Raw genomic sequence first — 139882 nt, 5'->3', positions numbered from 1 at the left:
CTCCACACCCCCCACCCCCAGACCGCCAGGGACCCCTGGTGTGAGCGGACACTAGGAAGGAGGGCGTGATGTGTCTCACACCCCGGGGAGGGAGGATGTGACCGTCCCCATTTTACCGCTAAGGAGGTAGAGGCTCAGAGACTTGAGATGATTTCCCAAATTCACTCAGTTAGTACAGGGTTCAGATTTTTAAAATTCCTGTCTCTCTCTCTCTCTGTGATTTCCCTTTGTCCCTTACTTCCCAGTTTTCCTGGTGCCGCTGATGCCGGCCAGCATCGGCCCCAAACTGCACTGTCATAGCTCCTGGCCTGGTGGCCGAAGAGCGTGTGACCCGGGCACACACCCTCACCCGCCGCGGCCAGGGCTCTGTTCGGGGGTGGGGGCAGCCGGCCCGCAGCTGCAAGGCACTGCCAGCCGCCAGGCTCCTGGGAGGGGAGCTGACTCTTCTGTCCATGCAGGGCCTGTTCTGTGGCCCCTCAGTCCTCGCCCTTCCCTCAGGGCCCCTGGGCCTATATTTACCAGCAGCGCCAGGCGGACGGGAGCAGGTGTCTGCTGTGCGGTGTGACCGGGGAGAGAACCCTCTCCCGCGCCCACGGCCCCGGCCGTCCGGGCCACTTGTAATTTCACACAGGCTGGGAAATTCAGTGAAGGGCATATTCTGGGGCCGATCAGCACTGAGGGCAGCAGAAGCTGAAGCCTGCAGGGGACTCTGGGAGCCAGTGTGGGACCAGAGCCTCAGAGTCGTCCTGTAACAGGAGGCTGAAGAAACCCCGGTTTCCTTTTCTAGACTGAGCTGGCTCCCTCCTTCGCTGTCAGGTCCTGCCCTGCTCCGTGCCCGGCAGGCTGACAGAGCTTTGCCCAAGTGTCCTCGCCCTCTGGCTTTTGACTGAGGCCAGCCAATGGGAGGCCAGGTGGGCAGGACCAGAGAAAGGGGGCAGGGTATTTATTTCTCCAGTCCCTCCTCTGCTTGGCACCATGGTTCCGACGGGGACTCCACCTGCCTTGGCTGCGGCACCTATCGGGCCCAACTCTGGATGCCTCTCTCTGTCCTGGCGCCCTTGACCTCGCCCCCACCTCTACCAGTTCATTACTTCTCTTTATTTACCTTACACACGTGCCTGTGGTGTTTTGCGGCTGGGGTCATCAGATAAAATATAGGATGCCCGGTTTCCTTTGAATTTCAGATAAATACTTTTAGTATAAGTATATCCTAAATATGGCATGGGACATACTTAACATTAAACAATTCCTTGCTGTTTATCTGAAATTCATATCCAACTGTGCAGCCTGTCTTTTTCTTTCCAAATCTGACAATCCTACCTGCAGGGCCCTTGACTGATACACTAACGTGTCCCTCGGGTCATGGAACATTTCCAGCCACACAACTAGAGGAGTAGGTGGGTTTGAACCCCTAACACCCTGCCATGCAGAGACAGGATTAGGGGCTGCTTCTTTCTCAAGTTGGGACAGTGGGAGGCTGCCCTGGGGACCAGAAGGTCACCTAAAGATGAGACTGACCCAGATATCTCCCCACTTGCTGGCATCACCACCTAAAATGTCCCCAGGAGGACAGGCAGAAGCATCCAGGTCCTTGCTCCTATGAGCAGGTCCTGGGCATTGGCAGTGACATGGCCTGATTCTCAGCAGCTTTGAGGCCACAGCAGAGTTCCTCCCCGGTTGGCAACCACGACAAGGACATCTGGAGAGAGAGAGGACATTAGAAAGATCTGGAGTCCTCCTGTGAACTTTAAACTGGGTGTGGAGTCAGACTGAACGCCCTTTCTCTCACTCCTTAGCCATGTGATTCTGGGCCTCAGCTTCCTCATCCGTAACATGGGACAGTGATTCCTAGAGGCAATCTGCAGTGAGATTAAATTAAGGACTGCTCAGGGCACTCACACAGTGAGAAACAGGGTCAGGACTAAATCAAGGTCTGCCCCCCTCCTGACGCCCAGCCTCTCATCCTCTGAATTAGGAAATAGTTTTTGCTGTAACAAATCCCAAAACATACCATGGCTCAAACACAATAGTGTGTTTCTCGCTCTTGAAAATCTACACGCCGCTGCTATTCTTCATCAGCACAAGGCTCTCCGCCCGGAGGTGACTCAGGGACCCAGGCTACATCTGTGGGTGGCCCCACCATCATGCGTGGGCACGGAGGTGCAAGCAGAGAGAGAGCGAGAAAGATGACACACAGAACATTCTGTCAGCCTGGCCTGGAAGTGCTAGACACTCCTCACGTTATATTGGCTAGCTCGTGGTCCCCTGGCCACTTGTAATTTCACACAGGCTGGGAAATTCAGTGAAGGGCATATTCTGGGGCCGATCAGCACTGAGGGCAGCAGAAGCTGAAGCCTGCAGGGGACTCTGGGAGCCAGTGTGGGACCAGAGCCTCAGAGTCGTCCCGTAACAGGAGGCTGAATGGGGTGTGTATACTCCTCCCATCGGTTGGCGGTTGAGGGCTGGTGATTCCCTGGCACTTCTGGCCTCTAACGTGGCAAAGGATGCTTGAGTGAGACATGCAGGTGCTAGCAGGTGCAATGCTGAAGGTAGGCACTGAATAGTCAGGGTGGGGAACCTAAGCAGGGCACCCACAGTGTCTGCTATATGCAGCAAGGTTGCAAGGGATGCTCGATTTCCTCTCAAATGGCCCCTTGAAGGGACAGGCAGGGGTCAGCTCCCAACCTGTAGCATTGTCCCTCCCCTGCACCCTGGTCCCATGGCTCCCAGAAGTGGGGCCAGAGAGCCTGGAGGCAGCTGTGTGGCCAAGGGGTGAGCACTTGCCTCGGAGTCCACTGACCCACTTTGGAACCCAGTTCTGCTGCTTACTGGCTCGAGACCTTGGGCAAGTATGTCCTCTCTTCTAATTCTAGTCCATTCTCTGGTCACTTAATGACACTGGGAGCCCACCGAGTATGTGACCTTGAGTGTGCTGGGCCCTGAGGATACAGCTGAGGGCACAGGCAGCCCGGCCCTCTGGGGCTCACAGGCACTTACAACTCTGTGCTGCAGCTGCTTTTCAGGAAAACAGATGGGGTGGGAGTCAGAAAAGCAGAGAGTACTCCCAGTCCCTCCTTGGAGAGCAAGTTCTGTTCCTTGGCAGCAGAGCTTCTCCCCAGCCCCTTGCCTGCTCCTGGAAGGGTGTGCATTCCAGCGAGGTCCCCATGCCGGAGGCGCCCACAGGATCCCCCTGTAAAATGGGTGGGCTCACTGCTCCTCAGCTGAGACTCTGGCGAGGGGAGAGAGCGGGAGGCCTCTGTATTTTGCAGGGCCTGCTGCAAGCTGAAAATGCAAGCCCCTTGTTCAGAGATCATCAAGACTTCCAAGGCGGCAACGGCAGAGCACGAGACTCAGCGTCTGAGTATGGGATGGGACCCCGTGGGCCTGCACCTCCGTGAGATCTTGCTGTGAGAAAGATTTTGTAAACTGTGAAGGACAGAGCCCGTGGGAGAGGCAGTGATCAACTGAGGACAGAGGGAGTCTGAACGGGGCAAGTAGTACCCACCCTAAGTCCAAGCCCCATCCTTTGGCCAGAGGCACTGAGTCAGACTGTCCATCCTCAAAAAGGGCCAGCCGGCCCTCTGACCTTGGCCAAGGCCCAGCCACCCTGTTCCCAGGTCAGAGGGGTTGGCAGCCTCAGGACCGGGAGGCACAGACTGTCCAAGAATTGCAGGCTGCGTTCGGTGATGCCCAAGGACGCCCAGTACTGGGAAGGCCTCTCAGGGCCCGAGGACCAGCTGCCCAGCCCCACACCACTCCCCGTCCAGGGAAAATGCTGCTCACAGTGTGGTGCTCCTGTACCTCCAGAAGCCACCAATCCCTCCCCTCCCCTCCCCCCCCCCCCCCCCCCCCCCCCCCCCCCGCCGCATGCTCAGGGAGGTTCATAGATGGCCCTCCTAGGAAGCCCTTGGGATGTCATCTGGAAACACTTTTCTGGCTTGGGGATGCTTAGAATCAGAAGGTCGAGTGATGGCCTTGAAATCCACATTGACCTTGCTCCTCACGCCTGGGAGGTCCCAAAAGCCTCCACAATCCAGCCTCAAATTCTTAGCCTGTCTCTTATGGTGTTTCCTGTCCCCGTCCAGACGTCGGGGTTCTCGGGGTCTCCTAAGGCTGAACTCAAGGCCCAGGCTCTTCTCTGCAGCTGCTGGGGAAGAATCTGCTTCCAGCCTTGTTCAGATTGCTGGTGGAGTCAGTTTCTGGCAGACGCAGGACTGAGGTCCCCATCTGCTTGTCGCCAGTCGGCCGGGGACTGTTTTGGGCTCCCCCATCTTTGCTCCATGACCCCCTCCATCTCAGCCAGCGAGAACCTCCCTCACCTTGAATCTCTCTCCCACGGGAAATCTCTCAGGATCGCTCTTCCCCTACCGGCCAGAGAAGATTTCCAGGGATCCTGCCATTAGATCAGACCCCCCGAGGGGCCTCCCCTGTCTCAGGTCCACCGATCAAAGCCTTAGTTACATCTGCAAAATCACGGGTGGGCCTGCCCATCATAGTCACAGACCGGGCACCGGGCTGGGGGGTCAGAGCAGGATCTGGAGTCCCCTCCCACTCCCCACCCCCCGTCCCCCTTCTTCCTTGCTTTCAGGACACAGCACTGTTCTGGTCCTCCCCCACCTCGCTGCTGCCCCTGCTTGGTCTCTTTCACCATGTTCACTCAGCACCATCAAGACTCCCTTAAAAAAGGATAATAAAAAAAAGGCTGGGTCCAGGCCACCCAGGGAGCTAGCAGAAGACACCCCAGCCAGGGACACTCAGTGCCCCCCACTCCAAGGCTGCTCGTGTCCCAGAGGCTTGGGGCCCCGACCTCCTCTGAGCTCAGCATATGATCAGGTCACCCCCGAGAGGACTGTGGGAAGTGCTGAGCCTTGTCCACGGGGAGGGTCAGCTCTGACAGCTTGGGGCGAAGACGGGGGGGGTGACCCGAACAGACTGGACCTTTCGCCAGCTTGGCTGGGGAGCACTCAAGAGAAGGCCTGGCCTTCACTAGAAATGGCTTCGGCCCGGAGGCTATGGGCCACGCGCTGCCCAGAGCAATAGGAACAGGATTGGTTGATTTTTGAGCACCGTCCATGTGCCAGGTGTTAAGTCTGCGTGTTTACCAGCTAACTTAGTTCCCACGGGTACTTATGAGGGAAGTACTATCATTAACCCCATTTTACAGAGGAAGAAACTGAGGCTCAACGACGTTAAGGGACTCGCCCAAGGCCAGACAACTCATGTGTAGAGCAGAGATGCCAAGGGACGTCACGTCTGCCTTCAGTGTCCCTGCCGCACCAAAACAGGCTCAATCAATCTGTGCTCTTGTGTTAATCACGGGGTGGTGAGAGCCAGAGACTATGTGGGGGCGGTTGAACCAGGACGAAAGGAAGGACACTGTGGGAGATACATCCGCACTCTGCGTAAGGAAGGGCAGATGTTCTAGCGGTCAGAGTGGCCCAGAGGTGGACCAGACTACTTTAGGAGGGGATGAGCTGCCTATCATTGGATATATGCAAGCGAAGAGGCCACTCGTTTTCTGAGACTCCGCTAATAACAGACCCTCTACTGAGCGCCTTACGCTCAGCCATCTTTAGACCCTCATAGCTGCGTCACAGAGGCATTGCTCTCCCTGTTTGCAGATGAGGAAAGCAAGGCTCGAGGACATTACGTGATTCCTTGAGGGCTCTGCAGACGGTTAGTGGGGAGGGGTGACTCACACGCAGAGCTGTGTATCTCCAGAGTTCTGCCTGCACCCACACATCTCCTGAGCGCCCGCTGGGTGTCCAGTACTATTCTCCTAGACACTGAGACTCCAATGGGGGACACTTTCATACCAGGCCGGGCCATCATGGAGATCACACTCCAGGAAGACGATCCAGAGTAATGAGAACTAAAATCGAACTCAACGAGAGGGAGGGGAGACCAGGGTTTTTCGACACGGTCAGGGAAGTTCACTCTCAGATGGTGGCATCTGAGCTAGACCTGAAAGGCAGGGAGGAGAAAGCACCATGAAGGGCTAGGAGAACAGTGCTCTGGGCAGAGGGAATCACAGGTGCAAAGGCCCTGGGGTGGGTCAGGGGAAGACTAAAACTAATGTGGGAGTAATGGCCACTGTGGACCATTTAGGATCTGGTCAGCCAGGGTTTGAACTTCATTTGTAGTTACTGGGGGATTTTTTTAAAAGATGTATTTATTTATTTTAGAGAGAGAGTGGAGGGAGGGGGCAGAGGGAGAGGGAAACCTTAAGTAGACTCCATGCTGAGCGTGGGGTCCAACTCGGGGCTTAATCCCACAACCCTGAGACCATGACCCGAGTTGAACCCAAGCAAGAGCCAGATGCTTAACCACCTGCGCCACCCAGGCACCCCTGGCGGATTTTATAAACAGTGGGGTGCTGCAGCTGACTCACGGCAGCTCGTGAGAGTCACCTGTTAAATCTTCAGGACTCTTGCAAGCAGGACCGTAAACTATTAGTAGCTTGAAATCAGCCATGGTGGGAGTGGTTATGCCATGGAAATCAGCAAGCACCGGGAGTCCTGGCTTTGCCCCCTGGGCAGCTGATGGTCAAACTTTTACCTGCATAGCACTGGTTTGGGGCAGAGAAATGGGGAGGTTAGGTTTGCTTTTGAAGGAGAGCCCTCTGCTGGGTGGAGAATGGCCTGCTGGGGACAGAGCAGCAGAATGGCCAGCAAGGAAAGCTGTTGTGTTGGCCCACGTTGGAGAGAGGAGGATTTGGACCAGGGTGGGCCAGTCAAAGGATTTGTGGGAGAGGTGTGATATGAGTCTAGGTCTGTGGGCCCCTAAGCCCATTCTGTCCCCTGCACCCCAGTGTTTCCCCACGTTGCCATGAAAATTCTTGCTGGGGACTGAGAGGAAAGGCTAATGCCGTCCCTGGCTGCCCCTCACTCAGCCCTAGGTGGCCCAGGTCAGGGCAGCCCCTTCCCACGCCTCTTCTCAGGAGGGCGGTTCCTCCAAGATGCAGCAGGTGGGAGTGAGGGGAGCCAAGATGTCACCGTCATAGACATCGGGAGGTCCAGCCCCTACTGAATCCTCTGGGGCCACGGCCAATGTCTCTGTCCTCCCTCCCAGGAGGACCCAGTCTTCGGAGAGCTGCCCCAGAGATGGTCTCAGAGCATCTCAGGACCTGCTGGGGTAATTCCCCTGCTCTGGGACTTGAACCCTGCCTGGGTGCAGGGCAGGGAGAAGGGCGGAAGCCGGGCTGGGGGTCTCAGAGGAAGAGCCATCATCGAACTGCTTCCTGGGCCCTGGGCGACTCTGGTTCTCTGCCTTCTCAGTCCCTCGGGTGGGAGGCAGGGGCTACGAACAGAGCTCTGAGATCCTAGTTCAGTAAGGGGGTGCGACGCTAAGCAGTGCCGGGTCTTGGCAAAATTCGGGCAGAATTACTAGACCATGCTTGTCTTCCTTGCGCCCACCCCCACCCAGAGCCAGCCCCCCACGCCCCACCCCTGCTTACAGCCACGCCCCACCCCTGCTTACAGCCACACCCAGGTTTCACACACACTGTGCCCCTTCCCTGAAGTCACTTTGCCAGCCAACCCCAGCAGCGAGGCTCTTAACAAGGGTCCTGTGCTAGGGGGTCACCACCACTGTAACCCGGAGGGAGTGAGGGGGGCGGGCCAGGAATCAAGACTAAGGCTGATTGAACACCTATGTGCCAGGCGCTTGCTGTTCTCAGAGTTACGGGGGTAGAAAAGTTTGCCCTCATCTCCTGCCCCTAAAATAAGGCCTACAAATTTCATTCACAGCCTTCTAGACTTTCTTCTATGCACGCACGCACACAGACACACACGTACCGCATTTTTTTTTACAAGAATGAGATGAAGCTAAGCGTTCTATGTAGATTATGTCATTTCATTCTAGGTACTGTAATTATCTCCACTTTACATTTATTTACTTTTTTAAAAAGATTTTATTTATTTATTTTGAGAGAGAGAGAGTAAGTGCATGACACGGGGGTGCGGGAGGGACAGAGGGAGACGGAGAGAGAGAATCTCAAGCAGGTTCCGTGCTGAGTGCAGAGCCTGACATGAGGCTCGATCTCAGGACCCTGAGATCACGACCTGAGCTGAAATCAAGAGTCAGATGCGCAACCGACTGAGCCGCCCAGGAGCCTGTTAGTTTCTGAGGCTCAGAGAGGTTATGTACGTTTCCTAAGGTCACACAGGTGGTAGCCTTGCTTGGCTGCACAGCCTCACTCTGCATCCTGAGCATCACCTATGGCTGGCTAAGGGCTGGTCTTGTCCCTCTTGGGGACATTTGGGGCTGCAGGGCAGGCAGGGTTGGAACTCTGGGCCGAAGGCCTGATCTGGCCATCCCTTTGCTGCACTGGGAGAAGCAAGCCCTGGGGTCAAATTCCAGCCCCGGGAGTCCTTGTTAAGGCTTAAAAAAATGGGGTTCTATTGCCATTTAATTGTGTCTCTGCCCTTGAAGCATACCCCCAGGCCCCAAGTTTCCCAGCTTTCTGGAACAGACAGCCTTGTCTTGGATTTACCTCCCCCACGGTCCAGGGGAGAGAGGAGATCTGGGGGGTCTGAGACCTGGCCCCTCACCAGGTGCATCCCTCTGCCTTTCTCCACCTGGCTCTTCTTTTGTGGTCTAAAGTTCCTGGCAGCCTCCCAGTCTTCCCCTAATCAGGAAAGGGTGGGGTCTACAGCCTGCTGGGTGAGGGTAGGGTTGGGGGGAGAAGAGGAAGATCCAGAGCCCAGCAGAGGCTCTGAGGCGGACTAGGGGGTGGAGTTTGGAAAGGAGCAGGGGTAGAGTTAACTAATAGGTTCTGGAATCTCTAGACATGAGGTCAAATCCCTGCGGAGCAGCTATGCACTCGGCCCCCGCTCAGAAGAGCCCATAACTGGTTTTGTGTCCCACCACTGCTGTCTTGAAATTCTTAATTTTTTAAATCAGGAGCCCATCACTTTGAGGTCACACTAGGCTCCACGAATTATGGAGCCCATCCTGCTACCAGTTATTAGCCAGGTGCCTTGGCAAGTTCCTTTGCCCCATAGACCCTCATTGTTCTCCTCTGCAAAATGGAGCCATGCTTCCACGACCTTGGAGGAGCTTTTTTGAGAAGTAAATGAGAGACTCCAGGCAAAGTGCCAGGCAGCAGTAGATCCAAAATAGCTGTCAATCCCCGGTAAGCATGGCAGAATAGCTCTTTAGGGGCCGGTAGGGAGAAATATTCCCAGAGCCGCCGCAGTCTGTCTCCCAGCCTTGTGTGGGTGCACGACACTTGAGGCCAAAAATAAAATCCTTACTGGGAAGTAAATTGTCCCACCTTCCCCACACCCCCCTGCTGCCTGTGGCCCTACTGGGTCCAGTGGCCTAGGGCCCTAAACGAGAGGGAGATGCGGTCCTAGGGTTTTTGAGCCCCGGGGAGAGAGGAGGTCTGGCCAGGCTGTTCCTGCATCTGCTTAGGGCCGGGGGGAGGGACAGGCGTCTGCCCTTGACGGGTGAAGGTGCAACGCCCAGAGGCACTAATGGGGTCTTTCCGGGAGCAGCCCCCCTCACCGTACGTCCTGGCTTGTGGGATCCCCACTGGATCAGTATCCAAGTTCCAGCAACCCAACCTCCTGGACTTTCTAGATTAACAGCTCAGCTCAGCAATTTCCCAACAGCGAGGACTTGGGCAAGTTTCTCTCTGGGCCTCAGTTTCCCCACTCTGAAAGAACAGCTCTGACCTCGTGGCATGCCACATGACATTAGAAGTGTCCTGACAAATGTTCGGCTCACCTCCACTCTGAGCCCGAGGGCACACTCCAAAATGCCAGTCTGACCAGGCCATTCCTTCAGCTGGGACCCTCCAGCGGCTTGTTGTCTTCAGGATAAAGCCCAAGCTCCCTGGGCTTCCCTGAGCCTCCGTGTGCGGAGCACCTGCTCAGCCTCCATTGCCCAGCCTCCAGCCAAAGGGCCTGGGATTTGCTCTGGGAAACTTCCAGCCCCCAAAGCAGCGCCTATGATGTGACTGTCAGTCTAAGCAAAGGGGCAGGCACATGACCAGTCTCAGCCAAATGGGTGACTTCTCTAAGGACCTGGATTCTTGGGGATGGAGGGGCTGATGGCAAGGTGTAGGGGAGGGTTCATTTGGAGAAGTATCCCTCTGAGTTCCTGCTGCCTGGATCTCCAGGGCTGCCCTGAGCCCTTGGGTTCCCCAGGCCTGGGTCTTTAGCTCTTCTGATTCTGTGGCCTCCCTCCTACCTTCCACGGATGCTGTTGTTGCCCAGAGCAGCCTGTTAGTTTCTGTTGCAGGCAACTGGAGAGCCCGGCCCATACACCCTGGTCCCTGCTGATGGCTTCTCCAGGGCAGCCATACCACCCCCTCCCTGACCTTCACCTCCAAGTATCTGCCTATAGCTCCCACAGGCCACGGATGCTATTTTGTGCCTCTGAACCTTGGTCCCAGCTGTTTCTTCCGCCGGGAATACGCTTCCCACCTTACTTCCTGGCTCCTTCTGATCCTCAGGAACCACCTCAGACTTTGCCAGCTCTGCCGGGGACTTCTTCCAGCCCTCCTCCCACCCTCCCGGCATGCCCCCAGGCCAGCTCTGACTCTCTGCGCAACCCTGAACCGCAGACATCTGTGTGTACCAGCATTCCCAATGCATGAACCCAAGGCCAGAACCTTCCTGTCTCAGTTGGTGCTCATCAGATGTTTGAGAGGCTCTAGAACCATGGAGGGCAGACAGAGACAGCTCCCTTGAGACCTACTCAGGGACTCCTGGGCAGGCAGGGACTGACTCCATGGCCTGCTGATGTGTGTGTCCTGGCATAGGCCCCAATCCCTGCCCCTGCCCAGGGGCTCTGACTGAACGGGGGCCTTTGTTGGGGAAGGCCTGGACAGCTAGTTGGGGTAACAGGGGTGGGCACCGGGCCCAGCTCCCCCAAATGCCACAGGCCCAGCAGCTCCAACAGCAGGCACCAGGGCCGAGCCAGAAGGCAGGGGCAGGTCCCAGGTTGCGGACCTGAAGCCTCCTTCACCTTGCCCCCTCCCCTGCCCTGGGCCAGGTGTGGTTCTGAGCCACAAGCAGAGCTGAGCCTTACTGGGTTGTTGAGCGCCCTCGCTGGGGAAGGGCTCGAGCTACAACCACCCACAATCAGGTAGAAGGAGGTAAAACGGAGAGTCCTGGGACAGGCCAGCGGGGTCTCGGGAGCCCACAAAGTGGGGGCCTTAAGAATGACCTCTACCTTGCCTATAGTTGACCAGCCTGAGAGAAAGGACAAAAAATTGAGACACCCCCCCCCCGGGGTCACCGATGCCTCTCCCCCTTGTCCTTGGGAACTGAACCAGGGAGGCAGGGGTAGGCCACGGAGAAGGTGGCCCTCCACTCACAGGTGGGTCCTGTAATGGACACATCATAGGACAGAGGCCAGCATTATGACGTCACAGCCCAGCGGCGGTGGCTTTGAGCTCCGGGAGCCGTGAATGAGTCAGCTGGGCCCCCTCCTCCTTCCCTATGCTCATGTCCAGTGTCTGAATGCTCAGGGCTGGGGACGCTGACCATGCAACCTCTCCCCTTCTCTCCCTGCTCCGCCCCTGTGCTGTGGCTGGCCCAGCAGATGGCCAATGAATGGCAGGTTTAGGGAGACTTTCTTCTCCTTTGGGCCATAACCGGGAACCAGACTTAGGCAAATGGTCCAGGAGCTCTTTGCCAGGCCGTGTGGAAACTACCTGTTAACTAGGCCACCTTCCCAGCCTGACCATGAGCTCATTCAAAGTGTCTGCCTCGGGCTCCATGCTCCTTTGATGAGCTCTCTACACGCTCAGAGTATGTGATGTCACTGAATGCATAAATGGGTGGTGGAGGGCTGGTGGGTAGGATAGGCCACCAAGGTGTCCCCGCCCCATGCACACTGCTTTCTGAGCCAGCCCCCAGCCCTGACCCTGGGGCTCTCTCCTGAATGCTGTGAGAAACCAGCACCTGTTGGAAGACCCCAGGCATTGGCTTCAGTGAACCTCAAGTCCAGATGCAGTCCTGCTGTGTGTCCCTGAGCTGGTCACAGGCCCCCCTCTGAGCCTCTGTTTCCTTTTCCACGAAGTGGGAACGTGACCTGGTTTCCGGAGGCTGTTGGGAAAGTCGGGAAAGTGCTGACCAGTTTTCCCGCCTGGCCCAAGTGGCCCTCGTCCTCCCGCGCAGCTGGGGTGGCGAGGGGTGATGCTGGTGGCCGTGGACGCCAGCCAGGGGGCTGGCTGGAGCATTAGCAGCGACAAGGACAGAGACCTGCAGGTGCTGTTACAGGAACTCTGCGAGCTCCAGGCAAAGTACGAGAGGTCCCAGGCTCAACTGTGCCCCTGCCCCAGGCCCAGTGGCGTCCTCACTGGACTAGGTGGCTGGGACTGAGCAAACGTCCCTGAGGGCCAAGCAGGGAAGGGACAAGGAGGGGGGCAACCCCTGGAAGTAAACAGGAGGGACAACCTGTGGGGAGGGGGTGGGGGGCTTGGCTCCAGCTCCCCGAGTTCAGACCTTGGGTCCTCCCAGGCCCTCCGTGGGCTTAGTCTCCCATCCTGGAGGCAGGGCTGGGGTGGCCATCCCCTGAACCTGTCAGCTCAGCCCCTCTAAAGTCAACCTGCGAGGCTGTCCCCCCTCCCCCCGCCTCGGAGTGGAGACCTGGGTCCTCACCCTCCGGGCAGCCCGTCAGTTTCAGGCTGCCCATAAAAGCCTGAATCAGATGCAAAAGGATGTGTCTGTGAGCAACTTTGTGGAGAAAAGGTCCAACCCTTCCATCAGATTCTATTCGGGCTTCCTGACCCCACTAAGGTTTGGTGCCATGGTGCGCAGGGTCCACACGGTATTTGTGGGGAAAGATGGTTTTTCCCTGCATTTTTCAGGACCTTATGGATGAGAAGCGGGGCCTGAGAGGCAGAGAGGCCTGCCCTGGGTCCCTGAGCAGTCACTCACAGAGCCCACCACAGTCCTGCTGACCGGGGCGGGTCTCACTCTGCCTCTGCCCTTGACTGCTGACCTTGACTGGGCACAGAGCAGGCGACCGACTGGAGACTCTGCTTGCTCAGGGCTCACCTAAGAGTCAAGCATGGCTGGGCAGCAGCACGTGGTTGTCTCCCCTCCCGGGGGTGCTGGGGTCCCCAACCCCAGACTGAGTGCTCGCTATGTGCTGGGCGCCCCACGCGTGATCCCGGCCAGCCTGTGAGGGAGGGGGTCTGGTTACTGTCGCTACAGATGGGCTGGCCAAGCACAGAGGTGAAGCACCTAGCCAGGTCACCAGCTGGTTGGCGGGCGGGGGCGGGGGTGCTCAGGCCAGCCTCTAAGGGAGGCTCCATAGACCCCCCCCCCACCCCACACCAGAAGGACTGGACTCCCCTCTCCCTGGGGCTCCTTCCTCACGCCTGACCATGGCAGCTCTTTGAACTGTTTGTGGCTCAGTTTGCTCAGCAGGAAATGGGGTGGAGAGGCTTAAGTCAGCAGCCCGCTGATGGGGGTGGGGGTGGCGCGCACGCCCAGTGCAGGTCTGAGCCGGAGATCCATGGAGAGTGGCCTTGCAAGAGGTCATGGCCTGGGGTCCTCCAAACCACGTCTTGCTGTCACTGAAATGTCTCTGCAGGCAGAGGAAGCTGAAGAGAGAGGTCGAGAAGCACAAGCTTTTTGAAGACTATCTGATTAAGGTCCTTGAGATAATCCCTAAGGGTATGTATGCCGCTTCGTCTCCACCGCCACCTCCCAGCCTTGGGACTAGGGCGCGGTGTGAGCCCTGACCTCATCGGCAGAATGAGGACCCACAAAGGCCGATGCCACAGTGGAGAGAAAGGGCACAGGGGCCGCGCGAGCCTGCCCCGTGAGTCTGCTAGTGTGGCCGGAGGCAAGTTCTCGAGGGGCTGGTGTCTGATCTGTACAAGGGGAACAGCACCGGTTATGTAGATCGGTTGAACTGATCCTTCATGAGCCTGTAGCGCAGTGCCCGGCTTTCAGCGAACACCCAGTACATGTTAGCTATGATTGCCATTATTTTGTGTGTCTTTGGTTTTGGTTTTTTGTTTTGCGATGATCAGCCAAAATTACACAGACACCAGAAATGGGCTTTGTGTTTTGTTTTATCCTGATGAGAACTGGAGCCCGCTCTTGTCAGTGCCAGAAGCTTGTTAGGAAAGGGAAGGGGGGGTCAAACGTGAATTTTTATCATCATTATCTCAACGTCATCAATAATAAGAATAACTATTACCATTTATTAAGTTACCATTTATTAACGACTATTAACTAACTTTGTGCTAACCTCTTTAGAAAATCTTTTGTACCCCTTTCTATGAGCTTCTGAGAATTGTGTTACCCAGGCTCAGAGAGGTTAAGGAACTTGCCCAAAATGCCCAGCCAGGAAGTGGTAGGCCTGGGTCTCAGACTCTGGTCTGACTTCAGAGCCGCTGCACTAAATGCTGTGGAGCGATGAGAACCCCCCAAACTGTCCTGGATGTCAGGGAAGGCTTCACAGAAGAGGTGGCCTCTCATGGGGCTCAAATGAGGCCAGCAAAGGGGAACGGCATTGCAGGCAGAGCGAACAGCACCAACGTAGGCTGGAGCCAGAGCCCTGCATGGTGAATTTGGGGATGTTGAGTTCCAGTGGGCTGGAGCACCAGGACATGGCAGGGGTTGCTGGGAGATGGTGACTGGAAGGTTGAGCAGCACCAAAAAGCTTTGAGCACCAAGCCAAGGAGGGGTGAAGGCTCCGGGTCCTTGGGGACTCTCTGCTGCTGTCTCACTGGGCCTCCTGGCTCCAGAATCTGGGTTCTCAGCTGCTAGGGGACATTTCAAATGTTAATTGAAGAGGCTGGTGGTGGGTGAGGGGGCTGGGCACCTGCTGTCCTGGGCTAAGCCCCGCATGGGTTGGCTGGCGCCTCTCAGCTGTGGGCCTGCAGCTGGAATTGCAGAGCTGCGGCAGAAGTCCCATCCACATCGTTGGCATCACCCCGGCAGGGGCAAGTGAGGGCTGGGCTCTCTGTGCCCACCCACTCCGCCATGGCACTGTCTCCCTAGGCCACAATGAAGGGGAGAAAACAGAGGAGCCAGAGGTGGTCCTGGTGGAGACCATGGTGGAGCACTATGGGCAGCTCTTCACAATCAGCCAGGACATCCAGAAGCATCTGGAGGCCTTCTCCGAGATGAACCAGGTCTTCCACCAGAGGCTGGAGTCTCTAGAGGAGAGCCACAGGGCTCTTATCCCGGTAACAGCTATCTGCAGCCTCGTCCATTGCCCTTAGCCCATAGGACTGGGGACAGAGAGGCCCCCCCTTCCCTCTGCACCTCAATGGGGGGAAAGCTCGAAGCAGCGGTGGGCTGCAGAGAGGGTCTGGGTGGGCCTGTCACTCCAGAGCCTTGTTCTGTATCCCCTTCTCTCCCTGTCTGCTGATTGACTTGGGGTTTCTCCTGAAACTTATGCTTATGCTCAAAAGGTGTTCTTGGTGGTAGAAAAGCCACGAGTTCTAGATTCAAACAGACCGGGTTCCAATTGCACTTCACTCTCTGACTAGCTGCGTGACCCTGGGCAAGGGTGACCCCTCTCTGAGCCTCAGTTTCTCTGTCAAATGGCAATGCAACCTAGCTCATAGGTTGTCACGAGACACGGAACGGTGCCAAAGTGGCGTGCCCCAAGAAGTCACCACTCTTTCCTTTTTGGTTAATCTTATAATAAATAGAACTTTTGCCAGGAGGGCCGGACATTCCAGCCAGGAGAAAGTGCCCAGGCAAAGGCATGGCAGGATGAACTTGCATGCTGCAGCTGGGGCCTGGGACCAAGAAGGGGAAGGGGACAAGGAGAGGAAGTCTGAGGATGGGTTGATTCTTGCGAAGGATCAGGGCGTGATATTTGCAGCGAGTCTCTGCCCCCTGGTGGCCGCACTGAAAACCTACATGACTTTGCACCTTTTTCCCTCTGGAGAGCCAGACTCTCTACGATTGGGCAGGACAGGGAAAGACACAGTTTACCTGCTTTATCTTATTTAAATCTCACCCCAGCACCTGGCTAAGTGCTTTAATTCCTAGGCCTGAGACAAGGGATGTGAGTGAGGTGAGCATTCAAGTGCTGGTTGGATCCCATCTTTATTTAAAATTTTAATATTTTGTCCATCATGGATGCTTTGTATTAACTTTGATTTTTTTAAAAACATTGGATTAAGATATTATTTATCTTAATTTATCTTCATTTTAAGCCTACGCTGAGTTTTGCCACCCCATCTTAAATTTCTCACCTTAGATCCAGCTGCGCTTTTCTTCCCACTTTCCAGGGGAGGAGACTAAGACGCAGAAAAGTGAGGACACCTGTGTATGTCCCGTGTCCAAACTCACACCCATGGGGCCTCGCGGTGGGGTGCGGTCTGCACAGCCCTGTGCGGAGCAGGCTAGGCCACGGGAGGCCGTCCACAAGGGCACAGACTCTTGGCTCTGGTTACAGGAGGAAAAGGGGCTCTGGGGGCAATGAGCCAACATTCAACCGCAGTCAGCCTGGACATGCCCTTTCAGGCCTTTCCTGGTGCCTTGAACAGCTAGAAGACCCAGACCTTTCCCCTCCGCTCACCCCCATCATGGCACAGGCCCCCCCCTCCCCATCCCCGGGGCAGTGAGTTCCTTGGGACCAGGCCCAGAGCAGATGCCCCAGCAGACTTCGCTGCACCCAGGTGATGCAGCCTCTCCCATCGCAGAGCCTCAAGATTCGGCTGTGTCAGCTGCAAAAGCGATGTCATCATGAGCAGAAGCGGTGGGGGCAGTTGGGACACCGTGTCACCTCCCAGAAGGACATGGACAGCTCTCATGTGAGTCCGATCTGTGGGATGGGGGTGGGGTGGGGGCAGGGCTGGGGGGCTGCCATCTCCTCAATAAGCATCACCTCCACACACACTCACACACACGCCCCACTTACCTCGCCCTGGTTGGTGACTGTCTGCTTCCAAAGGGCTTCCCAAAGATGGGGCAGAAACTACTTTACAGATGGGAAAACTGAGGCCACAGAGGGGCAAGAGACAAGCTCTGCCAAGAACCACAGCTGGGATCCCCAGTCCCGTCCCAGGGCTTGGCATAGCTGGGTGCTTACCCAGTCCTTCTGTAATGCTTGTGGTTAATAACAGAACAATGGCACTTAAGTGAGTTATTATGCACTATCTGCAGTAATTCATACATCTCTGTGACCATCACAGGCAGTGCTTAGCCCCTAACCCAGGACAGGTACTTCTAAATGTTGGTGGATTCCTACCCGTATCTATTTCACAGATGAGAAAAATAGTATTCAGAAAGAATAAGTCATGGCCAAAGTCCATGACCAGGGGCCAGGATTTCTGGGCTTAAGCTCTCGAGCTGTTCCTTCCTGGCCTTTGGAATGGGGACTGGTTACCCTCTGGCCCCTGGGTCCTCACTAAAACCAGAGCCCGTGCCCTCCCAGCCGTAGGGGCTGCTGGGAAGACACCAGGACCAAGGCCTGGGGCACACTCCACCTGGACAGAGTGTGGTCAGCAAAGGCAGGGACTTCTCAGTCCCCATGCAATCCTAATTTGGAAGACATGAGGCTAGGGATCTACATGTTGCTGACCTCCAGCCAAGGGGTTTAGAGAGGGAGTGGATTGGCCACTGTTTATAGAGCCCCTTCTGGATCTTTCTCTTCAAGATGGGAAGCAAGGCTGCCACTGCTGGCCACAGCCCTGAAGACCTGAAGTCTGGGATTCCAGCGCTGCCCAGAGTGAGGAGCTCCAGGTTCCTCCGTGACCCTTCCCAGGCCCTGCCCCAGGTGTGGGCCACAGGTGTCTCCAGCTAGGAGGACCCTCTGGGAAGTTAGTTCAGTGTCCCTCATGGCAGGGGAGGATGCTCAGGCCCTGGAGTGGGAGGGACTCAAGCAAGGCCCTCTGGGATTGGAGCACAGAGCAGGATGAGAAGGTGGCTTCGCTGGCCTGAGTGAGCTGGGGACAGGGGGCAGGGTGATGCTGGGAGAGGACCAGAACCTCTTCCTCCTCCTCTCGCTCCTCTTCCTCTTGCAGAACGAGCTGCTCGACTACCTGCAAAAGGCCATCAACCACATGGTCCAGCAGTGCTCCCCCTCTGCGCACAGCACGCCCAAGAGGATGGGCCTCTTCTCTAAACTCGACCTGATTCAGGTGAGGCGTCCCTGCCACCCCAGGCTGGTCTCCAGCCTCAGCCTCTCCTGAGCCTCAGCTCATGGTGCATTCACATTTTAGCCCCCATGAGCCTGCCCCTCCATGGCTACACGGACTCCTGGGGCAGTAGGTCTTGGGTCTCTATTAGTCACTCAACAAACTTGTAATGAGCTCCCATTTGGGGCAGGATCAGAGGCTGGTATAAAGAAACTCCTGCCCTACCTGGTCTTTGTGGCCCCACCCTGGTACATCACACGCGCACACACACACACACACGTGCGCGCGTGCACACGCACGGTGTACACACTCACATGGACATTCATGTGCTTAATATACACCTAACAATACACGTGAAACATACACAGAAGCACCTGCAAACACACGGAGATGCACACGAGTGTGGTCACGCATTTACACTCACATGTGCACTCTGAGAGGACACATTTCAGTGACTAAGGGAGCCTCGTCGGTTGAAACTTCAGACTCTCGGTTAAGTCCCCTGAGCTTCCCCTTCTCACTGCCCCCCAGGACCAGCCCCCCACCTGCCATATGCTGATGCCACAGTACAGAGAACGTGTTGTCAGACTGGCTTCTACTGACCACAGAGCACATCTTTTTTTCTTTTCAATAATACCTTTACTAGGCTATAATTCACATGCCATAACATTTCCCTTCTTAAAGCATACACTTCGTGTTTTCAGTTCAGTCAGAACTGGGCAACCATCACTACTATCCAGAACATTTCTTCACCCCAAAAAGATACATTTTGCATCTGGTTTCTCTCACTTAGCATAATGTTTTCAAGGTCGATCCGCGTCATAGTATGAATCACTACTTCATTCCTTTTTAGGGCTGAATAATGTTCCACTGTGTGAACCAGTGGACCAGTTGATGAACATCTGGGTTGTTTCGGGTTTTTTGGCTGTTGTGAATAATGCTGCCACGAACATGCACGTACGGGTTCTAGCACGGACATAAATGTTCCTTTATCTTGGCTAGATACCACGGAGAGGAATTGCTGAATCATATGGTAACTGTATATTTAACATTCTGAGGAACTGCCAAACTGTTTTCCAGAGTGGCTGCATGATTTCACAATCCCATGATCAAGGTGTGAGGGTTCCAATTTCTTCACATCCTGTCCACACTTGGTATTGTCTTTCATAATTCAGCCATCCCAGGGGGTGTGAAGTCATATCTCACTGTGGTTTCGCTCTGCGTTTCCCTGGTGACTATTGACGTTGAGCATCTTTCATGTGCTTATTGGCTATTTGTATCTCTTCTTTGAAGAAATGTCTATTCAGATCCTTTGTCCACTTTTAAATTGGATTATTTGGGGTTTTTTTAATTGTTGCATTCTAAGATATATTCTAGATAGAAGTCCCTTATCAGATATATGTGTTTGCAAATATTTTCTCCCCTTCTGTGGGTTGTTTTTTCATTTGATTGTGTCCTTTGAAGAACAAGAGCTTTTAATTTTGATGAAATCCAGTTGAGCTATTTTTTTCCTTTGGTTACTTGTCTTTAGGCATCACATCACATTGCAAAAACTATAATCCCAAGTCATGAAGATTTACACCTAAGTTTTCTAATAAGAAACTTATAGTTTTGCTCTAATATTTAGGTTTACGATCCATTTTTAGTTAACTTGTGTATATAGTATGGGATAGGGGTCCGATTTCTTCCTTTTGCATAAAGATATTCAGTTGTCCTCATACCATCTTTTGGAAAAAACCCATCCTTTCCCCCTTGAATTGTCTCCTCTCCCTTGTCAAAAACCCATTGCCTACAAATGTGAAGGTGAATTTCTGGACCCCAATTCTATTGCATTGGTCTAGATGTCGATCCTATGCCAATACCACACTGTCTCGGTTACTGGAGCTTTGTAGTAAATTTTGAAATGGGGAGTTGGGAGTCCTCCAACCCCGTTCTTTTTTGAGGTGGTTTGACTCTTCTCAAGGGGCATGTCTGCGTCATGAGCTGAATGAAGCTCAGTGGCCTTGTGGGTTTCAGGCATGGTATGACCCGAGGCTCCCTGGATTGGCCAGGACTAATCCTTTCCACGCTCTGCTGTCAGCCATCCTCAGTACTGGCTTCCTTCTAGGTCACAACTTGCTCTCACTTGAGGCAGGCTCAGTGGCGACGTTCAAACACAGGATGCTCAGTTCCTCGGGAACACCAAAAGGGCGAGTCCCTGCCCCAGGGTTGCCGTGGCAACAGCCCATAGTCAGCAAGCCTGCCTCTCTATTGAGAAGGACTTCTCACAAGCTCTCAGACAGCATCAGGGCTGCTGCGGCAAGGCTCCAGGGACACCATTCATGTTGTTGGCATCCCCTGGGGCACAACTCATGTTATTCATATTCACATTGTGATATGAATGATGTTGTTTTCAATAAGGGCACATTTGTCTAAATAGTCACAGTGCATTAATTTCATCTTCCTCCCAAGAAAAAGGAAGAAATTACACGGTGATGTCAAGGGGTGCCAGGGGTCTCCTGCAACAATCACTCAACCAAGACTTATTGAGTCACCCACATGTGCTAAGCATTGTGCTAGGTAAAGAGCTGAGGTAGAAGGTCCTTGAGAAGTGAATGCCTCTTAGAGAGGGAGGCTGGGGGCAGTCAGGGTGGGCTTCCAGGAGGAAGCAGCAAAAAGAGGCAAGCAACCACATTCAGCAAGCCACACCAGGACTTGGACTCTGTCATCCAGCTTTGCCACCCCTGGGCTGTGCAGCTCCAGGCAAGTCACTTAACCTCTCTGAGCTGCAGTTTGCACATTGGCCAAGTGTCATTGATACCACCTCCTTTGCAGGGCACTTGTGAGAGTTAATGGAAGTGTAGGTAACCTCTGCTGGTGCTTTGGTCCTTGGGAAGGGATGTCAAAGCACCAGGCAGGTGAGAGAGATTTCTTTTTCCTCCCAGGAATTTATGTTGGACAAAATGGAGACAGTGAGATATATCTCACTGCTCATGGAACCTAGAGTATGCTGGTCAGGGGATAGTCTCACGCACCCCAGAAGATACGCCAGATCCTTCAGGAAACGCCCAAGGGATCAAGATTCGGTCCCCAGAACTCCCCTTCCAGGCACCCAGACTTCAGAGTGCCCCAGCTCGAACTGAGCCAGCCAGCGGCCATGTAGACTCTGCCAGCATCATGACCATCTTCCTTCCTGTCCAGCCTCCTTTTCTCACCACAGTGCCCCCGAAGTGAGCAGGAGCTAGCCTGGGGGTGGGGGGCGCTGTTCTCTGTCCTGGGGGATCAGCAGGAGTGGCGGCTGGGACTGGGGAAGGCGGGGGGTTCCCGGGTTGCAAGCAGCGGTCAGGTGGGAGGTCCCAGCTTGGAGGCTGCAGGCTCACAGCCAGGGGTGGGTTTGTCTAAGAAGAGCTCTGGTTAGATTGCCTAGGTTTTAGGAACATCCGAACCACAAGAACTCTCATACAGAGCCACCCAGAGCTATAGGATGCATGGGAGCTCGCCTCACCCACAGCCGACTGGGGAGCATGGCAGACTGGGGAGCACGGCAGACTGGGGCTACTGAACTTGTCTATCGGGGGCATCTCATCACTGGTTCTCGGAAGCTGAATACCGAGTCAGTGCCTGCTGCCTTCCCGAGGGTCCCAGAGCTGCCTGGAATGAATGCTGCTCTCAGAGAGACCTCGGCCAGGCAAAGCCCCTCTCTAGGCTGGTTTTCTATCTGCAAGACTGGGCAAGAGGGTGTCTAAGGGAGTCCCCTCCGAGTCTGACCTTCTTAGGCCAGGGTCGGGAGAGCTTGGTCTACCTGGAAGACACTGGTTTGGTTTTATTGTGTTGCGGTGTAAAATCCTCCTAGCAACCCTTCAGCCCTGGAAAGAATTCACCTCTGGAGGTCTGCATCGGTTTATCAGTTTGGGTAAGAGTTGCCAGCTAAGAACAATTGACAAGCTGCGAACAGCGGTCAGCAGTTAACTCTCAAAAGAGAGTTTCAGAAAAGATGCTGCTATGCAGTCAACGAACACCAAGGGTCGCTGTTTTCCAGGTGCTGTTGGGAGAGGGGACAGGAGGCTCGGAGGGAGGGAGGGTGGTAGCATGAGAAGGATTTGGTGGCTGAATCAATGAAGGAAGCTACATATAATCAGGCTGAGCGTGGCCGGATCTCTACGAGCAGCTTAAACAAAGGGGAACCGAGGAGGGAACAGACCATGGTTTCAAGATCTGATCTCAGAGGCCTTCGGAGCAAAGAGGACATCTCAGGTGGGGCTTGAGTCAGATTTGAGAAGACCAGGCTCGTGGGAGGGCTCAGAAAGGGAACGGCAACAGGAGCGGAGGGGCTTCCAGTTTGGCTGGAGCGCAAAGAACCTGATGGGCAGTTGAGAAGGTGGACGGCAGGACCGTCGTGGGGTCCACGGACCAGGCTAAGGGGTTTATCCTTGGACCCAGAGGCCACACATAGGGGTGTCTTAGTCCACTTGCTATCACAGTTGCTATCACAGAAGCTCAGACCGGGGGCTTAAACAACAGACATTTATTTCTCACACTTATGGAAACTGGAAGCGTCTGGTGAAGGTCCATTTCCTGTTCATAGACAACCATCTTCTTGTGCCTTTGAGTGGTGAGCGAGGCAGCTCTGTGGGGTCTTTCCCCACTCATGGGGGGCTCCACCCTCATGACCTAATCCCCTCCCAGAGGCCTCACCTCCTAACACACTGGGGTTTAGGATTTTACCATGTGAATTTGGGGTGGGAGGACTCATTCAGTGCCTTGCAGGGAGACTCCCACTTTCTTAACCTTTCCCGGATCGCCCTCTCCCCACGATATCTGCTTTCCAGAGAGACCTAAAGTACCCCATCACTCTCCCTGTAATGTGGGCATGTGCCAGGCCAATGATTCTTAGATTCGAACCGTCATCGGGAAGACTTGTGAAAATACAGAGTGTGGCCCCACTCCCGGAGCTTCTGAGGGCACAATCTGGGGTCTTACAGGCCTTAAAATTTGGATCTCTAACATGTTCCCAAGAGATACAGATGCTGCAGGTTCCAGGACCACACTTTGGGAACCGCTGCTTTAGAGTAATGGCAAATCCTAAATGCCTAAGCTGGCTCTGTTCCTCCTTGAGCACCAGCTCCCCCTGGCTGGACTTCAGTGTCCCATCCGCATGACGGGGCTGCAAGATGGTCCCCACCCTGTCTAACCTCCCAGGAGGGACCGGACATACACCCCTTTATATGCCCAGAGCCTGGTTCTCTGGTTTCCTGGCTTTGCCTGTAAGGGCCCAAGGCGGGGGGGTGGGGGGGGGGACTATTGTCCTCCTGTCCCCTGCCATCTGCATGCTGTGCACCGGTCATGCATTTGTAGGTCTGCTCCAGATGTTTTGTCACACTCCTCAGGGAGAAGGACCCATAGGAACAGATGCCTGGGGTGGCAGTGGCCTGGCCATCAATCTGCATTTGCAATGGGCAGCCCGGTCTTTTAGGAGTTCCCAGCCTCCCCCACGAGGGGCTTGGGCCACCAAATAGACAGACGGGGTGCTGGGCTTGGCCATGCTGCTGCAGGCATGTCCCAGAATGCCGGGGTTTATCCTTTGGCTTTTTTGTCAAATAGAAAGCTGTCTCAGCCCCGACGCTGTACGTTTAAAGTGCTTTTTCTTGGGTTTCGTGTTAGCTGCAAAGAGGCGTTCAAGTGCATTTGGAGAAAAAAGCAGGGGTTCAAGTACTTTACGGAATGTCACTTCATCTGACTGCCTGTTCAGACCCTGAGACCCCAAGATCTCAGGTGGTCCAGGGCTTGGACACTTGTGAGACTGTGGGCTCATTATCGGCCAACAGATTCCAGCTTTAAAGTAACTCCAAGTGTGAGAAAATTCTTCCTACAGACTGTTCTGGGAAAGTTGGGTTATTGGCAAGTGGCTGGTGCTGAAGAAACTGTCTATTCAGCAGGAAAATAAAATTATGTCCTCTTTTTAGACCATACACAGTAGAACATTCTAGTTCCTTTGAGTGGTTGCCTTCCAACTTCCATGTTCATTAAAACCACCGTGACACTTGCTAACCAGGGCGATACCGAGAGCCTGTTCTCAGAGATGCTGGTTCTGAGGTGGGGCCCAGAAATCTGCATTCTTAGCAAGCTCCGGGGCAGTTCCAATGGGATGGCTCTCCCAGTACAGGGTGAGTAATACTGGGTGTGTAAATGCCAAAAAAGAAGAAAATCTGGTCCATGTTGACCCACTCTTCAGTCAGAAAGCATTTGGGAGGCATGACAGCCGCAGAAGTGATACCTGAAAATAATCTGACTACATAAAAATTAAAACTGCATCTACCTCAGAACACATCAACGTATCTGAAGACAATAAACTGGGGGGAAATGGTGCTAAGTTTGGAAAAGGATCAATGGTTTTGGTATGTAAAGAGCTCTCACAAAGTAAAAAAAATAAAAAGGCAATTGTTCATATTCAGAAAATCGCAAAATAAAAATGGCCTATAAAGATGAAATGTATTTCACTCACTAAAAATAAGATTAAACCACATAATTTCTGCCCGTAAGAAAATTTAAGCTAATATGCTAATGCTTGTAAGATAGGCTGTCTAAACCGTGATACTGTTTGCATAAACTCTCTGGAAAGCAACTTGTCTGGAGGTCTCAAGGGGCTTAAAAAAATGTTTGTGTCCTTTGGGTCAATAATTCCAAGCCAAGAAATTTAAGCTAAAAAAGCCAGAGCTATTTGGTTCAAAAACGACAGAGAGCCCAACTCAACTTTGCTTAAGCCAAAAAAGGGAAGGCACTGGCTTATAAAACTGAAAGGCCAGGGACTCTAGCTTCAGGCACAGCTTGATCAGGAGCTCAGTGTCAACAGAATCCTGTCTCTGTCTCTGGGCTCTGCTCTTCTACATTTTGGCTTCATTCTCTGGTTCCAGGTAAACAACCTCGGCTCTGCCTCCAAAGAGAGAAAGTCCCTTCGTAGTAAGTACCAGGGCAAGTCCCAGGGTTCACTCTGATTGGCCCGCCTTGGGTCAGGAGCCTCTCTTTAAACAAATCCCTGATTGGCCAGGCTTAGGCGATGCATCCAATCCTCAACTAATCTCTAACTAGGGGGAAATCCATCCTCTGATTGGCCAGGACTGGGTCAAATTTTTGAGTTTAAGTGAGGTGGAATATCTTTTATGGCTAGAGTCCTTCCTCTGGCGCCGGTGCTGAATTCGGCATAAAGTACATGGGCTGACAGAAGGGGACATGTGGTTCCCCCGAAGGGACACCAGGCTACTGTGATTACGGGGGGGGGGGGGGGGGGGGGCGGGGATGGCACCTGATGCTGGGCGTGCAAAACCCAGAAATGCCCGTTACAGATGCCAGCAGAGCGTTTAGACAAAGATGTCCACCACATTGTTATTTATAGTAACCAAACTGGAAACAACCTAAGTATCTTAGAGGAAGAGCTCAATAAATAATGCCCAAACTTAATGATTTTATAATTCTGCAGCCACTGTTACAAATTTTCAAAAATAGTATGAGGAAAAATATAGCATGTAAAGTTACGTGAAAAAAAAGCGGGGATTTAAGAAATAGAATCTAAGCCCATTTGGTAAAAAAAAAAAAAAAAATTCTATAGGGATTTAAAAAATAGAATCTAAGCCAAATTTGGTTAAAATTCTATATATAAAACAGTGGAGGGCGCCTGGGTGGCTCAGTTGGTTGAGCGACTGCCTTCGGCTCAGGTCATGATCCTGGAGTCCCGGGATCAAGTCCCGCATCGGGCTCCCTGCTCAGCAGGGAGTCTGCTTCTCCCTCTGACCCTCCCCCCCATGTGCTCTCTCTCTCTCTCATTCTCTCTCTCAAATAAATAAATAAAATCTTAAAAAAAAAAAAAAAACAGGGGAAGGATATGTACTAAACTAGTGCTTCTAAGTGGGAGGATCATGATCCTCGGGAGGATGGGGGTGTTAATATCCACCTAGTGCAACAGATCGAATCAGGGATCCCAAGTGTCCACTCCCCCGTGGTGGTGTCTACTTCCACGGCTTGCCACAGGCTCATCCTGGGCAGAGTACTCATCTCCATCTCTTGATTCGGGGTTGGCCATGTGACTTGGCCAATAGGATATTAGTGGATTATGACATAATCAGAGGCTTAAAACATGATTCGCCACACCCCATGGGACTTATCACCGGTGAGCTCTGCCATGGAGAGAATGTGCCTCTGGGAGCCCCTTGTTTCCAGAGGGATGAGAGCCACATGGAGCAGATAGGGATCCAACACACAGTTTGGCTCCACACAAATCATTCAATCCTCAACCAACACTGAGCGAGAAATAAGTGCTTATCATTGCAAGCCGGGGAAGCTGATGTCATTCATTATCCAGTATTATAGCAGTAGCTGCTGGGTACACCTGCATACTCTTTCAAATTCCACGCTCTCTCCAACCCAAGGATCACCAGCGTGTGGGGAGCCAGGCCACCTGATGGGCATGAATTGTGTGCCTAAGGAGTGCTGGGATGCTCAGAAGTGGCTGAGCTCTGTTCTGCCATGTTAACCATGGTTAGCTTGGGATCGCAGGACTCTAATCTCTCCATTTTCTTCTTTATGCTTTTGTATATTTTCTGGAGTTTCTGCAGTGAGCATGGTTCACTTTTTTTTAAATATTTTATTTATTTATTTGACAGAGAGAGATCATGAGCAGAGAGAGGGAGAAGCAGGCTCCCTGCGGAGCAGGGAGCCCGATGTGGGGCTCCATCCCAGGACCCTGGGATCATGACCTGAGCTGAAGGCAGACGTGTAACTGACTGAGCCACCCAGGCGCCCCCATGGTTCACTTTTATAACCAGAAAAAGAAAGCTTTACTGAAAAATTGGAAAGATTAATTGGAAACTAACTCTTCCTGGCATCTCACTGATCCTCCCTTTGGTGTCCCTGAGAAAAAGCGTAGCTGTCCATTCATTCACCTGCAGGACCATCTTCAAGACTGAAGACATGGTTCTTGGCTCCCTGAATATTGTCTTTCTTCCAAGTCCGGGGTCTCTGGCTGGCCTCTGAATTAGTCCCCATTGGTCTCTAGCCTTAAAACGTGGTGTCTTACGCTGAGTTCCATTCCCCAGGTAAGGAAGTTGGCCAGACAGGGATGACAAGAAACATCTGGAAGAAGCTATCTTGCCATGGGCCACACTGCAAAGGCAAAGGGGCTTCCAGCCTTCACTCCCAGCCCCCCACCCCAGGAGCAAAGCCCTGCCCAGCCCTGCTCTTGGCCTAGGAACAGCTGGGCTACTTCGAAGCTCGTGCTTCTGGCCCCAGCATGTGCCCCATTGCTGTTAGGAGGCGTCTCCATGTCACTTGGCACTGAAGCCACCTTGTCCCTGGCCACCAGCTGCTTGGGTTCTCTGCACAGTGCAGTGCTGTGTGAGGCACCGTATTCAGAGTCCAGACAGTGGGAGCCCTGGGTCCCTGGCTGTTCTCCAGCACTGTGGAAGGGGACATATGAGGACCGGAGCGGCAGCTAGTAGCTGGGCCTAGCTGGGCTTGGTGCAGAGCAGGTGTTCCATGTTGGATAGGAGGGTGTGCGGGAGTGAATCAGGAGAGTCAGGCTCTTGTGGTCTCCCTGCAGTCAGCGGCTGCCGATGTGGAACTGGAACGCTGCTTACAGGCCACTGTACCTCCCCGGGTCATCCCTACAAGCCAGGGGCTGGAAAGCATCAGTTTCCTAGCTCCATATTACAGATGATGTGGCTGGCTCAAGGTCAAGTGGCCACTTAGTGCTTGAGCGGGGCATGAGCCCCAGTCCATTGGCCCCAAACGGAACAACTGTCCTTGTAACTGGAAACGGTTTGGTAACAAAAATAACATGAAGAACAGGAGCTAACATGCACTGGATGCTTGCATTGGGCAGTCATCTCGCTAAGCTCTACTCAGCTCACGCGGTCTGCCTACCAACCTGAGAGTGACAGTCCCCATTTTCCAGATGAGGAGACAGGCTCAGAGAGGTGAAAGACTCGCCTAAGGTTGCACAGCCCAGGGGACAAAGCCCACGGCTGTCTCCTTTCAGAGCTGGCGCTCCAAGCTGAAGGGTTCATAAGCGGGAATCAGGAACTACAGCAGGAGTTGATGGCTCGAGCTCAAGTCTCTAACAGTTCCAGGTGGAATGGAGAGAGTGTGTGCAGACCCCTGCCACCTCAAGTGTGGTCCAAGGACCTGCATCAGGGGCATCCCCTGGGACTTGTGAGAAAGGCAGAATCTGCATTTTAGCAAGATTCCAGGGGATCCCCATGCACAGTGAAGTGCTGGTCTCATTTGCTCTGAGGGGAGCCTGGCATCGCCCTCAGGTGGGGATGTGACTCCGAGGTGGCTCTAGCTCTCAGCATCCAGGGGTTGTGACCTGGGAGGAGCCGAGCCTCTGGCCCGAGCAGCCCCATGCTCAAGCTGCGGGGCCCCAGGGGGGATGAGCTGCAGTCTGATGTGTGCTCTGAGGGAGGTCCCCCTTCTGCCCTGACTGTCCTTACCCCGCCCCTGCCACTTCCAGCCTCACCTCCTCCAGGAAGCCTCCCCAGCTGTTCCTGCCCCAGGCAGAGAGCAGAGCCCACCTCTGGGCTCCCAGCAGCTCGTACACGGTTCTTGGGCACCAGCCTCCTTGTAGGTTGTCACTTAGTCACTTACACTTACAGCTCCCCCACTGGAAGAAGTTCTCAAGAGAAAAGACTCATCTTTGTTTGTTTCTATGATTTTTTTTTTATTAAGGTAGATGTGACATATAACATGATAGTAGTTTCAGGTCTACCAGGCAGGGCTTCATCTTAACCACCTACCCCAGCACCAGTATGGAGCCTGGCACAGCGCAAGCCTTCAGTAAACGTGCTGGACAAATGCCTCCTTCTAGACTCAGGGTAACGATGAATGAATTCATGTCTTAGGCAAAGGAGTAAATCTCTAAGTGAAACTTTTAAGGAACAGGTAGGAGACAAAAGTGAGGGGTCCACCGGGGGCAGAGGAATCTTGGCTACCACTTGGCCCTCAGGGTCATCCGTGCCTTCTGCTCAGGGCCCACCACCTCCCAGCGGGAGCCCTAGTAACCAGGCAAGAGCTTAGGAGTTCTCCAGGGGAACTCTTCGGGGAAGAGCTCCCTCTCCCCACTCTCCACAGCATCACAAGTCACAGGGATGCTGCGGCCACTCACCCTGCGATGCTACCAAGGAATGAGGGGGAAAGGGACCTTGGGGCAGCCAGCACCCCTCCCATGCCAGGGATGGCGCCCATCTCTAGCGAGCCAGCAGAGCCTTGCTCTTGTTTGAGCTTCTCGGGCCTTCTGGCTCTTAACACATGGAATTGGGATGGATGGATGGAAGGGAATAGAAAAATGGGATGGGCCCCGTGTGTGTGTGTATTTAAATTTAATATTTACATTTCTGTCCATTAATGTATTCACAAATGGCTGGAGAGATTATCTAGAGGATGGGTTTGGGAAGATCTGACTAAAAATAAGATCTCACACTCTCTAGAAAATTGGCTGATGGAGGTCAGGGGCTCTCAAATCCTCTTTTTTCGCCTTCACATAGAATAGCACATCATTTAAAAAGGTTTCACGGGGCGCCTGGGTGGCTCAGTCGTTAAGCATCTGCCTTCGGCTCAGGTCATGATCCCAGGGTCCTGGGATCGAGCCCCGCATCGGGCTCCCTGCTCCGCGGGAAGCCAGCTTCTCCCTCTCCCACTCCCCCTGCTTGTGTTCCCTCTCTCGCTGTGTCTCTCTCTCTCTGTCTCTGTCAAATAAATAAATAAAATCTTAAAGAAAAGAAAAAGCTTTCACAAAGTTGATCTAAGACCTTTCTACGATTTGAATCTTACTATCAAGTCCTGCACGGGATACGGCAGGGGGAGGGGGGAGTGCCCATATTCCTGTCATGGTTGGGTTTCGCCTTTTTCCTGTGATCTCATATAAGCAATTATTCTAGGCAAAATGCTGCCACCTAGAAGATGAACAAATTTTAATTCTCCTTCAGCAAGTGGTGAGAAGGCGAGAATCATGAGTCGGAAAGCCAATCTGAGAGGAACATGTGCTCAAAGTCCTTCTGGGTGGGACAGGGTTTTTCTAAGACAACGGAAATGGATACTTCAACTCAGAGAGGCGCAGTGACTCGCTCCAGGTCACACAGGTGACAGATCCCAAGTCTGGCTGACCTCAGAGCTAAGGCACTTTTCCTGATTAAAGTTTCTAGAACTTTCCCCCCAAAATGCCTCTGACAGCAAAGGAGAGTGAACCCAGACTTTTTGGGAGCCTGGTGCTCAGGTCTGAGGGGAACTGAATATCTTTGCATGTTTCTGTTTCATCGGAAAATTTTATACAAGCTAATTTGCATTATGTTTCATAATATGTTATTCTTATACCAAAAAAACAAAAATCATGTTTTCTCCCTGCAAAATATCTTGGAGGACAACAGATGATCCAGGAAAGCTGCTCTGTGTTTCTGCCGCACTTCGAGTTCTGCCTGGCGGAGCTTGCGGGACTGGGCGTGGGTGAGGAGCCAGCCCTTAACCCACACAACCTCCCTTATCTGTAAACACACGCTCTCCAGGGGCTTCGACAGTTTCCAGGGATCACAGAGCCCTGAACTTTTCCATTTTTCATGTCCTGGGAGATGCGATTCACGGGATTCCCTCAGGTGCTGAGCTCTGCTCGGTCTAACTGAGGCTGTGCTGTCTCGAGCTGGCTCTCCCACCCCTCCCCTGGGCGGGCAGACCTCGGCATCTCCCCAGACCCTCTCTCCTGCCACTCTACATCCGGTCCCCCGCTGCCAGGTCCTGTCCACATGGCCTGGTCCTGACGCTGCACACTTCCCTGCCCTGCGTGCTCCATTCCCGTCCCTGCACGCCCGTCCCTGGCCCGGATGACCACAGCAGCACCTACTATGTGCCCCCTACTCAGTGTCCTGTGCCCTCTGGGACCTTACCCCAGGCAGTAGTCATGCCCTGTGATCACCAAGTGCTGAGAAAGAGACTAATGCTAGGGGCAGGGAAGAGAAGGACAAAGGCCACCTCCTCCAACCCATCCTTTAGACTTCAGCTCAAAACTCACTTCCTCCGAGAAGCCTTCCCTCTTCCTCCAGACAAGGCCGGGGCCCGCGGTTACCTGCTCCCATCACACCCTGTCCTCTTTCTTTCCAGCACTCGCCAGAATTTACAATTAGATATTATCTTGTTTAGACATTATCTCGTGTGACTAAAGCACTACTGAGGAGGGTGGGGTGGAACCCCCACTGTGCCTCCAGGGGGAGCCTGAGGAAGTGATGGGGGAGGGGTCACCCACACAGTTACCCAGAGATACAAGTATCATTAATTGCATTTCACAGAGGAGCAGACTGTGGCTGAGAGCCAGAGCGGCTATCTTAGTCATCTGAGGCTGCGTAACAAATCACCCCAAAACTTTGCTGGAAATCATGATCCTCTATTACCTCCTTATTATTCCTGGGGTCAGGCATCTGGACAAGGCTGGGCAGGCATCTGGCTCTGGGTCTGTCCACGAGGCTTCAGTCCAGCTGTCGGCCAGGCCTGTGGTTTCATCTGAAGGCTCCCCCAGAGGACAGTCAGCTTCCAAGCTCACGTACTTGGCCGTTGGCCTGGGGCTGTGGGTCCCGTTTAACCTGAGAAGTGAGCAGAGAAATGGGGTAACCTAGCCTTATAAAATTATTTCTCTTCCAGATTGCCTTGTCTCACACTTGGAAAGCCTGAGCAGCCTGTGGGCCAGGCATCCTGGAGCCCTCTCTGAGGGTTCAAGAAAGACCACAGTCCTTTCGATTTTTCCCCCACAGTAAAGTTAACTTGCACTGTGTGTCCCCTCGCCCTGGGCTGGTGGAAAATTAAATCTCAAACGTTTCGGGGGGCTCCCTCCCCATCCTCCGCCAACCCTTTTGGGGTTGTGCGGTCCTGGGCAACAGGTTTAGCAGAGATATCCCCATGAGAATGGAGGCTGAGTGAGGGCAGCGGGTTTTGTCCGTTTTGTGCGCTGATGTGCGTAGTCCAAGCCGCTCACGCATCTGCCCGTCAGACGAGCAGTCAGTCTTTGCTGAGTGTTGAATGGATGGCCTTTGGTCCTGTTGCTGTGCCCCCTGACCTAATAGACACAGTGCCTTGAAGGGAGGGACAGAAGCGATCTTCGCCAGCCAGGTCCAGATCCCGTGTCTCCTTGGGCGGTACCAGCAGGGGATGCGAGAGTGAGGCACGCCCCTGTTCTGGGACACCTGCTTCTGCCCTTTCCCCCATTCCAGCTTGTTCTCCCTGTTCAGCCAGACCTGCTTCCCCATTCTCAAATTTCCCAACTTCCATTGGTTTTCCTGGAAATATCTTTTTGAAAAATAAAAGGCTCTTCCTCCACCCTGACCCCCGGGGGTTGGGGGGTGAGGTGGGGGTGGGAGCCAGGGCAGCCCACTGCCTCCAGGGCTGGCCCGCAGCTCCCAGGGGGCCAGTGTGGGAGGGGGGGGGCACCTCCAGCCCTGATTCTTCCTGATCTTCCCCAACAGGGAAACAACACACAGGTTTGTATCTCAACCAGCTTTCCAGCTCAGAGTTGCAGGCTCTGCATGAGGGGGGCGGGTGGTGCAGCCAGGAGGACGGCATCTACGTCTGCGGAGAGGTGAAGCACTTTATGGCTCAGGGTCCTGGTCCTCCTGCAGAGTGTTCTCACCTTGCCCCCTTCGGGCTTAGTCACACAAGAATAAACCAGACTCAGGCAAAGCCCACATATATTGGGCACTTACTGGATACCAAGCACAGGGTCAAGAGCTTTTCAGGGCCATCTCATTTAGTCTTCGCAACTGACCTTTGAGATAGGTACAAACAGCCCCCTTTACAGACAGGGAAACTAAGGGGCAGGGAGGTGTGGCTCGCCCAAGAGCTATTGCACGGAAATCACAACACGGATATTCTTGATGCCACTGCCCACACCTGTAATTATCATGTCCTACTGCCCCGCCACGTCACAGCCACGAGGGATCCGCACCATCGAAGGACAGGGACAGTGTGGAGGAAATTCAGAGGAATTCATGCCCAGCCCAGCAGTCTGGGAGAGCTTCACACGGAGCCTGGGAAACAGGCATCTGGGAGGAGCAATGGCTGAGAGGTGGGGACACCGCCGGGGAAGGTTCTGGGCACTTGAAGCCATCCTCTCAAGTTCATGTGTTGAGGAAGCGGAGAAGTAAGGGAGGAAGGGGTTGAGAAAGGTGTGCTGGAGCCACACTCTATGTAACTACATGGGGCCAGGCTGGGAGCACTCTCGGGGCCTGGCCAGCCTGTGAAAAGTCAAACTGTGAGTCGTGTGGGCCACAGGGCCTAACCCCAAACGTTGGGGGCGTCCAGCACCCATGTGCCCAGCTCGTTTGCTGGAGGCCGAGACCCTCTTCTCCAAACCTGTGGCCTGGTAGCAGCCATCTCCTGAGCCCTCCGCCAGGACAGCCCAGCCGGCCACCAGGTCAAAGCAGTGCAGGAAGAGGAGAGCCCGTTCTGGACACACTATGTTTATTTACACCCAGCCATGGGGCAGGCCCTGACAGGACTGTTCACATCTTCAACTCAGACCCAGCCTGAAGACCAGCTGGACTCTTTTTCTCTTCCAAGCAGCCCTGAGAGAGCTCAGGAAGAAGCCTGATTCGTTAGGACCAAAGAGTTGACAGTTTTCCCTGCTCATTCCAGCTGCAGTTAAGGAAAGGGTCCATTACACATATACTGAGATTCTGGGTAAGATTTTTTTGTTTCAAAGGCTCACTTACTAAAAATATTTTTTAAGTATCTTTTTTTTTTTTTTTAATTGCTCTGCTTGTCCAACTCTCTCCATAAGTGAGAAATCAGAGGCCCAGAGAGGGCCTGGAAGTCACCTGAGGCCACACAGCAGTGAGTGGCCGAGTCTAGAGCCCGTCCGGGGCCCAGCGTTCCTTGTGAACTCCAGCCCAGTCCTCCTTTCAAACGCGGATGCCAGCTTGGTTTGGAGCTGCATGGCCTGGGGAGAGGGGAGGAAAGTGGGCCAAGAGTTCAGGGCTTACTATGGCTCAGCGCAAGTGCTCCTAGAAGCCTCAGCTCACGCACGGTCCTCCTCCTTGAGGCCCTCAATGCCTCAGACGTGAGCTTGATCAGGGCTAAGCCTGAGACAGGAACCTAGACCCTACCCCACAGGCCCTTCCCTCCCTTCCTCAGCAAAGACTCCTCACCTGCTCTCCATGGCTGCACACCTGGCTCAAGCATTCCTCCACTGAGTGAAGCCTAGCACAGCTTGGAGTGAGCACTGGACAAGGAGTCAAAAGACTGGGGATCGAGCCTGGCTGGGCCACTTTGTAGCTGAGCAGCACTGGGCTGCATCTCTTACCCCTCTCACTCCCTTGGTTATCAAAAACAAAGAGCAGAACTCTCCAAAAGCAAACAGGGGTGTGGTAGTACACGTCCCCATGATCACATGCACGGTTCCTCAGCAGAGTGAATGCAAAACCAGCTCCAGAGTCAGGCTGCCTGGGATTGAATCCCACTGCGTGCTGGGCGAATTTGGGCAAGTACCTTAATGTCCCCGTGCCTCAGTTTCACCATCCGTAAAACAGGGATGATAGGGATGATAATAATAGGACCTATCCCCATAAATTAGTTGCAAGAACATTAAGTAGGATAATATAGGTTGAGAGTTGAGGACAGTGCTCAGTACACAGTGAATGCTCAATAAAAATTAGTCTTTGTTGTTCTTGCTCCTTGAGCCACGATTAAACCCCAAATTCCCCCACCTAGTAAATGATATGCACTTGGAAGACACAGATGTTTGTCTGTCCAAGAGTCAAGCCTGGTACCTGGGGCAGGACAGTGAGTGTGGGAATGGGCAATTGCTCAATACACGTACCTGGAAGTATTATCACCTGTAAAATGGGCACATGCAATGCCCTGGAGCCCCCTTCCCCAGAAACCCCTCCCTCCCCCACCCAAAGCATCTCCTCCAGGGGTGGAGGGCTGGTGAATGAATCTTTGAATGATACATATTCCTGTGTTTGATGTTCAGTAATAATGAGCTTGTATGCAGGCTGAGTCACCAAACCTGATTCACGTCTGTGCCAAACATATATAGCCATACAATTCCAGAGGCACGGCATCAACGATCCTGGAAATTCATTCATTCAACAACCATTAATTGGGTGCCTGGTAACCTACTGATTCATGAGTTGGAAGTGGGTAAAACATTATTTAGAAGCTACACAAGGGCAGGCAGGTAACTTAATGTTATTGGGCACGTGTTCCCTAAGCACCCGTCCTCTGATCTTGAACAAACTATACTTACGTGGCCTTGTTTAGGAATTAATGAGAGCCAACTAATCTTTCAGAAGACCTCAATTTGCAGTTTTGGTCAAAAGCCCATCAGCCTTTACAAATGAAGACCTGTCTTTCTGGGTTGGGCTAACTCCTTTGCTAGTTAAAAGCTTTCTGTGTCTTTAAAAGGGGGCGGCACCCTGTCAAATGAACCCTAAAGCATAGGCTGAAGGCGCGTGAAGTCCCACCCACTTTCTGTGACGTCCTGTGCCCCGGCTCCTGATTGCCCGCTTCAGACGTCAATCGCGGGGCGTGTGTCTTGCTGGGACACAGTGGAGGTCTAGCTTGTGGTTTGCGGAGCGGTCGGGTGTATTCTCCGCTCGCCCCCACGCCCTCGAGGCTCCCGCCGCCCGACCCAAAGGCGGACCCAGCCAGTGGCTTCCGCGGCGCCCTCCCGCACCGGATCGCTCCTCCCTGGAGCGAGACCTGGCCCGACGGCTCCGGTCACTATGGTCAGTGGTCGTGGGGGGAAGCGGGGGAGGAGGAGCTGGAAGGGGGGCGCGGTAGGCGGGCTCGCCGCCGGGGCGCATGTGCGCTCGCGGGACGGGGGACGAGCGTCCGGCTCAGTCCCCAGCGCGGGTCCCGCGGCGTTCGGACCCCGGGGAATAGTGAGTCGGGACGGATGCTGGGGGCCCCGTCCTTCCTGGGAAGGCCCTGCAAGGCCCCGCCGTCCCCCGTGGACGCCCAGCGAAGGGGACCCAGCCCGGCCTCTAGGACCCCGGCCCCTGGCGCTCTCGTCCCCGGTGTCCCCGAGGGTGTCGCCGCGACGGCGCAAGGTAGGCGCCCTCGACGGGAACGGGAACTGGGAGACTCCAGGGCTAAGGGTCGCCCTCTTTGTTAAGTAGCCCCCCCGACCCCTCAGTGGGCAGCTCAGGGCGCCACCCACACAGGGCTCGGGCACTGGAGACCTTCCCCGCCAAGCCCCACAAGTGACCTAGGAGGTGCAGGAGTGGCCGGTCGCGGGACGTCCTCTCCATCCCGCAGATGAACAGACGGTGTGTGCATTAGGACACACATGGAGAGCCTGCCTCAAGTTATGAGGCAGGTGAATTAGGGGTCCAGGCAAAGCGAAGACTAGAGGAACCCCTGATTCAGAGCGGAAATGGCCCCAGAGACACTCTGAGGCAGGCCAAACCTGGAACTTGGGTAGGTGGGGAAACTGAGGCCCAGGTAAGGAAGGGGCTGGGAGTGATTGTGGTGGACCTGGGACTTGAACACAAGCCTCTGGATTCCCAGTCCGGTGCTCCTTGGGTTACATCAGTCCATTTTCCAGGTTGTGGGGGGAGGGGTCAGGCACTCTGCAAGGCACTGGGTGTAACGACTGTGTAAAACCCTTTAATCCTCAGCCTCCTGCTCCAGGGAGCTTGTAGAGTGTAAGGGCTGGTGGCCCCTATGGTGGCTTGGGGTCACACAGCTCCGAGTTCAGATGCCACCTCCACCCCTTGGAAACCAAGAGGCTTTGGTTGGTCTTCCCCCCACCCCCCCCCACCCCCAGCACTATTTTGTGCATCTGCTCAACAGGCGCTGCAAGGACCGGGTGAGGTGATGCCCGTGGGGCGCTTGGCCCAGGTAACTAGCTGTGGTTGTTCCTGTGATAACAGAGTCCTGGAAGTGGGTGGACACAGGTGTCTGGTTCTTCTTGGCCTCCTCCCTCCCATGTCTGCTCGGGGAGATGGTCACCCCTTCAGGATGCTGCTGGGCTGGGGCATGGGTCAAAGCATGGTCATGGCCTGTTACATTCTGAGTGTGGTGTGGGCAGCAGGTCATCCAAGTCGGGGGACCATCCTGGACAAAGCAGCCTGCTGCCGAGGCATCTAGAAACATCAGCTTCCTGCTTCTACCCAGTGCCCAAGCGTTTCCCTGGCTCGGCTGCTCCTGGAAGGGGGCCCAGGCGTTTCTGCATCTGTCACCCACCAGGGAGTGGCAGGGCCTGGGGTAATAATGGCTTTAGCCACCCCAGAGCTGGAGCCTGGCATGCCTTCTGGCCACCACTGGGAAGCTGAGAGGAGGGCAGGGACGGTGGGGGGGTGAGGACCTGAACTTTTTGTCTTTGTGCTACACAGCGAGGCCTCTGACTCCACCTTCCCCACTGCCCTGGACTCTCAAGACCGGAAGTTAGAGGGCAGATGGGGTGAGAAGCACCAAGCCCTCACCCCGTCAGGGAAGGCTTGGGGGCCTTGGAGAGGGGTGAAGTGGTTAATCCACCCAATAGGATGTCTGCCTGGGAATCACAGGGTGGGAGAGGGCTGTGCAATGTCTGTGTTCCTGTTTGTTTACCCAGCATTTATTGAGCACCTACTGTTAGCTAGGCACCATGCTATGCGGGCTCTGGGGTGATTGTTGTTTCTTCGTGGTGTGAATGGTGCTATCTGTGCGGGGGCTGTAGGGGAGAGGAATGTCCTTGGGAAATACAGCATCTTCTTTCCTCTCCCACTTCAAAGTCACTGGGCTAGGCTGGAGGGAGGGTCCCATGTAGGAGACACAAGGCCCCTTAGGAAGGCAGGGGCCGGGATGAGGTCCAGGCCTGGGGCAACCACTGGCTAGGGCTATTAAGTCATAAGTGCTCACTCAAAATGCATCAATGAGCATGCGAGGTGAACAGTAAAACCACAGGGCCTTTCAGGGCTTTACTCTTTTATTTATCAAACAAGCCCCCAGGAGGCAGGCACCCTAGTCATGCCCCATGATGGGCAGTGATGAGAAAGACGAGGGGCGTGACCTCTCTTAGGAGCTCACTGCCTGTTGGTCAAGACAGAGCTAGACACAAGCAATTCCTGAGCTCCTGATCATGGCCCCAGAGGCCTGACTGAGGGCTTTAGGAACACAGCAGAAAGCTGGTACGCTCTGAGGGTGCAGGGAGTATCAGGGAAGGCTTCACAAGGGAGTCTTTTGAATGGGGTTTTGAAGCATACATAGGAGTATTCAGGAAGGATTTGAGGAATAGTACATTCCAGGCAGGGTAGGACAGTGTGCTTAAAGGCCTGGAAACATGGTTAAGATTGGGATATTCTGGGAAAGGTCTGTGTGGATGCATGGGGCTCAGAGGAGGGAGGGGAGATGAGTCAGGAAAGTAGGAAGGGTCAGGATGTGCTAAGAAGGGCTTCACATGCTGTGCTGTGCACTTTGAGTTTTATTCTGCCGATGGGGAGGTAGCGAGAAATGTAACATACTTCGGGCAAGTACGAGGTGGTTGACTTGGATGAGCTCTCTGGCAGTGGGGTGGACACAGGGTTGGAGGTGGCCAGGCCGGGTGAGACCCGCTCATGCATTTGTTCACTCGGCCACTCAGTGCGCATTTTTGGAGCATGACTGCGTGCCAAGCACTGGGGGATCTGGTCTTGACAGGTGTGCAAAATCCCTGCCCTCGTGTTGTTGACATTCTAGTGGAGGGACAGACAGATTGCAAGGAAATGAGTGAACCTACGTGGCAGCCAATGCGCTGAAGAAATAAAGCAAGTCAAGGCGGTGGGGGGTGGGGGAGGGGCGACTTTACACAGGGCGCTCAGGGAGGACCTGTCTGAGGAGGTGATACCACCTGAGTCTGAAGAAGAGGCGCATCCACAGCAGGAATAGCATGTGCAAAGGCCCTGAGGTAGAAATGGGCATGTCTTGTTGGAAGAACTCAAAAGAGATTCACTGAGGCTGGAGCTCTGGGAGAAGAAGGTAGGCAAGGCCGGATGTTGTAGGACCTGGCAGGGTTGTCATCAAGTCTTTTCCTACGGTGAGGGGAGCCCCGGGAGGGAACTGAGGAAAGTTGTGCCCTCCTCTGGCTCACATGGGCAGCAGCCTTTGGTGGCTGCTGTGGAGGATTGTGGGAAAGAGGGGCAGGAGCGGAAGCTAGAGGTCGGTTGGGTCGATGCTGTTGCAGCCTCCTTGAGGTGGCAACTCTGGCTTGACCCAGGAGCAGAGCCGATGGAGAAGAGAGGTGTGCAAGTGGGGTCCTAGGTTTGGCCTGAGCTCTGGCTGGATGGAGGGGCCTTTCAGGGGGCCGAGACCCCTGGAGAGGAGGCAGGGGTGGAGCGAGAGAGCAGTTGGGGCACGGTAGCTGGGGGATGCTGGTCAGACATCTTTGTGGCTGCTGGCTGTTTGAGGCCAGAGCTTCAGGGAGAGGTCAGGGCCAGAAATGAAAATCGGAGGGTCCTTCAGGAGATGTGTGAGTCCAGGCATCAAATGAGAGAGTGGCTGGGGTCTGAGTTCACGGTCTCTGCAAGGCTAGCCAATAATTGTGACCCAAGAGGGATGGGAGCCCAGATGCAGGGTCTTCCCTGTTTCCTTAGCTGAACAGCACAGAAGGGGCCTATGGGGCCCCCCGAGGATGTCCACACCTAATCCCCAGAACCTGTGAATAAGGTCCCTCACATGGCAACAAGGGCCTCACAGGTGTGGTGAAGTTAGGGGTATTGAGATGGGAGAAGGCCCTGGATCACCCAGGCGGGCCCAATGATGTAATCACAAAGGTCCTTATCACAGGGGCCGGGCAGAGGTGGGGGCGGTTCAAGTGAGGAGTTGGGACAGTGGAAGGAGGGGGATCATGAACCAAGGAACGCAGGTAGCTTCTAGAAAGTGAAAAAGGTAAGGAAATGGGTTTTCCTCTGGAGCCCCCAGAAATGCAAAGTAACAAACGAGTGTTGTTTTTAAGTCACCGAGTTTGTGCTAACATGTGTTAGCCGCAACAGGAAAGTGGTTCAGGGCACTAGGTCTTCCCTTGATCTTTTGCCTCCAAACATCGTGATCACTCATCAATTAAAAAATTGATCATTCTATGCATTCATGTATTATACATCCCGTCCTAAAGTAGACAGTTCAAAGGGTGTTTCCTTCCAGCTCCAGTGGCAGCCCACTGTGGAGACCCCAGCCCCAGGCAGCAAGACCAGGGCTGGGGCCCCAGGGACCCGAGACCCCTGGAGAGGAGGCAGGGGTGGGAAGTGACAGGGACCTTCTGAGAGGAGAGGGAAGGCTGGCCAGGTTCGGAGCCCTGTCCGGGTGACCCCTGGAAGCTCTAGCCTCTACTGTGAAGGAGCCGGTAGCTTGAGGTCAGGCCACGCGGTGAGTCGTGGCTTCTGGGGCACGGGGCCTGGTTAACGAGGCTGACTCAGCCTGTGGTCAGCCGTGCCTGTGGAGCAGCCTCAGAGGGAGGTCGGGCTGGCCGCGGGCTGGCCTTGCCTGCTGGGGCCCAGGGTGGGCCTGTGAGAGGCCCACCAGCACCTCAGAGCCTGGGTTCAGGGATGTGCACAGACGCAGTAAAGGGTACGTTGAGGGGGCTCTGTAGGCAGAGGTGTGAGCCCGAGGCCTGACTGTTGAGGAGCCGCAGGAAGTGACAAGAGGACACACGTGAGGGCCAGATGGGTTCTGTTCCTGGAGGATGAGAAGGTGCAGGAAGGCACCCAGGTCTGTTGAATACATTTTTTTTTTTTTAAGTACGCGCCAAGCCCAGCATGGAGCCCAGTGTGGGGCTTGAACTCACGGCCCTGAGATCAAGACCTGAGCTGAGATCGAGTCAGATGCTTAATCAGCTAAGCCCCCCAGGTGCTTCCTGTTGAATACTTTTGATGTGCTGGGTGAGCAGGGTCCAAGTCCCTACCAGAGATTGCCTCACTGTGTGACCTCAGGCAGATGGTTGACCTCTCCATGCCTCCATGTCCATTTGTAAAACACATACTTCAAGCCTTAAATGAGATAATCTACAGCACCTGCCATAGTGAATGCCCAGCAATGGTGGTTTCATTCATTCATCAAGTGATCACTGAGCACCTGCTGGGTACCAGCTGCTGGAATGCCCCAAGGACCTGGGGTACACCGTGAACAGAAGGGACCAAGGACCCTGATCTTTTGGAGCTTTATTGTCCTACTGTCTTGCTTCTCATGAAAGCCCAGGGAGACTGAATTCAGGCCTTGAGCTGTACCTATTCCAAGAGGGGCCTACTGAGAACTCATGGGAGGGCAGGGATCTTGCTTGGGGTCACATGTCATCTCATGAGACAGGCCTTTAGGATCGGTTGGACTGAGCTGCCAGAGCCCACTCCTTTTGGCTCTGCACCTCCCTGTCCTGCAGCCTGTGTCAGCCCAGCCCATCATCTCCCAGGGGTACCTGGAAATCCTCGAACGCCAGGTACATGGGGTTCCCTTGGGCAGGGATGCAGAGCTGTGGGATCGAACTCCCCCATCACCCTGGTGGGGGGCCACTCCCTGTCCCTTCTTGGAGGCATCTTCAGAAGCTTTCAGGGCTTTGAACCAAAGTGGTTGGATGCACGGACTGGGCTGTGGGTGGAGAGCTGGGTGAGCCCGGCTTTTTGTTGGTTTGAGGCTGGTGGAGCAATGCTCGGGGCTACGGGGCCAGGTTTTTGGTCTGTAGAGAGAGGCTTTGGAGGAAAGACCAGAGAAAAATGGGGAACCTGAGTCTCCCCGCATTTGGAGGGGGTATGGCCTCGGGCTGGGATCAGCTTTGCCACAGTAGGTGCTTGGATTTCTGCCCAGGCCCTGGAGGCTGTGGGAGGAAAAGGCCAGGGAGACCGAGGCCACGCTCCCAGAGAGGACTCACACCTGCTCTGAATGCCGAGCCCACCTGCGAGTGCATGGGGCTGGGTCCCAGGATTGCTGGGGAAGAGCCAGTGATGGAAGAAGTGTCCTTTGCTCACTCTGAAATATATAGGCCTCGACTTAACCTGCTAAATGCTGTTTCCAAGCAGAGTTGCGAGCTACCTAATTAGCATATGTATCTGCAAAACAGCAATTAAAGGCTGAGATCCTTTCAGGTGTCCTGATTAGGTCTGACGGAACATTGTCAGGCCTGTGCTTTGAACATAACATCCTGGAAAATTTCAGCCACGATTAGAATATAATAAAATAACACCAATTAGAGTCAGCCAACGTCAAACCCAGAAAGCATTGTACCAGATAATGGGCCAGTATTTGAGGCTATGCCCAGGTTCTCCCTGGCATTTGAGACTCTAGTTTTTCCCCAGAGCTGTGACCAGGGCCATGCTGCTGGGGAGGGGAAAAGGGAGGGGGACGGGGACCTCCTGGACCTGACTTGGGCCATGCTGGAAAGCCCCGGGGCCCGGAGCCCCGATAAATCCACCTGTGACCACGAGGGGGCGCCGGAGCTAACCCGAGGCTCCATCACCTGTGGTGGAGGCGGACCACCGGGGAACGATTTGTCAGGAGGGGTAAATCTGAAAATAGTATCGAATGAAGCAAAATAAAAAGGTCACAATATCTGTATGCACATTTAAAACACACGCATACATAAAACAACTCTGTAGTTTTAAGAAGACCAATAGATTCCACTTAAATGAGGTCCCTGGGATAGGCAGATTCACAGAAGGTCGGATGGTGGCTGCAGGGGCTGGGGCGGGGGGAGGCGGGAATGGGGAACTAATGTTTAATGGATAGAGGGTCAGGTGGGGATGATGAAAAAGTTCTGGGGATGGAAGGTGGTGATAGTTGCACAATCATGTGTGTATTAAATGCCACGGAACTGTAAACTTAAAAGTGGTTATGGGGGTATATTTTATATATACTTTCCCTCAATAAAAAAGGTACTTATCGAAACACGTGCCACAGGCACTACCTACTGGGGGGGGGGGTGCATGGGAACAGGGATGAAGGAGAAGCCAGTGTTGACAGTGGGACTCGAACCCCGAGTATGATGAGCTCCACCCTCAGTGGCCAAGAGGTGCCCTGAACTATTCAATATTTTTCCTTTAAATTCAATAGCCTAAGGAAATTTGCCCCTCAGGCCAAGTTTATATTATGGCAAGTGGAAAATCTAGATCGGCTTTCCTGGTCCAAGGTGCGTGTCCCTTTCCCTGATCTACTGCTAATATTCTCATTTTGACCGTTGATGGCCCTTTGCTACCATCTTCAGTACTTATCCTTACATAGTTCAGAGTAATTCCTTAAACTCCTTTCCATGCCTCCATCACTATCCTCTCAGAAACGACTGAATACAACTACAGGCTCCCCCAGCCCGTTGTCTGCCTGGGTTTTGTTTGGGGCAGGCCAGGCAGAAGCAGCGTTAGATACCATTGGTAGTGCTTTTTAATCCATGTTTAGAAAGACCTGAGGGGCGCCTGGGTGGCTCAGTCGGTTAAGCATCTGCCTTCGGCTCAGGTCATGATCTCAGGGTCCTGGGATCGAGCCCCGTATCGGGCTCCCAGTTCCGCGGGAAGCCTGCTTCTCCCTCTCCCACTCCCCCTGCTTGTGTTCCCTCTCTCGCTGTCTCTGTCAAATAAAATAAAATCTTAAAAAAAAAAAAAAGACCCGAGCCAACATTTTAAGTCCTCGGCCTGTAAAAACAAGCCTTTTGTTAGTGAGGTGGGTAATGGGACTTTGGAATGAAGTGAGAGTGAGTGAGAGGGTGCCATAGGGTGGGCATGCTGGCTGTGTTGAAACATACCTGAGGGTCACCTTGCTTTTCCCTCAAAACCGCAAAAGTGGATTTTTTATTCTGAAACTTACGGGGTCCTTTATTAGCACATAGTAATAGGAGCGCAAGATGAACCGTACAGCAACAGTTGCTATGCCAGTAATGGAACTCTTCCATGATTTAGAATAGATCCAAACACGTTCACTTCTCCTAAAAATGCCAACCAAGTTAATAAAACAGGCTTTTTTTTTGGGGGGGTTGTTTTTTTTAATATATTTTTTTAAATTTTATTTATTTTTTTGAGACAGAGAATGACAAGAGAATGAGAGGGGTGAGGGTCAGAGGGAGAAGCAGACTCCCCACTAAGCAGGGAGCCCGATGCGGGACTCGATCCCGGGACTCCAGGATCATGACCTGAGCCGAAGGCAGTCGCTTAACCAACTGAGCCACCCAGGCGCCCTTTTTGGTTTTAAGTAAGCTCTGTACCCAATGGAGGCTTCGCAGCACCCGTGACCCAGAGATCAAGGTCGCGGGTGCCCCTCAAAGCTGGCTTGTTTTACATTTAAAAAGAATTGCAAATGAAAATGGAACCCTTTGGGGCTCCTGGCTGGCTCAGTCGGTAGAGCTGTGACTTGATCTCTGGGTCATGAGTTCAAGTCCCACGTTAGGTGTAAAGCTTACTTAAAGAAAATGGAACACTTTTAGGCTCCCTGCTCACTGGCCAAAAGACACTAGCAGAGTGGGAAGGAGTTAAAAGTATGTTGGAAACCAACTTTCTCGTTGGCATGATTAGAAATTTTGAAGGAAACTGACAAGAGAATAACTTTCCCTCCTGATGTCCCGATGTGTTTTAACATCATGTCCGGACATCACCTGTAAATCATCTCTTATTCCCTCTGTGATGAGTGTCCTCAGACTGGGGGACACTGCTGGAGGCACTGAGCTGGGTAAAGAGCTAGGCTGTCTGCCTGGCTGGGGCCACAGGGGCAGGAGGCTGGGACCTGGCCTGATGGTGCAGAGGCCCTAGCGTGCCCTGTACACAGTGTTCCTTTAGGGTCTAGCAGCCTTGCTCCTTGCTCCCTCAAGAGCTAGACTCTGAGCTCTGTTTGCCTAGCAGTTTGGCTTGGTAGAATTTCCAAGGGTTTCAGAGTCAGACAGATCTGCATTAAATCACCTCCTTGTCAGTGGAGTGGGTATAATTAACTGTTAGTGGGGAATTAATGAGATAATGGGGATATGTAAGCCTCTGTCCCAGAGCTTGGCACATAGTAGGTGCACAATCATGGCATCTGTTATTCTCTACATCTTGGACTTAGGATAGCAGATCATCCGACCATTTTCCACATATTGGCTTTCAGCCTCATGGTCACAGGATGGCTGTTGTAGTGCAGACATTGCATCTGCACTGAAGGCACGAAGAAGCAGGAAGGAATAGGACGTGCCATTTCTGTTCCTTTTATCCAAAACCAAAAGCCTTCCCCGAGCCCCCCAGAATACTTGTCATGGACCCAGCTGACCAGCCCTGATCACCTGGCTGCCCACACATATAAGGAAGGCTAGAAAAATCATTGAAGAGGTTAGGGTTGTCATGACTTGGCCCAGACATTTTCTACCACATTGCCTGGAGTAAGACAGGGGCCCCGTTAGTAGGGAAGAAATGGGTAGTGGCTGACGGAAAAGCAGCCCACAGTGTCTGCCCCAGCATGGTTATTTCACAACTCCTGATGGTTCCTCTGCCCCTGTCTGAGCTGAAGGGAGGAAGGAGCCTGAGGCTAACTTAATTTTGCAAAGAATGTGGGTATGGAATGGAAGCTTCCAGAAATAAAACCCAGAGTCTCTTCCCCCACCCACCAAGCATTTGCATGCCCTGTTCCCTTTTAGAAAGCCTTTTCCTCCTGTTCTTCTTGGGACAACACATTCATCCTTCTCCACTCAGGTTTTCCTCTGGGAAGTTGGTCTGACCACCACCACCCCAATCCAGGAGAGGGCATGTTTGAGGCCACCAGAAAGGGAGAAAAGGAATGAAGTGTGAATTCAAGGGAGATCCCAAGCCTGACTTGGATGAGGTGGGGCAAGCCAGAAGGCTTCATGGAGGCAGTGGCTTTTATTCGTTTAACAAACCTCTCATCCCCAGCTCTGTTCCAGGCCCTGTGATGGGCCCTGGGGCATCAGGTAAATGGAAGGTCCCGGGTAGTGTGACAAGCTGTCCTGTGCCAAGGGAAGCCTGTGTAGCTCTGGAGACCTTGATGGCAGGGAGCATCCAGGCCGCCAGAAATGTCCCTTCCCAGTCAAAGCAGCTCATTGTCAGAAGTTTTGAGTCTGTCCAGTGTGGAGATGGGTAGCCCCAGAAGTCACTCACAGCTCGTTGTATGATCCTGTGGCGCAGCTCTCTGCTTCCAGTGCTGAGCTCTGGCAAAATCTAATCATCAAAAATCCAGACATTTTTTCCAGGTGGAAAGGGGCTTGTAAGCCTTCAGCCCTATGGGGTTGAGGTCATTGTCAAGTCCGTGAGGAGGCAGAGAGGTTGCCCAGGAAAGGCCCGTGTGGTAGGAGGCATAAAGTAAAAGTGGTGAGCTCTGACAACACCTCTGTCCAAAATGATGGTAATAAATGGATGGAAAACTGGATTTCCAGTCACGAAAATCCCAAATAACATCAAGCGTACAGCTGTGCGGGTCCCCTTGGGTTATATGCAAGCACCAGGGCCACTTCTCTTAAACTAAATGACATGTGACTTTAATACCAATTCCTCGTACATTATTTTCACGCTGGAATCAGAGCTGCTCTAGGGATGGGTTGGAGGCAGGGGTGCATCTGCCACTTCTCCAGGCAGAGTCTGGGCGGGAACAGCTTGAGGCAGAGAGGAGGCTGGCAGGGAGTTGGCTACTAGAACAGAGACATCTCCTGCACTTTCCCTGGCCCGAAGCCGCCTCTTGCCATTACCGGCTCCCTGTGGATTTCTCCTCTGCCCTCCAGAGCCCTGCCTCTGGGACAGGAAGCTGATCTCTGGGTTGGAATTGACCTGGACTCCAGCTGGGCTGCAGTATGGACTTCCGCCGGTAGGTGGTGCGTCTGCCGGATGTTCCAACCTCTATTTCCCCTTGTTACACAATGCTTGGTGCAGGCTGGATGTTCAGGAATTGGTGGCGAATAAAAGAATGAATGAGTGAGACAGGAAGGACAGGAGACAAGGAGACACCTCATACTCCAGCATGAAGGCTCACTAGGTTCAAGGGGTTATACTCTAAAATGAATCCATTCAGAAGGTACAGGATGACACCCCTACATGATGGGGCCGACCCTGGCTCCCTGTCCAGGGAACTGACGTCCAAGATAACTGGGAATGTGCCTTTTGTGGGAAGGTACCATTCCCTATGTCATGGATCTACTTGGTCGAAACCTGTCAGTTGCTTTGAAATTGTCACAGCTCTGCTTTTTCTTGCAGAGTGAAACATCTTTCAACCTAATATCAGAAAAATGTGACATTCTATCAATTCTTCGGGATCATCCTGAAAACAGGATTTACCAGAGGAAAATCCAGGTGAGACAGGTTTGCAGGGGGAGAGGATCTTAGAGCTAATGCGCTGGAGCTGGGATTGGAGTCAAAGGTGCCATTCTGAAAGAACAGCTTCGCATTGGGGCCAGGCTCCAGGGCAAATTAAAGGGCTCCCAGAATATTTTGATGTTGGGCATTTGCCTCTGAGAAATTTTTTAGTTGCTATATATATATATCAATTTAAAAACATTTTTTTAAAGCTAGGTGCTATCCTAAGTGCTTTATTTACTCACCGAGACCTCATTACAGTGTTGCAAAGTCAGTACTTTTATTATCCACATTTTACGGCTGAGGAAACCGAGGCATAGATACTAAATGGCAGGCCCACAGTCCTACAGCTAGTGAGTGGACAAGCTGGGATTTGGACCAGGAAGCCTGATCTCATAAGCTGCATCCATAACCACAGTACTAGGGCATCTCTCAGCGGGGAATGGCCACTCCAGCTGGGCTTTGCAAAAAGGGGAGTTTACCAGAAGGATGCAGGGACAGCTCACAGAACCAGGGCAGGAGGAGGAGCCTGGGCTCTCTATCTCTCGGGCAGCATGCCTCTGCTTCTCTCTGCTCATTGGCAGGACTGTCTCCTGCAGCCCCAGGGAACACTTCCTGGGGCAGGAGCACAGGCTAGGCCGCAGGGATTCATGTACCCTGCAACACTCTCAGGAGATGAGATGGGGTTCCCAAGGAGCATGACCTTCACTGCTGCCATGGCTGAGATGGGCCCCATTAGTTCCAAGCTGTCTGTCTCAATGCTGTGATAGGAGCAGGGACCCCCCCCCCCCCACCGACGCCTTGAAGGCCATGCTTTGCTTTCAAAACTCTGACTGTAGCCCCATGAGGCAGCCAGGGAGACTCGAGCGCATTTCAGAGGGAAACTGGCAGCTAAGAGCAGAGCTGGAGGTGAGTGGCCTGGGGAGGGCCACACCTTTTGAGAAATGTTTGAAGGACTGGCCAGACCACTTAGTTATGTCTGAGGAGGTCTTTCCTACCAACTCTGCAAACTCCTGGCCCGCTGCTCAGCCACACCCCACCTCACCCCTCAAGGCCTCTGCTCACCCATGCCTCCCCTGTACCATGCACACCACTTCTGCTCCTCTCAGTGCTATTCCTCCAGAAGCCTTCTTAGACTTCTGATGCCAGTGCTCCAAGCCCCCCCCGCCCCGTGCTTCTCCTGTCCTGTTATTAGTTATGTAACGATCCGTTTCCCCAGACTGTGGGCTGCCTGAGGGTGGACCATGACCCGTTCATCACTCGGTGCCTGCCACAGGACAGGCTCAGCACGGTTTTACGTTTGTATGATGAAGGGTAGCTGGGAGACTGTGAAGGCTCTGAGAGGAGGCAGCAGATGTTACCTGGGGGAGGTGGGGCCCTGGCTCCCACAGGACATGACACGAGGGGTGATGGTAGTGCAGATGTCCACATTTCCTTTTCTGCCCCACAGGAACTCAGCAAAAGGTTCACCGCGATCCGCAAGACCAAGGGGGATGGGAACTGCTTCTACCGGGCCTTGGGCTATTCCTACCTGGAGTCCCTGCTGGGGAAGAGCAGGGAGGTCCTCAAGTGAGTGGGTGCCAGGGACCACTGGGTGGGCCCGGGGGCCTGGGGTTTCCCTAACAGGGTTTCCTAGGCATGAGCTTGCCAAACCTGAAGAGTGAGCTGCCGTGGTGGGGGTGGGGGCAGCCAGGCAGTCTGGGATGGAACCAGTGACCCCATGGGTGCTGGCACTCTGGCTTGAGCTGCCTAGCTGGGTTGCATTGGTTGCCTTTTTGAAGACTCACTCCAAGAAAATGAAGCTTTGCCCATTCTGAATAATTTCGGCCACCCCTGTTCTTGCCTGTGTGTAACCAGGCATCTCCCTAGTCAGGCCTGGGTCTTGACCTGATGCTGAGGAGGGTCTCTGTCCAGCAGATGCTCCCTAGAGCGACCCTTTAGGCCTTTGTGTCTAGGCTTTGGTCAGGGCTTCTCTTGCGTCACCATTTGCTCAAACTGCCTGGATCTTGTTGAGTGTGGTCCCGATTCAGAATGGTCTAGGTCAGGCTTCTGTTTCTCCCCAACTCCTGGGAGACACTCCCGCTGCTGGGTCTCAAAACACACTCGGAGCAGCAAGGAGCTAAGAGACCTGCTTCTTGATCTTGGAGCTCTCACTGCCCTGAGGGGATGTGATGAGGCCCCCCCCCAACATTACAGGGTGGTTAGTAGCATGCCTCACATCTACCCGCTAGATGCCTGGAGCACCTTCCTCCCCAAGTCATGGCATCAAAAATGTCTCCAGACTCCATCAGGTACCTCTTCGGTTGGGGAACAAGTCAACCCTGGCTGAGAATGGCTAGGTTAAGACCATCATCTCCTGTTCAAAATATAGATTCCCTCAAAAGGGATCAAAATTAGGCTAGGTGTTCCTTATTTGGAACGAGTCATTCCTGAACAACAAACTGACAGAGTCCCTTTTGATGGAGAGTCCCCTATCTCCTTCCCCATCTCCCCATAGCTCTGTAGGGTAGAGACCGTGCAGTCCAGTGCAGGGCTTTTCCCCGCTGCTACTCGTGTCCCTCAGAGTTGTGCCATGCCAAGGTCCAGGGCTCTGAAGCCAGACCTCACTCTTGCTTAGTTGCTGACTTTGGGCAACTAACTCCACCTCTCTGAGCCTCGGTTTCCACATCAGTTGAAGGTGGGTAATTCTGCATACTCAGGGTGCTGTTGTGAGGACTCAGCAAGGTGATGCTCACAAAGCCCACCCCATGTATGTCTGTACCAGCCCTGCATGCTGTTTAGCTTCACCCCTGCACTCCTTCCAGGGCACCCTCCCTCCCTGCAGTCATCACCAACACACAGGACACCAACATACAGACCCTGTTGTAGGCCATGGGGATGCAGCAGAGAACAAGAGCACAACTCCCTGCCTGTGGAGCAGGCAGGCTAGAGGGCAAAGGCTGTATGTGATGTGTCCAATGGCAAGAAGTGTAGGAAAAAACTAGACGGGGAAGGTAGCCAAGTTGTCCAGGACAGGGGCAGGAGGCGGGGGACAGGGGGGTGGGGGGTGGTGCTGAAGTTTTAAGTAGGGGTTGGAGCTAAGGGGGGGGTGCCTCATGGGCCTCTATAAAGACCCTGAATTTCCGCCTGAATGAGATGGAGCCCCTGAGGGTCTGAGCAGAGCACTGCCTGGCCTGCTGGCCGCTATCCACAGGACAGAGTGGGAGGGCACAGCAGGGGCATGCTGGGGCGAGCGGGGGGAGGAGAGGATAACGGCAGCATGAGCAGGTGGAGGGGATGGGTTAGATTCCAGATTCCTGTAGAGGTGGCATCAACAGGACTCGCTCATGGCTGGGTATGGTGCGCAAGCCGAGGGGAGTCCAGGATGACTGCCCAGTGTGTTGCCAGAGCGTTCTCCGGATGGAAAAGCCACTTGTTGCAGGCGGGGGGCTGGGGAAGATTAGGAGCTCCATTTTGGTGATACTGAGTCCAAAATATCTGTGAGCCTTTCAGCAGGGGTGCCCACCAGGCAGTGGGATGTACAAGGGTGGTGGTACTCCATCTTATAGTCAAGTGCCCCGAGCCTCAGGAAGGTTACGAGCCTTGCCCAAAGTCACACTAAAGCTGGCGTGAAGCAGCAAGAGTGTCGCCCAAGTCCCAATGCCGCCCCCGGTCCCCCCACTCACCTTGTCGGGTGGGAGTCCCAGCCTGGTGTTGGCTGGGCCTGCGAGGCGCTCATCAGTGCTGGGTACAGGGCGTCAGCAGTCATTGGTGAGCAGTCAGTGTGGAGATGCAGCTGATGTTCAGGAGGGCCAGGGAGGAAAAGGGGGGCCCAAAGCCCGAGAGCAGCTGAACAGCACAGCGTGTTCCCCACAGCTGTGGCCAGCACAGACCTCCCCTTCCTGGTTTAAATGTTACACACACGCACACACCCCCCTCACCGCCCCCTCCCCCACAACGAGGCACCTGAGCCTCCCCCTCGAGCCTCTAGACCCTGTGAAAAGCCCCTTGCTGTCCCACTGGGAATTTAGCCTCCCTTCCCAGGGGACGGAATACAGCTCAGCCAGTGCCAGCTGCCCCCCACCCAACTTGGTCCTCCTTGCACAGGCTGCTACCCTCCCCCCACGGGCCAGTCGCTGTTTCTGTAGCTCATCTCTGCTGCTGGGGCTCCTCGCCATGCCCCCCGAGCTCCAGGTCTCAGGAGGGGGCCATACTGTGAGGGGCCTGCAGTGGGAGCAGAGACGGAGGGGCCGGCACTGGCAGAGCAAGCGCCACTGCACCGGTTTAAAGGGTGGCCGGTGCTGACGAAGTCTTCACGGCTGTGGGGCAGGGGGGTCTGACTGGTGGTGGTATAACACTTTCGGGGTATAAATACTTTCAGGACTAGTTTCCAAGCCACCGTCATGGGGTCACTGAGCAGGGAGCAGGGAAGAGATAAACATCCCACAGCCCAGTCACATCTCCACCACCACACACGACAGACAGACATAGCCTCAAGGGCAGAGACAATTAGGAAACTGAGTTCTGGATATTTATCTTTGTGTTGGAGTATAGTTCAGGTGGTGGCTATGTTTAATACCCAGCTGGTCAAATCTTGAAAACTGAACAATTAGCTCCTGTGAGTAGGTACAGGCCGCTGGTTGATGGGACAGGGTGCTAAGGAGTGACATGCAAATGGGGAGTGGCCCTGGGGTGGGAGGGAGGCTGCGAAGGGAGAGGAGGTTGGGGAGCTAGGCTGGGGTCCTCCCTTAGATGTTCGTGCTGAGGAGCTGTGTCCTGAGGGAGAAGGCTGTGCTGGGTCACTCCGGAGGTCCCCGTGAAGGGACTGGGAGCACGGGAAGGTTGGGCATGGCCCTGGCCAGAGATGGTGGTCATATGGCAAGAACCATGGGGACAGGAAGGAGGGACAGAGTTCAGAAACCTTTGAAAGGTAGAATCAACATGTCTGGGAGTAGGTGGTGACTACCTCAGTCTCCTAATCTGTGAAATGGGTGTTACACCCCCTTCCTGGGATTGTATACACTGGGGAGGACAGAAGTCAGTCACCTGTTAGTGACACAACCCTCCTCAGTTGTTGGGGGCAGTGGGTGAGAGCATGAGGACACTGACTGTACAGCAGTGCTCCATCAGCATTTCCCCATGAGCCATCAGTCTACCTCCTTTAGGTTCAAAGAACGTGTCCTGCAGACCCCAAATGACCTTCTGGCTGCTGGTTTTGAGGAGCACAAGTTCCGAAACTTCTTTAATGCTGTAAGTTAACCTGGGCAGGACAGCTGAGGGTCCAGGTCCTTCCATGCTGGCAGAGCAGGCAGGAATGGGCACTGGCCGGAGCCCCCTCACAGCCCATGGCTCTGTGGTTATGTCCTTGCTCCTCCCATCTGGGGAAGGACAGTTGCTTCCTGTGTGTGGGGACAAGGAGCCCAGGGCCCTGCCCTCCCACAGGGAAGAGGCACCTCCTTTGGGGCAGTAGCTCTCAGGCTGGAAACATTCCCCCAGCCTCCTTCAGATGTCCCCTCTCCACCCTACAACCCTGATCCCCTTAGTGAAGGGGGCGTGGGGTTGGAGGATTCAGTTCTGAATCTATAGATAAGAATCCCAATAACCACAGTGATGGGAGGAAACCCAACTGCCGTTCCCTAGACAGGACTCTGGGCTAAGGTATGCATTGCAGAGCATTTCTAACCCTCTACTTAGCTTGGTCCCAGATTGACTTATTTTGGTAACTCAATTTGAGGATTTCAAAATGGAAATACACATGGTGGGGGAGGGTCCTGTGGAAAGAGTCCCATGGGGGAGGGTAGGTCTTGCCTGTGCCCCCCGACTGACAGCCCAGCGGGGTGCAGTTTTACAGTGTGGTAGAGCTGGTAGAGAAGGACGGGTCAGTGTCCAGCCTGCTGAAGGTGTTCAACGACCAGAGCGCCTCGGACCAAATCGTGCAGTTTTTGCGCCTGCTCACCTCAGCCTTCATCAAGAACCGCGCGGAATTCTTCCGACACTTCATTGATGAGGAGATGGACATCAAGGACTTCTGTACTCATGTAGGTCCTCAGGGTCTCAAGCTTTGGGGACTTAGCCCCCAGCCCTGGGACCTGCTGTGTAATACCCAGCTCCTGGGACTGTACACACCGGGGAGGACAGGGCAGTCAGCATGTGGACCATGGGGAAGTGCCGTGAAAGCCCCTCTCCCCTCGGGAGACTTGAGTGCCATCATCCCTAGCCAGGGGACTTGATGTCACACCTGCATTTGTAATTTGAAGATTAGCAAGCCAGAAACAGATCCTACTTGAGCTGCCTACTGAACGTGTGGCTCTGGGCAAGTACTTCCCCCATCCAGGCTTCTGATTTCCCATCTGAGAAATGAGGGCCTTGGACTAGACTGTTTACAAAATCGCAGAGTAGCAGGGGCGCCTGGGTGGCTCAGTCGGTTAAGCGTCTGCCTTCGGCTCAGGTCATGATGCCAGGGTCCTGGGATCGAGCCCCGCATCAGGCTCCCTGCTCAGCAGGGAGCCTGCTTCTCCCTCTCCCACTCTCCCTGCTTGTGTTCTCTCTCTCACTGTGTCTCTGTCAAATAAATCTTAAAAAAAAAAAAAAAAAAAAAAAAAGTTGCAGAGTAGCAGCCCCAGAGTCACATTTGTCCTTAGATGTGTTTTATGATGTATGGTATTTATCTGAAACAGAGTTGCCAACATTTAAACCCTGGGCAGCGTTCTTGACTCTGTGGATTTCTCTCGGAAGACCCAGCAGACCCAGCTCCCAGGGCCTTATTCCTGCATGGCCACAATCAGCAGGAGCGGAGTGGTGGCCGCCCTAGTTATGTGGGACACCCTTGCCAGCCTACCACCATCTCTGCCTCTCTCGGTTGCCTCTTCAACATTCAGACTCACTCGCTTAGCCCTAATGTGAAATCCCTTCATGACAGTCCTCATCCGCTCTGAGATTCTTTGGTTCTGTGCATTAACAGGCCCAAGCTCAAAAATTCTGCCCACCCCCGCCCTGATTCTTGAAAGTAGTGTTCTCACATACCACTAGAGTCTGGAATCAGAAAGATCTAGATTCAAGCCTTGCAGTTCTAGTGGGTTTCTGGCTGCTCTTCCTCACGGGGCTTGTTTCCTCCTCTAGAAACCGGGATGGCAGTACCTACCTGATGAGCTATTGTGAAGATTATTTCCCAGCATAGATCCTTTGACCCAGGGCCGTGAAAGCCAGGGCTGGACTTCATTTGTCTTCTGCCAGGCCTCCTTCCTAAACTGGGTTTGTTTTTTCATTCTGGCCTTTGCAGGAAGTGGAGCCCATGGCCATGGAGTGTGACCACATCCAGATCACAGCCCTGTCTCAGGCACTGAACATCGCCCTGCAGGTGGAGTATGTGGATGAGATGGACACGGCCCTGAACCACCACGTGTTCCCCGAGGCTGCCACCCCTTCCGTTTACCTGCTCTATAAAACATCCCACTACAACATCCTTTATGCAGCCGATAAACATTGATTAATTTTAGGCCATGCAGTGGAGCCTGTCACCTAACGGGACTGCATTCTAAATGGAACATTCTGGCTTTTCAATTTTTTAAGCAACTTAAACTATAGTTAGAAAATGTACAGCCTTTTGGGCAAAGTCACTGGGAAGGAGGCCTACCCATTATGGACTGTGGTAACTTAGTGATATTGTTAGTATTTATTTTCATGGAGGATCAAATGCTTTCTAACTCAGGGCTACAAAGCCAGAGAAAGAGTTAGAAAGCCAACTGCTCCCAGTTCCCTGAGACCCTGGGCAGGTCACCTCCCCTCTCTGGGCCCATTTCTTCATCTAGAGAAGATTCCTGCCAGTGCTGACATTCTGTTGTCATATAAAAAATAGGGCCCTCTGGTTTCCTTTCTGTGCCTCTCTGCTGGGGAGGAAAAGCTCAAGGTCAGAGGTCTTCAGTGACTTCCCAGTTCTACAAAAATAGAATCCAGTCCAATGAGCTGTTAGACTGGACTTTGGTAGATGGCTGACGGAAGCACTGGCCAGTTGGCCAATGTGAGGGCTTCAGCGTGGTTCCAAACATTCACCATGGGAGTGTTTTCTTACCCTAAGCTAAAGAGGAAAAAGAGACTTTTATGCCAAAGTCTAAAAAGGGGCCTTCAGCATAAAGCTTGGGTTGTTGTGGCCCTCTCTCCCTCTCTCAGGGCCAGACCTGCTTGCCTTTGGCAGGCGCTTCAGGATTCTGCTGCTAGCCCCACCTGAACAGAGGCTCAAGAAAGGCTGGGGTCTGGGACCAGGAAGCTATCTCTCCATCCCCAACACAGCCTAGAATGAGAATCTAGGTAATCCTCCAGGTGGAGACAACAGTACATGCAGCCAGACTCCAGCTGCGCAGGGCAGACAAATTTTGCAAGGTGGTGTGTGGCTTCTTTCCCGTTTCCCCCTTCTGCTCGGTTTTGTGGGCTGGCAGGAAGTTAGGTGGGAAAGAACAGAGACAAGCCCAGGAAACCGGCAGCAAGGGAGATCTCTGTTGCAAAAACTGCTTAGAAGTCAAGAGCCCTGGCTGGCAGCCTCCTCGTTCATCCACCTGGCCATGCCCCTTCGTAACCTTGTCACCTTGCTGCCCCCAGGACCTTGAAGAGCCTTGGTTATCTCGGGTACTGCTAGCAAGCTCTCTTCCTCTGTGGGAGGAAATGGAGACTGTAGAAGTGTGGAACTGCCCATGGGTGACTTCCCTAACCCAAGGCGTTTTCTCACAGGTTCCATTCTGTGGGGATTTATGAGCATCCACCCTGCAGGTCAGCTGCCAGCCAGGCTGTGTACAGGGACTGGGCAGCAGATTGCTGAGGCCTTGTATACAAACAGCAGATTTGTATCATTCTTCTGCCTTTGTGAAGACAGACGTTAGGGTGCTTTAATGCCAGGCAGGGACCCAGATTCCCCTACTGCTCTCAGCTGGAGCTTAAACCCAAGGGCTCATACGAAGTGATCATGTCACTTTTCCACAGGAATGTAAACCTGACCTTGATCTCTGAACTGGTGATGTCCCACCCTGCTCTGGGTAGGAGTGCTAGGATCTGTGACAAATATACTGGAAGAAGAGAGGAAATGTTATGTGACTTGTGACTATCTCAAACCAAAGGGTATGAACACAGCACTGGGCTGAATGCCCGTGGCCACTCCGAGGGGCTGCAGGATGGCCTGCGCCTCCGGCTGGGCTCTCACACACGCATAAGCGGCAGCTGCCACTTCTTGGCATGTCCACAAAAGCAGAGATTTCGCTTTGGCAGCCTGGCTGGAGAAATTCCCTCTCAGGCTTCCCATGCTGTGCTTCCAGGTCTGAGAGCCCACCAGTGCTCATATGGGACCCTCTTCCAAGGACAGATCCTATCAGTTTAGAATCAGAATGCCACAGACAGGCAAATTATTCTCATGTTCTTACAATGTGCTTCCCCCTTTCCTCCACAAAACCACTGGTCCATTCCATGCTCTCTGCCTTCTCATCTGCCCTCAGATGGTCTGAGAGCAAGCACCAATGCCGAAAAGGGAGTGGCAGACTTCAGGAACTTGTTTAAATCCAGCCATCTGGGGAGGTTAACTTTGCTTATCTATGGCAGCCAATTATGCTGGCATTCACACTTCCTGGATAATTCTCTACCCACCTCACCAAGCCATCTCTGTCCAGACCAAAAGGGGGCAGGAGAGTTGCTTTGACAGTCTGTCTTTATAACTGCATATTTATTATTTTCCTTCCAAAGGGAACTTTATAAATGGGAATGTTTAGCAACAAAAAGAACAAACTGTCCTTGCTTTTGACTGGGTTCCTATTTTATGCACAAAGGGGTTCTGGAGCCAGACCCGCCTGGGTCTGAATCCTCCCTTTTCACTTACTAGCTCTTGACCAAGAACTTCACCTCTGAGCCCTAATTCCCATATCAGTGAAATGAAGACAATACCTATGCAGCACAAGGTCACTGGTTAAAGTGGAATAAGAGTATGTATGAGATCTGACAGCCAGTGCTCTACAAGCGAGGAAGCAGCAGAACATTTGCTGCAATGTGGGCAAACACCTCTTTGGCAGGGACTCTGGCTTCCCAAATGGGGAAGTGTCAGGCGCCATTAGACAAGTCTAAGAACCATTCTCACACTGTGCAAAATGGGGGCAGGAGCTGTGGCTCAGTGAGCAGCTGCCCAGGGTTGGGGCGGGGGGGGGCGGGGTGTGTGGGCAGGCCCTACAGCTTCTCCCGGCAGTTGGTGGAAACATTTTCCTAGCATTAAAATGGTTTCCATGACAACTTTTATCCTGGTTTCTTAGTATGTGGTATCTGACATGCACTAAAGATCAACATTCTCCCATAGGGCTATGTGTCTGAGTTGATTAGCAGGAGAGAGCGGGTTCTCCTTTAATGGAAGATCCATATACTCAGCAAGTTCTGCCCTTGGGCTGGAGATGCCAAGAAACTACAGGATTCACCAAAGCTTTACGTCATCAAGTCAAAGAACAGAACTGCCTGGGATGCTAACCTTATCTTTTAAAACCGACTCCCCTTAACATACTACCCCACAAAAAAAATAAATAAAAAATAAGAGCATTTGCTGTTAAGGGACAGGGCAACATGTCAACAGACATCGGTGGGTCTGTTTGGCCTGTGACCAGTAGCCTCAGGCCTCTCAAGACTCAGGTGCCACCAAGTCTCCTTAGGGCTGCTCAAACCACCACTGTATCATGTGGATAATGGTGAGTCCCTTGCCATCCTCCACCAACTGTCACCCAAGAACTGATCTCACAGACTAGGATTATTTTCTACTGCATTCTCCTCTCTGGGTCACTGGTGACCCTGGGGAGACATTCCTTAACAACACTGCTGTCCTTTTAAGACTGAAGCAGTTTTCTGAACATGCCCACAAGGAAATACCCACGGTTTTAATCCCAGGTCTGCCATTCGGCCGCTCTGTGCTCTGAGCAAGTTTAAACCACTCAGTGTCGCCTTCTCAACTACGAAAAGGTATTAAGACTTGCATCTCAGATGCTTGTTAGAAACCAAATGATAGGGATGCCTGGGTGGCTCAGTTGGTTAAGGGTCTGCCTCTGGCTCAGGTCATGATCCCAGGGTCCCGGCATTGAGTCCCGCATCGGGCTCCCTGCTCGGCAGGGAGCCTTCTTCACCCTCTGCCTGCCCCTCCCTCTACTTGTACTCTCTAACAAATAATTAAAATCTTAAAAAAGAAAACCAAATGATAAAGTAGATGAAAGTGCCTAACAGTGCTTGGTACAGCACTCAAGGACACCTGACTCTGAGTTTAGTCCAGCTGTCCTACTGTAGTTACCCAGAGGGGCTGAGGGAACACTGCTGCCATCCTGCCAACCTGTCAACCGTGAAACCGAGGGGACATGTGTTTAGAAGTCCAGACGTAGCTGTGAATAAATCTATGCTTCTCTGGCAATTGTGGCTCCTCACCTAGACTAACCTAGAGAAAGCTGGGGGGGTGGGGCACACACACTAAGAAGTCACTGGTTCCCTCAGCACCTATTAACATCATGCCCTGGCCTAAGCCAAGGGCTGCAAGGCATAATAAAGCAGCCTATGCTGTCAAGGAGCTTAAAAGAGACAATACGGTGTGCCTGGGCCAAGTGCTACTGAGAGGGTAAGCACGGCTACTATGGACACTGCCCTCCTGGGGGCTCAGGGACCTAGAGAACACATAGCCATGCTCAAGGATGGGGAAAAAGGCAAGCAGGTGGAGGGAAAAGCTTGTATAAAGGCTCAGGACAAGAGAAAGGGCGCGTGGGACTGTGGGCAACAACCACTTCAGGACAGAGGAGGGGAGGGGAGACAAGGCTGGAGGGCCTCAGAATGCCAGACTCTGCATACCTGTTACTGGCTTCCCCACAAATGGCTGTGATGTTAAGGAAGCCTGTGTTTTCTTGGAACCCAAGGATGGCAACCTCTTCCCTGCCCATCCTGCAGTGTAGCTCAGATAAGAGAATGTGAATGGTAGAGAGCTAAAGAGCTATTAGGGTTCTGCTGTGGAGAAAAGCAGGAACACAAGCTAAGACTACTGCTCCATCCACACTATCCAATGGGATGAAACACACCCCACATGCATCCTGCAACCAGAGGATTAGGACAGCTATATTCTGGCTAAAAACTCAGGATAACATGCTGGTTCTGACTACTTTTAATTGACGAAAACAAGCTGAACACATAAGAAGCCTATACATACTGGAATACAGAAATACATAAGCCGCTGAATATAATTCCTACTCCAAAACAACACAAATGTGCATGAGGTCTCTCCTGCGATTCGGGCTGGCATGGAAGAGGGAGATTTTTATAACCAGGGCTGATAGTAGAGTGAAAAGGAAAGTGGGAAGTTTTTCCACATAACCAGAGAACATAGAAACAATGTGCAGTCACTAACAGACTGACCTGGAGTGCAGTTAATTTGCACTTGTACTTGGCTGCGGTTGTTCCTGCTGCTGCTCTTTTGGCGGCTTCTTCTGCTTCTTCTTCTGTTTGGTGAGGCAGCTCAAGGCAGACTCACTGTTTCTTGGGGTAGACATGAGCGTGGGCAGCTTGCCAGACTGAGTTGGATACTTTGTTTTCAGGTCCTCTTTGAACAATGGCTGGGAGAGTAATTGGCGCAGCTCCTTCTTCAGGACCTTCATCTGCTTTTGTCTCCTACGCTCTTCTTGGTCAGTTTTTCTTCCTTAAGAAACAATATAAAACAGACCATATTCACTATGATTTGTAGAAACTTTGTTTCCCTTGATGGATACTTGTGACAAAAAATGTTTTGGTACTCTTGAGGAATCAAGGCTCAAAGGTCTCTATAGAAGTTAGTATTGGCTAACTTCTAACATAGTTGGGGAGGGATACTCAGGCATTATACCCTTCATTCCTCAAAAAAAAAAAAAAAAAAAAAGCCTCTAAGACAGGAATTACCTCCATTTTACTCGAAGGCACATGCTGCAGGTCATAGAGCTAGCTAGCTAGTTGTCAAACTGAGATTTGAACCCAAGGTTCCTGACTTGAAGATCAGTTTCTTCCTATGACCCACCCACTTGCTACTTGCTAGCTGGGGTACGGTGAGTCAACAGGTACAAAGACCCCAGGAGACTGTGAACACCATCTGGCAGCCCAGCTCTTCTAAACCTCCCCACCAGCACTGTGACTGCACCTGTGGAGGTGGGCACAGCCAAAGGGCCCCACACCAGCCCCCCAAGTCTGAGCTATCAGGAACAGCTTATTGTCACCAAGCCCACTGGTTTGGTTCCCAGCTTCCATGTTGAACACACAGCTTGTCAGCCTCTGAATTTGTTGGCTTTGGCAGTGAGATGCCAACACCTCAGCTGGGCTGCCCACTATGGGATGGAAAGAACACCGGATCGACTCTGGTGTCATCGGTTCTAGATCTGGTTCTTCCACTTCTTAAGACTCAAGAGCCTTCCTAGAGCAGGGCCACACAGATCCAGGTTCAGAGTAGGGGCTCAGGGGATGCCTGGGTGGCTCAGTCGGTTAAGCGTCTGCCTTCGGCTCAGGTCATGATCCCAGGGTCCTGGGATCGAGTCCCGCATCAGGCTCCCTGCTCGGCGGGGAGCCTGCTTCTCCCTCTGCCTCTCTCTCTCTCTCATGAATAAATAAATAAAATCTTAAAAAAAAAAAAAAGAGTAGGGGCTCACAAAAGGCCTGGTAATGGAGCTATTTCCCTACACAAACCGCTTCTCTTCCATGAGCCTCTAATTTCCATATGTAAAAGGATGATAATTCCTGCTCTGTTTATGGGGCGCCTGGGTGGCTCAGTCGTTAAGCATCTGCCTTCGGCTCAGGTCATGATCCCAGGGATCTGGGATCGAACCCCGCATCAGGCTCCCTGCTTGGCGGGAAGCCTGCTTCTCCCTCTCCCACTCCCCCTGCTTGTGTTCCCTCTCTTGCTCTCTGTCAACTAAATAAATAAAATATTTAAAAAAAAAAAATTTCTGCTCTGTTTATGTAATGAGACCATGGAAGTCAGATGAGATGATGAGTGGTGTAGTAGTAACAATAATCATAAATAATAAATTAAAATGTATGAAATCCTTTCTATTTGCCAGGCACTGATAAAGGCACTTTATATTCATCAATTCAAGCCATCTTTTGCAATAACCCCATGAGGTAGGAACATTATGACCTGCATCTTATAAATGATAACAGCCTAGGTACAAAAGAGAGATTAAAGACCTTGACCTGGTCATACAGCCAGTTAAGGGAATGGACCAGCATGGCCCCGGGCTGCAAAGCCTACCCCCTGATGTCACATGAGGGAGGCAGCCGAAGGCTCCCGACAAGTAAGACAGAGGGAACAAAGGCCAAGGACTGTAGGCTCATCTGGGACTAAGGCCTCTCGCAAAGAAGGAAATCTTTACTGATTCTAACAGGACCCACGGTAGTGGCGAAGTTCCAACAAGACAAAAGTTGAAGGAAAAAACAAATGAAAAATGCTGAATGTATTCTTCAAGTCCCATCCAGTCCACTCACCCTTATACATGTCTTCTTCCAGCTCAATCTCAAGGGCAGCTGCTGCCTGTTCAATCCAAGAGTTGTGCAGACAAGCCTGGAAGTTCCGATACTCCGCTTTCTCAATCTGTCGAGCTAAATGGATTCGTTCCTGGGGGAAAGGAATAGTGTGTTCATTTGACAGCATTCAGGCCTCTGGGAAGCAAAGGCTCATATAAGTTGTGTCTTTAAAAAAACCTCTTGGGCGCCTGGGTGGCTCAGTTGGTTAAGCGACTGCCTTCGGCTCAGGTCATGATCCTGGAGTCCTGGGATCGAGTCCCACATCAGGCTCCCGGCTCAGCGGGGAGCCTGCTTCTCCCTCTGACCCTTTCCCCTCTCATGCTGTTTCTCTCTCTCTCTCTCTCTCTCTCAAATAAATAAATATCTTAAATAAATAAATAAATAAATAAATAAATAAATAAATAAATAAATAAAACCTCTTGAGGGGCGTCTGGGTGGCTCAGTCGTTGGGCGTCTGCCTTCGGCTCAGGTCATGATCCCAGGGTCCTGGGATCGAGCCCCACATCGGGCTCCCTGCTCCACGGGAGGCCTGCTTCTCCCTCTCCCACTCCCCCTGCTTGTGTTCCCGCTCTGGCTGTCTCTCTCTGTCAAATAAATAAACAAAATCTTAAAAATAAATAAATAAAATAAAATAAAACCCCAAACGTAGAATTACTGGCATTTGCTTCAGGAATGTGAAAAAGGTTTAGTATCTGCCTCAGCAAGACAAGTTGACCTCACTTCCCTACAACCACTGGATGTCCAGGAAGCCACACTCACTGTCCTTGTCCAGTGGAGGAAGAAGGTAGTAGTGGAAGCTCTAGGGGCAGGCAGTGCAGAAAGGGTTCAAGAAGAAAATTCCTGTTTTTGACCACTCAGCTTTCTCCCTTCTACCACGTACAGTACCCCCATTCCTTTTTCTTTCTTTCTTTTTTTGTTTTTTAACGAATCTTCCTATTTAAATAGCTATTGGCAGAACTAGAGCCTCACAGCAAGGTGAAGGTGCAGCACAATCCCTTCCCTCATTAGTACCAGATTTTTAACTTTTCTTTTTACCTTGACCGCGTCCATGTACTTTGTCTGCACAGGAAACAGTGGAATGTCCTCATCTTTCTTGAGGGTTTTGTAAATCTTCTTAAAGTTGATCACATCCTCAGGCCCAATCAGCATCAGGCTGAGACCTTCATTAGTGGCACGAGCTGTTCGACCACTTCGGTGGACATAGATCTCCGAGGTGCGAGGGACCTGCCAGAGGAACCAAGAAGTCAACACGTGGTTATCACCCAACAGTGTTCTTCCCTCAGGGCCAGCTTCCCCGAGCCAGACAGTTAGAATCCAGCCCTTTTCCTTAGTCCTAATTCTTTAGCCCATTCACTGTGCAGCGTCTGCCCTCCCACACCCCGTGCCCTGGTTTCAGGCCCTCATGACCACTCAACAGAACAACAGTCACTTATTTCGTCTCTAGTCTCTCCCACTCCCCTTGACCCAGCCCAGAGCTGCCATTGCAATCTTCCTGAGTCAAAGCTCTGACCTTAATTCCCACTCTAACTAAAGAAAATCCACTGATTCTTCATTAACTCTATATGAATGATTGAACATGATAATTATAACCAACATTTACTGAGTGATTACAATGGGCCAGGCAATTCCAAGCACTCTGCATGTAGTATCTCACTTATTCCTCACAAACAATAACATGAAGTGCTTTCATGATTACCCATATTACAGACAAGGAAACTGACACACAGAAATGTTAAGCAATTCCCTCTAGGTGGAGGAACTAAATAGTGGAGCCAAGATTCGAACTGAAGCAGTCAAGCTGCAAAGACCACACTAACCCCTAGGCTCCGTTGCTTCTACTCTAATACATACTGGATATATTATCCATACGTGTGGCCTGGGTGCTGACAATCCCTCCCTCCCTGTACCCAGGGCCCACACCACGAATCCAGAACAGTCTTCTCCACTGAGCCCAGGTTAACACTACCACTTCCAATGCAGCACTAACTACTTAGCTGTTCATAATGGTGCTAGAAATGCGGTCTAATGGCCATTTTTCACTTTCTTCTCCCAACATAAGCCCCCACTTGCAGCCAACTTCCCGCTTCCACACATTCTCTCCTCCTTCCCTTCCACCTCTACATGCCCAGATCCTCCCCATCCTTAAATGCAAAGCATCTTTTAGAAAGCCCTTTCCAACCTCCCAAACTAGAAGTTACCACTCTCTCCCATTATATTTTGCAACATTCTAATATTTTCTGCCTTAAATTATGGCTGTTGGTCTCACCTCCTTTAGTTGGTCTGATACTTCTCAGGGGCTAAGACTGTATTTTGTTCATCTGGATCTCTCCCACAAAGACTGGCCCAGCCCCTTCCCCACGAAGAGAAGAAAGATTTGCTAAACTGAACTGGCACCCTGAAAGATTTTTTTAAAGATTTATTTATTTGAGAGACAGAGAGAGTGAGTGCACGTGGGGGTTGGGGCAGAAGGAGAGAATCCTCAAGCAGACTCCCCACTGAGCTCAGGCCCCACACTGGGCTTGGTCTCATGACCCATAAGATCATGACCTAAGCTGAAACCAACAGTTGGACGCTCAACTGACTGAGCCACCCAGGTGCCCCTACACCCTGAAAGATTTTTTAAAGCATGACGGATTAGAAAGGAAAAATAATAACGCGAGAATAGCTACCACTTTATACTTAACGCTGCGCTGTACCAGGGGTTTCATCAGCAGGAGCTCATTTAATTCTCATGGTAACCCTAAGGGTTAGGCAGCACCATCACTCCCAGTTTACCATGACACAAAAACCAGAGATGTTAAGTAACATGCCCAAAGCTAACCAACTATGAAGCAGGCCACAAGCATCTGAACCCTGCAAGGGTGGCTCTGAAGCCTAACCACCACTCTATGCTAGGATTTACCAGGTGTGTGCACTAATATTAATGTCAGTATCAACAGCAGCTCACATTTAGTAAGTGCTCAGGATAAGCCCTGTGTCTTTCTAATTCTTCACACATAAGAACTTATTTTACCTTAATAAAAACTTAAAGAAGAAGATACTCTGCTAACTTCCATCTAACAAATAAAAACACTGAGGCAGAAAGAGATTAAACAGCTTGCTCAAGCTTACACAGCTGGGATTTAAGCCCTGGCAGGTCCTAACCACCACACTCTCCTACTTCTCTACACCAGGGTAACCAGTTTACATGCTACTATGCCCATTCCATGGAAGAAAATAGGACTCTAACCTGCCAACATCAATGAGTTTGCCCAAATCAAAGAGAAGGGCTAAGTGATATCAGAAGTGCCAATAGGTTTTCTGCGAATAAATCTCATGAGTGTTCCAAACATGGCAGCAGCTAGTCAGTCACTAGATGCCAGTGGTACTCTGCTGCATGAGGCCTTGGCACTAACAATTCTTCTCCCTCTCTTTCCTCCCTCCCCAAACTTTGCTGAAAAAATTCCCCATTCGATGCAACAAATTCCTTAATTCCCCTACCTGGTAATGGATGACATGTTGGACTCTGGGAACATCCAGGCCCCGCGCCGCCACATCAGTTGCCAGGAGAACACAGCTGCGGGAGAGAGAGAGAGAGACAAGCCCGTCAAGAACAACCTACAGCTGTCCGTGAGCAGCTCCTTGCTGCCTGCTGAGTACGCTCGGAGAGGTTAACTTCCCAAGGCACCAACATGGCTCTTCACTTGTGGAGCTGGGATCCAAAGCTGGGTCTCACTGACCACAGTCAACAAGCCACACTCTGCAATCATAAAAGACCACCTCCAGTAAAGTAAATGAGGCCATATTCTAGGTCAGTGACCTCATCATCTATCACCCTCCCACTCACTTCCCTCAGGTCCCACAGACATCCTTGATTTCTTTCTAATTTGCCAAACATGGTCTGGCCTCCAAGCCTCTGCACTTGCTACACCATAGGCCTTACAAAGTCTTCCCCAGACATTCAGGTTTCCTTGCTTTGCCCACACTCCGCTGTAACCTCTCCCTCTCAGGGAAACCTCCCTGACCCCACTTTTGTACAACTCCCTGCACAACTTTACTCCTCAGCACTCAGCACCACTTGACAAACTACATAATTGCTTTTAATTTATGATCTCCCTCCACTGGAATGTAAACCCTGTAACAAGGGCTTTGCATTACTCAGTGTTCTATTACCTAGAACAGTGCCTGGCTCCCAGTAAGCACTCAATAATTTCACTGGGTAGAATGTTTCTTAATGTACATGTAGTTCAAGGAAAGTCAAAAGCACCTGATCTATGTCTTAAAAACTTAAAGACTCTGGGCTCTTCAGAATCCCTGCTCCCTGTACTTCTAAGGTAGGGCTGGGGAATATGATGCAAATTGAACCACTAGTTTAAGTCAAAGGCAGTGAACTTTTTCTATAAAGGGCCAGACCATAAATTATTTTGGGGCTTTGCAGGTGATAGTGTCTGTTGAAACTACTCAACTCTGCTACTGCCAAAGTAGCCACAGACAACACATAAATGGGCCTTGCTGACTTCCAATAAAACTACTTGATTTAGCCCATGGGCCATAGTTTCCCAATCCCTGATCGAATAAGATGTAGAGGCCACTTTCAGGCAAACAGACTTGAGGAATGTAGAAAGAAAGGACACACAGCTACCATCTGGCCGAATATAGACACACCCATCAGGCGACCCACCTCAAAATACCCATAGGCCCTAACTGACCAATAGGCTACTTACAACTAGGCACAGTTACCAAAAAAGGGAGAATTCCGTACATGGCCATACCTCATCTTCCCCCTTTAAAAACAGCCCCATCCACCGTCTGCAATGTGCAGACAGCCTCTCCTCTGCTGTCCTGCTTGCCCACTCCCTTGTGGCTCCTTTGTTCTGCCTCAGGTGAATTCTTTCAACGCCAGCGCCTTGGCTTCCACCCGATTGTTGCCCCACATTTAGGGGACTCCATCCAATCAGACAGACACCCCACTTAGACACCATATAAACTGCTAACTTCTACCTAGCAATAATCCAAGGGAGGTAAACCAGACACTTGTTCTAGAAACTAATCACTCTGTAACCTGACAAAACACTGGGCAAAAGTCAATCTAGACTTGACCTCAACTTCTCAGGCCCTTATCCTGACAATATGCACAACTGCTGCCTGAGCATCAGTCTGGCCCAAAAGGAGATGCACAGTGACAGCATGGTAAGCATGAGCTCTGGATCTGACCGGTTTGTCGAAGGCCCAGCTTTGTCACTTTCAGGATGAGAAACCCTGGGCAGGCTGATTAGCTTCTCTAGATCTTACTTTTATCAATCTATAAAATAATAATGAAAATAAATGAAAACTGGTATTAAAACTAACACTTAGCAAGTACATACCATAGGCTAAGCATTTGTTCTAAATGCTTTATATGTATAAATTCCCTTAATCTTCCTAACAACCCTCTCCATTAGCTATTATTCTACTATTATGCTAATTATGAGAAAACTGCAACACACTGAGGTAATTTGGCCAGCTAGAAGTGGCACAGCCAAGGTCTTAATCTCAAGCAGTCTAGTTCCAGTCTGTGTTCTTAACCATGAATCCATTCTGCTGCTTCTCAAGGATGTTAGAATTGAATGTGATAACATATCTAAGATGCCAACATGATACTTTATTGTTAAGTATTCCACAACAATAGGTATTATCACCATTACTCATTATTAAGAAAGTTTCTGTTGGGCATTATCAGCAACCAAATGCATTAGATGAGAGTAGCCTGCTTCATGATGGGCAAAAAAAGGCTACCTTCTACCGACAGGGCTTCCATGTCAGAAGGTAGCTTCCCACCATCTCCCCACCATCCTGGCAACCTTGACCTAATGACTAGAACCTGGGCTCTGGGTACAGGCCTGACTTACTCTTCCAGACGGGCAAACTGCTCCAGGTTTCTGAGCCTCTGCTTCTGGTGCATGCAGGCATGTAGTGTCAGCGGCATGATATCCAGGACTTTGAGGAGCCCAGAGAGGCGTTTGATGCAGGAGATACTGTTGGCAAACACTAAGGTGCGGCCTGGATACTGCATCAGGAAGTAATACAGATATAAGTCTTTCTCATCAGTCTCACAATGAATCTTGGTCTCTGTCAGTGTCTCCACTGTGGCCTCATTTCTGGTGAGGTCAATGACCTTGGGCTTGCCCCTCATGCCAATCTTCTGCACGAGGAGGTCAAGTTTGGCAGTTTTGTCAATTTTCTTAGTGTGCTTCTTGTGAAGGATTCGAGCAGGAGCTTGATGTACCAGGGTCAGTGTGGCAGAAAAAATAAGCGTCTGTCTCTTTGGGTTGTACTGGGAGTCACTGAGCATCTCCAGCAGCTGTGAGAGCTCAGCAAAGTGGCCTTTCTCAACCATCCGATCAGCCTCATCGACCACCAGGCACCTGCAGATCCAGAGAGACCCACATAACCTGAGAAGTCATTTATATAGCACACTCAACTACCATCTCCAATCTCAACACAGACATACACACACCACCACCACCACCACCACCACCACCACCACCACCACCACCACCAGGGACTTAATCCCCTCATGCATGGTTTTCTAAAGGCCAAAGTCAGACTGGTATCACACCATGGCACTTAGTGATAGGCAGAAGGTAATATATACGCTACCATGCTACCTCAGGCCCACAACAGAAAAGGGAGTGAAAGGGAAAGGGGAGGTAAGTCACTTACCTGAGCTGCCTAAGGTTGCTCAAATGAGGGTGCTTTTCTTTAATTAGCTCCCACAGCCGGCCCGGAGTGGCGACCACAATCTCTGGCTGGCGGTTTAGCATCCTCTGCTGTTTCTGCGCAGACATTCCACCAACCAAAATAGCAGTTTTAATTCCTACGGTACACAAAATAGAAAAGACCCTGTTATTCAGTTGGCTGCATATTTTCTGCCACGAATGACACAGGTGCCCCCAGATTAGCAGAGGCAGTCCATCACCAGGACAGCTCCCCTCTTTTTTTGGGGGGGTCGCTAAAAGAGTGGGCCTGGCCTGACCCTTAGTGCCACTCCTAGAAGGCACGTTAAGTCTTCTATAATCTGGGCCTTGCCTACTTCCCCAACCTCATTTCTTTCTACTCCCTCCCCTTTATCAACAGCAGAAGAGCTGGATTTGAACCCAGGCATGTTTACAGCCAAAGTTCCAGGAAAACTGAGCAATAGGGCACCACAATGCTGGGAATGAGGTCACTCTGCAGCTGTGACACACTTCCCAAGAGAGCCCTGCCCATCCCCCTCAATTAGAATTAATGCCTCTAATGCCTACTGTCTGTTCTGTTCTCTGGTGGAGGACTTCTCAAGGTATCCAATGTGGAAAGAAAATACAGGATCATGTAGGCAAACTGCTTAGCAAAGTGCCTGGCACACAGTAGGAGCTTGGTAAGTAACTGTTGCTTTTATTATAAAGTTAAAATTCTCACGGTGCAGCCCTTCCCGAAAGGAACTCCCTGAGAGAATAAGTTCTAGTGCCCTAAGGCAGAGGTTGGCAAACATTTTCTTAAAGGGTCAACAGTAAGCATTTTGGCCTTGTGAGCTAAATCTGTCACAACTACTAACTTTACTTCATTCTACCTTAGTAGTGCAAAAGCAACCATAGATACTATGTAAACAAATGGGTGTGGCTGCACTTTATTTACAAAAAGAGGTACTTTGCCAACCCCTGCCTTAAGCATCCACCATATCCAACAAATTGACTAATTTCCTATGCATCTAGAGTGGCATTGGCTATGCGTTATCCTTGGGAGAATTGAGACAGTGTCACTCAAACAATTTTCTGTAAGACTTAATTCTCTGGCAGATCGAGAGAGATTTCCCCCAAAAGGGTAGGAGCCATAGCTTGTTCACCTTTGCCACCCCAGCATCTAGGATCCTCTCAGTAAGTATTTATTGAACGGAATTAAAACCTCACCTGTAAACTTGGCCACAGCATCAATGTGTTGCTTGACCTGGACAGCGAGCTCCCTAGTGGGAGTCAGAACCAGACCAAGCAGAGGGCGCTTTGGATGTGCTTTACAGGTGGCGATTTTGCCACCCAACTCTTGCTTCCACCTTCCAGTCTCCTCTTCATCAAGCTTTTCCTCTTTGTCTTCATCCTGTTCGGGGATGGCCTTCTCCCTGATCAGAGAAGAAGGCCCTTCACCAGCATCATCATCACAGAAGGGCAGCACCTGGTCTGAGAGAGCAGCTCCAGTCTTGACCTTGCTAGGTGGTGTTGCAGCCTTCACTTCAGCTTCACTGGGCAGGACTTCACCCTCAATTCCAATCTCATCAGGCAAAACTCCAGACTCAGTTCCAGCCTCGGTTCTGGTCTCACCAGGTAATGCTCCTTTGTTACTTGGAGCTGGAGTAGGCTTCTTCTTCACCCGCCACTGCAGTATTGCATGGATCATTGGAATGGCAAAGGCAAGAGTTTTTCCGCTTCCTTAGAAGTAAAACAAAAAACAGAAACAGTGTGAATCAATAAATACACACAGTTTTTGTCTGGGCTTCTTTCTTTTACACAGAATAAGGGACCCTGATAGACATGTGCTACCCTGAACAACCCAAAGCTCCTCCACTCAGCACAGGTTGCCCAACAGCAAGCACTGCAACCAGAGGATATCAGTAATTAAAAGCCTGAGAAAAAGTCTAGCAGACTAGCACTGAGGCCTGAGGTCACCAATGTGAACTACACACAAAGTCCAAGCACTGAAACTCTAAACAGACAGGTTTTGTGTGTTTTGTCGTTGTTTTGAAGAAACACCACCACATTAGGGTATGGGGAATGGAAATCTATATACAGTTTCCTAAGACGTTTGCTGCAGAAGATGGCAGTAGAAGACAATTTTCTTAGTTCTTCAGAAAACTTAAAATTAGTACACTTTTATCTATGCTTGAACATTTTCAAACCGGTCTTTGAATGTATATGAAGCCCAAAATCCTATCTTCTGGGTGGTTAATACAAACAAACAAGACAGCTCAAGTTGAGAATTTAAAGTAGTTCCAAAGTTATAATGCCCCCAGCAAAAGCAAATAAATTATCTCTGGAGGAAGAAACCTTTATCATAGGCCTCAAAGAATTCTCACAAGGGGCACCTGGGTAGCTCAGTCGATTGAGCGTCCAACTCTTGGTTTCAGCCTGGGTCATGGGTTTGAGCCCCAAGTCAGGCTCTGCGCTCAGAACAGGGTCAGCTCAAGGGGTTCTCCCTCTCCCTCTGCTTCTCCCCCAACTTGATCCTCTCACTCTCTCAAATAAATAAAATCTTAAAAAAAAAAAACTATTTAAAAAATGCTCACAAATTATTTTCAAAGGAAAACGAGCAGCTCTCAGTAAAAAAATAATCCATAAGAAAACAAGGCACCGTAAGCAAGAATTATAACAAAAGAGAGCAAACAGCCCCTTAACACTTTAGATAAACAGCACTTTTCATCAGAAACCATCAAAGCTAGAAGACTGTATTACATCTTTATTTGAAGACCTGAAAAAAAATCCGACAACCTACAACTCTCTTAGCAAATATTCCTTTCAAAAAAATGCAAAGTAAAGACGTTTAGGCACACAAAAGCTGAATAATTTATCATCAGCAAACCTGAACTACAAGAAGTACTAAAGGGAGTCTTCCATGCAGAAGATGCTACTGGATGAAATTCTGGATCTGTACAAAGGAAGAGTACCAGAAACAGTAATGGTAACATAGATAAATATGAAAGATTTCTTTTTCTTATTTAAACATATTAAGTTTAAACTTAAAATTATTAAACATAAAAATGTATTTTGGATTTCTAACACATATAAAGTGTAAAACAAAAAGCACAATGTAAAGGAGAAAGGGAAATAGAGTCTTGTAAGATTCTTGTACTATATAAAAAATAGTATATTATTACTTGAAGACAGTCTATGACATATTAAAGATATACACTATGAACCCAAAAGCAACCACTTAAACAACAGTTACAGCTAATAAGATCAATAAAGGACATGAAATGCCATTACAAAAAATAATCAGTCCAAAAGAAGTTAAAGAGTACAGCAAATAGCAAAATAACAGATTACAACTTAACCATTATCAATAATCACATGAAATGTAAAAGATCTCAATAAAAGACAGATAGTCACAATGATTAAACAGCAAGACCCAACACATGCTCTCTACAAGAATGCCATTTTAGTTTTTTTTCTTACAAGTCTCAGTTTAATACAAAGCATATGATAAAGGATAGAGATGAAAAGCCAGATGAAGAGGTACATAAGGCAAGGTCTGGAAGGGTTCCAAGGGCTTCTGTCTCCGTGGAACTGGGGGTGCACCACCCTTCCAGAACAAGGAAGGGTTCACCAACTTAGAAGCTCCAAGAAACCCACTTTAAATACAATGACGTCAATAGATTAAAAGTACAAGTATGAGGGGCACCTGGCTAGCTCAGTTGATAAGAGCATGTGACTCTTGATCTTGGGGTTGTAAATTTAAGCCCCACACTGGGTGTAGAGATTACTTAAAAAAAAAAAATCTTTAAAAAAATACAAGTATGCAAACACACCATGCTAACATTAATCAAAATATAAAGCTAGAAAGGTACATTAATATCTGATTGAGAAGATTTTAGAAAAAACAATACGCTGGGGATAAAGGGGGCCATTTCATAATGAAAGGAATAAATTTATTTAGAGGATATAACATTCCTAAACATTTACACACCTAAATATAACAGAGCTTCAAAACACAGGGAACTGCAAAAAAAACCTACTAGTCAAGAAAAAATAAGTGACACAAATATTTCTAATACATTAAAGCAATTAAATCTGTAGTTAAAATCCATCCTACAAAGTAAAGTGCAGGCACAGATGAAGTCTACCAAATATTTAAGGAAGAAAAAAAATACCAATTCTATACAAACTCCTTCAGAAAACTCAAGAGAATACTTCAAAAGTCATTCCAAGGCTTGCATTACTCTGATTCCAAAACCAAAGATATTACTAGAAACCTATAAGCCAATATCCCATGAACAGAAATTCAAAAATTATCAACAAAATTTCAGCAAATCCAATCCAATATATAAATGGAATTACACTGTGACCAAATTTGGCTTACCCCAGGAATGTAAGTTTAGTTTAGCATTTGAAAATCAGTGTAACTCACCATTATCAACAGACTCAAAATGGAAAAACCACTTACCTTAATAAACGCAGAAAGAGCATTTCAAAAAACCACCATTCCTGATAAAAATGTTCAGCAAACTAGGAACTGAAGAGAATTTTCTCAATCCAATAAAGGGCCATCTATGAAAAACCTAGACCTAACATCATACTTCATGATGAAAGACTGAATACTGTCCTCCAAAGATCAGGAACAAAACAATGGTGCCCACTCTACCACTTCAATTCAAAACTGTACTGGAGATTTTATTGCGGTAAGACAAAAATAAACAAAAGACATCTAGACTGGATAACTATAGAAAACCTGATGTAATCTTCAAGAAACTATTTGATGGAGGGGGCACGTGGATGGCTCGATTTTGGTGTGGGTCATGATCTCAGGGTGGTGAGATCAAGACCTGTGTTGGGCTCTATGCTCAGCACAAAGTCAGCTTGGAATTCTCGCTTTCCCTCTGCCCCTCCCCCTGCTCACTCTCTCTCTAAAATAAATGAATAAAATCTAAAAGATGGTACCAAGTTGGTACCAAGTTGCAGGCCACAAGGTCGATATACATAGTCATCATATTTCCATTTCTTAACAACAATCTGAAATAGAAAAATTTAAGTTGCCATTAACAATAGCATCAAAACTATGAAATATTTAAGGACAAATCTAATCACAGATGTGCATAGACTAAAAACTACAAAACACTGCTAAAAAATTAAAGACCTAAAAAAATGGAGATATACTACATTCATGGGAAGATTCTATATTGTCCAGATGTCATTTGTCCTCAGTTTGCTTTATAATCAATGCAATCTCAATCCAAATACCAGCTGGCTTTTTGTAGAAACTGACAAGTTGAGTTTAAAATTCAAATGGAAATGCAAAGGGCTTAGAATAGCCAAAAGAACTTTTAAAAGGAACAAAGAGGACTTATACTACCTGATTTAAAACTTGTTCTAAAGTTGCTGTATCCAAGATAGTGAAGTGTTTTTGTTTTTTTTTATTTATTTGACAGAGACAGACACAGCAAGAGAGGGAACACAAGCAGGGGGACTGGGAGAGGGAGAAGCAGGCTTCCCGCCAAGCAGGGAGCCCGATGTGGGGCTCGATCCCAGGACCATGGGATCACGACCCGAACCGAAGGCAGTCGCCCAACTGACTTGAGCCACCCAGGCGCCCTGATAGTGAAGTTTTGATGTAAAAAGAAAGACAAGTAGATCAATGGGGGCGGGGGGGGGGGGACTCCAGAAACAGACCCACACCTAGAGAGTCACTGATTTTCAAAAGATGCAAAGGCAAAACTCAGTGGACGAAGGATAGTTTTTCAACAAACGGTGCTGGATATCCACATGCAGGGTTGAAAAAGGAACTCTGACCCACACTTCTCACTGTAAACAAAAGTTAATCCAATAAAGATCACAAACTGAAACATACAACCAAAAACTAGTAACACTTCTAGAAGAAAACACTGGAGAAAATCTTTGTGATCTTGGGTTAGGCAAAGGATTTGTAGATAAGCACATTTGTAAAACAGGAAAGTGATCATTTGATCTTCATCAAAATAAAGAACTTCCGATCTTTCGAAAGACACTGTAAAGAGAATGAAAAGACAAGCCACAGACTGGGAGGAAAAAAATCATAAACCAAGTGTCTGATAAAGGGGCTATATCCAGAATATATAATGAATTCAGTAGTAGGAAAACAACTACCCAATTAAAAAATGGGCAAGAGGATTGAAAAGACACCACCAAAGAATATACAAATAGGCACTTGAAAAGATGCTCAATGAGTCACTAGGGGGATAGCAATTAAAGCCACAAGGAAACCATGCTAAAATTATTAAAGTCTAAAATGAAATTAAAGACTGAACACACCAAGTATTGGCAGGGACAGAGACCAATTTAAACTCTAACTGGGTGGGTATGTAAGAGGTATAATCACTTTGGAAAACTAAAAGGTTACTTTTACCTTAAGACCTAGCTATTCCACACGTATTTACCCAACAGAAATTAAAGCATATACCCATACAAAGACTAACACACAAATATTTATGATAGTTGTGGCTTTTTTAAGATTTTATTGATTTATTTATTTAGGAGGGCGGGGGAGGGAGGGGAGAGAGTGGGAGAAAGAGCTCCAGTGGGAGACAGCATGCGCACCTAAGGGGGAGGGAGAGGAAAAGGGAGAGAGACTCTTAAGCAGACTCCATGCTGAGCGGGGAACCAGACATGGGGATAAATCTCAGGACCCTGAGATTATGATCTGAGCTAAACCCAAGAGTTAGAGGCTTAAATGACTGAGCCACCAGGTGCCCCTATAGATAGTTTTATTTGTATAGCCAAAAACTATAGAGAACAAAAACATTCACCAACAGATGGATAAACAAATTGTGCTATATCCATACACTGGAATATTACTCATCAATAAAAAGGAATGAACTATTGGTACTTGCAATAACACAGCTGAATCTCAAAGCAGCTGAGTGAAAGAGCCAAACACCCACCCCCTCTCAAAAGTACATAGTGTATGATGCCGTTACATAAAATTCTAGAAAATGCAAAGTAATCCAAAGTGATAGAAAGCATATTAGAGGTTACCCTGGGGATGAACAAGGAGCGAGGGCCCAGGAGAGATTTCAAAAGGGGCCCAAAGCATCTCTGGGGGGTGATGGAAATATTCATTAACTGTATGGGCAGCAACTGGTCCACAGTCCCGAAAATCTTTGTGAATCTTGGACCTGCAGATTCACAGCATTCCACAGGGATAGCCTGACAGGAGCTGTGCTATGAATCCAAATGTCAGGCTCTAGCCACAGTGGCTCATATAACCTTGCCTCTGCTTCCAGAAACCCATTTCCAGGCCTTTGCACAAACCAAAGCAATGTAGCAGAATGCTTACTAGCACACAGACCTAGTCTAGCATCTAGGCACTACTACTTTTCAGCTGTGGTTTTATGATACTGTCTTCTGTGAGGCTGTTTCCTCATCAGTAAGATGAGAATAATGCAACCTATCTCAGGGTGATTTTGAGAACTGAGTTCATCAGTATGAGGTACTTAACACAGTGCATGATACATTTTAAATGCTAAAGAAATGTTCTAACTTTCTATTATTACTTCCATTCCCCTGAGGCTTCCTCACTTTTCCATCTACGTGACTCTTCTATAGGACCTCACCCATACTTTCCTGACCACCCTTTCCAGAAACCCAAGGCACAAAGTGTCTAGATGGTCTAGTTCTATACCATACAACATAACAGTCACTCGCCATGTATGGATGGCTACTGAGCACTTAAAATGTGGTTATTCTAAATTGAGGTGCTGGAAATTCAAAATACCCGTCAGATTTTGAAAACTTAGTATAAAAATAAGAAAGTAAAATATCTCAAAGATTTTACCTTAATTACATACTAAAATTTTTATAAATTGATTAAATACATTGTTAAAATTAACTTTTACCTGTCCTTTTTACCTTTTTAAAATATGGCTCCTAGAAAATTTAAAATCCCTATGTGGCTCACATTATATATGTATTTCTATCAGTTACTGCTGATCTAGTTGGATTCTAGTACCAGGCAGTACAAGCACCTCCCTCCAATCAGTAACTTAAACTACTGAGGTTGTCAACTCACTGACCTGTCATTGCTTCGTAAAGTCTTAAGATGGCCCGGGGAATAAGGGAACTTTAAAAATGCCTGGTCCCAACAGTCACCTCATGCCAAATCTATGTACAAAATCCACCTAATGGTTACACGCTCAAATCCTTCCAATAATGATAAACTCACCAATTCCCAAAGCAGCCCTTTTATCTTTGGACAACTCTTGAGAATTAAGACACTCATTCCTTATACTAATGAAGATCTACCTCTCCAGAGGGCCGATCTTAGTCCTTACTTTACCCCTCTGAGCCATTTAGGAACTCTGAAGAATAGGAAAAAACTACCATTTGCAAATCACTTGCAGTGTACTGCGTAAACTTTACTGTAGCACTTACATTTACTTTACTGTAGCACTTACATCTAACCCACAAAGCAATAAAAAAAAGGGGGGGTAGTAGGTACGGGTGTTATCTCCATTTTATAATAGGACCTATAGGGGGTCAGAGAGATAAAGCGACCTGTCCAGGGTACCAATCAGAAAGTGGCAGATTTCAACCCAGAGCTGGCTGACTTCTAAACACCTTCACTCAACACTGCTTTTGTGATTATATCCCCAAATTCCCCTCTCCCCAAGCCATCCAACCTGTTAGCAGCCACAAGGTCAACCCAAAAGCAATCTTACCCTGGCCAGCTAAGGATGCCCTTACCTGTCTCAGCAGCCCCAAGGATGTCCAGTTTGTCACGGATGGCAGGTGTCAAGGTCAGAGCTTGGATTGGTGTGGGTGCAGAGAAGCCTAGAAAGCTGAGTGCTCGGAGAACTGGCTTGGGTACAAATAGATCTTTCCAAGCTGTTACATCTGCCTTCTGGTCATGCATTTCAGGCATCCATGTCTTTGCTTTTTTGGGCACCTTTGGAGTAGTACCCTGGGAAGGCTCCAAGTTTTTTTTCCCTTTCTTTTTTTTCTTTTTTGGAACAGTCGGGGCTGAGCTTTCTGATACCATCTCCTCTACCTGTGGATCAGGACAAACCGTGTCATCTCCCTGGGGCTCTGGCTCAGCATCTTTGACTTCAAACTCTTTCTGGACACTGATTCCTTCAGTTTCCATGTCTTTATTCTTCTTGAACTTCATCTTTTTCTTTGAGGAGCTGGACTCTCCTTCTTCCTTTCCGGAAACAGCTTGCGCCTTTCTCTTCTTGGGCTCCTCCTTTGAGAAGAGACTGGAGGAATTCTTGGCAGGGGAGACCAACCGGTAATCTGTCAGTTCCTCAAAGCACACCAAGTCATCCATCTGTCCATCTGCAAACATATTTGGGTCAATCTCCACCTGCTTCCACTTTCCCACAACTCTGATTCCCTTTGTCTGGAATTTGCCATAGCTTGGTGGCTTTGGCCTTGATTTTGTCTCCTTCAACTTCATGGTTGCTGAAAAGAAAAGGAGAGAAGTGTTCCATTAGGTTGGCACCTGAAGAGCGTGGGGTTCTGAGGCAACAATATTTTCTAAGCAGCCTACAGAGTATCAGGCCCTGCAAAGAAGCGAGGACACAGAGACAGAGAAGATCAAAGAGGAGAAGAAATAAACCAACAGAGTAGGCAGCTTGCCTGGAACAGAGGGTACACGGGAGATGGAGGAGCACAGACACATGAGCTAGATCTGGTTTGGATTCCAGACCCAATACTTACTGCTTCTGTGTCCCCGGACAGTGGTGTTTAATCCTCCCCGAACCTCAGTGCTCTCACCTTTTAAATAGGGGAGAGGGACCCAATAATACTTAAGTCACAAAATATTTTAGGCAAAAATTAAAATTATGTAAAGCATGAGGTTCTAAAGAAGCCTGCCACACCCAAGTCATTTTGAGGAGGAGTTTTTTTTTGGGGGGGGGGGAACCAGGACATCAGCTTTATTGTAAGGGCTCAAGCCTTGCCCCAAGAAGGCAAATGCCTATTTCCACCATTCTGGCCTTTGCCCATCCAGCTTTTTCGTTATATTTTAAGTGATTTAAAACACATTTCAACAGAGGCCGCTTGAGTGACACTCCATCCACGGTCTCCCTTTCCAGAAAGACCAAGAAAAATCACAGGTCCTGGAGGGAAGCACAAAGGTAAACCATAGTTCAAATCCGGACGGGCTCCGGGTCTGTGGCGGACGTCTCAATCTCTGTGAAGCTCAGTCTCCTCGCCTGTAAAATGGGGATGATGAAGGATCTGCCTCAGGGGGTCGTTACAGCGACACAAAAAGGTGACGCACGTCAGAACCCGCTGGGCATGGCGCCTGGCCGGCTCAGCACGTCAGCGCGCAGGAAGGCTTCACCCACAGCCCCAGCTCCGCCACGACCGCAAACCTCCCGGCTTCTACCACGGCGGGGGTGGTCAGGCACGGGGGACGAAGGCCCCGGCCCCGCGCCTAGCCTCAGGCACAACGGGCGTTCGACGCGGAGAGGCCGACGCCACCGGGCCTGGGCGCCCACACCAGGGGCCGCCACGCGGGGCCAGCGGCCGCCCTCACTGGACCCGAGAATTCAGGCCAGTGCCCTGGATAGGCCCACCACGCGAGCCCCGGGGGCCGTCCGCAACCCTGCTCGGGCTCCGGTACTCACCGCGTGGAAACGCCGTCGCGGCTCCCTCACACGCCGGCCAACCGCCGCGCACACCTCCACCTTGCTCCCTCAGCTGCAGCGCCGACCGCAGTTCCGGGGCGGGGCTTGCACTCACGCACGCGCGCGACCTGCGACAGGAAGTCCCGCCCCCATCTAGACACCGCCGCGTGATTCGCTGCGGCCGCGGCGGATCGCAGATACCCGCAGGGCTGGTGCAGAGAGTGGTGAGAGGGCGCGTGGGTGAGGTGGGGCCGGCGGTTCTCCTCCCGGGATTAGGGAGCAGGCGGAACAGGTGAATCGGCGGTTCAGCATCCGGCTCAGTGCCAGCTTGTGCACCGGTACGCGTTTTCTTCTATTCTTGGTCTAGTTTTAGTGCAGTGGCTGTCCACGAATGAAGTACCTACTGTGTGCCTGGAGCCTTGCAAACGTTTTAGCATCTAATTTACAACCCAACCAGCCTGTATCAGAGGTGCTGTTTTCTCTTTTTTTTTCATGCCTCACCTATTGCTCATAGATGGTTAGGCTAGGTCCGCCTGACTCCAAAGCTCATGCTTTCATTGCCAAGCTCAACTGGCTCCTTTGTTATATGCAGAGAAATCAGCTTCACAGTAGACAGTCACCTTTTCGATGTGGGCGTCACCACACCATCTGGGAAACCTTTCCCGTATGCTGTCTCTGGCTGGTGACCTTGAGAAGTCCGAAAGGAATTCATAAAGTTTAAGGTCAAGTGAGCCTCCTCACCCTGCCTTGGAGCCACCATGGGACAAAATTTAACTAATTTCTTTTTTTTAAGATTTTATTTATTTGACAGAGAGAGACACAGTGAGAGAAGGAACACAAGCAGGGAGAGTGGGAGAGGGAGAAGCAGGCTTCCCGCGGAGCAGGGAGCCCAATGCGATGCGGGGCTCGATCCCAGGACTCCGGGATCATGACCTGAGCCAAAGGCAGACGCTTAATGACTGAGCCACCCAGGCGCCCCTTAACTAATTTCTTTTTTTTTTAAGATTTTATTTATTTATTCATGAGAGAGGGAGAGAGAGAGAGAAGCAGAGGGAGAAGCAGGCTCCCAAGGAGCAGGGAGCCCGATGCGGGACTCGATCCCAGGACTCTGGGATCATGACCTGAGCCGAAGGCAGACGCTTAACCATCTGAGCCACCCAGGCGCCCCTTAACTAATTTCTTGAGGGAACTTGCCAGTGTGTCCCCAAGGGCCTGGGTGCATAAAGCCTGTGCCCGAGTAGTGTCTGAAGAAGTCTGGTGACTAGAGACTGAAGCTGTCCAGATGGCAGAGTGAGGAGAAAGGGCTGCATGTCCCTTACATGGCAGGACAGGGGTTCCTGTCCCCTCGGGGCTAGTTACACACCTTGGAGGATTGCAGCGTTGTCCTAACAGAACCTTACCTGACAGGGCTGTTTGGGGGCAAAAGGGTCCTCAGCAGAAACCGTCTAGAAATAGGGCCCCTGAAGTGGGACTTGGGGTCAAAATGGGGCATGGTGGAGATTCTCAGTGGTGGTCTCTGAAAAACTGGCAAAAGCATCTGTATTAGTCAGGGTTCTCCAGAGAAACAGAGACAACAGAATATGTATATACAGAGAGAGAAATTTGTCTTAAGAAGTTGGCTCGGAGTGATTGCGGAGGCTTGACATAACCAAACTTGGATGAGGTAGGCCAGCAGGCTGAAGACTCAGGGAAGAGTCCAACGGCAGTCAACTGGCAGAATCCCTTCCTGCTCAGAGGATGTCAGTCTTTGTTTTATTAAAGCCTTCAACTAGTTGGTTGTGGCCCACCCACACTGTGGAAGGTAATCTGCTTTACTCAGAGTCCACAGATTTAAATGTGAATCTCGTCCCAAAAACACCTTCACAGAAACATCTAGAATAACGTTTGACCAAATTTCCAGGCACAGTGGACACATAAAGTTAACCGTCACAGCATTCTAGGACAGAAAAGAGTAGCTTTTGTTTGGATATCCTCCATGTTGGAGGAGACAACTCTTTTGGACAGCCAAGAAAAATTTACAAACACCACCAGCTAAGTTAAAATAGCTTTTCGCCCCTTTATCTCTAATGGCTTTGGGCAGTTGAAAGCAGCCGTATGGAGAGAAAGTAGCCCTACGGAGAGGAAGTAGATGAAAGAGGGATGAGGAGCAGATTACCTCCCCTTTTCCCAGCTCTATGTCTCAGAGCCTGGATCAGACCTAAGCTGGGGAAAAGGGAGAAGTTAGAAATTTGCATGTGAGATGGAAATTTTGACATCAGATTAGATGGTGTTTTTGTTTATTCATTATTTTTTCACGATATGAGGGGGTGTTTTCCCCCTGATTATTATGGATGAGATTTTAAAATGGCATTCTTTCTGAGTCAGTTTTAGTGGAGGCACAAAGAGGGAGAAGAAAACAGTAAGTGCACAGTTTCCTTCCTCTCCAAAGCAGGTTCCTTAGAGAGTGTTAGACCTGACAAGGAAATTGTCTCCAAACAAGTTTCATGACACGTAGCTCAATATCTAGTCCTAAGTTTGAAAGGATTGAAATTGAAGAGGCTGAGAGAGAGAGAATTTCCTTGCAGAACATTGCTTACAACTTGTGGCTGAAGTTAAATATAAAGTATAACTTGGACTCACAATAATGTATTTCAACAAGCATCTTCTTCAGGACTCCCAGCTTGTTCTCCTTGGGGTGTAGCACTTTCAGCTCCGCATTAGATTGGGAGATTTACTTTTTTGTCTTAGTTCTACTAGATTACAAGTACCTCAAAGAATTTCCTTCTGATTCATCTTGGTATTCCCTAACATGCCTAGTCAGTGTCTGGCTGACGTAGTGAGTCATAGGTGTTTGTTGAATGAATGAATGAGAACGCCATTGACCTTAGCTTGAGGGCTAGTTCCCCTTGCCCACTTTTATAGTTAAACCCAGCACCAGAAGTGACGAATACTGACTTTGTCATATAGCACCTGTTCATAGTTCATAGCAGCTTTTTTTGTTACGGCCCAAACTGGAAACAACCAAAATGTCCTATGATAGATGGATGGTTAAACTGTGTGTGGTTATCATTTTGTAATATATACATATATTAAATCATTATGCTATACACCTTAAACCTACAAAATTTGTATGCCGATTATATCTCAGGAACGCTGAGGGGGGGAACCTATGGTACATCTCTTCAACAATAGGTAGGAATGAACTAGTGGAACACACAACGTGAATAGATCTAAAGGGTATTATTTTGAGTGAAGAAAGCCTTGTCTACAGGGCGTGTAACAGTCTTGAAAGGACAGAATTACAGGATGAAGAACAGATTAATGGTTTCCGGAGATTAGGAAGAAGGGCGTGATTAGAGGTTGAGTATGTGGAGTATCTTACACAGAGCTCCTAAATCCTTTGGAATTTCCTGGGTGACAGGAACATCTTTTGTTCTAATGGGCTGATTCTTAGTGGGCCCCTGGGTGGGGGCTGGTCACCAGAAACCCCAAGCCATGATTAGAAGCTTGGAACTTTAAGCCCCAACCTCCAAGGAGGGGAAAGGAACGGAAAACGGAGTTGATCATGCTTATGTGAGGAAGCATAAAGTCCCTAAAATGTGGGGTTCTCAGAACTTCCGGGTTAGTAAACAAGCCCATAATCCATCCATGGGCTGGAAGGGTGGCACACTCAAACCATGGGACAGAAAGAAGTTCCTGTGTTCAGGACCTCACCGTATATAATTTTTCATCCAACTGCTCATTTGTACCCTTTAATAAACTTTGTAATCAATCAGTAATAGTAAGTCAAGCATTTTCCCAAGTTCTGTGAGCCTTTCTGGCAAATTGTCCAACCCAAGGAGGGGGTCATGGGAACCCCCAATGTTAGCCAAGGTGGACAGAACTTGTGGGTAACCTGGGACCCATTTCTTAGGATTAGCATCTAAGGGAGGCAGTCTTATGACCCTGAGCCCTTACCCTGTGGGGTTAACTGCAGTTAGCATCAGAACTGAGTTGAATTGCAGGACACTGAACTGCTGTCCACAGAGAAATGGAGCATTGTCTGGTATGGAACAACCCACACATCTGGTGTCAGAAGTGGTTGTGTAGCAGCAGTGCAGAAACCATTTCCAAATGCTCAACATCACTTGGCATCAGGGAAATCCAAATCAAAGCCACAATGAGATACCACCTCATGCCGGTCAGAATGGCTAAAGTTAACAAGTCAGGAAACAGCAGATGTTGGCGGAGGATGCGGAGAAAGGGGAACCCTCCTACACTGTTGGTGGGAATGCAAGCTGGTGCAGCCACTCTGGAAAACAGTGTGGACTCAAAAAGTCAAAAATAGAGCTACCCTATGACCCAGCAATTGCACTACTAGGTATTTACCCCAAAGATACAAATGTGGTGATCTGAAGGGGCACGTGCACCCCAATGTTTATAGCAATGTCCACAATAGCCAAACTATGGAAAAGAGCCTAGATGTCCATCAACAGATGAATGGATAAAGAAAGTGTGGCGTATATATGCAATGGACTATTACTCAGCCATCAAAAAAATGAGATCTTGCCACGTGCAACGACGTGGATGGAACTAGAGGGTATTATGCTGAGCGAAATAAGTCAATCAGAGAAAGACAATGATCGTATGATCTCACTGATACGAGGAATTTGAGAAACAAGACAGAGGATCATAGGGGAAGGGAGGGAACAATGAAAGAAGACGAAACCAGAGAGGGAGACAAACCATAAGAGACTCTTAATCTCAGGAAACAAACTGAGGGTTGCTGGAGTGGAGGGGGTCGGGGGTATGGGTAACCGGGTGATGGGCATTAAGGAGGGCAGGTGATGTAATGAGCGCCGGGTGTTATATACAACTGATGAATCACTGAACTCTACCTCTGAAACTGATACAGTGTATGTTAATTAGTTGAATTTAAATTAGAAAAATAATGAAAAGCCTCTGTTGCCCACTCAGATGTAAAAATAACTTACACCTGAGTCATCATAATTCACCTAACCCCTTGCCCAGACCTCTGAAGAAGCTCCAAGCACCATGCATTAAAACATAAAAACCATAGAGCACATACATATAAACACAGTAATTTGGTGTTTCTTTACCACCATTTGATAAGGTGCCTCTTTTTCTCAACAGTACCTAATGAACAATTCCCCATGTCAATGAATCTAAATCTATAAATGGGGACAGATCCAAGTTTTAGAGGCCTGAAGCTTACATAATTGGGGAGGGAGAACTCTTTTAAAAATTGTCATTACAATACAACATCCCAGTAGCGCTATAATATCATCCAAAACTGGGGAAGTATGGCAGAGGCAAGTCAGATTGGGAAGAGACAGCAGTTTTAACCAGTTACTCTTAGAATATCCTACCTCTGCAAATAATGAGAATAGTGATGTGAACACATGGCAAGAATCGCTCTCGGGATCTTAGAAAGGGCCAGCGCAGGAAAGGGCCCCCGAGCTCAGGCTTCTTTCACATTGTGGCAAACCTGCCTTTGCCTCCATGATCAGTGGCTGCATAGAATTGTATTATGTGGAGGTACAACATTTTATTGACTTGATTTCCTGTTTCAAACATTTACTGTCATCAGTAACACCACGATAACCATTCATGTGCTGACATTTTTGTGTGCGTGTCTGATTCTTTTCTTAAAAAGAATTCCAAAAAGCAAAATTTCTGAGCCAAATGGAATGGAAGCTTTTACTACACGTTTCCATGTCATTAACCAGAACATCATGCTGTTCACCACCAACCCACGCTGCCGTGTAGGACTAGGGCTAAATTCCTTTCAGTTCTGAGCTCTGTTCTCTTTGCAAGGAGCTCGCCATCAGGTTGGCTCTCCAGGCCTGGGTTTAGGAGGTCAGCTTCAGCTGGCAGATAGTTCTGTCCAGAACCTGAGTCCGCAGTCCCTTGGTTCAGTTCACAATTCCCTGGTTGTTGGGGATTCCTTCCCCAGCTCTAGTGTGCAGTCCCCATTTACTAGTCTGCTGGGTTAGTCCACGCTGAGAATTGCTGGTGGTGTGCCCACCAATTTCTCTTGGCCAGTCACAGTAACATTTCTTGGGTACTGTTGGTGTGCCGAGATGCATATGTGTGTCTTATTTTGTGTAGAGAAAGGCTATTGCTAATGGGGATCTCCAAAGCCAAAAAGCCACAAAGATTGGTGGGCATGGGTCGAGAACCTAAGAGCTATTAGAGCAATCGCCCCCAAACCCAAAGGCTCCTTGTTAGGATAAGTTGGTCATCAAACAGGTTAAATTGAACCACGTCACCCACCAGCCTCAAGAAGATTTCCATGAAGCGAGGTACACTATAAAACACTGCACAACCCCAACCCAGCAGCACATCCCATTTAGGTATTAGTTTGGCCCCGAGAAACCTAAGGGCTTCACCAAAAAGATCCTTAAACTCTGAAGAGTCAAATGTTCCACTTCCCAGCACACCTTTGCAGTCTGCTCTCAGTGCAACAGCTATTGTGAACCCGATGGTGCCATTTCTCTGTCCGCCTCTGCAAGACTTTCCCGTTTTGCTCAGAGACTAAGACCAAGTCCTTGCAATGGCTTATGAGGCCCCACATGGCCTGGCTCCCTGTCAGCTTCTGACTTTAGCTCCTACCTCTCTCTCTCAACCACCTGCTGTAGCCACACTGGCCTCCTCCCTGTTCCTCTCATACCTGGCTCTTTGCCATCTCTGTTCCTTCTACCGGGAAGGACTTCCCCCCATAATTCTGCCTGGCTCATACCTCCACCTCCTTTTGCCTTGGTACTTCTTCAAATAATAGACTGTGTGACTTTACAGTTCTTTATCTGCTTTCATCCCCCCTCCCTCCCTCCTGCTGGCTTGTAAACTGTGAGGACAGGTACTTTGATCTCGTTTGGGTCTTGTGCTGTCTCAGTGCCTGGATCGGTGTCTGGCATGATGGACCAGCCTTCCGTAGAGGCTTTCTGAATAACTGAACGTCGGCCACTGCAAGGATTAATATTATTCTGAAAACCACCTTCTTGTCTTTATTAGAAATCAGTATTTATCCTTTTGTTCTAGAACTTCGATCAGATTTGTTATGAACTGTAGTATGCAGAGTACATCCTGTCCCCAGATTAAATGACAAAGCACTTTATATTAGCTGATGGTGGTGGATACAGTGACCAGATCCTCTCTATGATAACTTGATTTTTCCCTTGACTGGGACCAAAGTCAGGCTGCCGCAAAATGTGCCATGTGGATATATTGACTATTTTAAATAAAAGTTACTTAAGAAACAACCTCTGCAGGGACACTAAGACCCTCCTCTGTACCCCTGAAAGGGTTACTAAACCCGTGATCAAGCTGCTCACCTCAGGACCGTCCAATAAGTTGAGTGACAGGTTGTTGAAGCAAGGCATACAATTTATTTGAGAAAGCCCACTAGCCAAGAAGATGGCGGGCTAATGTCCCAGACAACCGACCATCTTACCACCTCCATGCAGGGGAGGAATTTTAAAGGTGAAAGGAAGGAGAAATCAGCCTCAAAGATTAAGCACATGAGATCAAAGTTTGATTATAATTCTTTTTTTTTTTTTTTTTTTTTTTTTTTTTTAAGATTTTATTTATCTATTTGAGAGAGAGAATGAGAGATAGAGAGCACGAGAGGGAAGAGGGTCAGAGGGAGAAGCAGACTCCCAGGCGCCCGAGAAGGAAGAATTTAATCTTGGAATAAAAGTGGAGTATTAGTGAAGTTTTAGTATGTTGTAAAGAAAAAGCTGAGACAGGGTTGTTGATCTCCTTGGTGTCCAGCAGGTGGGGATACAGTCTAAGGCTCTCTGGGACCGCAGTGGAAAATACTGGGCAATAGGTAGCTTCCAGAGTCTTCTGAAGCAAGTCAAATACCTGGATCCATCCCAGGGGGTCCCCTGTCTGCTGTCAGGGCTAGAAGAATTCTCAGCCTCCTCTTCTTTTCACCACCTCAGTAGGTAGAATAATTCACTATTTTTAAATGCCATGCCTCCATATGCCTCCCTCCACATCCTCCCTGATTATAATTCTTGAGAGAAGATTGTAGGCTCTAACTGCGGGGTTATCTGTTCTGCCTTGACCGAGTCCCTGGTTGCGGTCACTGGGTTGTCACCTGCTTTGGGGTTGGTATCAGTTGCATTTTTTAAGTTCCTTATAGAGCTTTAAACAATATCGATTCTTACCTTGGGTACAGTTTAAGCTTTAGATTGTGTTTGAGAGTTACAGGCAGGAATGTTAACGTAGTTTGCTCTGTGTTGTAGGTAAGGGTTTCTTATGTAGAGATTACCTTCCTTTCAAACAATTCAATGCGGAAGAGAAGGGAGGCCTTCAAAGTGGCAATGGTTTTGAGACAGCACAGGGACTGGATTTGGGTCCCCTCGATCCTGACGCCCCGCGTTCCTGGATAGCAGGAACCCTATGCCCCTTGAGCAGCATATCTTGCAGGAATGTGGAAGCAGGATGCCCACCAAAGAGGGGACTCGACTAGGAAGCTGGCGAAGACCCAACCAAACCAGTCTGCACCGAGGTTGACCCCAACGCTGACTTTCCACCAACTTTTTCCCTCATTATAATACTAAAAATCACACCCAAGGGTGGAGATTTAACATGCTCATGAGACACACGATGCATGACAAAGCATGTTCTGTCCAGTGCACTTGCATATGCAACTTCTTGTATCTCTCCCCACTACATGCTTAGATGTCACTCCTTTCCCACCTTGGCCTCTTTAAAAACTTTCCTTGGCCTTTGTTCATCCTGAAGGATCCTTTCTTTCGTGGTGTCTCCTTGTTGCTCGAGCATAAGCCCCAATAAATCCCTTGCCTGGGGCACCTGGGTGACTCAGTGGGTTAAGCGTCTGCCTTCGGCTCCGGTCATGATCCGGTCCAGGGATTGAGTCCCGCTTCGGGCTCCCTGCTCAGCAGGGAGTCTGCTTCTCCCTCTCCCTCTGCTGCTCCCCCTGCTTGTGTTCCTTCTCTTGCTGTCTGTCTCTCTCTCTCTCTGTCAAATAAATAAATGAAATTTTTTTAAAAATAAATAAAATAAAACCCTTGCCTAGAACTTCCATGTCACAAGTACACTATGAAGGCACACACATGAGTGTGTCTTTCCACAATGCCAACTTTATTCAATTACAAAGCAAAGTTAACACAATTATGAAGTAGGTTCAGGGTTCCAAACTCAATGACATTTAACTATGTGGTCACTTTGGCTTCTTAACACGGAACACAAAGCAAAGTATAAGATACAACAAACAAGATAGAACAAGAGGTAAAAAGTTAATGAACAAGGGGCGCCTGGGTGGCTCAGTGGGTTGAGCCTCTGACTCTTGGTTTTGGCTTAGGTCACGATCTCAGGGCTGTGGGATCAAACCCCACATCAAGCCCCACATGGAGCCCTGTGTCGGGCTCCACGCTCAGCTGGGTGTCTGCTTGAGAATTCTTTCTCTGTCTCCCTCTGCCCTTCCCTGCATTTGTCCTCTTGTGCTCCTGTGCTTTCTTGCTCTCAAATAAATGATCTTAAAAAAAAAAAAAAAGAAAAAGAGGGTGTACCCAGTTTGCTACAAATATCCTCCCCTTTTTGGGGCACCTGAGTGGCTCAGTCATTAAGCGTCTGCCTTCGGCTCAGGTCATGATCCCGGGGTCCTGGGTTCGAGCCCCGCATTGGGCTCCCTGCTCGGCGGGAAGTCGGCTTCTCCCTCTCCCACTCCCCCTGCTTGTGTTCCCTCTTTTGCTGTGTCTCTCTCCGTCAAAAAAAAAAAAAAAAAAATTCCTCCCCTTTTCAAGGGATTTAATCAGTCTTGGACCCTGGCAGACTTCTGGCTCTGCTAGTTCTCAGTTCTGGATGTGTCATCAGCCTGTGCTGGTTTTTGGTGACGTCTGGTCTTAAGAGACAACACCCTTGGGGGCTGACATTACTGCTTGACATGAGTGACTCATCTTGCTCTCTACATCCAGTCCACCACCCCCCTGCCCCCACCAGGTCAATTTCTTTTTCTTTTTTAAGGATATTATTTTTTGACAGAGAGAGACATCGCCATAGGGATCACAAGCAGGGGGAGTGGGAGAGGGAAAGCAGGCTTCCCACCGAGCAGGGAGCCCGATGCGGGGCTCGATCCCAAGACCCTGGGATCATGACCTGAGCCGAAGGCAGATGCTTAACCAACTGAGCCACCCAGGCGCCCCACCTGGTCAATTTCTATTACTTGGCCAGCCCCAAAACCCGAGTAAAAATTCTTGTTTCGGTTTCCAGTTTCGGTTTCCAGTTTGCAGTAAACAAAACCTATCTCATTGGCTGTGCTCCAAAGAGGGAGTTGTTATAAATATCCAGAGTCAGATCTTCTGGAAAATAAATCCAAACTCAGACCCTGGAGTCCACTACATAGAAAATTTGCTTCTGGGTAAGACAAGGAGGGGTGGGTGGGCAGAGGCTGCTCTCTCTCTGGTGGGTGGTGGGCTCAGTGCATGCAAGGGAAGCCCATGTGAATCTGCTCCCAGAAGGCTCTTTGTTTTTCATGAGGTCGGTCAGGAGGGAGGGAAGGGAACTCTAGCCCGTACCTGTCCTTTGGCCTTGGGACTCTGGAACGATAAGCCTTGTTCAAGCCTGGGTGGAAGTGGGCTGGGCAGAGGAAAAAGACAAATGTCAGGAGGAACCAAATCGGAGTCATTCCAAGCCCAGGCTTTGGAAGCAGCTGGACTTGGGGCAAATCACTTGCCCCCTCTGTGCCAGAGGGCTTTCCTCATCTATAAAAGGGGGATAGTAATCTCTTTGTTCTCATTCTCTTAAGTGAGGATGATGGGGGATCGTTGAGCCCACCGGTCAAGAAAGAAGTCTTGAGACGTTTTACGGTGCAAAAAGGTGTTTTTATTATAGCACAGGGACAGGACCCATAGGCAGGAAGAGCTGCACTGGGATTGGGAGGAGTGACTGATTATTATATACTTTTTAATTATTGGGGGTTAGGGATAGTGTAAGTCTAAGGAGTTTGGAAGCAAGGCTTTCAGGACCTCGAGGGACTAGCTGCTGTTAAGCTAGGGTTACTTTTAGTCCTAATAAAACAAACATTAAGGCATTGAGGCAGCTATGAATTCCTGGAGTCAGGTCATGCTGCACATTTCAGGTATCGATCAGTGAGCTACAAGCTGTAAGGAGATTTAATTTAAGCTACGTTTTTCTAGCCTTTGTTTCCCTCGCCGGGGGGATGGCATGAGAATAGGAACCCAGAGAAACTTGATAGTGTGTACCTTAAAACATAATTGGTTCTTATTTCCTAATTCTGGTGCCTTTTAAACTGCTCTCTGGAGGGACACCTGGGTGGCTCAGTTGGTTAAGCGTCTGCCTTCGGCTCAGGTCATGATCCCAGGGTCCTGGGACCGAGCCCCGCATCGGGCTCCCTGCTCAGTGGGGAGCCAGCTTCTCCCTCTCCCTCTGCCGCTCCCCCAGCTTGTACTCTCTCTCTCTCTCTCTCTCTCTGCCAAATAAATAAAAATTGTTAAAAAAAATAAACTGCTCTGTGGAAACTTAAGAAAGTCCCAGAAATAGCTAAGAAGTTGGCACTGCGGTTTGGGAGGTGGGAGGAAGGAAGCAGCCCTCCTGGAGAAAGAAGGGCCACTTCCTACCCTACCTTACTCCTTTCCAGGACCCTTTCCAGACCTGCTGCCCTGACAAACTCAGAGCGGTCTCTCTGTCCCCACTGGAACCCCTCAACTTTTTCAAAGTTGTGGGCACCCCACTTCAGGTGTCCCCTCCCCCCATCAAAGCTCCACCCTGTTCAAAAAGAAATAAGCCCACATTGGAGTCATTTGCCCCCCCCCCCCCACAGCACACCCAAGGCTTCATCACAATGTCAGCCTCTCCCAGGAAGGTGACCTTTTGTAAGTCCATCTGACATGTCCGGCTCAGCACTAGTGAGGTCATCTGCCATCTGTGTGATACAAGCTGTTTCTCCCTGATGTCCTGGCCTGAAACAATCCTTCCTTTTCTTTTGCTGTTAACGCCTTACCTCACCTTCTCCTTCTTAGGAAAGCCTTCATTTTTGCGTAGCTTCTCAGAGCACCTCTCTGCTTGCTGCATGGACTGCTGCCCCGTAACCAGGGGTCAGGGTGCAGGGCGCAGGAGCACCAGGCTCAGCCACTCGCCGCTGACAAAATCCAAAGGCAGAGAGAGAGAGAGAGAGCGAGCAGGGGTGAAACAAGAAAGGGATTTATTTCAGTGAGGCCAACACGGGGAAGACAGTGGACCAGTGTCCCAAAGGCTGCCTCCAAAGTGCTGAAAATATTGCCAGGTTTACCTAAGGAAAATGTGGGACAAAGTCAATGAGTACTGCAGATGGGTCGTGAAGGTCATTGCCTTGGGTCCTTATTGCTGGGGGGGTGGGGGGGGTAGTTTCGGTTCCCACCGTGGGAAGCTTTGCCCCCCCAGGCTCCTGCCTGAGTTAAAAGATAAGCTGTAAGAGGAACCTAATCAATTAGAAAGGAAAACTGAGGTCAAAATGGAGGTGTTGAAGTCCTTTCGGCCCGATACATGCATGATTCGCTGAATAAAGCCAATCAGATCCTCACATTTTCTTGGGTTGAATTTTGTGAACCACCCTCTCCGCAGATTGGACTCCGGTGGGTGCTTGTCACTTTCTGCACTGTGGAATTCTTCCCAGTAGCCACTATGGCGTCTTCCCTGGTTTCTATGGTAATGGGGTCCACGGTAATGGCAGTGAGCCTAGCCAAAGCCACGGAGGTGGTGTCCGCAGGTAAGTGCTCACCGAGGGGCTGGTGGGGAGCGAGGAGGTGGATGGGGAGGGACAGAGTCCATTTCTAGCTTCACCTCCTTGGTTTTCACCGACGTGTCCTGATTTTGACAAAATTCTTCAGTTGGGGCCCATTTTCTTCATTAGTTTGTGTGAGCGCCCTCTCCAGTCTTAGCTATTTATTCTCGCTGTTTATCTTCTCTTTTGTCTCTGTTATAGAACAAGAATTCAACTGAGTACATTTTAAATACCTAACTGGCTTTGTCAGTAGTCAATTCATGAATTTGGCCAGCTTCCCAGTTAGCAAGGAGAGGGGAGCTCCAAAGGGCTACAGAAAATTCAAGTTTTTAAAAGGTAGAGAACAGAAAAAAAGAAATTATTAGGAGAGAAACCATTGTTTTAGGCAAGGTCACCCTCCTAAGGGGAATGGAAGGGGCCCCACGGTAAATTGCCTAGTGCTCTCTGGGAAGTCCCATGTTGACTGGTTAAGGGTTATAGTCCTGGGGGACTGAAACTGCAGTCAGGTTAGCTATTAAGTCTCGGTTTACACTTGGGGCCTTAACGGAAGTGACGCCATTTTGGGCCTGTGGTTTTCTTTTTTAACCCCCCCACCCCCCCAGGCCGCAATAACTCCCGCCGTCAAGGTCAACCTTTCTGATATGCTTAATGGGTATCTGTTTTTCATATGTATTTTTGCAAAATGGGTGTTGGCTTTCTGTTTGCACGTGTTTTAATTTATGTATAGAATAGTGTGCTGCCGACCTCATTGTATTGCTTTTTCCACCATGAGAACTATGTTTATGAAATTGTCAGGGTCACTAGGTGAGTATTTAGTACTAGCTTCCAATTGTTGCAAACACTGCCACTTAGCTGTCGCTCTCCTGGTGCAGACACCCAGGGCCCTCCCTCCTTCCCCAGCACAAACAGCAGCATAGTATGGAATGGGGAGGACGGGTCCTCCAACCCTGTGCACTCACCCTCTCTTCTTTCTCAGGACTCACCCTGTCATCCACAGCCGCTCTGAGCCAGGCCACAGCTTCCCTGGGATCCCTGCTGGGGACGCTGAAAGCCTCCAGCCTGCTGGGATCCCCTGTGGTGAACTTGACTGTTTCCAAGGTTGGAGGTAACTGGCCCTGGGTACTCCAATACGTGCAAGCGTGACAAGGAAGTCAGGGCCTGGGCTGCAGCCCGCAGTCCTTCCTGTTTACCAGAAATACAAGGATTCCTGAGCTTATGATAAGCAATCCTTAAAATAATCCGGATAGCCAGATTTTATCCAATGCTCTGTCGTACTAGTCACTATGCTTAGCACTTGACATTTATCGGTTGCCTTAATCCCATAACAACCCCGGAAGAAGGAGGGACCTTAGGGCCTTGGGCAGGGAGGTGGGATTTCTCCCAAGCCTGGGACCGGAAGTAGAACTAAAATGCAGAGAACCTGGTGTAGGGAGGAGGCCTCAGGGCAGGGCAGGTTCTGAATAGCCCAGAAAGACCAGACCACCCTCCCATGGATGACACCTGGGGAAGCCCCACAGCAGGCTAGCCACTGAACAGCATCCCTTTCCCATGAGCCTTCTGTGCACATCGGGACGCAGATAGGCCAAGCTGCCGGCCAGCCTGGTGTCACCTTTCCTGCCAAACCATAATGTCCAGCAGCAGCCAATACCTTCTAACCGGGCTCTTGATTCTTGAGTCTCTGACTCCAGCACCCTACCCAGGTGGCCCCTCTGGTCACTCAGGGTTTGGCTTTCACCTTTTAACTTCCTTTCCTATCACCCCAAGGCTCTCTTCCTGGGGAGCTGGCAGAGTTCATTCCTGCACTCTTTTGCAGGCCTGGCGCCTATGGCTCCAGCGGACCAAGACCTGTGCCTGCCTCCTAGGGACCCACCGGGTTGGAGAGCCAGGCCCATGAACACCTAAAGGGTCTCAGCGCCTTGGCGCACTGAGGGGCTGCAGCCACAGGGGGGCAATGCTGAGTTCTGATTGGACGCCTCTGGGGCAGCTTCCCAGAGGAGGGGGCAACAGGTCTGACCTTGACTCATCTCAAGTACTGTTCAGGTGTTCAACAGTGCTTGCCCTGACTTGCCAGGCAGTGCGAAATGAAGCACATCTCTCTCCATGAAGGCTTATGGCAGTCTGAAAAGATTTGCCGGACAGTAGGAGAAAGTTATATAATCTCCCACTGAGAGAACATTGACCCTGAACAGATATCATTGTTCAGAGAGCGTGGCATCCCGTTCCTTCGCCTCGACCAACACCACCAAGCCCTAACCCACTCTGCCAAGTATCCCTCGTTTACCCAGGAAGGGATGCAGGGCAGCATGCCTGTTTTGCCACATCTGTAGGGGTGTGTTTGTTTTTGTTTTGTTTTGTTTATTTTAAACAAATCAGGTTTGGATGGCAGAGAGAAAGAGAAAGATTCATTTCTGCTCTCCCCACAAACAGCCCCCCATCGACCAATCCACAGACAGATTGAAAAAAACAAAGCAAACACTCTATGTGATAACTGGGTTTTCTGGAACGAGGACCTCAAACCCTGTCTCCAGATAACTCCAGGTTAAAAAAGCATGCAAATCCATGTGGGACAATCATTCAAGTCTGGAATCAGCCTCCCTAGCAATCCTTGCCAAGCTCAGGGCTGCAGGGTCCCCTTTCCCAGAAATCCCCCATGTCTGAATGAAGCAGGGAGGCCTCAGGTGAGGTCATTTCTTCCCGTCTCTCAACGTGGGCAGCGCCCTCCCCCTGGGTGGGCTGTAGGTTCAGGGAGCCAGGGAGAGGGCAGTGTGGATCCACTCACAGAATGTTCTTTTGGTTTCTAGCCCAGGCTGCAGCAGCTGTGATAGGAGGAGGTGAGTCTCTGCAGGGAAGGGGTCCAAGTCCTTATCTGCCCCCCCCCAAGCCTGGGAGCAACCGTTCTTGTCCAGGCCTTGCGCAGATGGTGGGGAGGAGGTGAATCATGGAGATGGTCAGGAAGCCAGGAACAGGAAACAAGAAGCAAGGAGCTTGGACCCACGGGTGTCATGGAAACTGTACAGTGGAGGCAGTCCCAGCAGGGGCCCCATCTCCTCTCACAGGGGACATTCACTGTGTGACCTTGGGTGTGTCTTTGAACTCTTCCAAGCTCTTGTTTCCTCTCTGAGAAATGGGCCATGTCCACAGTCTCTTCTGAGCTCAGAGTTCACCCCCTTGCCTGCCCCCCACCCTGGCTGAAGCCCCCTGAGCCTGATTGAGTTGTGGGGGGGGGGGTCCCTTCCCCTGAGCCCTCCTCTTAACCCAACTCCTCCTCCCACAGCCCTGTCCGTGGCTGCTGTGCCCCTTGTGCTGGGGGCAGTGGGCTTCACCGGGGCCGGAATCACTGCCTCCTCGCTAGCGGCCAAGATGATGTCCGCGGCTGCCATCGCCAATGGGGGCGGGGTCGCCGCCGGCAGCCTGGTGGCCACGCTGCAGTCCGTGGGTAAGCGTCCCCGGCGGGGCTTGCTGTGCAGTGTGAGGAGGACAAGAGCCTCAGGACCCGGCCCAGATCTTAGCCTCACCCACCCTCAGTCTCTGTCCCTAAGTGTCACCCTCCAGGTTTTCTCTGGGAGGTGCAGGAGGGAAGGACGGAACCCTGGCCCGGGGCGTGCAGGCTTCAGGCTGGCTACCCGCAGCGGCTTGGCTGGGTGCCTCAGGGATGTCCGCCCCACCTGGGCTCAGCCTTCTTCCCTGGAGAGTGACCGCTCCCGGTTCTGGCTTTCTCCACTGGAGCGCATGCCCCAGGGCTGCAGGCCCCTGTCCTCCCAACGCAGAGATCCTGAGGGCTTTGGGCAACAGGAGGGTGCTGACTGGGGTTCCAGGGCCTCGAACCCTCCCGAGGGGCCCTGGCATCTTTGACCTCACGGTTTTGTCCCACGGAGCTGGCCCAGTTCTGCAGCTCTGAAAAGCTCGGCTCCTTCCCACTCTGCTTCTCCCCCAGGAGCCGCTGGACTCTCACTGTCATCCAAAATCGTCCTGGGCTCCGCGGGGACAGCGCTCGTGTCCCGCATGGTGGGCCTGTAATAGTTTCCAGCCTCTCCGCCTGCAGAGAAGAACCCTGCCGCCCCCGGCCGGCCCGATGCAGGGAGGGACCAACCCTGGGTGACAACTGTACCCTGAGGAAAATAAGGAATAAAAATTGTTGTTGCAGCCCCTCCTGAATCCCTTCCTTTCTGCTTGAAGTCAGAGGGTCGGGTCCCTCCTCTTTCCCAGTCTTGTGGTCAGAGCGACATGGCGTAGGGGTGCAGTCGGCTGGGATGGGCCAAAATGTGCAGACCGGTGGCTGCCCCTGCCCAGCTTGTGACTGTGTGTGACTTAGGGCAGGCCACCTCCTCTCTGGCCTTCATTTGTCCCTCTCAGCGTGGGGAGTTGGTCTAAATGACCTCAAAGATCTCAGCCAGGGTGGGTGTTTGGCTCAGTTCCTGGGCAGTCAGGAACCGTGTGGGGCTCCCGGGCCGGCGGGCGAGGGCATCCCTCCAAGCTGCAGGTCTAATGGCTCTGTCCTAAGTGGCCTGACTCAGAAGCCCCAGGCCCCATGAGTCACTGTTCCATCCTCAAGTTAAAGTCCACTGTCCAGCCCTTGCTGTTGTCCTCAGCAGCTAGAAGGGAAATCTAGTTTGCCGGGGGCTCCGACCTTTCTAATTCAGGGCCCTAGTCCCTAAATGTCCTCCTCCCAGAACAAGATCTTAGAGAAACTTCTCTTCACTCGGATGGCTTCCAACTCGGAGCATCAGAAATTTGGCTTATGTACCGATTTGCTCCTCCTTTCCACAACTCTTGGAGCACATGCTGTGGGTCAGGCCTGGCCAGGTGCTGGGGAACTTGCTGGGGAACTTGGACTTTTCCTAGACAGCTGAGAGAATCTGCTGGGGGCATGGACCAACAGGTAGACAGCGATGCTGTGCTCTGGTAAGTGCCATGCCAGAGACCAGCCCAGGGCTCCGGGGCCCAGCAGAAGGCACAGAAAGTCTTAGTCTGCTATAAGAAAAAGCCTATAAACTGGGTGGTTTATAAGTAACAGAAATGTATTTCTCACAGTTCCGGAAGCTGGGAAGTCAGAGATCAAGGCACTGGCAGCCCCAGGTTGCTGGTGAGAAGGTGTTTCTTCGAGGGCCCCTTTTTGCTGTGCCCTCACGTCACGGAAGGGCAAGAGCTCCCTCTGGCCTCCTTTGGAAGGGTACTAATCCCACCCAGGAAGGCTCCACCCTCATGATCTCAGCATCTCCCGAAGGTCCCACCTCCTGATACCATCATCTTGGGAGTTAGGACTGTACCCTGAATTTTGGGGTACACAAACATTCATACCATAGCAGGCATGTTGGGGAAGAGAAGTTTGGGTGCTATCCTGAGGGTTGTGGAGAGACAAGGGTTTCCAACCTGATATCGACCCAATGGCAGACCTGCATCCCTGCACGCTCTGTCCTAGGTGCTGTCAGCAACCTGACAAGATCTTGGTTTCCAACAACAACCAAACGTAGGAGTGTGGAGCTATGGACATTGAAAAAAGTTAAGCGACTCATCCATGTCCGCCAGTGGTGTCTTGTTGGGTCACTGAAGCATGGTTGCTACCTAGCCATAGGAATCACCCCTTAGGGTAGTAATTCAATATTTGGTTCTTTTTCTTTCTTTTCTTTCTTTGATGCCTCGGAGAATCTGATAAGGGCTGTGAAGCCTCTCCCCACCAAAACACACACATTCCCAAAATAATGCCTCCAACTTCAAGGCCTTCATTAGAACTTCTGAAGGCCTCCTTGGGGTTGAAGGTCAATGCCCCTGCTTTAACTGGAGGTCCAGGTCTCCACCAGGGCACATGGGTCTGCCCTGGATCTGGAAGGTTGGACAGGTTGGCTCACTCCCTGCCGAGGCCCAGCAGACCACTAAGCAAGACCCATTGTTCTGGGCTCTGTGCCCTGACCTCCTTCGCTCCACTCCCAGGTCCCAGGGGGCCTGTTTTATGCTGACCTCCTTCTTCCCCTTTGGCTGTCAGGTTTGGCCTCTGGAGTAGGTGGATGTCTTTCTTTCTTTTTTTTTTTTAATTTCTTATTGGTATGTTAATCACCATACATTACATCATTAGTTTTTGATGTAGTGTTCCATGAGCCATTGTGCATAACACCCAGTGCTCCACGCAGATCATGCCTTCTTTAATACCCATCACCAGGCTAACCCATCGCCCCACCCCCTCCCCTTGGAGTAGGTGGATTTCTAAGCATGGTGCCCAGTGACCCTCAGTCTCACATACTGTCCCGCCCTTAGGGTGTGGTGGGTCCTGTGAACGTGATAAGATACCACTTCCATAATTATGTTCAGTTATATAACGGAGATAATGCGGGTGTGTCAAAGCTCAGCTCATCCTATGAGCCCTTTAAAGGCAGAGAATGTTCTCTGCTCAACACAGAGAAGGGATCAGAGGATTTGAAGTGGGAGGGGGATTTGAAGATTCTTACCATGGGCTCCGAATGCGAGCCCCATCTGGCTGAACAGTTGATTTTGGTCTTGTAAAACCCTAAGCAGACAACTCGGTGAAGCCTGCCTGGACTTCTGCTCTACACTATAACATAAGAAATTTGCCCTGATTTTTGGCTAGGTGCATGCTCCCCACGGAAGGACTGCATTTCCAGTATATCCAGACTGGGTTCTGGCCAGTGGAAGATGAACAGAATGAAGGATGCCATTCGCTGGGCATGCAGTTAAAGGGAGCAGGTGGGCCCGCCTTTCCCCCTGGTCTCCTTCCCATGAGTTCGTCTACAGGCAGGGGAATGACCATCTTGAACCTGCAGATGAGAGCAGCACATTAAGGAAGGCAGAACAAGGGGGCGCCTGGGTGGTTCAGATGGTTAAGGGTCTGCCTTCAGTTCAGGTCATGATCCCAGGGTCCTGGGATCGAGTCCCATATCGGGCTCCCTGCTCAGTGGGGAGCCTGCTTCTCCCTCTCCCTCTACTGTTCCCCCTGCTTGTGCTCTCTCACTTTCTCTGTCAAATAAATAAATAAAATCTTAAAAAAAAAAAAAAAAAGAAAGGCAGAACAAGACGTTGGCAGCCTGGGTCTCCGGGAGCCGAGCCACCCCTACCCCACCCTCCCACCCCCAGCTGAGACTCATCTGACTGACTAACGGAAAGAAACTTCTCTTGTTTAAGCCAAGAGGGTCTCTTTCACAGCAAGCTGACATAGTCTAATGAACACAGTAGGGGATCTTCATGTCGAGCAACAGAGGAATCGGTCCGACAGAGGGTTGCCTTTACCTGTGCTGTCCTCTTCCAGACATCACTACAATAATAGTAACGGACTAAAGAGGCTTAGCACCACTTGGGCAAAGAGAAGGCGAGAGATGACAGGAACACGACTTTGGGAGGCAGAAGTCACATGGACACATGGTTTCACTGAGCAGTCCCAGGAGAGCTGAATCTTAAGTTGTCAGTGGAGAAGGGGAGAAAGAGACAGCTCTCCTCCGGAGGACCCCAAGGGCCCCACTCCTGGAGGGAGGCATTGGGGTGGACCAGCACAAGTCTGTTGGATATCTGTTTAAGAACGAGGCAGATCCCGGGGGTCCCCTCCAGCAGACAACTGGCACTTTATTTTTGGAAGGTTTGGGTCTCTGGGACAAGGGGCACCTGATGCAGCTGAGAGCGGGAGCTTCGTACTAAAAAATGAAGAGTTCCCATCCAAGTGTAGAGACCCCCGTTCTTCGCCGATAGGCGCCCAGAGCGCGGCAGCCAGGTTACAACACCCAGAACAAAGGGAGGAGGCTTCTTCTCAGGAATCTTACCTGCCCAAGAAAAGAAATGTTCCCATTCTGACACCTGGGGGCAGGGGTGCTCATCGAAAGGCTCAGCCAGGGGCGCCTGGGTGGCTCACTCAGTTAAGCAGTTGACTCTTGATCTCAGGGTTGTGAGATCAAGGCTTAAGATTTGCTCTTTGCCTCTCCCCCACCTCTAAGAAAATAAATAAATAAATAAATAAATAAATAAATAAGGCTCAGCCAGATCCCAGTACAGTCAGGGAGGTGTGTCTGCACATGATCTTTATTTCTCATGCTTCTCTGACCCCACTGGGGGTTTTGGAGGTTCAACTTGGGATTCTTTTTCTTCTGGCTCATTTTCTTCTGGCTCTTTCTCTTCAGCCTCGGCTTCTTCTGGGGGAGAGGGAGGTGCCTTTTTTGAACGTCCAAACCAGCCTCCGAAAGCTGACCCAACAGAGCCCAGGAGGATTTTGGATGACGTGGAGAGTCCAGCTGCCCCTGAGGAAGAGACAGAGGGTGAGCATGGGCACATGCAGTGGCCAGTGGCCCCCACCCCCCTGGAGGTCTGAGGCCCGGGAACCTGGATCCCTCCTCTAGGTTCTGAAACCCCCAGGGCTCCACTTTGGGCAGAAGACGCTGGATGAAGTGAGAGACAGAGGACAGTCAGCCACAGACCCTGATTGTGACAGGTCCCCTCACCTTACCCAGGAGGCCACTGAGGCCCAGAGGGGAAGGGACCCTCCTAGGCCACCCAGGTGTCAGATCTGGGCGGGGCTGTACCCGGAGCCCTGGGCTCCTTCCCTTCTTCTCCCTCCCAGAGCTCCCTTAGCCCTCCACTCCTACCAGACCTCACTCAGAAGGAGCCAGAAAGAGGGCAGTCAGGGAGAGTCAAAGGACCGGGAATGCGGAGGGAGAGGACAGCCTGTCCCTCAGGCTTAGCCTCTGCTCCCCTTCCCCCGCTCCTCTCCCGCCCCTCCCCCCACCTGTCCCCCAACAAACCCACGGACTGCAGCGTGGCCACCAGGCTGCCGGCGGGGACCCCGCCCCCGTTGGCGATGGCAGTCGCGGACATCATCTTGGCCGCTATTGAAGAGGCGGTGATTCCGGCCCCGGTGAAGCCCGCGGCGCTCAGCACGACGGGCACGGCCGCCACGACCGCTACTGCGGGGAAGAGGAGCTGGGTTGCCGCGTGGGCCCAGGGCAAGGGACCGCTCCGGAGCCCCTTGGCAGTTTCGGGGGCCTGTCTGCGCTGAGCATGCGGGAGACCGCTCGGAGGGGGTCCCAAGGCAAAGAAAAAAGTGGGGGATGTGGAGCCAGGTGGGGGCGAAGGTGTCACAGGAGGCCCAGGCAGGCCCCGTTTGGGTCTCTAGCTTGCTGCGCGACCCCGGGGACGTCACTGCCCCTCACTGGGCCTCTTTGTGTGTGTGTGTGTGTGTGTGTGTGTAAATGTGGGGTGCGAGATACACCATTGCAGTTTCCAGTAGTCACCCCACCCCCGACCCCGGTCAAAGGAAATCTCTACATGCTCCGTATACGGAAGGACTAGGGGAGCAGCCAGGTCCCGATCAGGTGTCCTCTTAAGGGCGAGTACTGTGAGCGGGGGGGCTCTCCGGTCCTAAGGTTCACCCGGGCAGTCCCGGGAGCGGAGGGGTGGCGGGTCGCCCTCCCAGCTGGAGCAGCGCCACATCTCCGAAGTGCCCTCCCTGGCGACGGAGAGGATCCGGGCAACTCACCTCCTCCCAAGACAGCACCCGCCACCATCCCTTCTGCGGAGCCGAAAAGGGGAGAGAGACAGAGAATGAGTCAACTAGTTAGTAAGTGGAGGGAGTGAGGGAAAGAAGCGACCTCTCTGGCCCGCCCTGGGTTGGGGACCGGGAAGCCTACGAGCCAATCCCCCCCCCCCCCCCCCCCCCCCGCCGCCCAAACGAAGCTAGACTCACTCATCACGGAAACTTCTTCCTCCTCCCAGCTCAGCTCAGGAAATGTCGAAGCTCCACGGGGTGTTATATCCTGGGCGAATCAATGGAGACACCGCCCGCCGCGGGGCTGGCCCTTCCCTGCTTCTCAGCCCAAGCAAAACCGGGGACCGTCCTGCCACCCCGCCCTCCACCCCGCCCGCACCCCTCCACCCACCTCTCCTTGTCTGGGCTGGTCTGTCCCTCCAGCTCCCGACCCCACCCCTCTGCGGGCTCTCGGGCCCAGTGGTGATTTCCCTCTTGCTTGGTGGCTCCACCAAAATGAAAGAGAAAGGAGCCCTAGAGCATCTGAACCACAGAATTGTTTCCAACAAAAAAACAAAATGTGAAGAAAAAAACCAAAACAGATGACTGCTGAACAACATGGTTTTGAACTCCGTGGGTCCACGGAGTTTTTTTAAATAGTATAGCACTGTAAATATATTTTCTCTTCTAATGATTTTTTTAACAGCACTTTCTTTTCTCCAGCTTACTTTACTGTAAGAATACAGTGTATATATAATACATATAACACAAAATATGTGTGAATCGACTGTTTATGTGATTGGTAAGGCTTCTTCTGGTCAACAGGAGGCTAGTTTTGGGGGAGTCAAAAGTTGTAGGCAGATTTTCCACTGCGCAGGGGTTGGTACCCCTAACCACGCCCCCCCCAACGTTCAAGGGTCAACCACATTTAATTTCGTTTCCAGAGGGAGATACTGATACATTTTGGAGTATTTCCTTCCAGTCTACCTCACCACGGCCACCCCATTTCTGTCACTCTCTGAAGATGTAACCCCCTACCAAGTTCCAATCACATTGTGCACACTACCTTGCAAATACCTCATTTAACTGGTCATTTAAATTTCCCCAGGCTGCTTAATATTCTTCAACATTCTCTTTAAAGTCAAGTTTATTGAGATATAATTCACACATGGTAAAACTCAACCTTTCAGCATACACATCTGTCAGTTTGGACAAATTTTACAGTCGTGGAACCACCAGCTCAGACATGGGACATTTTCAACACCATATCCCAGCCCCCCGCCCCCTCCCACCAGCCCCAGATTCTTGCAGGCTCCTTTGTAGTCGGTCTTCGCAGACCTCAGGCCCTGGCACCCGCTCATCTGGTTTCCATCCTACACATTTGCCTTTTCCAGAACTTGAATGTGTTTTGTACTTGTCATCAAATGGCTGTCCTTCGTATCAGCTCCCCTTTTAAGGGTTTAAATTCTTTCTAATTTTTGTTCTCAGAAATTATCCTGGCTTGAAGTGCTTAGGTCACCATGCACAAATATTTTCTGATAATATGTTCCTAGAGGTGGAGTTGTTGGGTCAGAAACTATGCATTTCTTATGGCATTGATATTTATTGTTAGGTGCTTTCCAAAAATATTATATCTGTCTATACATCCCTCAAAAGTATGTAGGAAGATCTATTTTTTCCTACTCCTCACCAATGGTTAACTTTGTCATAAAAAAAGAAAAAAAAATCTTTGCTGATGAAAGGAGAAAAAGGGTGACTTATTTTAATTTATATTTCTTTTACCACTAATGAGGTGTGAAAATAAAAGGAAACGTCACTAAAATGGAGTGGGGAGGCCAGGAGGGGGAGCTCTCCCACCACCATTCCTCAGTTGCAAACCCCCAACAAGAGACCTACTTTCCAAGTGGACACTGCTTTAGCTACTACTTTGCCTCTCCTGGAGAAGGAAGACTTTTTCACCCCCTCTGGCAATAGCCCAGCCAATGAGAGACTGTCATAACTCAGCCAATGAAGAGCCACTGTACTTTGAACTCCCAGTTTACTTCAGTGGACTTTTTATTTCTATAACAGCCCTCCCAATTTCCGGTTCCCTCTGTAAGAGAGCTTGCTTCCCCTTTGTTCTCCAGATTTGCCTATGCTTTCTCCAAAGTTCTGTGTTGTGGATTGTCATTTTCTGCCATTTCTGAATAAGCCAATTTTTGCTGGTAAAATATCTGGCAGTTTATTTTTAAAGTTAACAGAGGCTAATTATTTGGGGGTTTATTAGTCTTATGCGATCCTTATGTTGTGAATTATCTTCCCACATTCTGGATTTTTTTTTCCATTGAGGTTTTTTTTTTCCTTATAGATATATAGGAATAATATATTAACTCTCTTAATCCATTCTCACAGATGTTGCAGAATTTTGTGTCCAGTTCATCCCTTTTTTTGACACAAAAACTGTTTTTAAAAATGATTTTATTTATTTACTTGAGACAGAGCAAGACAGCACAGGCAGGGGGAGCGGCAGGCAGAGGGAAAGGGAGAAGCAGACTCCCCACTGAGCAGCAGGAAGCCTGATTGGGGCTCTACCCCAGGACCCTTGGGATCATGACCTGAGCCGAAGGCAGATGCTTAACCAACTGAGCCACCCAGGCAGCCTGACACAAGAACTTTTTAATACTCATATAAATTTGCCAATATTTTATTTTTTTGTCTTTGTGTTCCTGTAAAGGTTGTTCCCATCGGCTATCAGATACATCACCTGCATTTTTTTTAAGTTTTTCTGGGGTTTCACTTTTTAAGATTTAACTCTTTAGGGGCACCTAGCTGGCTCACCCAGTTAAAGTGACTGACTTTTTGTTTCAGCTCAGGTCGTGATCTCAGAGTCATGAAATTGAGTCCATGTCAGACTGTGCTTACAGCAGAGTCCGCTTGGGACTCTCTCTCCCTCTCTTTCTGCCCCTCCCCACTGCTTCTCTCTCTTGCTTTCAAATAAATAAATAAATCTTTAAAAAAAATGAAATTAACTTTTTAATCAGTCTAGAATCCAGTTTGGTACCTATAGGGTGCTTTGCATACCTATATATGTCTTAGTTATTCCAACATCATTTATTAAATCATCTTTCTTTTCCTCTTTGATTTGAAATTCTATCTTTATATTCAAAATGCACATACTGACATATATACCAGTATAAGCGTTTTGGAGTTTCTCTTCTTTGCTAATGAACTCTGTCTTTTGGCAACACGATCATACTGTTTTAATGTTTATATATTTATATTTGATTTAATATCTGCTCATTTTGATTTAGGTTTTAAAAAATATTCTGGCTCTTCCTATAATTCTTCAGATGAACCTTAAAAATATTTTTTTCAATTTCCAAAAAAATCTTTCCTATTGATTGAAACTGAGCTAAGTGTTTAAATAAATATTCAGGGAGAAAAGCTTTACAGAAACTCCTCTTTACATCCAGGAACATGATAAGTCTTTTCACTTATTCAAGTTTTTTAAAAAATATTCCCTAATAAAATTTTGTAGTGGTTTTTATATAAGGACTAGATATTTCTTTTTTTTTTTTTAAGATTTTATTTATTTATTTGAGAGAGAGAGAATGAGAGATAGAGAGCACGAGAGGGAAGAGGGTCAGAGGGAGAAGCAGACTCCCCGCTGAGCAGGGAGCCCGACGTGGGACTCGATCCCGGGACCCCAGGATCATGACCTGAGCCGAAGGCAGTCGCTTAACCAACTGAGCCACCCAGGCACCCAGGACTAGATATTTCTAAATAAGCTTTATTTATTTTTTTAAAAGATTTTATTTATTTATTTGACAGAGAGAGAGAGAGAACACAGCAGGGGGAGCAGCAGACTCCCTGCTGAGCAGGGAACTCAGCTCGGCTCAGGGCTCGATCCCAGAACCCTGGGATCGTGACCTGGGCCAAAGGCAGCCACTTAACCAACTGAGCCACCCAGGCACCCCAAAATAAGCTTTATTTTTAAAGGAAGTTTTAGATTTACAGAAAATTTGCAGAGATAGTACAGAGAGTTCAAACATACCCCACACTCAGTGTCCCCGTCATTGATAACTTATATTAGTAGGGTACCTTTGTTAGAATTAATGAGCCTGTGTTGGTATATTATTGTGAATTAAAGTCCCTACTTTATTCAAACTTCCTTAGTCTTAACCTAATGTTGTTATGTTCCAGGATCCCATCCGGCTCTTCTTGGCTGTGACAGTTTCTCAGACTTTACTTTTTTTTTTTTTTTTTTTTGATGACCGATGTGGGGCTCAATCCCAGGACCCTGGGACCATGACCTGAGCCGAAGGCAGACGCTTAACCAAGTTTTGAGGAGTACCAGTCAGGTGTTTTGGAGAATGTTCCTTCGCTAGGATTTGTGTGAATTTTCCCCCTTGTGATCAGATTAGAGTTAGCGGTTTGGGGGAGGAAGACCACAGAGGTGAAGCGCCATCCTCATCACATCATGTCAAAGTACATGCTAGCAACACGACTTGCCACGGTTGAGGTCGACCTTGAGCACCTGGCTGAGTAAGTGTGTGTCAGGTTTCTCCACTGTGAAATCACTGCTACCCATTCCTTTCCATACCGTCCTCTTGGGAAGAAAGTCAGGGCACCCACACTTAAAGACTGGGGAGTTACACTCCACCTCTCTGAGGCGGGAGTATCTTCATAAATTATTTGTAGTTCTTCTGCAGAGAAGATTTGTCTCTTCTTCCCATTTTATTAATTTAATCATTTGTTTATATCAGTATGGACCCATTGATATTTATTTTATACTTTGTTGCATAATACACAATACTCCTGCATAATGCATTGTTTAATTATATTCTTGCTCAAGTTTTTCCAGCTTTGGCCACTGGCAGTCTTCCCACTGGCTCCTGTATCTCTCTGACACACTCCATCGCTGTGGAGTACATGCACGTGTGTGTGTGCGCGCCTGAGTGTGTGTGTGTTTAGCGCCTCATTACTTTCGGGCACTACAAGATGTTCCAGGCTCATTTTGTGTATTTCTTGTCTCAATCCTAGTATTGGAGTCCTGGTGTTTTTTTGTTTTTTAGTTTTTTGTTTTTTTATTGGAGCGTGGTATTAGCAACACCTGCAAGTTAGGTGTGCTCATTGCTACTGGGGTATCATTACTCCTAGGCCCTCTTAGTTACAGAGCAAAGAAGCAAAGAAATGTATGTGTGTACACTAATCCACCTATTCATATTTGTTTGTAACCACCTGTATCTATATTGAGCTAAACCTGAGTTCACACTGATACCTCAAACCCCAATGCATTACCACATGGATCATTCTTGCCTCCTCTCCTTTCTTATCTGTTAACTCCCACTCCAGTAGGGATAAATGTTGCTCCTTCCTTCCATCATCCACTTATTTAATTGCTCAGTTTCACTATACAAGAGCAGTATCAGAGCTGTTGATCGCGGACTACATATTTTTTATGAAATTTAAAAATACTTTCGAATGCTTGCTACTATCCTGAAATGAAACTCATGGATCATATCACATGGTTACATGCAATATATTGCCCACACTGCAATATGCAAGAGAAATAAAAGGAAGTTACTTATAATAAAATAGTGTGTATTTCAATATCTATGCGCTCAAGTGTTCCGGAACCTGAACTGGATCGCCCGATGGAAGAACCAAGCGGCACCTGGAGATCTTGGAGGATAAGGAGGTTTATTGAACGCCAGCAGGCTCAGAAGAGAGCGGTCTCCAAAGGTCTGAGCCCCGAGCGCAAATAATGGAGACAATTTATTCACTTCTACTTCCGCATACTGGGCACTTTTGGCGCCTGCGCGAAGCGGGGCAGGGAGAAGAACCCGGATTGGTCGGGGTGGCGGGGGGGAGGGAGGAGAGCAGAGCAGGGAGAAGAACCCGGAGGAGCTCCGGGGCAAGGACTGGGGCTCTTGCTGCAGCGGTGGTCCATCTAAGGACACAGATTTTCCTTATTCCAAGCACTATTATAATAGAAAAAATAATGAATAAGGTGCTTGCATCTATTTAAGTTTTGATTGGACATAATATTCAGCTGACCATTATGAACACTTTTGTATATTTGATAATTTGAAACAAATGCTTAAGAAATACATCTGCATATCTTTATCCATTGATCTATATGTAATCACGCATGTGACAGCTGCAAATACAGACTGAAGTAACATCGCTACCAGCAACATGCTTTTCCGAAATGGTATCATTCTGGCACAAGTGATAATGTGTGGGGGATTTGCCCCCACAGCACCAAATAAATCTCTAACACCAGCTGGGTGTCCTACAATTGAACCCTGTTCTGACACTATCTACCCAGAGATAGTGTCAGATCCCACAGGTTAAGGGCTCAGTCCCACAAGACAGCCCTCCAGATGCCATTCACAAGTCCAGGTTGTTACTTTGTGTAATTGACGAATGGCTTATAAATCAGAGGTGCCCATGATCCCCCTCCTTGGGTTCCGATTAATTTTCTAGGGTAGCTTACAGGACTCTGGAAACCAGTTTACTCACTAAATTGCCAGTTTATTACAAAAGAATTTCAGGGCGCCTGGGTGGCTCAGATGGTTAAGCATCTGCCTTCGGCTCAGGTCATGATCCCAGGGTGCTGGGATCGAGTCCCGCATCGGGCTCCCTGCTCCTTGGGAGCCTGCTTCTCCCTCTGCTTCTCTCTCTCTCCCTCTGTCTCTCATGAATAAATAAATAAAATCTAAAAAAAAAAAAAGAGTCACCTGGGTGGCTCAGTCGTTGGGCATCTGCCTTAGGCTCAGGTCATGATCGCAGGGTCCTGGGATCAAGCCCCACATCGGGCTCCCGGCTCGGCGGGAGGCCTGCTTCTCCCTCTCCCCCTGCTTGTGTTCCCTCTCTCGCTGTGTCTCTCTGTCAAATAAATAAAATCTTAAAACAAAACAAAACAAAACAAAAAAAAACCCAAAAAGAGATTCAAAGATATGAATCAACTGCCAGGTCAAGAGATTACATTGGGCAAGGTCCCCACCCAAGGAGCTTCTGTCCTCATGGAGTTTGGGGCTGACTTGGCGGCAGGTGAAAGCATTCTGGCCCATCAATCTGGAAGCTCTCTGAACCTTCTCCTTTTGGGTTTTTATAAAGGCTTCATTACTTAGGCACGATTGATTAAGTCATTGACCACTGGTAACTGATGGAACTTCTAGCCCATCACCATTCCCTGGAAACGAGGGTGTGGGGCTGAAAGTTCCAATCTTGTATTCCATTGTTGGTTCCTTTGATCCCAGAGTCCTCACCTTCGGGGGGTTTCCAAAAGTCACCATGTTAACAAAAGCTTAGTAGTGTTTGAAAGGGTTTTTTTTTTTTTTTTATGACTAACAAGACACACACTTCGCCTTTCATGGCTCTGAAGTAACTTCAGGAATTGAGGACAAGAGACCAAATATTATGACAAAGGATGTTCCCATCACGCTTATTGCTCAGGAAATTCCAGGAGTTTGGGGAAATATGAGTCAGGAAACTTATTCTAAGACCAAAATATATATATAGTATAAATCACAAATGTCACAAATGGTGACTAACTCTGGGTAAAGTTCAGGACAAATCAAAGTACAATCTCTCCCTGATTTGCAAGATAATTGAAATTACTGGAAAGTTCAAATTATGTTAAAACTATGCAAAAAACAGTTACATGTAAAATTTGGTGACATTCTAGGCCCAGATACTTATGAGTTTTTTGCTTACATGAAGGGACTTTTGAAAATTCTACAGGGTAACTTTCAAGTGTGTGAGACAATCCTGCGTGATTCTGATGTCAGGCATCCCTGGCCCCTATATACTAAATATTGGTAACATACCTCCGTCATTGGGACTACTTAAAAAAAAAAATCAAATTTCCAAAATATCCCCTAGGGGGCAATACCATCCTGTTAAAAACTGTCCTCTTAGGCGGTAACTTAATAAACCTAGGGATTCAGGGATGTTTATAATTAAAGAAAAAAATAAAGCAAACCAAAAATCTTATTTTTGGCATTAATTTTAAGAATGATTTGTGCAAGTTAAGTATTTAACATGTGCACAAGAACTTGGTATATGTGACAGATTAGAATTATGATTCCAATTTTATGGGTATACTTCAGTAAGAACTTAATCTTGTGATTATGAAGTTGAAAAGGATTCTATTTTTCAACCAATTTTGAAAATAAGTATTGTTTAAGAATACTGGAAATTAAAAATTCTATAAGCTTATTTTATTAGATTTATAGGATTCACCGATGTTCCCAGGAAGGTTTTGCTTGTTAGAAACAAAGTTTCTTTTAAAGGAAATTGACTATATAGGCTAAAAAACAAGACAACAGGCCCCAAATGGAGTCACTTATGCTAAGCCCCACAACACCCAACTGAGATTTAACTTAATTATAGTTTTGTTCTCCCAGAAATGGAATCTTAAATCAGTCAGTCGGGAAGTGCCTGTTAACACTAGTTGAGTCATCTGCTTGATAGACCCATGCTATTTCCTAAAGCAAAGTAACTTTGTGGTAACCAACCTGCTTTTTTGCCTAGTATAACTTGTTCCCGTGCCCCTCTGCCTATAAAAATGTATCATTTTTGTACAGCTCCGCAGAGCTCCTTTCTATCTCCTAGATTGGGTGCTGCACAGTTTGAATCAATTCTTGCTCAAATAAACACTTACAATTTTTAATATGCCTCAATTTGTCTTTATATACACACACACAAAATTAGAAAGAAAATTGGTTATGTTAAAATATATGCAGCCTAAAAGTATTTAGGGGAATTTGATTAAGTTGCAAAGTCCTCTTAGATTTATAAGTAGAATATTAAGTTTTTAATTAAACCTAAATACTTATGGAATGTTAGCTTTTAATTTTTTTTTCAATAAATTGAAGATAAACTTAAAAACTCAAGCCACAAATAGCCTTTGTTGTTCCTTGAACCTGCTTCCAAAGAAAACCTAACTCACATGTGTAGCAGCTACCTTCCCTGTCTTCCCTGAGCCTTTACTGATTTCCTCCAAATCGCAGATAAAGACTGTAAACTTAAACCAAACACAAGCAAGCATTTAATCATTAAGGGAAAAGATGACTAATTTGAATACATGTTTTTTTTTTTTAAGAGAGAGAGAAAGTGTGAACATGCGAGGGGGTGGGGCAGAGGGAGAGGGAGAGAGAGAAACAGAGCAGGCTCCATGCTCAGTGTGGAGCCTGAGACAGGGCTCGATCTCATGACCCTGAGATCATGGCCTGACCCGAAATGAAGAGTCAGATGCTCAACTGACTGAGCCACCCAGGCACCTATTAACTTGAATACATTAAAATTAAGAAGCGCTATTCAACATAAAGCACCAAGAAAAGAGAGAAAAGCCAAGCCACACAATGGGAGAAAATATTTGCCATACATATAAGAAACAAACAGTTGATAACCAGAACATATAAATTATTCCTACAAAAGAATAGAAAGACTTCGATGAAAAATTCTAAGCAATTTAGGAATAAAAGGAAACTTCCACAATCTTACAAAAGTTTTCCATGAAGAAAATCAACAACAAATATAATCTTTCATGCTTATGTTTTGAGTGCATTCCCCCTTTTGATTGGGAGGAGGCAGGGATGTGGATTTCCACCACTTCCTTCCAGTATTGTGCTGGAGGTCCTACCCTGCACAAGGAAGAAAGTGGGGGTGCGTGGGGAGAAAGGCACAAAGATTGGAAAGGAATCGGTAAAATTTTCTTCACGTACAACATTCTTGTTTATGTAGAAAGTCCTAAGGAATCCACAAAAAAACCCTGCGAAACTAACAAGTGAACTCAACAATATTGCCAAATCGATTGTCTTTATAAATGTTAGGAACATAAGTCAAAATGACACTTTGTAACATCAAAGGGGTTTCAAATGACATGATAGCATCAAAACCGGAAACCACAGGAATGTATTATCAACGATGCACAAGACAAGTACATCGAAACCAGAAAATATTGAAGAGAGAAATTAAAGGGGACTTCCACTCGCCCAAAATGGAGAGATTAACCATACCTGTGGGTTGGAAGACTGTGCCATCCATCAACTCCACTTCCAGGTGTTTACTCAAGAGAAAAGCAGACATCTGTCCCCACTTACAGACTTGCACACAATGTCCCAAATAACTTAATTCAGAATAGCACCCCCCCCAAAAAAAACCAAAATGTACATTAACAAGTGAATTATACAAGCCATACATGGTCATTAGAACATTTAGACGTTCTAGATATGCAAAGTGGGGGGAAAAAAATCAAAGCCCTCTGGTTTCCTACCACTAACCCCTGTTCCTGTTTCTGATGCAGAGCTTTCTCCCCATTTTGCCTGCCTGCAATGTAGTCCTTAGGCCGGCCTCTGCCTGAGGCCTCCTGCCTCCACTCTTCCGGAAATTAGATTGGGTTTGAGTCAATCATCCAACCCATAATCAAGTGAATGAATTTGCCCGGGAGGTGTCATCCTTCAAGAGATGTGGCAGTGCTGAGCTGAGATGGGTTGGGGGATTTCTGAGGTCCTGGGTGCTCGCCTCCAACAGCTACCTGCAGCCACCCCAGTCGGGCCTGCGGAGGTCACTGCTGAGGAGGGGATTTGGGGAGAGCCCTCACTTCTCAGGCGTTGGTTTGGAGCGCCCTCTTGTGGCAGCGCGTCGAACTGAAGCCCAGCGGCAGGTGGGCAGAAAAGCATACCTAGGACATTCCCTGGGCTGGGGTGGAGACTTGTTCTGAGGGCTGGAACAGGCCTGTCATGAATCTCAAGCTGAACGGGCTGCAAAGGTAGCTCCCTTTCTTGGAGCAAACATTTGTACCGGGTGAGCAGAAATCTCCCAGGGACAAGTTTTCCAATACCTTCTTTTTAGGATGTCTCTCAACTCCCAGCCATGCCATGAAATGCTGTTTCTTCCTCCATCACAGGGTGGGCTCCTGGAATCCACGTTTGTGAACATGCTGTCACATCCTGGACCACAGCCATAGGACCTGGGTGGGCGCTTGGCAGATCTGGACCAAGCGGGGTTGTTTCCCTGGAAACTTGGAAGGAGAGCAATACAGAGACACTAAGTGGAGAGCTGGGTCTATAATAACGTGGCGAATGTGGGGCAGCTGTTTATTTAGTTCTACTTTGATATCTCCATGTGGGTTGAGTAAGAGAGAGAGCTGGAGAAACGGAGCAAACGTGCAGAAAGAAGCCAGAGAGAGAGAGAGAGAGAGAGAGAGAGAGCCCTCCCTGTGTTCTCCTTTCTAGAATCCCCTGAGGTCTGGCTGCAGCTAGCTTTTGGACCCTAAGATGCTTCTAGAACTTATTGGGTATGCTTCCTTATGTCTTAAGCTACCTGAAGTCCTACCACATCTGGTCTTGGTGCCTGTCTCTAGTGCTACTCATTCAGTCACTCATTCATTTCCTCATTCAGCAAGTAATTATTGACCATGTCTACATATCAAATAATACTGCTATAGAAACTGGGGAAAGAGCAGTGAACAAAAAAAAAAAGTTTTTTTTTTTTTTTTTTTTACTGTCATGTAGGAGAGATGAACATAAAAAAACAAACCCATAAGTACACAACACATCAGATGGTGTTAGGGCTATGAAGAAAAGTGAAGGAGTAAGAGGAACAGTGACTGTAGACAGAGCAGTCAATAAAGACTTCTCTGCTTAGGTGGGACTTAAGCGAAGACCTAAAGGAATTGAAGAAGTAGAGGGAGCCATGTAGCACCTTAAGGAAAAGCACTGGGTAGGGAGAACAGTAAGTGCAAAGGTCCTGGGGCAGGAGGTGTTTGAAGAACACCAAGGAAGTGACTTTGACTAATGGAGTGAATGAGGGTTGAAGATGAGGTCAGAAGGGTGGAGGAATCTTGGGATAGGCTGTTTGGGTGTTGCTGGGTGGCGGCATGGGGTGTTGCAGGGTGGACATTTGGGAGGACTTTGGCTCTTGCTCTCAGATAGGGAACAATTGGAGGGTTTTCAGTACATGTTATGATCCTACCACATTTTTTTAAGTTAATAATCAGACATTGGTGTTTATTTTGGGAGTCTGGGGAGATCCATTCGAGATTCTGGAACTGCAAAAGCACCCATAGGCCTGGTGGGTAACACCCCCTGATAGGTGCAGGTCTGGGTCCTTGGCGGCAAATTGGGATGTATTTGTAGGAAGAATGAGGGCTCATCCCCAAATGGGCTGGATTTGGCTCTTGGCCATGTGATCTCTAGGCTTTTGCCCATTTGATTTGTTCTCTTTTAGGGGCTTCTATCTTTTTTCTCCCATGAGACAGAGCTCAAGGATGGGCCAGGTCTGATCTCCTCTTGCTTAGGAGGAGAGATCCCTCCCCCTGGCCAGCCCTCCCTCAATGGCTAAGGGGGCTGAGGGGTTATGGGGAGGGGAGTCTGTGTCGACGTGGAGTTCATTTACTTACTCAGCAACTCTTTATTTACGTATTCTACATGTCAAATCCTGTCCCCAAAGTGACATTAATGGAGACTTTATCAACAGCCTTTCCCTGAGCAGCAGGGCAAAATACCATACATGCTGGGTGTAAGGGGGCCCTGAATCTCCCATCTTCACTGATGCCCCATTCCCCCGCCTCCACTCTATGAAAGATGCTGTCACGGGAAGATGAATGCCAAGACCACAAGGCTCATTTGCACAATGTTGGAACGGTTCCTTTTGAAGTATCTGTAATCTCACTATATAACTCCTCACCTCGGGGCTTCAAAGAAGTCTTTCTAAGTCTTGTTACCTGATACCTAGGACTTGCATGGTGAGACCACGCCTCCGGGAAAAATTTTGAAACCCTTTTTAACAATTCTGCTAGGTCATCTTTACAGGAAACCAGGCACCCTAAACCACCGTTGACTGGGGGAGTCCCCCAGTGCTCTGTAGTACGCGAAAAACAAGGGCACCCCTTGGGATGAGCCGCTTTTCCTGGGCTCAAGCACCAAGGGTCCCCTCAGTGCTGATCCTGTGCTGTCATTCGGCCGGGGGCGGGGTGGTGGGATGGTGGATTCGTCTCCTAGGGCTGCCTTTACAAGTGGCTACAAACTGCACAGCTTTAAAAAGAAACTATTTTCCGATTGACTTATTTCGCTCAGCATAATAACCTCTGGTTCCATCCACGTCATTGCAAATGGCAAGATTTCATTTTTCTGATGGCTGAGTAATATTCCATTGTGTATATACACCACATCTTCTTTATCCATTCATCTGTCGGTGGACATCTGGGGTCTTTCCATAGCTTGGTTATTGTGGACATCGCTGCTATAAACATTGGGGTGCAGGTGTCCCTCAAATCACTATGTTTGTATCCTTTGAGTAAATACCTAGTAATGCAATTGCTGAGTGGTAGGGTCGCTCTATTTATGATTTCGCTCATAGGTGGAGTTTAAGAAACAAAACAGGATCACAGGGGAAGGGAGGGCAAAATAAAATAAGACGAAATCAGAGAGGGGACAAACCGTAAGAGACTCTTAACCATAGGAAACAAACAGTGTTGCTGGAGGGGAATGGGGTGGGGGGGTTGGGGTAACTGGATGTTGGACATTAAGGAGGGCACGTGATGTGATGCGCAGTGGGTGTTGTATGCAACTGATGAATCACTGAACTCTACCTCTGAAACTAATAATACACTATATGGTAATTAATTGAATTTCGATTTTAAAAAAATCTATTTTCTTACAGTCCCAGGAGCTAAAAGCTTGAAATCGTGGTATCGGCAGGGCCACGCTCCTTCCAAAGGCTCCAGGGAAGGACCTTCCTTCTTCTTCCAGCTTATGGTGGCTCCAGATGTCCTTGGCTGGTGGCTTCATCCCTGATCTCTGCTTTCATCTTCCCATGGTCTCCTGTTTCTGTTTTCTCTGCTCTGTCTTTTATAAGGACACTTATTATTGCATTTAGGACACACCTGGATTATCCAGGATGATCTCCTCTGGAGATCCTTAACTCAACTACTTTGGAGGTAGTTTTGTGTTTTTGTTTTTACGAAATGAGATTAGAGTCACAAATTCAGTGGGCAAGTACCCCACGCCCTAAGGTTCCCTAATGCAACCACTCGGGGTTATGGTGTGATGCTCAATTTTATGTGCCAACTTGACTGGTCTAAGGGATGCCCAGGTAGCTGGTAAAGCACTATTTCTGGGTGTGTCTGTGAAAGTGTCTCTGGGAGAGATTGGCATTTAAATCAGGAGACCGAGGAGAGAAGGTGGCTCTCACCCGTGTGAGTGGGCATCTTGCAATCTGCCGAGGTCTTGAATACAGCAAAGCTGAGACCTCCACCTACTCATGCCCCTGGACCTGGGTGGTCCCGGGTCTCGGGCCTTTGGAATCAGACTAAATCATACCACCTCCTGGGTCTCCAGCTTGTAGATGGTAGATCCTGGGTCTTCGTGGCCTCCATCCTCACGTGAGCCAATTCCTATCATACATCTTCTCATCTATATATTTAGGGATGTATCCTATTGGTTCTGTGTCTCTGGAAAAGGCTGACTAATACACCCTGTCTAGTTATTTGACTGTTCCTGCTCTCTCAAGTTCCTGCCTCCTAAAAGCTGGCAGCTGTCTTGTTCCTGCCATAGGAGATGGGCTCTCCCTTGCTGCTTTGGTCCCGTCCAGCCTTCCAAAGCTGGGCTGGTGTCTCAGTACAGTGTAACTTCTGATCCCTGATCCTTGCTCACCTCCGGCGCAGCTCAGGTCCTTGCGGATCCATGCGGTCCGGCGTGCTCCCAGCTCTGCGGTTCCTCTCCTGCATCTCTGAGACTCCACTCCTCTGGGCTTGGTCTGACCCTGGTTCTCGGGATCCCGTGCAGCTGTTCCGACCGGGCTATGTGACACCCAAGGACGTTCTCACCATGTGCACCTGTAGCTGAGCGCAGCCCACAGGCCACGCCAGTCTTTGGCTGCAAAGAGTGCACACGGTAGACGAAATTCTCACCTCTTCTCTCGGTCCTGGTCTCCTTTTCTCCCTCCTTATTTCTTTTCCTCCCGTTCTAGTTTTTCGACTCTATCACATGCTGGGTTTGGTTCGCTACAGCCTCCAGAATGCTGCAGAATAAAGCCGTCCCTGACTACGGGGTCTTAAAACAACAATCTTTTTTTTTTTTTCCTTGTGGGCAGCCTGGGCAGTTCTGTTAATTTAGGGTTGGCTGGGCGGGGTGACTGCCTCAAGCTGTGACAGCAGCAGCTTTGCTTTTCACCGATGGCTGCGGGTTAGAAGGGACAGCTCGGATCCACGTCCTTCCTGGAGTCCAGTTTGATGGGGCGGCAGCTACCCACAGGAAGTTCTTCTTAGGGGAATGGCAGAAACTCCTGAGGCCCCATAAGACCTGCGCTTGCAAACGCTGACTGGCACTTCTATGCCCTTCCATTGGCCGAAGCGAGTCACACGATGACTCAAGCCCCGCCTCAAGGAGTATGGAATTACTCTGCCTAAAAGGAGGCCGTGGCGAGGCTGTGGATGCAGGGCGGGCTGAAGAATCGGGGCCCGTCATTCAATCTTACACCTGGTCAGTGCTCCTCAGTACGAACTGTTCGTCCCATGCGTTGACTTGTACATTCTCTAGGTTTTGAATGTGCACCCAGGCGAATTTGAAACTAGCGTCTGCGAGGACTTTAACTTGATTTCCTCAAGGGATTGCTGTTGGCTGCAGAAGGCACAGGGGGCCGATCTGCCTGTGGTACTTGACAAAGATAGAAGAGCTCTTTCTGAAAAATAACAAAAACTGGAAAACCTCCGCCAGCCATGACGTGGGGCTTTTAAGATCCGGGTCTGGGGCTCCATCACTGGGGACCCGAAACATCCATTAGCAAGGCCATTAGCATGCGGCGGCCAGGGCTGAGGCCAAGGACCAGAGCAAAGCTTTCGTTTCCTCTGCAAGACTGCAGGGAAAGGACTAACAGGAGGCCTTGTGCCAAGAGCGGGCCACACATTATCTCATTTAATGCTGGCCGCGGCCCTGGAAAGTGGTGTTTTTAAACCCACGAAATGGAGCACTTACATCTGTGCAATTATAATGCCTCTCCCTGGGTAATCACTTGAATGGAATTTTGTTGAGTGTGATGCAGTCCATTTCCCAGCATTGCTGGAAAATTTTGAAACACAGGTCAAGTACCCTCACCTTCAAGTTATATCAGGAAGCTTGCTCAATAGAAAATCCGGTGTCACAAGAATAGCTCCATTACGTGAGCAGGCAAATGCCTCAGAGACAGCCTGCGAGACCTCCTCATCTGCCCCCTCGGCAGCCTGGAGGATGCGGCTGCTCTGTGCTTCCCTCATTCATTTGCTGATGCCAGTCTTGGGTCTCTAGGTACCATGCATGGGGCGGTCTCTGGTCTGGAAGCAGGCTGAGCACCGCCTCCCGCCCCCAGCCCTCCTGGAGGAACGGGAGACCCTCATGGCCCCGAGGCTTGGGACATCTCTCTCCAGCGGTGTAGGTTGTCACCTTTGGTCATCTGCAAGCCAAGCGAGGGCTGTCCACTCTTCAGCTGCCTTTGGTCAACAGCTCACTTGAAAGTCCATGTCAAGAGGCTTTGGTGGCTGGGGTGGAGGTGACAGAGGGCAGGCAGAAGGAAGCACCGAACTATTTCCTGCTCGTCTCCATCTTTTACTTTCTTCTCCGATTCTCATCCGAGTCCCTCCCTGGCTCCTTACCTTCCTATCACTGCACCTGGAAAGTTCTCCCCGCCATCCCGCCCTCTGCGTGCTCCCTTCTTCGCTCCACGTTGTCCTATAAGAGCAGTGTGGTCCTACTGTCCACGTGAATCAGATTCTGATTCAGCAGCTCTAGAGAGGGGCCTGGGTTTCTCTCAAGCTTCCAGGGGATGCCGACGCTGCTGGTCCACGGACCACGCTCTGAGTAGCCAGAGTATCATGTTTTACAAAGGACTACTACATATATGATTCCCTTGTTCCTTGCCACAACCCAGAAGGGGTTGTTTACAGGTGAGGGGGCGCAAGATCGGAGAACTGGCAGGACCGTGTTGGGAGCCCCCTGGGTAACATCAAGGACTCGGAACCCGGGTTTCTGATCAGCAACTCGATGCCGGGTTTACGCTGCTCGACTAGGAGGACGCAAGGCCGTGAAGCCGTGGGCTCCACCTACGTGCTTGATGTCACCCATGCCCCTGCCTCGACACCGCGGTGACTGTCCTATTATTCCGAGGGCCCATTGTTCCTGGCCTACTGAGGTGCCCCAGTAAAATGAAAGACTTCAGAGAAGGGGTGTGTGGCCGTAGGTAGAGAGCACACACATTTCAGAGGGCAGAGCTCCCGGTGTCCCTGTGCGAGATCAGGTGTGCTCTGTGGGCTGTCCTTGGCCGTGGAAATGGGCCGTATAAATTATACACAGAAATAATATGCATTCTGCTGCAAGCTGCCAGAAGGTCTTGCGATGGTAGAGATGATGGATTGCCTTGCTGGGGAATGGCAGGCTCTTCTGGGGGATGAGAGAGAAAGAGAGAGAGAGAGAGAACTCGAGGAGGGGGCGGAGGTTGAAGCCAGGCGTCCAACTTCTGCATTTCCTGTCAGCAGTGACGTGTGCTTTTCTCTCTGGCCAAAGCTTGCTGCCCTTCGGCAAAGGACCTACATTCTCAGAGTTGCAGATCGTGGGCAAGAAAGAAGGTTGAACAGGGTCCAATCCGTGAGTGATGATTTCGGGCCCGGTGAACCTGAAGATGTCGGGTAGGAGGTCAGAGAGGCTGAGTGCCCAGCCCAGGCACTGCGCGGCTGGGAAACAGAGGCCTCTCGACAGAGACACCTGCCCGAGGCCTCCCGCCTTCTTGAGGGCAGCCCTGGGGCCAGCGCGCTGGCTTCCCAACCGTGGCCTCAGGTTTCTCCTCTCACTTCATCTCTTTGCCTGTCCATGGACCAAGATCTCGTCTGACTTTTCTTAAGCAGGAGAAAGGGCTCCGGATTCAAGACCGGTGGCAGTGGGGAGCAGCCTGCAGGGTCTTGGAGAGAAGTGCTCAGTCACGGGGTGCACCCAGAAAAAGGTAAAATCTCTTGGCATCAGGGAAAGACACCAGTTCGACAGGTTGTCACCCCCTTGGATCTCTCTTCTTGGGCCACTGTTCAGCGGACATTTCCGTGTGCTTCCCATTACAGTATGTCATTTATTCGCCTGCCCCTCAGTAAATGCCGTCTGTCCGAGGAGTGGATGAGCTGTGTGCTCAGGCCATTCCTCCCTTCAAGTCCTCTCTTTCTTCACTGAGGAACCACACATGACATCCCCCCTCCGCCAGCCAGTCCTGTGTGCCGAGCTGACCACCCAGAGGTCAAGGCCATGGTCTCTGCCCCCAGGGACCATCGTTGCAATGCTCCCATGTGAATAACATGCGTGCGACCCTGTTCTAGAGTGATGCTACTCAGAGCACCTGTCTGCTTCCACAAAGGGAGCTTCCACCAGAGTGTAAACCAACACACCCATCACGCCACCGAGAAAGTCTTACTATGAGAAAGAAAAGTCCGCGACAGCCCTAAGGCCTGTGCTTAGCAAAATAGCTGATTTGTCTTCTAGCACCAGGTTCTGTCTCCTCACTGACAGGAGGAATGGAATTCCTAATTGTGGGCTGCTGATCTGTGGACCGCACGCCGGGAGCCCTGTTCGAGAGCACTTTCTGTGCATCGGGCACACCGCTAAACACTGTGTGAGTATATGTACAGGGCACATACACACACACACACACACACACACACACACAGACATGTATATGTGTGTGTTAATTTCATTCCTTAAATTGGGCCATAAAATAAACTTTTTCTCCTTTTTGGTGTATAGTTCTATTTTCATTTTAATTTTAACACTTGTATATGCTCATGTAACCCCCACCATAATCAAGATACAGAAGACATCCATCACTCCAATGAACTCCCTCCTCCTATCCCTTTGTGGTCACCTTCCTGCCCCATCCAGAACCCCTGACTACCCCTGGAAGGCAGACGTAAGTGGGGCGCCAACTCGGACGGTGCGGAGAAGGGCACCATCCTAGGGAAAGAAGGAGCGTGGGCACCCGAGACTGCACAGAGCAGAACTCAGTGAGAATCAGCTCCTGTGATCATGTCCCTTAAGGGCAGGACCTCGAAACTCTGCTCACATCCAACTGTGCAGGATCGGGGAAACAGGACCTTTGTTCTGGATGGCCATTGTCTCCAACCTCTCCCTACAAAATAGGAGGGGTGACAGTTACAGTCTCTGCCACAACAGTGAAATTCAAGGACTGTCTCGTTTATTTCTTCTTGAAACAAATCAAGTGTGCGGCTCCCTCCAGCACACCCTGGCTCTGCTGTCCACAGCAACGTGGGGAGCGACCCCCAGTGTTTTCCGTTGTTCCCTCGCTGCTCAGTACAGCTGACAAGGGTGGCTCTTCATTCTCTGGGGGACACTGTGGCTCTGAGGAGGGGACAGAAGATACTCCCTCCTGAAGGCCCGGCCGTGGGACTCTGCCCCTGCCGTGAAGGCCATGGCCTTCATAGAATGGCCTGTTCAGCATCTCCTCAGCCACCCTCACCTGGGTCTGTTGCTTTAGGGCATTCCATGGCATTCTTGAGGAACACCCCGAATCCCAGGGGTCCCTGACATAGTCTCAGGAGCCTCAAGATTAAATATTCAAAATTAGTATGAATTCTTGGGGCGCCTGAGTGGCTCAGCCAGATAGGCATCTGCCTTCAGCTCAGGTCTTGATCTTAGGGTCCTGGGATGGAGCCCCACGTTGAGTTGGGGCTCCCTGCTCAGTGGGGAGTTTGCTTTTCCCTCTGCCGCTCCCCCTCCTCATGCGTGTGTGCACACTCTCTCTCAAATAAATAAAATCTTTAAAAAATTAAAATAAATTAGTATGAATTCTTAAGTTCACACTAATAATAATCTTAAACATACATATATATTTAAAATAGTCTTTAAAAAGATAAATTCAACAGCGCCTCAGGGGAACTGACCAACCTCTGACATTCCACTGAACCATTCGACTGAATATTGGTTACATCCAATATTTACAAAGTAGATGTCTCAATCAGGAGCCTGGCAAGAAAGAGAATCAACTTGGGTAATTTCAGGAGAACTTAATAAAGGGACCATGCTGTACTTTGGAGCTAGTAACATCCAGGGGGGCCTGAGAGGGTGAGGGATGGGGGCTCTTAACAGCCCACAGAATTGTCCTGAGGGCTTTTCACAGGGCAACTGATTTAAACCTTGCGGGGCCACGAGCACAAGGCCAGTGAGATCGAGGTGGCGATGAGGAGGCATTCCAAGCCACTTTTGATTAAAGCGACAAGGGAGAGGAAGTGGACCCGAGCCAGTCCCTGCAGTGTAGAGTTGCTTGAAGAGGACACATTTATGTGAGACGCCCAGATGGAGACACAAGGCGGCCGTGTGTGTGTGTGTGTGTGTGTGTGTGTGTGTGTGTGTGTGTGTGTGTGGCAAACAACACTCCTGGATCAAAGTGCACAACTTATCCGAGGAGCCAACAATGGTGAGAGGCAATTCCTGTGTGCGCAGGAGGGAGGGCAGGGGGGAGGGAGGGGTTTGCATGTTCAGACAGGACTGGTATGAGGAAGAAGCCCGCCTTCCTGCCCCTGCTGCAGCCAGCCAGCTCTCTCTCTCAGAGGATTTATTTATTTATTTTAGAGGGAGAGCGCGAGTGAGCAGAGGGGTAGAGGCAGAGGGAGAGGGAGAGAGAGTCATAAGTAGACTCCACGCTCAGTTCAGAGCCTGACAGCGAACTCAATCTCACGACCCCGGGATCACGACCTGAACCAAAACCAAGAGTCGGACACTCAACCCCAATGGAGCCAACCAGGCGCCCCAGCCAGCTCTCTTTAACCACGTCCTTTGAGAAAGGCCAGAAGAGGGAGGCCTCGGAGGTCATTCACGCCAGTGGTGGCCACCAGTCTGAAGCTCCCTGTTTGCCATGTCCGTCAATGCCCATTATCTCAAGTAATCGCCACAATCCTGCAAAGCGGATGTTATTGTCCCTTTTCTGTGGACGAGGAAACTGAGGTCCAGAGAGGTGAAGTAACTTGCCCGAGGTCACACAGCTGATAGTGGCAGAGCCGAGGCTCCATTTCAAACCCAATAAGCTTGTTGTTATACTATGTTGTCTTCCACATCCATAACAGAGACACAAAGCACACGGAGTAGGAGACTGGAAGAGACCGTGTGCAGACATAATGGGGGGGACCCAGACTGAGGAGGGGAGGAGCACTCAGGTCATCGGAGATGGCTGCAGGAGGAAAGCAGGTGTAAACTGAACCCTAAAGGGCAAGGTGAATTGCTATGAGTGGAGCAAAGGGAAAAGCATTCATGGTGGGGGAACAGCGTAACCAAGTGCATGGACATGGGGATGAATACCATGTCTAGCACAAGCTGAGGCAACAATCCTGGTGAGAGCAGGAGGCTCCGTTGGGAGGGACTTGCAATAAAAAAGAGGGGGGCCAAGACAGTGGACTGGCCTCATGGGACTTAGGCATCGGCTCCAGTTCTTAACAGAAAAGCGAAGGGATGGAAGCAGAGATTAAGGAAGATTGAAATCCGAGGTACACAGTCGACCCCCCCAAGATGGGACTCTGAAGAGTGCAAGTGCTACAGCTCTATAAATTAGGTATCGAATGCAAGTGACTTTCAAACCCAGTCATCGTGTGTTTTGCCTCTAGCACCAGGTATATCTTATAAAAGGCTATCATTCAAAACGTAGCTAACACATAAAGTAGGTGTTTTTCCCTTTTTCTGACTTAATGAGTTTTAACTGACACTCGTATTGCTTTTCTGGAAAACGACTCCCCCATGCCCCGCCATAAAACCTACCAGTGTGTGCATTCCCACATGGCTGTGAGAAGAGCCCCGTCGCTTTGACAACGGACGTGGTGGGCACCTGTAGGCAGCACCCTGCCCTCTGCCCCCTGCTTGGCCCGAACCCCCAGCAGGTGCTGAAAAGCAGGGTTTGGGCTGAGAAGTCTCAGGGCACTGATGCCTACAGTGAGCCCTGGGTGCCAGGCTCTGCTTAGACCCACAGTGGAAGAGCTCTTCTTCCAAGACCTGGCGAGAGCCTGGAAGCTGCTTTCATTTGGTTTTTATAAGATTGTCAAATCAAAGTTAAACAAGCATAAACGAACCTCCCCCGGGGCTCTGGAAATGAGCAGGCTAGAGAGGGTGGAGGCAGTGGCTGAGATGGGTGAGGGGTCCTCTGAGATGCCGGAGTGGGTGATAGTCCAAGGCCACGGCAATGCCATGTCCGCCCAGAGTGAGGCTGTGTGCTAGGTAGGGGCTGGATGCAAAGGTCAGTGAGGCCGGGTCCGCTCTCGAGTGGAGACACCACAGTTTGAGTCCTTAGTTGCCACCTCTTCAAGGACCCCTTCTCTGCCACACACACAGCTGTCCCTTTCAGAAATAGGTGCCTTATCTGGGGGCCCCGCAACCCCGTGTGTCCTACTGATCGCGTTGTTCCCCATACTGGATTGTCCTTTGCTAACTTCCCGGTCTTCCGTGCTCTCGCCAGTGCTGCGCACCATTGCTTGAGTCAACGTTTTACAAAATCGCTGGACCAGTGAAATGGGGTAAGGGAATTTAAATCCAATGGCGGGAGTGAGTGAATGATGTTGAGTTATCTTAAGACCATTTGCTTTCCTAAGAGAAGTGATTTGGGAAATACCCTCTAGAAGCTCAGAAAGAACCCATCTCGCGTATTTGGGGGCTCGGGATGATTGTGGAATTCTGGGAAACTGCAGCCACTGACAGGCTAATGGGTGCCCGGCCACCTGGGGCAGGCTGGAAGGGGGCGCAGAGCCACAGAGGAAACACCAATCACCTTTGACCCTCTCCCTGCTGGGGAGGAGAAATGCAGCCACCAGGCTGCATTCTCCTATGAGCAGGAGAGGGGAGTGGCTTAGGGTGACATGACCACAGTCATGGGAATGTCGCCCCTCACTCTTCTGCTCTACTGACATAATGGTGTCCAGCCATCGGTGTCCATGTTTAACCAACATGACAGCACGGTATTGGAAAGGGAAAGAGAGATGATCTGCTGCCACCCAGTTGGTGGGCCTTTGTGGATTGTGATGTGAAGAATCTTTCATCCTTCCTGCACATGATCTCAATTCTTCCTTGACCTCTCTGTTCTTTCACTAGTTCTGGAAAAGATTTCTCAGGCCTTGGGACAATAGTAGACTCACTGTGTAGGTGATGAAAATGCATTGCCACGTTCCGTTCTCCCATGCGAAGTTCACTCCAATCATGTGGGCCATAATGAGTTGTCACAAGACACAGAGTGGTCATACACCCATACCAGGCATTCATGGTTTCTTAGCAACCAACCAGAAACTGTTAAGCAGGTATTGTTTGTGTCTGGGCTCCTGTGTATCAGTAGCTGTGTAGTCACCGCTGAGTGTAGATGGACGTTTTGTGCGTGTGTTGATTTCTTCTCTCGATTCCGTCGCAATGTAGTCACCTAACAAAGAGTTTGAAAGGTGGTAGTATTTCTGAAATTGTTTCACGGGTCTGGAGCTAATTTTAAGAGAAGCTAATCTTATCTGTTTCTCTTTACCCTTTAATGCGTGCTACGCTTTGAGTTTTAACAATTTGCTTGGAGTTGCATAGAATAACTATTCTGAAGACCTGCCTTAGTTTCTAAATCCATCAATCCCTCTTATTTTCTGTTGCTTGAACGATCTTCGAGGACATGCTTTATTTCCATTTTACCTCCCCCACTAGAGGCTCGGAGAGGAGCAGTCCCAGGTCCCTTGGCCAGAACTGGGACTCAGACCCACATCAGCCCACTGTGCCATGTCTGTGGGGTAGGTAGGAGGTTTCTGGCTTGAAACTTGAACCCCTATATATAGTGTGACTCCTCAAACACGGTGGCCAGAATGTTCTTGGGTGTCTGTGATGCATGGTATCACTCCCCTAGAGCTCAGCATCACATGGTCATCGTTCTGGCAGACCCTACCTCTGGGTCAAAATGTGGGAGGGAATAAAGCCAGACTCCAGACCCCAGAAGCCACGGGGTACACTGCTGGCCACGTCACTGGAAATCTCTTGGTGTTGCTGAATGAATGAATGCAAAATGAACGAATGAGTGAGGGATTCCAATTCCATTCACAGCCAAGGTTCACACTTGCCCCGCACCCTGAAGCAGCACATGATGGTTTCCATTACCCAACACTCGGGAGATTATTTTGCTGTAAACAATGGTACTTTTGCATGTTACCGGAGAATTATAAGTTCTCATTGTTCAAATTATTGTTCTGGATAATTATTGTGGTGACACAGGGAGAGAAACGGAGCTGCCCTCTCTTATGAAACAGTGAGCCAGCATGAGTCAGGAGTGAGCATTAGTGAGTATTGTTGCAAACAGGTGGCAACGGACGGCCTTGCTCTGTTTGCCAAGACAAACGCAATCACAGTGCACAGCATTAGATATCCTTGCATGGTCTTGCTGACAACTTGTGCAGAAGCATTTGCTATCAGCCGAATCCATTTCATCCTGAATGTGCGCCATTCTCACCTAGGCTTACTTCCGAGGTGCTTTGAGTCTTTTGGACCACAGCATCTATTTATAGCTGGGTCTCCAAGTAGAAACGAACCAAAGCTCAGCTTCACTTCCCCATCCAACCCACACCCTCTGGAAGCACCTCGTTGTGCACTCTGTGTCTCCAGCTTGTACCCGGATGTGAGATCTGGCGTGGTAGTGGACCATTATTCACTCTCTCGTTTGTGTCCATTCATTAAACGTGTCTATTTGTTCTCTCTTATAATAAATACTCATCAACTTTTTGCCAAGTGCCAGACACACTGGGAGATGCTAAAATGAATGTCCTTCATAGGGAAGAAGCCCCACTCGTGCAACACAGTGCCTTTGTCATTGGGGCAGATTTTATTTAAGATTTATTGGCAGAGGAGGGGCCTTTACAACTCAGCAATGCCAACAACTCAACACTGAATATTGGACATCACTGTCTTTAAAAGTCTTGCTACTACCATGCCTCGTGTTTTGGCTATTCCCACCCTCCCTTTCTCTCAGCCTGGGAGACTTTCATTCCTGTTCCTACCTCCAGCCCCCCCAAAAATAATTCAAGGAGCACGTTAGATGGCTACAGATTCGCTGATGCAATCTCCTTGAACAGCAAGCCCCTCCCTTGGGTCTTACTCCTGCTCCTCCCTGTCTTTTTAAGGGGAAGGAGTGAGTAGTGTAAAGATTTGATTTGCCCATGGACCTAAGTCATACCACCCACTCCCCACCTTTGCCTTAGAAATAGCTCTTGAGTAACTTCAATCAGTTTTGGTTTTAAAGCACGGTCAGGGTCATTATATGAACCTGTACTTGTTAACAGTTTGCATATATTCTTTCTCCTCTTAAAGATTTTATCTATTTACCTATTTATTTGTGAGAGAGAGTGAGCAAGAGAGAGAGAGCACAAGTGGGGGTGGAGGAAAGGGCAGAGGGAGAAGCAGACCCCCTGCTGAGCAGGGGGCGGGGCAAAGGAGCGTGGGCCTCGATCCCAGGACCCGGGATCATGACCTGAGCCGAAGGCAGACACTTAACCACCTGAGCCACCCAGGCAACCCCTCTTTCTCCTCTTAGACCATAAGCTCATACAGGCAGAGGTTTCATTGTTTTGTACCCCCTTTTTTCCTCTTAGCTCCAAACATGGTGCTAGACAAGTATAGTGATGTTTTTATCCATGTTCTTGTTCGATCAAACAAGTTTTCCATATTGGGCTTGAATGAAGGAGTTACTTCCTTTATACAACAGAGCTGAGCATGCGGGACAGGAACCAAAACCAGTTTTCGACTCTGTCATTGAAGGGACTGATGAATAAATCCAAGGTAAAAGTAATCCAGTCACGAAGATGTAAGGTGGCCAGGTACATGCCAACAGGGAGTGGTGAGGCTGGACGCAACTGGCTGGTCCTGCTTCCCATCAGAGCTTTGACATCCATATTACACACCAAAACAAAATATTGTGCTGGCCAACAAACGCAGAACCCCAGCCTCAGACACCGACGAAAGAGGGAAGCCTGCCTTCACACCCGTATTGCGCTAAACTGCTCTGCTTATGCGCGAGGTCTAGTGTCCCAACGGACTTGGCTTACAAAACACCAGTTCAAAGATAAAGTTGTTAAGGACTTCACGAAGGTGACAAGAGAGCATCCAACCTCGAGTGGGGGGCCCTTCTGAGTGCCGGGCCGTCCCGGTGAGACTGTCCAGGTTACAGGCCCATGAAGCTGGCCCTGCCTGGCCCATAGTAAGTACTCAATAAATATTTGGTGAATGAATGAATGAATGTCATCTTAAGCACCGGCCTCATTAACCAAGCCTCAGTTACCGAAATTATTCTAGGACCCAGTTACAATGGTGGGGGCTGAGGGGCTTCCCCTTACATAGCCCACCAAGCAATTCCCCATGACACCAGCTGGATGTCTTATAATTTAACTCAATTATTTTTTTTAATTATTTATTCATTTATTTGACAGAGAGAGAGAGACAGCGAGAGAGGGAACACAAGCAGGGGGAGTGGGAGAGGGAGAAGCAGGCCTCCTGCTGAGCAGGGAGCCTGACGTGGGGCTCGATCCCAGGACCCTGGGATCATGAACTGAGCCCAAGACAGATGCTCAACGACTGAGCCACCCAGGCGCCCCTAATTTAACTGAATTGTGAGTTAAATTCTATCTTACCTGGAGGCATCAACAGATCCTGCTGGTTAAGGACTCAGGCCCAGGAGATTGCCCCCTCACTTCAGATGGTAAATTCAGTCCAGGACGGGTCACTGTGATTCTGACGGATCAGCTACAAATCAGAGGTTCCCACAAGCCCCTCTTTGGGTTCAATTAATTTGCTAGAGAGATTCGCAGAGCTCAGGAAAAATAGTTTATTTCTGTTTACGGGTTTCTTGTAAAAGCATGGGCTAAAGGATACAGACGAACAGGCAGGTGGAAGAGATGAGGAGAGCCAGGTATATGGGCAGGGACATAGATCTTCCATGCTCGGTCTGCCTGTGTTTTTCCCACACCTCCACCCGTGCGCCAAGCTGGACGTTCTCCGAACGCCCTGCTGTTGGGATCTTAGGGACGTTTTGTTACTTAGGCGTGACCAAGTATAAACTCCTCTCTATCCCTCTTCCCTCTCTGAAGGTTGAGGGGTGGGGCCGAAAATCCCAAGCTTCTAACCATGGCTTGGTCTTTCTGGGGACCAGCTCCCCTCCAGGAGCTTTCCAGGAGCCCACCCAGAGCCGCCTCCATAGAACAAAAGAGGCTCCTCGTGCTCTTATCATTTAGGAATTTACAAGGCTTTTAGGAGCTCTGTGCCAGGAGCCAGGGGGCAGAGAGACCAAGGCATATATTCTCTGTTATCTCACAATTGTCGCTTCATAGCAGACAGAATAGAAACATTGGTCTCTCAGATGATTTTTAAAAAGAACTTCTGAGCCAAGAGTTTTAATCTCTTTTTCTTATATGAGTTTTGTTAATCAGCTGCAATACTGAGCAGATTTGTTTTATCAATTCTGTCCTTTGCTAGAGAGGAGAGGGCTTCAAGAGAGAGGACAGAAACTGATGGAACATGAAAAATTCATGGTTGGGGGGAAGAAAGTCCCTGCAATGGAAAGATGAATTTTCGTGGTGTACGGAATTTAATCTATTAATAACCACAGGTCATCCCAGCTGATTCTCACACCGCTGCGAACAAATTTTTTGAAGCAATGCTACTTTCAGACTTTGAGGGGCAGGTGAGTTGTACCTGCATGCCCTGGGCTTTGCTGCATATTCACGGATTGATGCCATGGAGAGAGGCGGGAAGCAGTTTTCCCAAAGGGAGGAGGTGGGAAGACAAGACCCCAAAAGGCAGACGCCTGGAGTCCTCGTTTTATTTTGCCTCTCTCCTAAATGAAGCTCATTGTTGATGAAGAGATTTAAGAGAATCGGGTTTATATCACATTTATTTATTCATTCACCCACTATTTGTCCAACGCCTACTGTATGCCAGGCATTTTGAGAACTGGCTTTGTGAATGTGGGCTTCGGAGTGAGATTCGGCTAAGCCCTCGTCCCGGGAGAAGGCTTCAGTTTATCCTGAAATGACAATGTGGTGGTCGGGATGGGGGAGGACGTGGGGCCTCCCATCTCCTGGTGCCTTGGTGAAATGACCATTCTCAGCCAGAGCCCCCACATGCTGGAGGAAACCACAGCACCCCACAGAGGTTGGTAAGGTATGGGTCGTCATGGCAACAGACGAGCTGGAACTGGGTGTGAGCGCCCCAGCTGGGAGCATACTGTCTCCTCCTCGGCCTCTGCCTGGCTCCTCGCCTGCCGAGTCCTTGCTTACCACTGGATCGGTGGTTTCCTGGATGTGGGATTTGGCTGGAGGAGAACAAGCCGATGGAAGGGGGCTGCTGGGCAGGGGAGAGAGTAGTAGAGACACTACAGATTCGGATAGAATGAGAAGCTAAAAAGCCGACCACTCATCGGCCCCTCATCGTGCACCAGGCACCGTGCTACACGTGATTGCCGCTTCTCACGATACCACCATGTCCTCCCCCGTCAACGAGGCAAGGAAACAGGTTCAGAGGGGCCGAGCTAAGGTGGGAATCTGGGTCTGTCCGATTCCCACACCTGGGGGAGAAATGCCCACGTTGAGAAACGCCAAGTAGAAGTGGTTTTGAACAGCAGGTGCAGTGTACCTGGGGGTGTGGCCACAATCCAGATTCCTAGGCATGGCCCCAGACCTGCTGAATCAAAATGTCTGGGGGTGGGGTCCGGGAATCAGAGCACCAAGAGATCTCAGGGGATGCCTCGTCTGAGAGAGGCTTAGGGAGGAAGTGACTTGCCTCTCCGTCCCAGCGCTAGTTAGGACCAAGATCTGGGAACCAGAAGAGGGGACAGTCGGCCCAACCACTGAAAGTTGCCCTTCACTTATGGTGACAAGTCTCCATCTAACCAGTGCTCCAATCAAGAAAAAGAAGAGAGAAAGAGAGAAGCCCTAACTGGTGCTTATTATGTTTTCTTTCCAGCGTTTCTGCCTGCAAGGCCAACCCACTTCCTCGCCCGGTCACCAGGGTAACCGTCACTCCCACCTTGACAGTCAAGTGCATACACAGCTTCTTGCACCCACATCCAGGGCTGTGGGACCCAGCCCTATAATCAGCCTCCCGCTGCCTCTGTAGACAGCCAGCAGCAGCAGCTCCCTGCTCTCTGGGCCCCTCACCCCTTCGCGGTTCTGCAGACACCCCTCTCCACGCTCACACGCTGAGCTCTTTGCTTCCCTCGCCCACTGCCTCCCAGGAGACAAATGTGCAATCTGCTCTCAGCGTGTATCATCACCTCTGGAGGGAGGAATCTGCCCTCGAGTTGGGACACAACCCAACACACGCGGCCCACACAGGAGGAAAAACACCCCCTCCAAGGAGAAAGGGAGCGGTGGCAGTGAACGAACACCCCCTCTCCCTCCAGAGACAGCTGAGGGGGCAGCTGGAGTTTGGGAACGGTTTGCCAAGTGATGATCAGGAGAGGGCCTGCAGTGGTGGCGGCGGGAGGGGGGACCTGGGGGGGACGGGGGAGGCTGGGGGCCAGATACTGTTGCTAAGGAAGCGGCTCCCTGCCTAGGACATCAGAGCCCCTCTGTCACCACAGACACCCTGGAGTCTGACCCTGCAAGCGATGCGTTTGCATGCCCTTCGAAACCTGCTAAGAACAGTTCCATGAGGCTGGGCTGTGGGGGTCCTGGGGTCCCCGTTAGGACTTTACAGGGACCAGCTCTCTCCCTCCTCACTTATTCCTTCCCTTGGCCCCCCCTGTCGCCCCTGTCTCCTAGGTCCTGAGCCACTTATTGAGCCCTAGGGACCAAGGATTCCTATCCTGATTAGTCTCCTTTCTGCTTTCCCCGCAGCCTGAGGCCAACCCCTTCAGACACCTGTCCCATTTCCTGGCTGGGCCAAAGCCTTCCTCCTGAGGGCTTGGGCTCTGGCAATCCCAGAGGCTGCTCGAAAGAGCCCGCTGAGACAATTAAAGTGCAAGAGAGTTAACTCCCCAACGAGCCGACTTTGATGACCTGTGGGAAGCAAAAGGCAGGGGGAAGATTTACTGCCTCCTTCCTATGGACAGTTCCCAAGCCTGGGCTTCTTCATAGCCTGTCTGGAGATGCCCTGTATGGGACCTGGCTGGGCCTCTCCCTGAATTCGGGGGTCAGCCTGGTAGCACAGTGCTGTTTGTGTATTTGCTTCCCATCCTGCCCCACCTCACCTCACTCTCTCTCACCCTGGCTGCCCTGGGATTGTACCTCTTAAGGAAGTGTTAGCGCTTAAGCGTTTCCTCAGACTGTTCTAGGGAATCTGGACTAAATTGGCACTAACATTCACATAGAGCGACATTCTCGTTCTAGGTCAGCGAGCCTAATTCCCTCATTTGTCAGGGGGAGCTAAGGCCCAGGGAAGTTAAATGATTCCATCAAGGGTACAGCCAGTTAGTGGAGATTCATGACATCATTATTCATTACTTTATGCCTACTCATGACTTTAGCAAATAATTAACGAGCACCTACTATGTACCAGGCATTACTCTAGGCACTGGGAATGTGGGGGTGGATAACACAGACAAAATCTCTGCTTTGATGGAACACAACATTTGAATGGAGGATTAGAGAAGAAAAAGACTATAAATGAGATGCAAAGGTAAAGTGTTCAGAATGTTAGACTAATCAATGCCAGCGGTGGGGCTGGTAGGTGTTCTAGGATGAATGGTGTCTCCCCCGCCCGCACCAAATTCGTATGTTGAAGCCCTAACGCCCAGGACCTCACAATGTGACTGTATTTGGAGATAGGACCATTGGAGGTGCTGAAGTGAAAATGAGGCCATCAGAACAGGGCCCTAATCCAAGAGGACTGGTGTCTGTATAAAAAGAGGAAATTCAGACAGACAGAGACCCCAGGGATAGGCACAGAGGGGAAAGACCATGTGAGGACAGAGCAGGAGGGCGGCCATGTGCAAGCCTCAGGAGAAACCAACCCTGCCTACACCTTGATCTTGGAATTCCAGCCTCCAGAACTGTGAGACAGTACATTTCTGTTGTCGTCTAAGTCACTGAATCTGTGGTATTTTGTGATGGCTGCTCTAGCAGATTAACACTGTGGGATTTTAATTTCATAAAAGGCATCCCGAGCTGGCCTCATCGAGAAGGTGATGTTTGAGTAATATCCTGAAGGATGTGATAGAGGGAGTTTGCTGACCATCCAATGGAAGGACATTCCAGGCAGAGGGAAGGGCAGGTTCCGTGGCTCTGACTGGGATCAGACCTCAAGTGTTCGCGGAATAACAGGGAGGCCAGTGGGCCGAGAGAGAGCAGAGTGGGCTGGGGGCAGAAAACGGGAGCATGAGGTGGGAGAGGTGAGGTGTGTGGGAGGACGTCCTCTGTGCCAGCTGGGGAGTTACCGCAGAGTTTAGAGCAGTGGTCTCAGTGGTGGGGGGTGGGGGAGAGCGCTTTGCTCCCAGTGGACCTTTGGCAATGTCTGAAGACATTTCCATTTTCAACTGGATGGGGATAGGTGAGGAGAGGTCAGGGTAGGATGCGGGCATCTAGTGAGGCGAGGCCAGGGGTGTTGCTAAATAGCCTACCGGGCACAGGACTGCATTTCTCTCCCCTTCCCCCACAAAGAATTACCAGGGCCCATGGAGTAACAAGGTTGAAAAGCCCTGTTTTAGAGCATGAGGTGACTGAGTCTGACTTTTTGTCTTAATACGATCACTCTGGCTGTGTCGGTGAGGCTTTTAAAAGTAGAAGGGCAGAAGCCGAGGCTCCGTTATCCAGGTGAGAAATAAGGGTGGCTTGGACCACAGCGGTTGACGGTTGACCTCCTCCCATGCCGGTTTAGTGCCCCTGTTCCAGCCTCCCTGCCTCCTGCCTCTTTCTGTCTCTCAACCAACATTAACAGAGCCCTTAGTGGGTGCTAACCATCATGTCAGGTGCTGGGTCGATTGCGGCAGACGTGGCCCGCTAGGAACCTCATGTAGCTCGCCCAGAACCAAGCTGAAGAGGAGGGAGCTAGAGAGAGCCGCTGCTGACTTGGGGGGCAGACACTGGCCAGTCTGCTTGGTGCTGCAGGTGGAGCTCTGTTCTGCGGTGGTCGTCAGAAGCTGCTTTCTACCCAGACACCGAAGAAGGCACAGAGCGAGCACCGGGTGGGTGATGTCTCCATCCATCCAGCTGCACAAGCCAAAAATGTGGAAATCATCCTTACTGCCTCAGCCTCCCTGACCTCCACCCATGCCCCAGTACATCAAGGGTGGAGCAGCCCCCGAAGATGTGCACCTGTTCACATCACTCCAAGGTGCTCCTTCTCCATCAGTATCCCAGCTCCTGTATTTTTTCCATAGCAGTTATCCTAGCTTGTAATCAGATATTTAATCACAGTAGATGATTGTTGGATCAATTTCCATTGTTCTCCTTAGGATGTGTGCTCTGTGGTGGGAGGGCCTGTACCTGGCTTGCTTCTTGTCTGGAGACCCAGCCTAGAACAATGCTTATCATAGAGCTAGAGTTCTTGAAATATGTTTTGAATGAATGGATGGCTAGCAGTGCTAAATTCAGAACTAGGAACCACATAATCTCCCTGATGTAAAAACTTCTAAAATATTTCATGCATAAAACATACGGAATGCATATGTATAGTAGAAGCATAACAATAAAACAAATATGTATTACTATCTAGTTCAAAAAAGAACACATCCCCTATGACTGCTGTGTGCCCCTCCCCGGTCACATCTTGGTCCTAGAGATTAACAATATGTTTTGCTTTGTTTTTAGAGATTTTATTTATTTATTTGAGAGAGAGAGAGAGGGAGATCACAGAGGGGGAGGGAGAGGAAGAAGCAGACTTGCCGCTGAGCAGAGAGCCCAACGCGGGGCTCGATCTCATGACCCCGAGATCGTGACCTAAGCTGAAATCAAGAGTGGGAGGCTGAACTGACTGAGCCACCCAGGCGTCCCAACAATATATTACATTTTTGTGTTTATCGTCTCCTTTTCTTCTCATGGCCATTTTAACCACAAAGGGATATTATATACATATTATTGTTTTTGAACATTATGTAAGAGTTTCATACTGCAGATAATCTTGGGCAATTTGCATTTATTGCTCAACATGTTCATGAGATTTATCTTTATTGAATTATGTACTTGTCGTTCATTTTCACCATCATAGTCTTCCATGGATTGGAGTATGCAACAACCAATGTATCTATTCTCCAGTAGAGAGGCATTTGAGTTGCTACCAGGATTTTGCTGCTGTGAACCTTCCCGCGCAGGTCTCTTTGTGCAGGTGTGCTAGAGTATATGCCTTGAAGAGATTTATTCCTTTAGGCAAGTTAATGCCACATTATTTTCCAAAGTGGCTTCCAAAGTGGTTGCACCCATTTGCGTGAGCACCACTTGCTGGGTGTGTCCATTTACCATTCCCTGATTATTAAAATAAGGTTGAGCTTCTTTTCATAGGTTTATTGGAAATTCCCCTTCTGTAACGTGGTGGTTTGTATATTTTGCCCATTTTTCTACTTAGTTGTCCTCCTACCGATTTTTTGGGAGTTCTTAATTCTCGACAGCAATCCTTCTTTGATTAATTTGTTATGAATATCTTTTCCCAGTTGACTGTTTGTCTTGTCACACTGTCTTTGTGGTGTCTCTTCTGACGAATACCAGTTCTAAGTTTTCATTTAGTTAGATTTATCAGTCTTGTATTTTATAGCCCGTGCTTCTTGTTCTCTGTCTTCGGATGTCATAAAGCTATCCTTGTGTATTTTCTTGGAAAAGTTTGGAAGATCTGACTTTCGCATTTGGGTTTTGCTGTTGCTGTCGTGGTGACATAATGAACTCGCTTAGGCTGGTGCTGGAGCTTCACCTGGTCTTGCAACTGATCATGTCTCTGTGATGGCAGAAGAGGTGAGGTAGGTCCGGGCGCCATTTTCATGCAGGAACCACAGTGCCAGATCCCCACAGCGCGTCTCTCCGTCTTGGTTTTGCCACAGAAGGAAGGAATGCACTTGGTGTGCTAGTTCGTTTCTCTTTTCTTCACCATTTTCCTAAGAGAGGTGCCCTCATGGGTCCTGTATATTTTACTGACAGTTCTGACCTTCTTGGTGCATTTAGCCAAGTTGCTACCTATAGGTTCAAGCCCAGAGAGCCACGTTTAGGTCTTTCATTCACATGATTTAATAATCATGTGATATATGGTCTGAGGTAGTCATCTAATTTAAACATTTTCCTCGTATAGATAATGGCTTAGTTTTAGTTTTGCTGTTGTAGCAAATTACCACCCATGTGGTGGCTTAAAGGCACACAAATTTATTATCTTACGGTTCTGGAAGTTAGATCTGGGTTTCAGTGGGCTAAAATCAAGGTGTCGTTGGGGCTACATTTCCATCGAAGGGCCCTAGAAGAGTTTATTTATTTCTTGTATTCCTTTTCCTGCTTCTAATGGCCGTCTTCTTGTGGGCCCCTTCTGTTTTCAAAGCTTGCACTGGCTGGTCAAGTTTTCTCAAGGCCTGATGATGACTTTCCTGCTTCCCTCTTTTGCTCATGAGGACCCTTAGGATTACACTGGGTTTACCCAGATCATCTAAAATGTAGTAGATACATAAGATAATCTCCCCATCTCAAGATCCTCAAATGAGGCACATCTTCAAAGCCTCTTTTGCCAAGTAAGGTAACATAGTCACAGTTTCCAGCGATGAGGACCTGGACTTCTTTGGGAGAATATTATCCTAGAATCACAGACTCAACAGATTCAACCACAAGAATCAACAGCTTCAGCACACAGCCTATTCAATATTTTCTGAGCCCAGGGACGGGGAACACTGATGATGATAATGCTTGCTATGTGCTGGGAATTCCTCTAAACATTGTGTGCGTATTATCTCATTTAAGTCATTTGAGCCATTGTGCTGAGTCCTACTGTTATTCTGATCTTAGAGATGAGTAAAGTGGGGGACAGAGTGGTGAAGTAACTTGCTCACAGCAGGAAGTAGCAGAGCCAGGATTCTAGGCATTTGGCCAGAGCCAATCCAGGCAGTTAGACTCTGAAGTCCATGCATTTAACTACCAGGCTTTTGTTGAATGAAGAGATGACATGAATAAATCTAGCTTCTCTTAGCTGTGTGCTTATGCCTAAAGCCATGTAACCTCTCTGAGCCTCAATTTCTTTATCTATGAGATTGGAATAGGGGTGCATCTTGTCTGTACTTCACAGGGCTGCTTCTAGGACACATTGAGACAAGTTATAAGAAAACAATTCAGATAAGAAAAACAGGGCTCCAAGACTCGTTCCGTTGCATGTCACTGGCAGCGCCGGGACTGGGACTAACGTTTCCTGGCAGCCAGGCTGGGGCGGGCTATTTCTACCACAGGGCAGTAACTACAGCAGTTCCAGAGTCTAGTCACCAAACTGACCTCATCCGTCTCCTGCCCTGTAGCAGCCAACATCAAAGCTAGGTCTGTGTTTCAATCAGTTTTTCATTTAAGAATATCATCAAATCTCAAATGACGGTGTTACAAAATCCAAACATGAGATAATACTTCTTAGCTGAAACAGTAAAGTTTATAAATATGATTAGTATCAGTTACAAACCAAGGGGAAAAGAGGACAATTTCAGAAATTGACAGGAAAGGGAGGCTGCAAGGCGTTGCTAAGGAAAACCACCTCCCCTGTATCTCTGCCTCTTCTCCATCCTGATCTCTCCAAGCTCCCCCCACACCCCTTTTTCCTTAACGTGGAGCAGGGATCGGAATACCTGGATTTTAGCCGCGGGGTAACCACTGACCACTTTTGCTTTGAACTTCAGAGGCAATACTGAATTAAAAAAAGAGCAGAGTGGGGGAGGACTCACGCTACCAGATATTAGGACATATGACAAAGACGTAATGATAAAATCAGTGCAGAACAGATACAGATCAACAGAGCAATAGTGAGAGCCCAGAAACAGGGACGTGTGGCTATTAAGAATTGGTACAGGACAGAGACGCCATCACACATCAGTGGAGAAAAGATGGATTGTTTGGTGACTACTGCTGGGCAAATCGGCTCACTACGCAGAGAAAATAATACTGTATTCTTGGTTATACCATATGCCAGGTGAACTGCAGATGAATTAAGACCTAACTGTGATAGATAAAGGTATGAAGTTATTAAACAGGGGAAAGTGTAGGAGAATATTTGGGTAGGAAAAGATTCTTCAAGGAGACCCAAAAACCCCACTCCACAAGGCTAAAATTAGATGCATTTGTATATAGCCAAATAAGGATTTCCCCTACACTGTAGGATAGCAAAGGCCAAGCTACCAGGGCATGTGAAAGATTGGGAGAAACACTTGCATTGTCCAAGACTGACATGAGATTAATATTTAGGATATATAGGAAACTCCTTTAATTCATTCGGAAAAATAATAGGAAATCTAGCCGAGAAATAGGCAGAGGATATAAAGAGTTAATTCACAGAAAGAAAAAAATCTCAAAGTTTCTTCAGTATATGGAAAAATGGGTAATGTCACCTATCAGGAAAAAAATTAAATGAAATTACAATGTGATACTACTTTGCTATCAGATTGATATAAATTAGGACGTCAGATAATACTAAATGTTAGCATATGAAGTGGGAAAACAAGAATCTTTCTGTCTTCATGTACCACTGGTGGGAGTGCCAACCTGCAAAGCCACTCTAGAGGGCAACTTGGCAGAGTGAAAACAAGCATTGTAGACTCCATGACCGGGCAATTCCTTTTCTTTCTTATGGTCCATCAGGGACACTTCCAATATCATTCCAGTATTGTCTGTGGTTACAAGGAACTGCTGGCAACCTAACTATCCATTTTTTAAGGAATTGGTCAGTAAAATGTGTTAGATGCACATACCGAATTCTATTAGTGGTCAGGACTAATGAACACCGAGAATAAACAGATAGCCCCATGAATACATCTCTAAGACATTATGTTGAGGGAAAAACAAGAAACAGAACGAGTTCTTAGCACAATACCTTTCATGTATTTTAAAAAATAATACAGAAACTAACAGTATCTTTGGAGGATATACACACGTCCTGGGACATATCTTAACATACAAGAGAGGGTGCGCATGGCGGGTAGAGAAACGGGACTGTGGAGAGGGAACGAGTGGAAAATAAAATAAAATTAAAAAGAGCTCTCCTAGGAGCTGAAGAGTCTGCTCAAACATAACTTTTGTCCCTGAGGTCCAAAAACATCGCCCCAATCCCCTTCCCATCGCTTCCTATTCTTAACAGAATCAAAGGCAAGCGACTCATGTGGCTGCCCAGAGCAGGGCCTTCCTCTAAAAAGGACCAAGCCCTGGCTTCCCTGCACTCCTCGCAGTACGTCCCACAATCAAAACAATCCCAGATTTCAATTGGAAATGGGCTTACTCTTATTTCTCTAGGAAAGTCTGATTGTTTAAGACTCGGTTTAAGCGTTTCCCCTCCGGGAGTTCTTTTCTGGCCGCAGCCCCACCCAAATGCTAGCCCCTCCAGGACTGTATTCCAATACACCCTTTCCCTCATCACCCGCGCACACACCGCGCTGTAATTGCTGATTTTGGGTACGCAACCCTCCCCCAGGGCTAGAACTGAGCTAGGGTAGTCTCCACGTACACAAGTCCCCTGCTATGGTGGGCAATCACACGAGTTACCGGAAGGTTACTCCTGCAGGTTAAATACCACAGCAGCCCACCTCCCTCTCCTTTGCTTCCCCTGCCATTGGTTCAGCCTCTCCGCCCCCGGCCACCGCCCCCAGCCCGCCTCCGCAGGCTGTAGGAGGAGGAAGGTTCTGCGCACGCGCCACAGGGCGGGGCACGCTCGGCCGGGGGCGGGGCAAGGGGAGAGGAGGGCGCCGAGGGGCGGAGGGAGAAGCCACGGTGCTGCGCGGCAGGTGCGTCCGGCTCGCGTGCGCGCGGCGCTTGGGGGGCGGGGCTGAGGCGGGCTTGTGGCAACTCCCCCGCCTCTGGCCCCGCCCCCGCCGCCCGTCCGCGCGCCTCGCCCCGCCCCCTCGCTTTGCCCGCCCCGCCCCCCCCGGCGGCTGCGCTCCTTCTCCCGCCGCCAGCCACCCTCCCGCCCCGCTCCCGCGGCCGAGAGCGGGAGAAAGTCCTGCCGGTGGGCGGCCGCGGGGCTGCGAGCGTCCGGCATCCCGGGGCCGCTCCGGCCCGGGCGGCGAGGGGGCCCGGCGGTCCATGCATCCGCCGCCGCCCGCCGCTGCCGCGATGGATTTCAGTCAGAACAGCCTGTTCGGCTACATGGAGGACCTGCAGGAGCTCACCATCATCGAGAGGCCGGTCCGCCGGAGCCTCAAGGTGCGCCCCGGGGAGGAGGAACTGCCCGCAGGGAGCCTGGCGACTGGCCCGGGCCCCGACCCCGTCCGTCCCCTTCTTCCCGAGGCGGCCCGGGACCCTCAGTCCTCCTCCGGTCGCCGTGTCACCCTAAACCGGCCCCTGCCGGCGCCCCTGCTTCGACACAGCTTCGGTTCTCCCAGCTCGGACCCCCATCCCCGAGGGACTGACCCCTCGGACGCCCTGGGCTCCCTCGGTCCCCCGGCCCAGCCCGGCCCGTGCGCCTTCCCCAACCCGCCCCCAGGAACGGACGGTCCAGCGTCGTCCCCCGAGCCGCCCCTCCCGGACCGCCGTGGCCCCTCTTCCTTCCGA

At 50.1% G+C, this 139882-nt stretch overlaps 6 protein-coding genes and 1 long non-coding RNA gene across 12 annotated transcripts in view; 4 read left to right on the top strand and 3 right to left on the bottom strand.

Annotated features, from left to right (window-relative positions):
- The first annotated feature begins 12152 nt into the window (after nucleotides 1-12152).
- CCDC197 (coiled-coil domain containing 197) lies at nucleotides 12153-21560 on the top strand. The gene is made up of 6 exons (XM_027570384.2): nucleotides 12153-12259; nucleotides 13558-13648; nucleotides 14996-15166; nucleotides 16640-16750; nucleotides 17963-18079; nucleotides 21001-21560. The coding sequence occupies exons 1-6, from the start codon at nucleotides 12153-12155 to the stop codon at nucleotides 21196-21198; spliced, it is 795 nt and encodes a 264-aa protein (XP_027426185.2). The 3' UTR covers nucleotides 21199-21560.
- Nucleotides 21561-35615: 14055 nt separating this feature from the next.
- OTUB2 (OTU deubiquitinase, ubiquitin aldehyde binding 2) lies at nucleotides 35616-59220 on the top strand. Its single transcript, XM_027571072.2, has 6 exons — nucleotides 35616-35805; nucleotides 47167-47262; nucleotides 48716-48834; nucleotides 52410-52494; nucleotides 53088-53282; nucleotides 54524-59220. Exons 1-6 carry the CDS (start codon nucleotides 35803-35805, stop codon nucleotides 54728-54730), a joined length of 705 nt encoding a protein of 234 aa, XP_027426873.1. The 5' UTR covers nucleotides 35616-35802; the 3' UTR covers nucleotides 54731-59220.
- A 151-nt stretch (nucleotides 59221-59371) lies between these two features.
- DDX24 (DEAD-box helicase 24) lies at nucleotides 59372-79188 on the bottom strand. 2 transcript variants are annotated; one of them, XM_027571070.1, is made up of 9 exons: nucleotides 79070-79188; nucleotides 77181-77897; nucleotides 69669-70181; nucleotides 68446-68599; nucleotides 67632-68147; nucleotides 65245-65320; nucleotides 62800-62988; nucleotides 61726-61855; nucleotides 59372-59917 (listed from the first exon to the last, which is right to left on the bottom strand). In XM_027571070.1, the coding sequence occupies exons 2-9, from the start codon at nucleotides 77890-77892 to the stop codon at nucleotides 59649-59651; spliced, it is 2559 nt and encodes an 852-aa protein (XP_027426871.1). In that variant the 5' UTR covers nucleotides 77893-77897; nucleotides 79070-79188; the 3' UTR covers nucleotides 59372-59648. The 2 variants fall into 2 exon arrangements, with proteins under 2 accessions (XP_027426871.1, XP_027426872.1); XM_027571071.2 differs by lacking the exon at nucleotides 79070-79188 and adding an exon at nucleotides 78156-78297 and having other exon boundaries at nucleotides 59449-59917.
- Nucleotides 79189-79269: 81 nt separating this feature from the next.
- On the top strand, nucleotides 79270-95947 carry LOC113909659 (interferon alpha-inducible protein 27-like protein 2). 3 transcript variants are annotated; one of them, XM_027571074.2, is made up of 6 exons: nucleotides 79270-79407; nucleotides 91640-91784; nucleotides 92776-92904; nucleotides 94601-94630; nucleotides 95074-95235; nucleotides 95734-95946. In XM_027571074.2, the coding sequence occupies exons 2-6, from the start codon at nucleotides 91700-91702 to the stop codon at nucleotides 95814-95816; spliced, it is 489 nt and encodes a 162-aa protein (XP_027426875.2). In that variant the 5' UTR covers nucleotides 79270-79407; nucleotides 91640-91699; the 3' UTR covers nucleotides 95817-95946. The 3 variants fall into 3 exon arrangements, with proteins under 3 accessions (XP_027426875.2, XP_027426874.2, XP_027426876.1); XM_027571073.2 differs by lacking the exon at nucleotides 79270-79407 and adding an exon at nucleotides 89282-89438 and having other exon boundaries at nucleotides 95734-95947; XM_027571075.2 differs by lacking the exons at nucleotides 79270-79407; nucleotides 91640-91784 and adding an exon at nucleotides 91923-92135.
- Nucleotides 90605-91915, bottom strand: LOC113909660. The gene is made up of 2 exons (XR_003515782.2): nucleotides 91797-91915; nucleotides 90605-91178 (listed from the first exon to the last, which is right to left on the bottom strand). It is a non-coding gene; the product is annotated as an uncharacterized LOC113909660 (long non-coding RNA).
- A 3832-nt stretch (nucleotides 95948-99779) lies between the features above and the next one.
- Nucleotides 99780-101626, bottom strand: LOC118357066 (interferon alpha-inducible protein 27-like protein 2). The gene is made up of 4 exons (XM_035728019.1): nucleotides 101473-101626; nucleotides 101266-101298; nucleotides 100532-100693; nucleotides 99780-100030 (listed from the first exon to the last, which is right to left on the bottom strand). The coding sequence occupies exons 1-4, from the start codon at nucleotides 101474-101476 to the stop codon at nucleotides 99816-99818; spliced, it is 414 nt and encodes a 137-aa protein (XP_035583912.1). The 5' UTR covers nucleotides 101477-101626; the 3' UTR covers nucleotides 99780-99815.
- Nucleotides 101627-139247: 37621 nt separating this feature from the next.
- PPP4R4 (protein phosphatase 4 regulatory subunit 4) overlaps nucleotides 139248-139882 on the top strand; it is a 104672-nt gene continuing 104037 nt past the window's right edge. For all 3 annotated transcript variants that reach the window (XM_027571050.2, XM_027571047.2, XM_027571046.2), the window contains exon 1: nucleotides 139248-139534. Coding sequence is in view for 2 of the 3 variants with exons in the window: in XM_027571047.2 (XP_027426848.1) it covers nucleotides 139415-139534 (120 nt within the window). In the remaining variant the exon portion in view is untranslated. The remainder of the gene's footprint in view (nucleotides 139535-139882) is intronic.

This window comes from Zalophus californianus, chromosome 6 (genome assembly GCF_009762305.2).
Source record: "Zalophus californianus isolate mZalCal1 chromosome 6, mZalCal1.pri.v2, whole genome shotgun sequence".
NCBI classification, from domain to species: domain Eukaryota; kingdom Metazoa; phylum Chordata; class Mammalia; order Carnivora; family Otariidae; genus Zalophus; species Zalophus californianus.
This window is presented reverse-complemented; position numbering and strand designations above follow the sequence as displayed.

What these genes read in the sequence shown, in the direction of transcription:
- CCDC197 (XM_027570384.2), top strand. Translation starts at nt 12,153, where the DNA reads ATGCTGGTGGCCGTGGACGCCAGCCAGGGGGCTGGCTGGAGCATTAGC. An exon ending in CTCTGCGAGCTCCAGGCAAA is followed by an intron (nt 12,260 to 13,557) that starts GTACGAGAGGTC and finishes ATGTCTCTGCAG; the next exon opens with GCAGAGGAAGCTGAAGAGAG. An exon ending in AGGACATGGACAGCTCTCAT is followed by an intron (nt 16,751 to 17,962) that starts GTGAGTCCGATC and finishes TTCCTCTTGCAG; the next exon opens with AACGAGCTGCTCGACTACCT.
- OTUB2 (XM_027571072.2), top strand. An exon ending in TTTACCAGAGGAAAATCCAG is followed by an intron (nt 47,263 to 48,715) that starts GTGAGACAGGTT and finishes TCTGCCCCACAG; the next exon opens with GAACTCAGCAAAAGGTTCAC. An exon ending in AAGAGCAGGGAGGTCCTCAA is followed by an intron (nt 48,835 to 52,409) that starts GTGAGTGGGTGC and finishes TACCTCCTTTAG; the next exon opens with GTTCAAAGAACGTGTCCTGC.
- DDX24 (XM_027571070.1), bottom strand. Translation starts at nt 77,892, where the DNA reads ATGAAGTTGAAGGAGACAAAATCAAGGCCAAAGCCACCAAGCTATGGC. An exon ending in AACATGTCATCCATTACCAG is followed by an intron (nt 62,989 to 65,244) that starts GTAGGGGAATTA and finishes TTCCTCTGGCAG; the next exon opens with GTCCCTCGCACCTCGGAGAT. An exon ending in GGAAGAAGACATGTATAAGG is followed by an intron (nt 59,918 to 61,725) that starts GTGAGTGGACTG and finishes TTGTTTCTTAAG; the next exon opens with GAAGAAAAACTGACCAAGAA.
- LOC113909659 (XM_027571073.2), top strand. Translation starts at nt 91,700, where the DNA reads ATGGCGTCTTCCCTGGTTTCTATGGTAATGGGGTCCACGGTAATGGCA. An exon ending in CACGGAGGTGGTGTCCGCAG is followed by an intron (nt 91,785 to 92,775) that starts GTAAGTGCTCAC and finishes CTTCTTTCTCAG; the next exon opens with GACTCACCCTGTCATCCACA. An exon ending in GACTGTTTCCAAGGTTGGAG is followed by an intron (nt 92,905 to 94,600) that starts GTAACTGGCCCT and finishes TTTGGTTTCTAG; the next exon opens with CCCAGGCTGCAGCAGCTGTG.
- LOC118357066 (XM_035728019.1), bottom strand. An exon ending in GGGTGCTGTCTTGGGAGGAG is followed by an intron (nt 100,694 to 101,265) that starts GTGAGTTGCCCG and finishes TCTTCCCCGCAG; the next exon opens with TAGCGGTCGTGGCGGCCGTG. An exon ending in GGCCACGCTGCAGTCCGTGG is followed by an intron (nt 100,031 to 100,531) that starts GTTTGTTGGGGG and finishes TCTCTTCCTCAG; the next exon opens with GGGCAGCTGGACTCTCCACG.